This window comes from Ictalurus punctatus, chromosome 23 (assembly GCF_001660625.3).
Source record: "Ictalurus punctatus breed USDA103 chromosome 23, Coco_2.0, whole genome shotgun sequence".
Taxonomy (NCBI): Eukaryota; Metazoa; Chordata; class Actinopteri; order Siluriformes; family Ictaluridae; genus Ictalurus; species Ictalurus punctatus.
Window position 1 is genome coordinate 13,078,447 of NC_030438.2, and position 144,179 is coordinate 13,222,625.

Here is a 144,179-nt window from a genome sequence, read left to right on the forward strand (position 1 = left end):
CATAGAACAAAATATATAGCCTAACTATTTAAAAAAATAATTGGATAAGAATTAAGACCATTCCTTGTCGCTGGGGTGGTAATCTTTTGTGTCTTTAGTAGCCTATATTACATGGTAATGTGAATGTATCCATCCATACATCCATCTTCTATACCGCTAATCCTACAGGGTCGCAGGGAACCTGAAGCCTATCCCAGGGCACAAGGCGGGGTACCCCCGGGACGGGGTGCCAATCCATCGCAGCAATGTGAATGTAGTTTGTCTTTAAATATGACTTAAGGTACGTTATTGGAACTTAAGGAGCACTCTTGAAGCCGTTAAAGTAATACTTTAGTAGTAACTTTCCATCTTTCCAAGTAAATTATACACTTGTACAAATTATACACTTATGTAAATTATACACTTATACAAATTTTGTTGCCACAAAATTTGAGGCGTATAATTGTATGAATGTATTTGCATGCTGTAGCATTACAATTTCCTTTCACTAGAACTAAGGGTCCCAAACCTGTTACAGCAGGACACTGCCCCTGTTCACAAAGCCAGCTTCATGAAGACATGGTTTGCCAAGGTTGGAGTGAAACAACTCGAGTGGCCTGCACAGAGCCCTGACTTCAACCCTAGTGAATGCCTTTGAGATGAACTGGAACGCTGAATACATGTCAGACCACCTCGCCTGACATCAATAATGCTCTTGTAGCTGAATGAGCAAATCCCCACAGCCATGTTTCAAAATGTAGTCGAAAGCCTTCCCAGAAGAATGAAGGTTATTATAGCAGCAAAGTGGGACTAAATCTGGAATGGGATGTTCAGAAGACCCATATGAGTGTGATGGTCAGGTTTCCCCAAACGTTTGGCCATATAGTGTACATAAGGTATAAAAGATGTACCCTTGAGGGTACCACCACAGTGACAAGGATAGGTACAATTTAGTACCCTTTCTCAGTGATAAATGAGAGAGAAAAAAAGAGCACTGAATGTAGGAAGTAATATGGGGAAAATAGTTTAAATATAGAACTCATGATGATTCTTTGCTTGTCCTTCTGGAGGAACCCATAAAGGTTCTATGTAGAACCGTTGTTTCAGGAATGGTTCATGTAAAAACCCTTTTAATAAGCTTTAGGAACTATCCTAAGTAGACTTGAAGATTTTTTTTTTCTAAGAATGTAAACCCTCAGAAATTAATGTACCAAACTGTACTTTTTGTTGTCCCTGGTGTGGTACCATTAAGGGTACATCTTTTGTAACTTTAATATGTATCTTTTACCTGGGATAGTGTATGTGGTGTACCTTTAATTAGAGAAAAGCTTTAAAGGTGCATCGGTGGTCCCTAAGGTCCAATTATGTACCAAAAATAAATGAATAATTTTAAAGGTAATAGATACATACTAAAGGTACAAAAGATATCCCCTTAATGTTACCTCCCCAGTGACAAGGAGAGGCCAGATTGTTATCTGTATTTTTGAGAGTTTAGAGAAAGATGGAAGGCCAGGGTTGATGACCCAGAAGAGAGAATGAAGGTGCATTAAGGCAAGTGACATAAAGATAACCAGCAAAAGACAAGAAACATGGCAAGGGAACAGATGACAACAATAAAAAAGAAAAAGGAGCGCTAAACAGCAGGGAAGAAAACGGAGGTGACAGTGACATAGAGGAGGGGGAGACAGAACACACAAGAAAAGAGGGAGAGGGAGTGAGCCAAAGAAGGACCATATTTTCTGTTGAAGGAAAGTGGCTGTCACCTTGTTCCGCCAGTAAAGAGTGTAGCTATAAAATACAAAACACGGGCAGGCTACAGTGGATGACGTATGTGTATATCTAGGCTTTGTCAATATTTCCTTCTTTTTCTTTTTCTGTCTCTGCCTCTCTACCTCTCTCTCTCTCTCTCTGTCTCACACACACACACACACACACACACACACACACACACACACACACACACACACACACACACACACACACACACACACACACACATACAAAAGTTCCAATGGTCATGGAAGCTCTTACTGCAAAAACACAGTAGAGGAAACCATTTTACAAAATAGGGGAATTATTAATATGATAAGTTATTTGATTAGTTGCAATGAGTTTATAGACCTACATCAAAGTTTTAGCATATAGATGTATTTCAGACCTATTCTGCATTTAAATAGACTGCTAAACCCTCCTGGGCACCCCATCTGGTCAGTGACTGGGACTGCTTCCCTGGTTATTCCCTGGCTGAACCGGAACCAAACAAGCCAGAAAGCAATAGATTATTATTTGTCATTTAAATTATGTACTTTGTCTCATGGGAACTGGCATTTAACTAAGGATAGATAGATACATACATGGAAATTTTACACTAGTATTCGGCTGCCATCTTTCTGCCCAGTACTACCTCCTTCCCTCAGGGCCATCATGCTGTGTGCGCCTGCCTTTTTTACATGAGCTTAATATTTAAATGCCACTTTATCAATCTCTCTCTAGTCACTGACTTTTTTTTCACTGGCTGTTTTGTTGGATAAATGAAAATAAACTTATGAACACAAACATGATGCCTAGACAAAGAGCTAATTAACAATACTGCAAATAATTGCATTAATCACCTTAATTTATTATTACAATTATTTACCAATAATTGATTGGCTGTAGCGCACAGTGGCTTAGTGGTTAACATGTTTGCCTCACACCGCCAAGGTTGGGGGTTTGATTCCCACCCTGTGTGTGCAGAGTTTGCATGTTCTCCCTGTGCTGTGGGGGTTTCCTCAGTTTCCTCCCCCAGTACAAAGACATGCATGGTAGGCTGATTGGCGTGTCTAAAGTGTCCGTACTTTATGAATGGGTGTGTGAATGTGTGTGTGATTGTGCCCTGCGATGGATTGGCACCCTGTCCAGGGTGTACCCTGCCTTGTGCCTGATGCTCCCTGGGATAGGCTCCAGGGTCCCTGTGACCCTGAAAAAGATAAGCAGTATAGAAGATGGATGGATGGATGATTGGTTGTAGTACTGATTTTTGCATGAGAAAAGAAAAAAACATTTACTATATCATACTTTGTAAGCCATCCAATAACATTTAATTCATGAAATGAAATCTGAAAAGGAATGTTTTGGGGGGTTTTTTTTACTGTTTTGTGTAAAATATTCCTTTTGCCCAAAAACATTAAAATTATCTTTCAGTTGTAGCAACTGATCACAACAGTTCCTTGTATTTATGATTCTACTCTTGCAAAAGAGTTCTGCAGAGCCATTGACCAGGAAAACCATGGTCTGGTTTAAAGGCATTTTTTTCTTTCTTTCTGTAACTAATGTTTTTATCATCAGTGTTTTCTAGTGTGTTAATCCCCTGTTGACTTTTGTGTGATTACACTTTACACATTTTTGCCTGTAAAATAATGCTCCTACATTGGCTCCCCATAAATCCATTTTTCTAGGTCTACTCTTCATCCCGTCACTGGTCAAACAGTAGGTTATTTAATCTTTTCTCAGAGAAGAAACGATCACAATAGTTTTTATTTAAGTGGGCATTTCTGCCCTGAGAACACATTTCAATACTTAAATCTCACGTTTATAAACTTGTCCTGATAAGATGATGATGATCTCATGAACTCATACTTTTCATACTTGACCTGTCAAAGCCCACAGGCTTCACATATTTTTTCTATAACCATCCAGTCTAATGCTGTAGAAGATTTAATGAAAAGATTCCTGACTTCTCTTTAAAACTTGCTGATAGGTCTAACTTATGAGAACAGATTTAGCCATTTGGTCCAAGAAGTATTATAAGAGTGTTCTGTGTCCCATAGGACCACTGTGTTGGCAAGCAAGAGTTTTGTCCAATTATAGCCTTTAAAAAAATGTTACAAACACGTTTTCATGATCTGCTTTAGGTATTCTGCAATTTATGATACAGTTCATAAGCCACGTACAGTTTTTGCATAATTCCCATCATCATGACTAAGTCTCTGACCGTTTATGAGATGTTCCTCTGCTTGATTCAATTGAGAAATTGAAATCCTCCATAGCTATTAGGGTGGGTGTAATGCAATAAATCCCATAATGATGAAGCCACTTGAGGAGGCCCTTGTGCAGGTTCTTGTTGCAAAGACAGGCTTTTCTTTTGCTCCCTTAGTGATTTTACAAGGGCATGATTGTTGGCAGGAGGCACGGTAGAGCAGGAGGTAGTATTGCCACCTCACAGGTCAATGGTTCAATGCAATCGGGTTACTGTGTGTAGTTGCACATGTTTTCCCCTTGTCCAAGTGTCTTCTACGATTTCTTCCCACCTCTTAAAAAATGCGGGCAGGTGGATTGACTGTTAAATTGCCCCTAAATTTCTTTGAGTATGTTAAAGTGCAGGTGTGTTGCCTGGGATGGACTGTCTAATCCAGGGTGTGTCCCCACTCAGTGTTTGTGCTCAGTGTTCTTGCAATTGACTATGGATTCACTGCAACCCTGACCAGGATAAAGCAGTTACCATGATTCAATATGCCTTTGTTGAGTACTTTTAAGGTCAAAGGATTTGGTGTGTGTTGTGGCAGAGATGGGCACAGGACCAGTATGCCATCTATGGAGCTGGGCGAGTGGGAGGTAGTGTTCATATATATGATTACCACTGATCTCCATCACAGGTGGTGGAGAAGAGAGAAATTGTTGAGCGTGTCAATTAGGAAAACAAAAGCAGTATTTGACACCAAGCTGCAATCTCAGCTGTTTGCATTTACTGGAGGTTAATTGGCAACAGGTCAGTAACATGATTTGGTATATATAAAAAAAGTGTATCTTAGAGAGGCAGAGTCTTTCAGAAGTAAAGATGGGCAGAGGTTCACCAATCTGTGACTGTAATCTGCAATCTGCAAACTGCAAACTGCACCTACAATTTGTGGAACAATTTCAGAATAATGTTCCTCAGCGTAAAATTGCGAAGACTATGAATATCTCATAATCTACAGTACATAATATCATCAAAAGCTTCCGAGAATCTGGAGAAATCTCTGTGTGCCAGGGACAAGGGCGAAAATCTATATTGCATGCCCGTGATCTTCGGGCCCTCAGGCGGCACTGCATTAAAAACAGGCATGATTCTGTAATGGAAATCACTGCATGGGCTCAGAAACACCTCCAGAACTCATTGGCTGTGAACACAGTTCGCCGTGCCATCCACAAATGCTGGTTAACACTCTATCATTCAACAAAGAAGCCATATGTGAACGCTTTTGGAAACCATGGATGCCGCGTGCTCTAAACTAGAGGACTAAAGAGGAGAGGGACCATCTGGCTTTTTATCAGTGCTCAGTTCAAATGCTTGTATCTCTGATGGCATGGGGGGCATTAGTGCCTATGGAATGGGCAGCTTGCATATCTGGAAAGGCTGAAAGGTATATACAGGTTTTAGAGCAACATATGCTTCCAGATTCCATCCCATCTTTACCTCTGGGAGACTCTGCCTCTCTAAGATACTCTTTTTATACCCAATCATGTTACTGACCTGTTGCCAATTAATCTAATTAGTTGCAAAATGTTCCTGCAGCTGTTTCCTTTTAGTAACATTTACTTTTCCAGCCATTTGTTGCCCTGTCCTAAATTTTTTTAGACATGTTGCAGCCATCAAATTCAAAATTACCAAGTTTTTTTCTTAAAATGGTACAATTCCTCAGTTTAAACATATATGGGTTTATGAGATTTATAAATCATTGCATTCTGTTTTTATTTACATTTTACAGTACCACAACTTTTTTGGAATTGGGGTTGTATATAAATGTTTTATAGCCTAGTGAATTGTGACTTGTTGTGAAATGTCTTGCATAAGCATCATAGATTTTCCATGGCACACATACGACACCAGGCACAATTTCCCTTGTTACCTCTTGCCACCAGCTCGAGTGCAAAGGCAATTCACTACAGGAGTTCTTGAAGGTAGGACTGGTATTGAACACAGCCTCAAGTCTTTGCAAAAATGACAATGCCTCACAGTATGACACAAGGTTATCTCCACCCAGTTAGAAGACCATATAAAGGAATATCAATTTCACAAAGTTATAACTGAAGTTTCAACAGAAACCACTTAGGCCTCAGAGACATATTTCTTCCACATTGCATGGGTCAGATACCCCCCCCCCCCCCCCCCCCCCACCCGACATGATGTTACCCAGAAATGTTTGTTGGAATGTTGGTTTCCACAAATGTTAGTCTTTGTTTGCAGTAGACCAGAAAAATATTAGCCTGGTCTAAAATATGTTTATTTCATCTAAAAAAAATCTGTTGATGTGTGGGAGAAGAGACCCATCCTTGTGGGAACTTGTTTACTTGTTCCACTTGTACTGAGTGACCTCAAACATAAACGCAAACGTGTATCTGGGACACTGACAGTGAAGTGTAAATACACTATATGCATATGCAATTTTCACTGAGTGGACATTTAGAGAAAAGGGGAACATTGTCTTTAGAATAGGAAACTTGGCCTTTTGACTATCCTACATTATTTTCCACCGGAGGTACTACTAGATTTAGAAATCAAGCAGAAAAAAATTTCTGATATTTTTCTCATTCAGACTTACATGATGACATAATTAGGCATCAGGATTTGTGTTCTTTTAACAGGCCCTGCAGATGAGTGTAAATTTAAAAAATAAAAGCTAGCTAGTGGGCAAAAGTTTAAATGCTTTTAAGCATTCACATACACTTTTTCAGGACATTGAACACAAACAACATAGCGCTCTCATGCTTGTGTCATTATCACAAGTATTCCCCTAGTTCTTAGTATTTAACATCCTGTGGTTTTCCCATTGGTCTCGGTCTGCCTATCTGGTTTGTTGTTGAGTTCATTCTGTTTTTGCCAACCTGTGTGATGATGTGCCAAGTCTGATTCCTGAAATTAACTTAATGTAAATATGCTTCACGTATGCACTTCACTAACACACCTGCTCACATGTGCACAGATTACTTACATGGTGCACATCACTAACATACTTGCACATTACTGTTGCATGGTTTATAAAATTAACAGCTGTAGATGTGGTCGTAGTGCTGCAATACACTGTAATACTTCACAGATAATGGTTTTTAGAATTAGTGTGATCTTGAACAGATTAAAAATCTTAAACAGTGCCTTATTCCTTTTCATAACTACATACCTAATAATTAATAGCAGTTAGAATTGTTTGACGGGTTTTGAGATTAGGTCAATTTGTCCTACATTCCACCTACATTTTGATTTAGAACACACAGGACTCATTTTGTTTTTAATTTCAGAAATCAAATTTGAGAAATCTGTTATAAATAGGACTTTTTAAGCTGCTTTAGAATCAATGATGATAAATAATCAATATATGACATAATGATACTGATGATACTACTGCATGATACTACACTATTACAGGGTTTAGCGCTGTACTGTGTGAGATTCAAGACAGCAAATATTTTCAGAGATGTAGCCCAGTTGTACATGCTTGCCTTGTAGTCTAACTCTTTACAAAATGTTACAAAATTTACTTAATGTCCTATGATGCAAATGCAAACCAAAGTATAAGGACATGACCTTAGTGCAAGTGGGAGTGGCAGATATATCTTTGCTATTTTCTTGATAATCTGTGTAATAGAATGAATATATTGTGTGTAATAACTAATCAACTGTCTGATTTCCATTTACTAGTCACAGTTGTGTTGCTTCTTCTTATATAATGGATAAAATAATGCATTGTGTTAAGGTAGTAGCTTAATATAAACTAGAAAAATTTGGCATTAGAATTTATTGCATTTTATTTCAAATAGTACATTCAACCAACTTAAAAATACTTTTAATCTAGACACATTTTTAAAAAATATATATTTTATGCACTTTTTTGGTAGGCTAGATTCTGTGGCCATCACAAATGGCACATGTCACATATATGTCATGTCACAGGCCTACATGTTATGCCCTTCTGATGTGACATTGAAAAATCAGAGTCATGATTGTTTTTTAACAAACAAGCAAAGTAATTCTCGAATATTCCAAAACACAACTGAGCGCACAAATAACGTGGCTTTCATCTATCAACACGACTCGATTATGTATTTGTATTTTTTGCTCAACTCGCCTTGTGTTTCCTATCTCCAAATCTCTATTCGCGCGTGCACCCGTTCTCCACCTTCATCCATCCCTCTCACCCATTTCTCTTCAAGTGTGCCTGTCTGTATTTTCCCATCTATGGTCTTTATTTAGCGCTGGCGGTGGGAGCTCAGGGAGCGGTAACAGAAGTGTCAGGTGTCATTATTCGTCTAATTCCGTAATCCGTCATCGCGCACTCCCGGCGCACGCGGCGTGTTTGGCGCGGACACGGCGCGTGCAGTTAGGCGCCTGGGTAGAGATTCGATTTGACACGCGCAGAGGTGGGCTCGCGCTGGAGGGGTTCAGGGGTGTACAAGAGTGGAAATGAGGTCTTGAGTTGGCTGGAGACAAAGAGGGCACCGAGATAAGAATGGATAGAGAGAAGGGCCGATTTTAGCACCTTTTTCACATTTTAGATTTTTCACACACTAGGACTTTAGCTGACTGTAAGGTTATGTCTGTGATAAGTGATGTCTATGAGTTTATGTCTGTGAGTTGATCGTGCTTATTTAATAAAACAAGAGAATCTAGAGATACACTGCACCAGCTTTGTGACGTGAGGCCTTAATTTTATTTAATATAGGATGCCGTCATAACTGTACATGGTATTTTTGTTTTAGACAATTCATTGACAAATGTCTAATATAACCATTATTAATAAATAAATAAATAAATAAATAAATAAATAAATAAATAAATAACATACTTACCAGAGTTAAGTGCAAACAGACACTGGGCTCACGTATTGGATACTGGACTCTATCGTAGTTTCAGGTGGATATGTAGTTAGTTAGAGTTATTTCCTCTTCCTTCCTAACACTGTCACTGGCAATTTGTATGGAAACTCTCAAGTCTCGGCTCCAAAAGAGATTAACACGCTCAGGCACGAGATCTTAAATCCAATTACTAAATTCCAACGTTTTAACTACTTTAAACTTGTCGAATACAGCGATTGCACATGGTTACGGATCAGGAGTTGGAGTTATAGGTCGTGGTTGTTCTTTTGTCATTCTTTTACACGCGCACAGTTGATAGTCACATGTAAAATGACGTCATGGTGATACCGTTATACCTATTTGTAAGGTCACATTAGTTGTTCTTTTTTTCTGTTTTTCCGATTTTTTTGTGTGATAGTTTTGTTTGGATTGTGTCGTCATTGATTAATTTTGGGAGACGCACAAGATGTATTTTACGCAAAAAAAAAAAAAATTAAGATCAAAGACCTCTTTTACGAAGGAAAACTGTTATCTTCAAATTTATTATGCGTCACTACTTCTAACAGCAGGCTTAATAATAATAGTATAATAATAATAATGATAATAATCATCATCATCATCATTATGATTACTACAAAGCAATTTTACAGAAATCCAATGTAGATTTAGATCCCCAATGAGCAAACCTTGAGAGGAACCAGACTCAAGACTTCTTCCACGTGTCCATATAAATTCTTGATTTCTTTTAAATAAAGTTTACTTTTATTCGCATTGTATTTTCCAAAGACAAAGTTGGAGATTGGGTGGACACGAGCTGAAGATAAATAGCTGGAGAAGGCAATGAAGTGGAGCACAGACCTACAGTATTCTAAAGCACGATAACGTTAAGGTAAAAATAGCCTAGGTTAGAAAAGTATGGGACCGATAAGAGGATGAAAACGATGGAGGCGATAGACAGAGATAACAAGCGAGATAAAGCTAAAGACAGTGGGAGACACAAGGCAGCAAGATAGCCAAGGCGAAGCAGCTGCAAGATTGATAGTGTGTGTTGAGTTTGGGTCAGGGCAGTCACTGCTTCAGCCCTCCGGAGTAATTCTACACTTAATCACCATCATTATGGCAGACAGAGTAAGGAAGGAGAAAAAAAAAAGAGAGAAGGGTTAAGTGGATGTAGATTTGCTTCAGCTATTAGCATATGGTTGAAGAGAGAGTATGTGAATATCATACGCTTGAATAGATAGGGAGAGGAAGGCTTAAAGATGGACAGAGGAAATTCATTTAGATGACGTGTCGCATTCACTGAAGGCTTGACTGGCATAAATTAGTTACAAAAAAACATTAAAACACTGTCAATCAAGAGGATATAGATTATAAAATGAAAAAGAAAGGGTTTACAAGATCATTCAAACTTATATTTGTTCAGTTTGATACATTTCTGAGTGAAACATTTGAACCTGTACACTTATAACCAGTTAGGCTTGGATGTGTAAATCAGCTAAAAACTTAGCTGAATTTGAGCTAAAGAATATACGTCATCATTTATCAGTATATGCATGATATGATTATATCACCATAATTCATAGGAAGCCAGATCGTACCGAAAGGTACTGGAGAAAGCAAGGCTTGGATTGTGTGAAATCTAGTGCATGAGTGGCTGTAATTAAGAGTCCACAAAATCAAGAGTGTTATTGATTTTTTTTATATGGGACCCTGATGATATCCTTAAGGTCTATTAACTACCTAATAAAATTGCCTGTGTTAAAATAACTTCAAAACAAAGCACAAAAGCTAGACGGCTCTCTGCCATTTCACGGCTTTCCACAGTTTTGTCTCTGTTTCATTGTTTTTATTGCTGCAATACATTGTGCTCCATGCAAGCATACTAGTTTCATTCATTCATTCATTCATTCGTTCATTCATTCATCTATCCATGTATTTGACTAATCTGGCCATATCCTCCTCTCTTTTTTTCATCTCCCTTCCATCACCTATTATTCTCCCATCTAATTAAAAATCAATAGTGTAAGGCCAGCGGGTATTGCAGTGTATCTGTGAACGTTGAAAACAGGTCTCCAGACAAAGAGGTCAGAATGAAAAGCAAATAGACCTCTCTCTCTCTCTCTCTCTCTCTCTCTCTCTCTCTCTCTCTCTCTCTCTCTCTTTTAAATATCACTAACATTTTAGAGGTTTATCCAATGAGAAGTTTAATACAACATTGTAGCAGATGTAGAATTCATTGTGCACCCTCAAGTGAAACAACATATTTCATATGAGCTTTCATATTATTTGATATTTGAACTCACAGCCTCAACAGAAGGCCAAAGCCACTGAGCCACCAATCCCCCCCTTCGCCTTCTTCTTCTTCACATTATTATTATTATTATTATTATTATTATTATTATTATTATTATTATGCCTATTATTGTTGTTGTTGTTGTTGTTCTTGTTGTTGTTGTTGTTTTTGCTTCTGCTGTTGTTTTACGGCAATGTTTAATGCTGTAGCTCGTCAGAAATGGGAATGTGTAGGAGTGCAGTAGGCCTAAGTTTGATAATAGCCTAAAGCTCATCGTCTACAGTTGTCAGTATTAGAGTAGCTCTAAAGGTCTTTTGTTCGGCGCATCCCGTGGAGAGGAGGCGATGGAGGCAACGGGTTAGTCCTATTACCGCTCTCCCAATCGAAGTTAAATGCATTAGGAACTACACACGCCGCTGTGGAGCAAAACAAGCGAGAAAAGAATCGGAGTGCGCACATTTATTGGTTCAGCTCGCGCCGAATCTGTTTGCCGCTGCTGTTCTCTTTATTTGCTTCCACTGTAATCCGCTTTGTCTACCATACACAATTCTCTCTCTCTCTCTCTCTCTCTCTCTCTCTCTCTCTCTCTCTCTCTATCGATCTATCTCTCTTTCTCTCTCAATGTCAATGTCGGGAAATGTCGCTTCAGACATACCGCAGCCAGCCATGCTTTTGCAGCTGGAGACATCCACTGTTACATTAGATTTCATCAACTCATCCTTGGGGGGAACATTATTTTTTTTATTTACATTAAAATTTCGGCCTGTCCGTGTGCTCACCAGTCCACTGAAGCCGCTCATTAAATGTCCCCCTCTTCCAGTATCTCCTCTGCTATGCCCCCTATTGTTCTCTTTCTGTCTCTCGCTCATTTATACGCGCTCTTCTCTCCCCTTGCCTTTGGCTATAGGATCGTGAAAATGTGTTTACAAAACTCGCTCTCGTACAGATCAAACCACTCCACAGAATCAAAGCGCTAGAAAAGAGACAGAGAGAGGCCTGAGAGCGAGAGGACTGCAAGAAAGGGCCTGGAATCTTTGAATTCTCTCTCTCTCTCTCTCTCCCGTTTTCTCTCTCTCTTTCTCTCCCGTTTTCTCTCTCTCTCTCTCACTCTCTCTCCCGTTTTCTCTCTCTCTCTCTCTCTCACTCTCTCGCTCCCTCTCTTTCCTTATGTTATCTCTCATGATATTTTATTTTATTTGTATATAGTTTAGTAGGTAAGAAATATACAAACGCAGACAGAGAGCGAGAGAGAGAGAGAGAGGGAGAGAGAGAGGGAGAGAGAGAGAGAGAGACTTAAAACAAGTACGAGTTTCGTTAATTTCGTTGCACTTCGTACCTTGCCAGAAAGATTATGACACAAATCCTCATTCCAACTTTTAACACTTCTGTAACATTCATGAAATGTATATTGGATATATAAATTAATCGCGTAAGTCTATATGTAAGCTATGCATTAATGTAGGCCTATTCATTAATTATGTGTGATCGGCCCAAGATATCGTAAAGATCAGTAATCCTCGCTTTGTCATTTAATGTGAATTACATAATACGACATTTATTGGCAATTCGGCTCTGAACGTTACTTGATAGTATAGTATAGTATAGTATAGTATAGTATAGTATAGTATAGTAGTACGGTATTTTATAGTATAGTATAGAACATTTGCCACAATGTCTTGCTTGAGACAGAAAAGGAAATTAGGACAGTAAGGCTGGACAATTGCAAATTCATAAGAATTCACACAACTAGTATGAGAAGTTGAGGTTGGGGGAGGGGACAGCTCAATCTTTTCTTTATGACTCGATTCGTATGGAATCCAGCAAAATCGTCCCCGCACTCGTTAGAAATCCAATAGAGTTCTGCGTGAGATGGTGTTGAGGAGAAGGTAAAGCCTGTCAGACCGGCATGTGGAGCGTGTGGAGCGATTATAGCAGGGTTTATGCATGAGTTATTGATTGAGTCAGTGGTGACTTTTTGAGTGGTTAATTCGGGAAGTGAGAGCGATAGAGTAACTCACTGGCCAGGGGGCGGAGGGATGAAGAGAAAGATGGATAAAGAGGAGAGCCTGAGAGCAATTGGTGCCAGCAATGTCATTGTAAAAAAAAAAAAAAAAAAAGGCACACTTGTTAGGGGGCGATGTGTATGTAACTGCGTGAAGAAAAGCGTTAATATAAAACTTTAATATCTCACTTTCCCATTACATCTCTCTCTCTCTCTCTCTCTCTCTCTTTCTCTCTCTCTCTCTTTCTCTCTCTCTCTTTCTCTCTCTCTCTCTCTCGTTCAGTTTACTCCAATTTAAAAACAAATCAATAAAAATGCTAAAATTCAGGAGGCCAATTGCAGTAATTATTTTGACCTCCTCCGATCACATACACTTGGAGTAAGATTTACTCATTTCTTTCTTTCTTTCTTTCTTTATTATTATTATAACTTTTGTAAACTGCAAAACCTTTTCTTACTACTTTCAATCTGAAAACAGTCTGCAGTGACCCAAAGCCATATTCTCAGATGTAGTCTACTACATGACACAGTTAAGCAATTAACATCCTACATCATCATGACATGTATAAAATCTACTGTACAGGCTCTGTTGACCTTGATTTTGGATCGTGATTGCAAGAGAAATAGATCTAGCTGACTTTGACATAGAAGAAGTAAACTCTCTTTATTGTCACATATCCTAGCTTGTTAGGATGCTGGGGTCAGAGCGCAGGGTCAGCCATGATATAAGACATACCTGGAACAGAGAGGGTCAAAGGCCTTGGTAAAGGGCCCCACTGTTGCAGCTTAGCAGTGCCAGGGCTGAACTCACAATCTTTTCATCAAAAGCTTTAACCACTGATCCACCGCAGTACTATAGCAAGAGGATATTCATTACTGGGAAAGCAGGAGCTTCAGTCACAAAGCCTGCCCAATCGGTTGCATTTGGAATAGCGACTAAAGTGATATATATGGGTAAGACAACAGTAAATATGGTTGGAACTTGTAGAGGAAATCGCATATTCCGTGACCAGGATGCTTGTGCATTAGTGTCTATATGTAAGCAAAAACTGAAGAGCAACTTTTCTTAAGAGGACTGAGAATGTTATTGCAGGATGTAATCAGACTGCTATCAAGACAAATCTGACGACAACTGCACAGGGAGGGATATTAGCATAGGGTGGCTGTGCATAAAACCATCATTGCAAAGATGAATATACATACAGTACGAGAAATCAGAGGTGCAAAAATCTACATAAGATATGGAGAAAATTAATAGGCTATAGTCACCAGATTTATAACATCAAGATACCGTACAGGCCTGAATACCTGGCCCGCACACTACTGAGGGGGTCCAGTGGTTCTGTTTTGCAGGAAGAGCCCGGCGGAAATGCTTTTGTTGTTGTATTTTATACATGCATAAAATATACGTTTATATTTGTTAAATATAAACAAACATATTTATATATATTGTATATTGAAAAAGGTTGGGTGCTTAATAAACTTAGTAAGTATAACGACACAAAGTATTTTACCGAGAAGGTTTAGAGCCTTCATGTCAACAGCTGTACAGTAGAGAATGTACCATTTCAGCGGTAATGTTTAGCCTACTGTATATATACAAAATGCTAGATAATTAGCCCTGGAGTATATCAGGTGATGATACTGATACTAATATCCATAATAAGAGACCTTAAAATGCGTAATGTCACATCTCGACACGACAGAGTGTTTGTGCGCGTGGGTGTGAACTTTAAGGTCCGCTCGCCGGGCGCAGCCTGTTCCTTTTTCGCTTCCCCTCTCTCTTCCCTCTCGCGCGGGTTTTGATCTCTCAGTCGCGAGATCAAAGGCGCTCTCTGGCTATTAGTCAGCGCAAGCCATTGATCCCTCATCGATCGGCGCGAGACACAGCCGCCCCGTGAACAACGCGCGAGCCTCCCCAAAGCTCTCCCGCGCGGAAAGATAGAGCGAGAAGGGGGTGGGGGGCGACGGGCTGGTGTGTGTACGTGTGTTTGTGTGTGTGTGTGTGTGCGTGTGTGGGTGCGTGCGTGTGCGTGCGTGCGTGTGTATGTGTGTTTTTCTCTGACTCTGGTCGAACCAAGCTCGAGCTTTCTCTTTGCCGCGGGACATGAAACAATGAGGCTCGAGCCAGTTTTAATAAAGCGCGCTTTCCCCGCTTTCAACTCGGGCGCAAGGCGGACGAACCGGCAGCGGAGAGCGATCGATAATTAATGACGATGAATAATTTAACCCTATCGATTGATACTTTTTCTCCCCCCCCCACTCTTTTCCTTATATCTTAAGGCCCATGTTCTGTAAGATAGACTACTGGTACCGCATGCTCACTCGCTCCATCAGCTCCTGTTTAATTTGAGCTTCGCTCCATCTTTCCTAGCAACTCCCCAAAACTTCACTTTCACTTGAACTGTCAAGTTTATAATTTAATTTCTGGTTCTTATTTGATAAAATAGCTTTTAGCGTATGGCTACATCATTGTAAAAGTTTGAAACACCTTATAGTGTAGGGCCTTAGTATAAGTTCATGCACTCCCAGATACAAAACAAACTGCATCCACTTTCCTATGTCTCTGAGGTGGTAACATCAAGAGTACATATTTTGTACCTTTAGTATGTATGGTTATACCTTTAAAATAGTTTAAGGTACATAAATCAGCCTTAAAGTCCAAAGGAAAGCTTGAATCTGAGAAATATAGGCTATAGGGTGCCATCCCAAGTATATCTTTTTATCTTTTAAACTTTAATTAGCTGAGTATAGTTTCACCATATGCACCTTCCCAGGTAAAAAAAAATGGTACCACCCTATCAACAAGGAAAAGTAAAATTTGGTAACTTTATTTCTGAGCGTGTAAATCGATGGAATCCAAACCAATACTATGAGTCTCAGTCAGACAAAGTTACACTTTAATGAGAACTTGCATGAACCTACACTAAAACATAGTTTAGGTTAATAGGCTACTTTATTTAAACTGACACGCTAGCAGCATGTACAAATTATATGGACTACATGTTTATCCACAGTATGTATCAGTATATTTGGACTGATTCCACTGAACTCCTGGGATACTATTTCAATACTCTTTCATTTCTTTATCTCATGGCATTACCAAATGTCTTAAGGGCTTAACAGGTATTTTGAAACATTTTGCACTCTATCAAAAGTCTGTTAGTACTCCACTTTTTCAAATGGTTAAAATGGTTCAAATTTGTGTAACTACTAGGCCTAATAAGCATTTTTTTTATTTACAAGTTCACTTTTTCAAATTTCTTGTTACAGAACAGTACATCTTTACAGCAAACAAGTACCTGTTGTAACTGCAACAGGAAAAAAAAAAAAATATATATATATATATATATTTAAAAAGGAAAAATTCTATTACCACAACATCAACGTATTTCATTGCTACCAACTTGAATTCTTTGTTTTGAACTGGAGTATACCAGTTTTGAGTATGAAAACGTTATGCTATGCTATGCTCAAAATGCCATTTTTGTGATGGTAGAGTGCAAATGACAGTGATTACATTAATGATGAAAACTGTAAAACTCATTCACATTTCAGTCACATAAACTGTGCTGTTTAAAGAGCTTTGGAAAAAGGCTTCGCAAACTCATGATAAAAAAAATGCTTATCAGATAACTTTCATCACATACACTGAAGCGTTCATACCCCATACACCATAGTGCAAGTTCCTTCTTTAAAAATAATAAAATTAATGTAATATGCATTTTAATTCAAACTAAAAGTCACAAAGGTTAAAGTTAGAGTTACGGACAGGTTTTGTGTTTTTCTTAACACTTTCATTTCATAAAATTGAACAAAATCCAACCACATCACTCTCGCTCAAACGAATTCTTCATGAGATCAGGTTGATACCCTAATGATGATGTACTGTGATTTTTGGCCAACTCCACTTGTGTTTTCACATTTTGTCTGACATGTCCTCAGCTTCTATCTCCACAAACCCTCACTCCCTCCTACTCCTTCTCTTCATCACTTCTAACAAACACCACACCAGCCAGTCTCTCTGTTCTTCGACCCTGGGGCTGTGCAGAGGAGTGTCAGAGCAGACACGAGAGGGAAAGGGGTACATAAAAAGTGAGAGGGAGCAGAAGGAAGGAAGAGTGGAAAAGAGAGACAGAGAGAGAGATGATATATTTTGATGGATTGCAGACAGAGAGGGTGCACAGAAACAGTTCAGTCCAACACATAAAGAATGGACAGATATTCAGAATGTGCTTCATGTAAAAAAAAAAAAAAAAAAAAAGCTAGACTCATTACATACCTCTAGTTATTATCTTTTCAGGCAAAAGTGTGATCTTGTCCTTCCATGCAACCATGCTGCTGGAAACAAAGTATCACCTATGTGTCATCATTCCCCACTATCTTTTTCTTTTCTTTTCACCACATTTGTCCCATCTTTGTTATTTGTACTGTACTATTGCATATAAATATTTTTCTTTCATTACAGATTTATTTGTGTTATGCCAATTAGTTAGATGATTAGGTATGACTAAATGTCGGGTCAGTAATTAACTTATAAAAGTGTAATTAACATAAAAAATTGCTCTGAGTCGTCCTTGTATTAAACCTTTAATGTGTTAGAGACGTATATTGACACACAGCATAATAAAGTCTGTTGCAGTTTACAGTGGAACTTAGTGGTGGAGTAAAAATAAATCCCTACATCAGAGAGATGCTTTGTGTGACTAATTATTAAAAAAAAAAAATTCTGTAAGAATAATTTATGGAAATATATTGTTTCTTATTCTAATGCATCCATTTAATCTTTATATTTTGTTCACTGCTTAGTATATAATTAGTATATGTGAAATATATAACTTAATATAGTATTTAAAATACAAATGCCGGGAGATGCTTCTAATGCCAAGGGTTTGTGCACAAGTAGGAAAATATGGAGATAGATTAATATTTACTATACAAATGCAAATATTTTGTTTCATATTTACAAATAATTATTTTCAAAAACACTCATATTTTAGTTGGTAACCCTCCGGGCATATTTGTCATAGCAATATTTAGAATAAGATATGATTTTCTATGTACAGTATAGAAATTAAGACACGCACATATTGTATTGTATTATTGGTCTTTTAAAACTGATCATTTTGACCCAAGTAGAGCACAAGGGTTCATAGTATTATATGTTGCCAAATAACGTAAACCAAGTTAGACATTTACTTTTGTATTTTTACATTTTATATCTATAATATCCCTAATTTCTCCATATGGGGAAATAAAGTATCTTATACATAAATTGCAACTGACATAAAAACTTCATGTTTACTTCCACTGGTTAGTAGGGATTTTTGTTTGTTTATGTATTTTTTCATGTGTGGTTTAAATGGCTTTGATAACTCCAAACAAAAATGTGTATCAATTGTAATTGATTTATAATAAATATTTTATATTCAATAATTGGTCCTTTTTGTTAAACTATAGCAATGTCTGTTGCTGGTCATAAGAATGGTGCTTTCTGTACAACATGTGCCACATTGTATAGATTAATACAACAGAACCATGCTCATAAATAGAATTTATACTGTTTTATTATATGTTTTATAATATGCAATTGTATTGTGCATTTCCATGCACTGTGCTAGTGTGTTTGTTGTTGTATATCACTGTGTATCTCCATATCTAGAAGTGTGTAAGGAGATGTATTCCCAGGGCTGATAGTTATAATGTTTCTGGGGGTGATGGGAGGAACTTGAAAGCCCTGTGCTGCCCAAATCAAAACTAACAAGGAAATGATGGGGGCTCCTTTATCTCTTCACCTGCCTGGGGGGAAAGGAGGGGGGTAAGAGAGGGAGATTGGGCAAAAGTAGAGGGGGGTGGACTGGCTTCCTCTTTGATTTGTAAAAAATGCATTACCTCCGAAATCAAACGGAAAATTACTGAGTGGGAATGAGAGAGGAAGAGAGAGAGAAAGAGAGGGAGAGAGAGAGAGAGAGAGAGAGAGAGAGAGAGAGAGAGAGATGTGGTGTGTTAAGTTTGTGGCCGAGGTGGTAGAAGTGTAAAAATTCCTTGCTCGTGTAAAAGTCTATAAAATCCTTAAATCCTTTATGGTGAAGTAAAGCTTTATTTTGCACTCAAATTGAAGTTCAAAACTATAAAACTCTAAGAAGTGCAGTGTTTGAGAAAGTACAAGAAAGCATCAAAATGGGCAAATACTACATCTCAAACCAAACACTGATTATTGTTATTGATATTAGTGCATATTAGTAGTATATTAGGCCAGATAGCAATTTCCTCCAAATATGTTAAGCTGCCCTGTGACGCAGCACGAGCAGCAGTTTGAAAATATGCACTTAGTTACCTTCATGAATTCAGGAGGAAACATGTGTTAGCCTTATCCCTCCTCGGTTGGTATTATATGGGAGAGCTGGCTTGAAGGTGAGAATTAGCAGATGACCAACTTTTGAATCAAAAGTTGATTATTGAGTTCCCAAATGGTTTTAAAAATATGAATATAAAAATATAAAAATGAGCACATTTTTGAAAATTGTCTGTCGCCAGTATGATGATCTAATAAGTGCCAGTGCCAGTAAAGAAGATGACCAAACAATACTTTCAGTAAAAAAGGAAAACTATTAAATAGTTCTCGAAGTCCAAGGTGTAGGTATACATGTGTAAATTTAACATATAAAGAGCAAAATACACCAAAATTAAACTCAGATGGTTCAGCAGATGGATGCCTGGAGAATATAAAAAGTTAAATATCCAGTGAATCATTGTCATATTCTTCTTACATGGTATTAATAAACTGTGGCTTTAAACAACATAGCAAATATATATATGATTACCATGTACTATACAGTATACATGTACTTATTCATTTCTTATAGCATCATGTACTGACTATGGTTTGTGTAAATTGAGCATAAAGTAGTTTATGTGTCTAGAAAAAAGGGAAAAATATATTCACTCCTTCATTCATCTTAAGTAAATGCTTTATCTTGATCAAGATTGCATGGATCTGTCCACACACTCATTCACACATATGGGAATTTGCAGCAATCAGGCCACATCTGGAAAGTTTTTGGGAGTTGGGAGGAAACTATAGAACCTGGAGGAAGCCCATATGAACATGAGGAGAATGGTCAGAAACCCACCTGAAGAAATTCAGTGTATATAAGATGTATTTACACAGAATATATAAATATTTTGCAAGTTAATTCCTTTACTAAATCCATCAACAAAGTGCAATATTAACAATTGGAATATTTATGTTTATTTTATTTTAGTAGCGCTATTCCATTTTTAATGCTTTGGATTAAATTAATTAGTATTAATTGGCTGTCAGGAGAAAGAAAGTGTATATGTGACAGAAGAAGAAAAAGAGATGGTGGAATGGACGGTGAATTTCAAAAAAGAACAGAGATCAGAGAGCAAGAAGAGATAGTAGAGAGAAAGCAAGTAACTGAGTAACTGGACAGGTCTAAGACTAAAGGCAAGAGAGAGACAGAGGGAGGCAGAGAGAGAGAGTGAGAGAGTGTGTATGTGTGTGTGCACATGCATTGAGTGCATGGAAGAGAGAAGTGCCTGGAGTTAGCAATAATAATTTATACAAACACACCTTAATAATTCACATTCCATTTCAATGCTGGAGGGAAGATCCAAAATTCACAGAGCATAATTAAATAGAGTAGTAGAAGAGACGAGGGAAGAGAGAGGGAGAGAGGACTGAGGCAGTGAGGGAGAGACCAGCATTAAAGGTGCCGTGTACTGATGTTTTTTCTTCCATCCCAGCATTGTAAAACAATCTTTATAATACTGTGACATCCAGAGTAAGAAAGAATTTCCCCAGTCATACAGTTTCTTTTGCTCTGAGAATTCTTCGGATCCCAGCACAACAGTATGCCTTTAATATTGTTTAAATATTCCACCTTGAAATTACATGTGTTAAATAACCATCTGGAATAATATCTGATATTCCTTTCAATTAAATGTGAGTTATAATAAGGACTGTAATTAATTTACTCATCTTGAATAACAGTTTCATTACTTTTTTATGGCCTGTATATATACAGTACACTAAAAAGCACTTGTACAAATATGCATGGCTGATTGGTTGAACAGCATCACAGGTTGGTCCCACTTCATAGCTACGGATATATGAGAGGATCGTTAGAGTATTTGTAATGTAATACTTAGTGATCTGACACTTGTCTATTGGGGGTTAGCCTTCAGCATGAATATTTAAAGATATCTAGCAAGTGAATATGTTCTGAGTGTTTCAAAGGCCATAGGAATGATATTTCATGATTCAGATATTGAGCCTCGAGTACGGCAGCTGTAAAATTTATGTTGTGTAAAATCATATGTTACTGCTAAAATTACAGATGCTACAGTATGTAACAATTTTGGATTAAAGGACTTGTGTGCGTGTGTGTGTGTGTGTATGTGCGTGTGTGTGTATACAGGTGCAGTGGAAGCATGGACTGCAACTGTGTTAGTGACCTGCTCCTCACTCCACCTGTCCCAGCCCTCTGGACACCAGGTGAGCAAAAAACAAAACAAAAAAAACCCCACAAAAGCCTATGATCAAACTTCTCTGACTTTAAAAACTTACTGATATTTAGAGTAGACAAAATATTTATTATAGCATTAAAAAAAAAAAATTAATTACAGTAATTGTAGTATTGAAATCAGAAATGACAAAAGCTCTTTTATTGCTCAATATGCTTATTATGTTTTACTACTCTAAGGGTTTTGTACCCAACCCCTAGACAGATCTGCCCCTTAGCAAGTGTTTAAAAAACCAACAGGTCTCATCCATGTCCTCTACCTTTCCTTCCCTTGCTATCCTCAGGCTTTGCCTTTCCAGACTGGGCCTATAAGCCAGAGTCTAGCCCTGGCTCCAGGCAGATCCAGCTGTGGCATTTCATCCTGGAGCTGCTGCAGAAAGAGGAATACCAGGGGGTGATTGCCTGGCAGGGAGACTATGGCGAATTTGTGATCAAAGACCCGGATGAAGTGGCGAGACTCTGGGGGATTCGCAAGTGCAAGCCTCACATGAACTACGACAAGCTTAGCCGTGCACTAAGGTGGGCTTTTTCATTGTGTAGGTTTATTGTGTGTAGAGAAGTTTCTCTAGAAACTTTGTCTATTTCACTTAACGTTTGCTACATACACTCCTGAGTATTTCAGCAACTGCTTGGATTTCAAGTACAACAGTCTACAGAGTGTACACAGAATGGTAAACAAAAACAGAACACATCCAGTGAGTGTGAATTTTTTTGGGCAGAAATGTCTTGATGATAAGAGTGATCACAGGAGAATGGCCAGACTGGTTCAAGATGACAGAAAGTCTACTGACTCAAATAACCACTCTTTATAACCTTGGTGAACAGAAACGTATCTCAGAACACACAACAGGCCGAACCTTATAACTATATATATATAGATTTTTTTTCCCACTGGACACAGCACATGAAGTCAAAACAACTCAACTTAAGAGCTGCTGCCTCTGACAACAAAAGTTTGTTAAAAGTTGCCTCCATTACTAATAGGATATCATTAATATCATCAATAATGAGTATCAGCTAATAGCCAGAATGGTATCACCTTGAAAAAAAGGGAAAAGTGTATCCTTACATAAATGGTGCATTTGTAATTGTAGCAAGGCAGTACGGATGGAGCCGAAGGTGTTTCTTCAACATTATTAGTGATAACAAAGGGAACCCTCCTTTGTTGTCAAATCAATTTTTAAATTCACTGACTGGTTCACTAAAATTTTGCACATAACCTATGATCATTTCTATGAGAACAACTAGGTTTTTAAATAAATCCTATTACACCTTTCTTTCTAGAGAAAAATGTTTAAAATTTTAAATTATGAAATAATCTCGCACGATCTGTATTTAGTTTCTGCATCACAGTTCAGTCATTTTGAACTTTATTATTAGCGTTATAAAAACATACATCCTTCCATAGATATTAAGTATCTGGTTTATCTTTCTATATTGTACAATACTTTATTTTACTTTATAAAAGGTTCTAAATGTTTATGTCTCCCTTACATAAAGACAAGCAAACAACGAATTGCATGGATAGCGGGCATAAAAAACAGCAGGCTGCGTATGACTTGACCTGAATCAAATCAGCAACAAATTATCCTCAATAACAACAAAATAAATTTTAGATTACTGTTCTTCATTTAAATTCAATACTTTGTCTCATGGGAGTTAAACATTAACTAATAATAGACAGACAGACAGACAGAAAACAGACAGACAGATAGATAGATAGATAGATAGATAGATAGATAGATAGATAGATAGATAGATAGATAGATAGATAGATTCAAAGTATTACTTCTTCCAGTCTGAAAGTCACTACCAGTTTCCTTTATCATTCACCAAGAAACAGATTTGCTCACTAGCAGCTATTAATTCTGAGCAGTAAGGTATGGAAAATATAACTATTATTTCTAACCCATGAATATGGCAATGTTCCTTTTTTTTATATGTTACAGTTCAGTCTCAGCAGAATGTCTGGATATTTCTGTTACACATAACAGCTATTGCTCAGCTACTCATTGTAAAATGTGATAAACATGACAAATGCCCAAATTAAGGTCATGTTTGGTCATAACAGATATAACTGGAATTTTAAAAATTTGAGTTAAAATGTCCACTGTATTACTAGAACACAAATCAAGGGCCCAAATGGCAGTCATGAGTCTGCTTACACCATCACATGATAACATTACATGCCATGTAACACTGCACTACACTGTAAGGGATTAATTATAGTAAATTGCTATATTTTAATCACATTATTAAGAAGATCGCTCTCCTTGATTTTAATTTAACCTAGGTGTAAAGCATTTTTACAAAACACTGAAGTAAGACTTTTGCCATTTTTTTATGTAGAAGAATGCCTTTTCGTGGATATTTATTTTAAAATTTGCTACTTTCCAAAGAATAGATTTTAAATAGCTTTGGCAAAAGTATGTCAATACTTATGACATTCCAAATGTCAGTAGAAATGAGTAGTATGTCAGATTGATCCTTATAGCCTGTATTATTATTTTCTCTAAACCTTAATGCAAAATACACAACTTTTGATGGGTTTGGAGCATGTATTATGAAGTATTTTGCATATCACACCAACCCCAATCTTTTTCTTGCATATTTAAATAGTTTCCCAATTCCATCTTTCAGCCTTCTTTCTTCCTATTCTCTCCCCCTAAACCTCCACCCCTCCCTCTGCTCTGTCTTTAATAGACACTGTCATGGCTGCTAATTGTTATGAATTGGTGCAGGCCATAATTGGCCTCTTTGATTAGCCTATTCTAATTGCTCAATTAAGGGACAGTGCTCAATTGCCATGCAAGCAAAGCGTACAAATCACTGGTCTGGCAGGTTGCATTATGTGCACTTGTGTAGCCTACTGAGCTGAATAGAAGGAACCCAACCATAAATTGCTTTGAAATTTGAGAAAGGGTATAACAGGGCAAGGTAGCTGAAAATAAAGGAACCAAAATTTAAAATATAATATAATGAATATACAACCTGAATATACCTGAATATATTATTTTAAAAAATATATTATATATACTGCTTTTACTCTCTTTAGCAGAAAGTTGTCAGTGTATTTTAGAACTAAAGTTTGCATATCAACATTGCTATAATGCTGATTTAATGGATGTCACTTTACGTCACTCTGGTCTAGTTTCTCAAAAGGACTATAATTCTCCATTCATTGAAACCATCAGGATTTTGAAATTCCATTGTTCATTATCATATACAATCATATATATTATCACATAATATCATATATAATATTGGTCATGTATGGCAACCATTAACCCATTCCTCAGAGTATAACTGAAAATGTATTGTCCTGCCAGAACATTTTTAGGTAAAGGTATAATTTTCTTCACTTTATACAAGGTTGCAATTTCTAAAGAATAGTATGTTTTGCCTTAACATAAAAAACAGACAACAATATGTTTAGCTCATATAGAAAACAGTTTTCATTCATGGCTCATAGGTTCACTTCATTATTATTGTTTTTTTATTAGCATTATTCTGCCTTTTTTTTTTTTTACTTTGCTATGTAATAAAGTTTATAGAATTCTACATTCTACATTTCTTTGTTTTTACATATTTCACTAACTTCACTAACCCGCTTGTTATTTTCTCTCCTCTCATTTTCCTGATTCTTATCTCTCTTAATTCTGTACACTATTTATTCTCTATCATTCTCCAGATACTACTACAACAAGCGCATTTTGCACAAAACTAAAGGAAAGCGGTTCACCTACAAATTTAACTTCAGTAAGGTGGTTCTAGTGAACTACCCGCTGTTAGACATGGCCAGCTCTCCTTTCCTGCTAGCCCAGAACCACTTCAACGGAGGGGCAGCTACCACAGACTGCAGCCCCGTGACCCCAGAGGTATGTGAGAATTGGTGGATGACCTATACTTAAACCTATACTCCCCTGTATGCCTAAAATAAATATGTGAATGGGAATTTAATCGAGGTACCATTGTTATACATTTGCTGTATTTGTACAGAGATGTTTTTGCATGTTATAATGCAAATATGCGTATACGGTGTATACCATAATGAATATAATAAATTATTGAACATCCAAAAACACTTAGAAAGGCCTTAGACCCTTAGCATATCACCTAAAGACTTTGCAAACAGAATTGGCCAAATATAAGTTATAAGGTCATAATGAGCTCAGAGCAAGACATAGGTGAGTGGCTACACTGATTGCAGGAACACTGACCAGAGATATATCAACCTATCAGAATTTTACACAGCTAAACTGTTAGAAATGCAGACGATTTAAATTTTGAACTGGAAATTGAATTTAAATTGTTAAATGTTCTTCCATGATTCATCAAATATGTTACCTTATGAGACTGTATGCAGTCATGTAATTTGCAACTAACAATTTATACAACTCTTTGAATAGTGACATTGTGTGAAAGTTATCTGGAGTCAGAAAGAAAGAAGGAATAAAGGAAGGGGGAGCTCTGAAGTAAGGTGAAGGAGAAAGAAGAGAGAAAAGTCAAAGTGGGAGTTAAGTGGCCTTAAAACCAAAGAAGATATTATCCCTGCCATCTCATTCTCACCTTGGCTGGTGCATTCAATTATGGTATTGATCTCTAAAAAAAAAAATAAAAAAAAAGAAGGAATATAAGAAATTAAAGAAGAAAGAGAATATTAGATCAGTTCACCAATGAATACAGGATAGTCGATCAGAAGCGAGAAGTGAAAGATATTTTTGATCATTGGATGGTGGTGTTATGTTAAAAAAGAGAGAGTTTCTGCTGTGACTCCCATTAACTGTAGAAGAGTTAACAAAGAAAAGACCTCTTCGACATTTGGTTTCTTTCTTTTCTTTTTTTTCTTTTCTTTCCTTCACCTGTTCTCACACATCCTTTTTTGTTCATTCCTCTTTACTTTTAATCTCTCAGGCCTTGCAGTCTTTATTCCCTCGGTTGCCTGATTCTGGCCGTGGAACTGCTCTGTTTGACCGTGCCACAGGAGCCCCAGAGGGCGATAAGCTCCGACTGGACACTTTTCCATTCCTTGGTTCAGGTGAGTGAGAAACACAAGAAGAAAATGACAGACAGTGCACAGAAGAGTGGGATAGAATCAAATATCATATATACCAATATACCAATACATATACATACAAATCATGAGTATACATCTAATATTTTGTAATTAGTTAATGCATTTATAGCACTTATACAATCTCTAATAACATTTCATAGAGTAGTAGTAGTAGTAGTAGTAGTAGTAGTAATAATAATAAGAAGAAGGAGATTAATAATAATAATAATAATAATAATAATAATAATAATAATAATAATATATTGTGCCTTTCTCAAACCCAAAGCTGCTTTGCAATTCAGGAGAAATTGTATCTGTGTTTATGTACATATCCTGTTAATAAATATATCTATTATATAATTTATAAAACAAAATAGGTTTAAATAATTTTACAATTTTAATCATGAATAACTTTCAAAAATATCTATCGCCCCATTTATAGTATGAAATTGTGACATAAATATTATTAATATAATATATTATTTAGAAATATCAAGTTAATATTGTTAAGTTATTTATAGTGCTTATACAGTTTCTCTAAAGAAAGTTAAAATAAAATGCTTACCAAAGTAATATAAAATAATTATAAGTGTAAGAAATCATATTTGGGCCAGATTATTTTTTATCTTCACAGTGACTTTGTCAGGCTTTTTCTTTCAACAAAAATTCCAGCACTGGTAGTCTGATCAAAGATCCTTGCCTTTCGCCAATGTTCAGAGGCGAGTCAGTCTGTTTGTCCGATCTCCTCCTTACCTACACTTGCTCACAGAAGCTCTCATTTATACACATTTGATTAGATAAAACATGCTTGACATCATAAACAAGCTATAGACTGATACTGCATGTACATAAGATACTACTTAATTAGGTTTCTGGGTCACAGAGTTTTGGCCTTGGTAAGCACAACAGTGCATCATATGCTACAGGTATCTTACCAACACATATTGGCTCATATGTCACTATAACCATAAATGCTTTTAACTAAAATGAGCACATATACAATAACATCATAGAGTAGCTTAATTCACTATAAACTAATATAATTGATTATAATTGATGAATATGATTCTTATTGAATAATAATTTGAATTACTTATTTCTCAGAAATCAATCTCAGATAAGAACAGATATAAAGCTTCATACTGGCCCAATTGAATTTTTATCTTTAATTTTAAATATATGGCTTAGAAATGAACTTTAAGAAATGGGAGGGACTTTGCCTTTTTCTTTAAGCAAATGCCCTTACTGACCTGATAACCTGATGCAAAGTGTAAAGGAATTTAATTGGAGAAGTTGTAAGAAAAGCTACCACTGCAAACTTCACTTCTTATTCTAGCCTGTAACATTTCATACAATGTGGCTTGAGCAATTTTTTATGTTGTTCTCTGAGGTGTGGGAATCAATTTTGGAAGTATGAGAACTAAATATTTCAAATAAATATCTGTGCTGGAAAATGAGGTGCTGTCTTACTCTATGTTTCAGTCATTAAGTAGAATCATATCCTGATTCGATCCAAGGCATTTGTTTGTCATGTTAATGTTAGTTTACATTTGCATTTTAGTAGACACATTTGAATTTCAAAGGATATCCTCTGTGAGAGGTCATGAAACTGTCAGTTTGTGTACACTCCTTTGTTTCTAGTCTATATGTGCTTTAAAGTATCAGTGCATCAGAATGTGTGTGTTGGTGTGGAGCACGTGTGTGTTTTTGTGTGTATGTGTACATACCTCTCAACCCCAACTTGCCCCCCTTACTTTGTTTGTCCTCAGGTCCTATTCCTTCCTCCTCCCCTTTTTTACCCTGATCTCACTCCCATGTGTCCTCCCTGTCCTAATCCCTTCCCAGGCAGGAAGGTCCTAATTGAGGGTGCAGGCTTCAGTTTGTGGCCTGTGGGCGTCCATTACTGTGTTTTCATAAGCAAGCGAGGCTTGCCTGACTGATTCAATATTCATGTGTCTGCAAGCTACTCCTGGCCCAGAACACAGAGAGACTCTAGCACTGTCAAATTAGGCCTGCATAGCAAATAACAGGAGAGAGAGGGAGAGAGAGAGAGAGAGAGAGAGAGAGAGAGAGAGAGAGAGAGAGAGAGAGTCAGGAATGGTGTGAGGACGTGGAAAGTGTAAAGGGAAAGAAGGCATGAGAGTGTGAGGAAAATGTGAAGTACTTTATCTAACAAGTGTTTTAATTAATGCAGTTGTGTATATACTTTCCCAACCTTTCCAGTTGAAAGATTTTCTTAGAAAAGTAATTTTTATTTCATTTATTTGATGTGGAACATTAATCCCACTACTCTTTATCTCTTTCCTCAACAGGAGCCTCCTGCTACTCCAAACCCCCATCCATGTTGGGTCCTTACCCCCGTAACCCTGCATTTGACTACTCTTGGGGCTTCAACCCATATCTCCCTGGGGCTTTATCCCTCAACAACTGCCCTAAACTGCCTCCAGGCTCGCTCTACCCCTCACACTTCTATCCAAATCCACTTCAGTCTGGCCTGGCTCAGCTCCCTCATCCGTTTTCCTCACTCCTGCCTCCTGGGGAGACAACAGGAACAGAACGGGTTCAAACCGCAGGAGCCAACAGCTCAGTGGGTGGTCAGGCACCACGACTCTGCATCCCATCATACCCAGGTAGTTTACTTCAAGGCCGGACTGAGCTGGGTATTTTGGGTTCTGGCATAGGTGAGAGGGAACGAGGAGAGAACACTAACATTACAGGGGTAGGTGGAGGTGGGATTGGGGTGGGATTAGGTTTAGGCTTGGGATCACTGGGGTTAGGGAGTGGAGGAGGCGTCCAGAGTCCATCGGATAGGCGCGCAGGAATGAAACAGGACCCAGGGTCGGATTCTGAGTTGGAAATCACAGACCTGAGTGACTGTAGCTCGGAGAACGAAAATGAACCAGACTTCTCTGCCAGTCAAGGGAAGGAAAATAGGATAGGAGGCCGACCTCACATTCCCGAAGCCAAGACCGCAGGTCTGGGTGGAACCTTACCTCAACTCTCTTCTCTTCCTCCTTCTATATCCCCCCATCCCCTCAAAAGCCTGGTACCCCTGAGTCCTCCACCACCATCTCTTCCCACATCTCTTTCTCCTTCCCTCATCCTGGTTGAGCGGCACAGAGAAACAGAGACTCTCAAACTTGCTCATAGTTAAGATGCTTTGTTTGGATGCTGATTATATTGAGCACTCTCTGCCTCTATCTCTTTGTCAATATACAGTATACAGTAAAGTTATACTTTATGTATTTTAAATTTAATTTTGAATTTTCATTTGAATGATTATAACTAATTTTTTTGTTGTTGTTATTTTCTCTTGCACTTTTTTGTTTGGACAATTCATTTTAAATTTGAAACACCATTTAAGTTGAACAAATAAATTAATTCCTTTTAACACATTCCATATTTATTATACTCATCTATGATAATACATTCATCTTTTTAATGTTTTAGTTTATAAGTATTTAAATATATTTCACTACTTGAAAAAAATTAAACCTGTCATGCACACCCAGAATCAGAACTGTTCATGTGCTAAGTTACTAATAACTATCAATTAACTGCATTTTTATTTATCTGTTTGTTCGTTTGTTTATTTTTTTTATTTTTTTATTGCCCTGGTTTCAATGTGAACAAATCACAGATATAAATTACCTTTGAGAGATCATGTCAAAATATTGTCTCTCAAATATCATTCTCTCTAAACAAATAGACTGTTTTGTAAATTCATTGTAAATGTGGATAAGTAAATATTGGCTCATAAACTTATAAGATAATAACATTTATAAATGTTAAATTTTCCATATATTTCTAATAGCTCTAAAACCATTGTGGTGGAATATGAAATATGATAATTTTTTGTTTTGTTAATTCTGTAGTTATTCTCCTCATTTAATTTCATATACCCGTGTTCATACTGGGTAATTTGACTGCTGAAAGTAGTGGTCTGATCTAGGTGTACTGCATAAATTCTACACAAATGTTATTATATTTGTTAAGCATTAGCTCTGCAGCACAATATTCCAGCAGCATAATGCAAAGCTAGTTGCAATAATGGAAATTGTGTAAAACAATCTGAGTAGCAATTCAGCTGTGTTGCAATAAAGCACTTAATTGCATTTGTTTGTGCTGTGCTTGACAGCTTGCAATGGAAACACTATCAAACACAGACATCTAGTGGTGAGATTTGATTTCTACAGATAAGGTGATTGTAAATGAATGTAATTTTGCTAATTTGTCTTTTCAAGGAATGATATTTGCCCCAAACACTCCCAAATATCTGTGTGATTTTACCTATTTGTTCCCTTGTAATTTGTCCCATTTGTCATGTTCATGCAGTGCTAAAATGTCTTATTTTAAATAGCTATAATATGTTCTTTGCGCTATAAAAAAAGAGAGATTGAGTAAGAAAGTGCTTAAATTAGCATCTATATATTTTATTATTGTATATAAAACATTTAATATGTATTATTACTATTATAGGAGAATGTTGTACTGGTGGAATTTAAAGCTGTATTTAAATGATAATAGATGTGGGGGGCAACTGTAGGTGCATAAGAACTATTTAAAAAAAAAAAAAAAGAGCACTTGTTTGCTGTGGTTTATATGTGAACAGAGATGAGGAAAAATATAAAACATAAAACATCTCAACTCCCACTAGTTATACTCTTCAGTCATTTTTGCAGATATCTGAGAATGACTCTATAGAGAAACGTTAGAATTCCACCAGTACTTTTTAATAGTTTATATTCACCAAGTGATAGTTTGCAGTAATGTTAGTAATATTGGGGTTTTGCACTTTTTTTGGGAGAAATATTTTGACTAATGTCTATTTGTATTGATAGTTGCAGATGAAAACTTGAAAGTCAGTAATTAAACCTTTTGAATGTCAGCGCATTGAATGGCAGAAAAGTGATTAGTTTAAGCAGACCATGCAATATGTAAAAAGAATAGACCTTGAAGTCACTGCAAAAGTTTTCTCAGAAGACAAACTCAACAATATATCCATAGTTTACACGAAATTAAATTGCCTAGTTGCATTTAAAATCTTACTAAAGTGTATTATAGGAAACTACCAGTGTACATAGACTTTCCTTTGTATATTTGAGTGTACACATAAAAAAAGAGGCAGTAAGGTTTATTTGTTGTTTGTATATTGTAAAACTGGGGAAAAAAGAAAAGAAATGAATGGGAAGAAAACAGACTTTAAAAAATATCTTTAAAAGCAATAAACATTATTCTGGAGGTGTGATTGAGATGTGATTGTGAGAGAGTTCAGATTTGTCTTATGTACAGTTTGATATTGTATAAAATCGGGGAAAAGAAATAATACAGCTCAAGATTCCCACATGCCATTATTTTGTATTTCTTTCATCCTGTCACTGCTATATAAATGCTTGAAACATTATGACACCCCTCAAGCTATTCGTTTGACGTGTATGTTGGCCACATACAGAAAAGAGCTCTCTATTTTCTACACCTCACAGTGTCTCAGTGTTCAGAGATTACTTTTATTGTGATGCCTCTAGTTACACAGTGTAAATGTCAGTTAATCAATATGCATATGAGGCCTTTCGATTATTGAGAACATTTTCACAACAGTTTACAGCTGTTCTTTGGTGAAACAGATTTCTGCTAACATTTTGCATGGTCAGACTCAGACACTATGGCTATTATAGTTTCAAAAGAAACCATGTTTTGATGAAATGGCCATTCTTCAATAAACCAAATCAATGCTGAGATTCATAAAATGAACAAGAGCACATTGAAGTACATGAGATCTGTGTGTGTGTGTGTGTGTGTGTGTGTGAGAGAGAGAGAGAGAGAGAGAGAGAGAGAGAGAGAGAGAGAGAGAGAGAGAGAGAGAAATATTTCATCCAGCCTGTTGCTGCAAAGTTGCGTGAAGAATATTATCATTATCACATTAAACATGGCTACAAACCAGATTTCACTGTTACACGAACCATGACAAAGTAAATAATGCCTTGTCAAAACCTTTTCCCACCCACACATGCCCTAGGTTGTCAGATGGTGGTCACTTCGTGTGTATGTGTGTGTGTGAAGATTTTCAGTTCAAATTCAATTAAATTTGATTTCTATAGCACTTTTAACAACAGACAGTATTGTCACAAAGCAGCTTTAAAGGAATCCGAACATACATATTTATATTTTCATTCCTAATGAGCAGAAGCGGCAGAGCTATTAAGAACTCCTTCAGATGACACAAGGAATAAACTATTTTCAACTAGTTTAGAGACAACACAAAAATGAAATCCCACCACAAACCGAAATTGTATTTTATAGGTAATAAACAAGTGATCTAAGACAATGACCTAGCAAGTCATTTAGTAGGTTTTTTTTTTTTTTACTGTTTGCTACTTTCAGTCCTCCTTGAGTACAATCTACTGTGTGACCTAAGCCAGTCAGTGTTGTAAGAAGTTACATGGTGAAGATTTACTTATGCTGCGGTCCGTTCAGAAGTGATCATAACTTAATCGTTTCCAAAGCCTTCTCACTCTGAAGGTCCCCTATGTCGGGGTTGAAATAAATGGTCATTTGGACTGGAGCTGGTGTGTTATTTGTCGCACAATCACACAAACTTATGTAAACAAGAACACCCATAAAATGGCTGCCGTGGGTGGTCCCCCTTCCAAGTGTCCTGTATAGGGTTAATCACTTCAAAATAAACCACGGCATTAATCTCCACACTCTATGTAAAAATCGGATTCAGGTCAAGTTCACTTCATGCAACATTCTGCTCAAGATTATCAACATAATATATTTTTTGGAGCATTTTTTAACCAGGTAACATGACTGCCTACAATCTACAACTGAATACATTTTCAAAGTCTGTCAAACTTTGTTTGGAAACAACTGCTGGGGCACAGGTGCACAGTGACACCCAGGTAACAGCAGTGGAGACTTCATGGAGCAGTATACCTCTAGGTAATGCCCATGAGGAGGAGATGCTCCATAGCATAAAAATCACATTAAGTATTTCAGTCAGGATTTAGGCCTTATCACACAACTGAGACAGCGCTGGTTAAAGCAGTAAATGGCCTACTACTGTTCTTCGATCAGAGCTGTGATTCCTTTTTCGTTCTACTAGAATTCAATGCTGCTTTTAATACCACTGATCATAATATACTTCTAGATAGACTAGGACATTTTGTTGGAGTTCGAGGAATAGCTCTTTTCTGCCTCATGTTATGTTGTCAGTTTATACATTTTAATGGTGACCGTTCTATTCATGCAGTTTGGTTTTCCACAAGGCTCTGTTCTAATCCTTCAGGTTTTCTCTGGGTACTATTCATGAACATGTTATTCCTCTGCTATGCTTATAGAACTGCTACACAGCTGCATGTTTCGGTGAAACCAGAAGACAGATATCAGCTTAATAAAGTTGAGCAATACTGGATGCTGAGTAATTTCCTCCTAATTAATTATGACAAGACAGAAACTATTTTGCTAAGACCAGTAAGCTTTCTGATTTAGTAGTAGCTCTCAATGTCCTTTCAGTTGCATCATCCACAGCACTGAAAGACCTTGTGTGATTATTGACTCCAGTCCTCCATTTAAATCTTATATGCAGTACTATGCAAAAGTCTTAGCCACATTTTAAGAGCTGCCGTTCTTCTCAAGGTGTCTTCCTCAATGACTATTGTTCAAATCGAACTAAGCTATGCAAATAAATAAAATAAAAATACATATTAATTACTGATTTACTGGACATAGCCTCGGCAAAAATATTTAAAAATATATATTAAAAAAATTCATAACTTCATGAGTTGTGATTTATAGTGATATACTATTTCACTACTGTAACATACCTTTGATCAGGTGAGGATTACCCTTTTTAGAAAGACATGTTATTACAGGTTGTGGTAAATTTTTGTTGTGGTTAAAGAGGATTAACTTCCTAAACAATGGTCAAAACACTGATTCCTATAGTGAAATAACTATTTTTATACAATAACATGTTGTTTTTAAGGGTGAAGATTCTTATGGATAGCAGTCAAATTTTTGTCCCCCAAAGGTTTTTACTTTACAAACACAGTCTGAACATGGTCTCCTACTAGGCACTTGCTAGTTTTCATCACAGTAGTATAGGGACTAAGAACACATTTTTTAAAAACCTGTTGGAGAGGGTTAGTACAGCATGAAAGAAAACACACGAGACAGTTAAAAAAAAAATTTGACATGTTAAGCATTATACAACATACTATGACACTTATATGAGTGAAGACTTTGGAACATTTAAGAGTAAAGACTAGAACCAAGCTATGCCAGTTAAATTCATATAGACTGTGGTGTATTAGTGGCCCAATATCTTTTAAGCACATTGTTTGTAACCATATATTTAACCAAACAGTGAGCTGAATATTGAGTACCATAGTATTATGATATTTTTAAACGTTAAATATTTTGCCCAGTTAAAATACGTTTGTGCAAGTGGTTTTCAGTGCCGCATTACAAAACACCGTGCTGCTTTCAAAAAGAAAAAAAACGGATAATGACTGCCATCTACTGGCAAAATATCATCTGTGCAATTATTTAAAGAACAAGTTCCCAACCCTGGTCCTGGAGACGCACCTGCGACGCACCTCTGAGTGTTTTCCCTGCTCCCAACACACCTGATCCAATTAATCAGCTAATGCCAGCCCCTTCTTGAGTTGAAGTTGGTGTGATAGAGCAGGAAACGTTAAAATATGCAGTACTCCGGGGATAGAGGGTTTTGGGGACCTGTGACTTAAAGGACAACAGTGAGATTTAGAGAGACACTATAAAACAAGAGTGGGTAGAAACGCTTATGCTTGTGAGGGAGCCAAAATGGCTGAGATAAGATTAGAAACCTTAGTGAGGGTGAGTATGTGTGCATGGCATTGCACCCAGTGTTCCCAGGATAGGTTCCAGATCCACTGACACCTTGACCAGGAAAATGCAGTTACTGAAGATAAATAAATTAATGAATGATAGACAAAATTATTTACTTCATCCTCAGTCATATGGTTCATAAATGAAGCTGACACTTGCTTGCTATTCCACCAGTTAATCTCAGGATTACAATTTTTTAAATTTCAAACTAATCATTATACACATTGAAAATTTTGCTGAGAGTGATGTTGACTGCACAAGTAAATGTTGACCTGCTATAGCACTGCTGCCTGTCGGACCTCCTCTGGTGCCCATAGGATTATCACTCTTCCTTGCCTCCATGTCTACCGCAACCCAAAACCATACAGGCTTCCCCAGTGACTAAGGCTGTAACAAGCCCTACTGGCACCATTAATGCCTGCTCAGTGCAACTAGTTCCATATGGCATAGGTCAACTGCAGGGTTGTCAGCTGGGTACCACCGCTCAACAATGTTTCATTCCTTTAACCCCGGAATGTCTCCTGGTGGCGGAGCAATGGCAGGGACGTCTCCCTGCATCCCCTGCAACTTGACCTTGGGTTAGGTGTTACTACCTCAACACTTCTCCTTTCTCCTCACCCAGAGCCAAAAGCTGCTTTTCTCGGCCTGTATTGCATGCTCAGCTGGGAAAATGGACAGATGTTGAGCCCTCAAGAGACACAGAAGGCCAGTTAGTTCTGGCCACTCGTGATAGTGTTGTAGAGTGATTCGCACCATTGCTCTGTCCTTTTTAAATGCTCTTTGATGCTGTGATTCATCATTGTTGTGGAAAAGGCTCATAATATTTTTTATTTTTCCTCTACTCCTCTCCCACCACATCTACATGTATTTTTAAAACCATCTTGTAATATTTAGATGTAAAAAAAAAAAAAAAAAAAAGCACAATAACTCAATAGGAAAATAAATAAATACAACAACTCAAAAATTGATTCCTCATGTAGCTTGACCTAAACACTGCCTTACTAAGCTCAAAATAAAATCATATTTTTACCATATTTCTGTGCAAACAAAAGAAATATGCTTTAATTTTTTGAGCTGCCACTTCATATCGCCCATCCAAACCACACACTGTGTACAGGGCAGCGCATCTCTGCTGGGGTCTACAAAATATGTTCAAAAATATGTACTTGTACATTCACTGTGTGTTTTTCATCGTTCTTAATCGATTGTTCTTCATCATTATTAAAAGTAAAATCCTTGGAAAATCATAGAGCTGCTGTGTCCCAGTTCTATAAAACATTCTGTTGGCCTGTCCAACAAACTTTTCTGATCTTTCTGTAATGTAACTAACCCAAAAACTTACCTTAATAAACAGGCTTAATAAATAAAGTACTGACCTATCTATCTATCTATCTGTCTGTCTATCTATCTATCTATCTATCTATCTATCTATCTAATCTGATAAAACATTATATTAAATGGCTGTTCTTGTCAACCATAAATAACAGTGTCTTGGGAAAGATGTTAACAGTCAAATTTAATTGTTAGGAGCCTTGAATGAAAGTTCAGTGTTTCCACCATAGTGGTAAGGATTACATTACAAAACAGTAACAGGGGCAAGGTGGTTTAGCAGTGGTTTAGTGGTTAGCACATTTGCCTCGTACCTCCAGGGTTGGGGGTTAGATTCCTCCTCCGTCCTGTGTGCACAAAGTTTGCAAGTTTCCTTCGGGCCCATGCAGGCTTGCAAAACTGGGAAGTGCCATCCATCTTCTATATCGCTTATCCTACTGGGTCGAGGGATCCCAGGGAGCATTGGGCAGAAGGCCGAGTACCAGTCCATCACAGGGCATACACATACACACTCTCACACCCATCCATACACTACAGACATGTCTTCGGACATCTTTGGACTGGGGAAAGAGACCAGAGTATCCGGAGGAAACCCCTGCAGGTGTGAGGCGAACATGCTAACCACTAAGCCACCGTGTGCTCAGCTGGGCAATTGAAGATTGTTTCTGAAATACACAAAGCAGCCCATCTGGCACCAACAACCCTGCCACACTCAAATATCACATTCCCCCCTCCTCATATAGAGGTGTTCCTATTAAAGTGATTGGTGATTTGCACGGAATGAATAAAATTGAGAATGAAGAAAGGTTATTCTAGTAGACTAATGGTGTAACGTCACGTGCTGTTGTAAATGCCTGTGTGCTCAAACATGAGTAGAAGGGAACACATTTATTGTAACACAGATAGGAACCAAATGGCCAATAGAGATCTCAAACTCGGGGTTTCGGATTGAAAACAAACAGGAAGCGACGGAATGCAAAGAGATTAAGTTTGTAAAACATAGTACCGACCTTTCAAATGTAGCAAAATAAAACTATAAATGCATACTAAGTGTAGCCGAGTTTAATAAATTACTTCGCATTTGCAATGACAATCTATCTCCGTTTTTGAACACATCTGTAGCTAGCTAGCGTTAGGTGCCTTCCACTTCCGCGTTCAGAGCGTTTTCCTCTCCGCGACATACTCCATATACTCCAACTTTTCAACCGGACATCTTAATTGGCGTCCGTTGTTTTGTTTTGTTTTGGGGGTTTTTTCCAAGCCGGTTTTAAGGTAAGTTATCTTAAAAGCACTTTGATTCAGGATGCTAATTTAAGCAGGTTACATTTTCAGCCGGTCTGCGTTATTGTTGTTTGTCTGAATGTTTTAGTTGCTCGGGGAAGTGGAGCGCTTTAGCCTGCGACCTGCGCGAGGAGTCTTTGGCTACAATGTAGTCTAAAAAAAAAATCACATTTCTGTCTTTTCACTTCACACACGAGTGTTCAGTGTATAAAAATATATAAAAACTGTCATAGAGTGAGTATGGTAGAGTGGGGAAACGCAGCAGTTGGTGCAGTTGCAGCAGTTGCAGAGCAAGATGAAAAATATCAACAGCTGTGTGTGTAGGTGTATGTATACACGTGTGTGTGTATATTGTGTGTGTGTATATATTGTGTGTGTATATATATATGTATACGTGTACACACGTGTGTATATATTTTTTATATGTGTGTGTATATACACATGTATGTGTACACACATTCATATGTGTGTGTGTGTGTGTGTGTGTGTGTGTATAAAACTGGTGACTTTGCATTAGATGTGGTATTTCATATAAATCTGTGATTTCAGTACGTATTTTTCTATATCTGATAATATGAATGGTGATCAAAAGCATTGTCGTTATTAATGTTTGTAAAGTATGGTGTGAACGGAAAAGCCCAGATGGTGCCCAAAAGGTGGTGTGTGATGTGGTGTGTGATTGCATGACGATGACGATGGTGATGTGCTTTACCTGGTGTCTTACCCGTGTCTACTTCAGACAGAAGTATTTCAAGTATCCGGCCTATCTAAAATACTTTTAGGGTTTCCTGTTATGCCCTTTGGGGCATCCCTGCTCTCACAATGACCCACTGTGGCCTTTTTGTATGTTATTTTTAACTGCAAATATTTACTCCTAGTTCAATGCTGTGTGCTTGGTTTTGAAGTGGACGTCGCAGATATTTGTTCAAGCAATGAAAGGTGTATTCACTGTTTGGTCCACATAGAGCACTGTTGTGTTAATACTGCAATGAGTGTTGAAAAACTGCTGGAAAATGTGACATGTTTGAGAGCTAAGCAGCGGATGTTGGCGAAACGGAGAAAACTGGTCAGGTTCAGGCGAACAGTCGAAATATTGAGGTATTTAATCGGGAAATTGGAAAGCGTGGGTTTAATGCTCTGGAAAAGGTTTGGTGTTTTCAGTGTTAATGCATATGCTGTTAGCTGTGCAATCAATACATGCGTTAAGATAGTTATAGGATGTGATGAAACGTTATTAGAGATATTTGGAAGACGCGCTCTTTAAACACTAAATTGGTGGATTGGAGCTGAAGCATGCGATTAGAAAATGCTGTCATTTCCTTTTCCTGCATGGTACTGACACTATTTTTTTTTTCTTCTCTCTTTCTTTCTCCCTTCCCCCATCTTCCCCCTGTACCTCCCTCAGTTTCACACACACACACCCATACACACACCCACACACACACACACACACACACTTATGCATACTCTGGGGCAAGCATAGGCTTGTTGTCTCCTAAGCTAACAAGTCCATGTTTCGGTAGGAGTGTGTAGTTTTTCATTGTATCACACACAGTTTGATCTGTTTTTCTTGTTCGGTGTAGATAATTATCCAGTGGTCTTTGCAAAAAACATTTGCAAAACATTTCCTGAGGCTTTCAGTTACTATTTCTATTAAGACTTCTCACATGTCAGCCGTAGATAAAATCCAAAGTTTTAATTTTGGAGTGTTTTGAAGTGAACGAAAGGCATGAACAAACTCGCATTTGAAACAGTATTCTTAGCTATGCTAAACTGACAGTAGTAGTATTATTTCTTCTTTAGGCCAAAAAAAAGTGTTATTTTTAGCTGTTGCGGTTATAGACTGTTGGAATGTTTTGCACTACATTTTTGAAATGCACTGTGTTAATAATTAGTACAAGGGAACCCATGAATTCCTCAAGAGAGTCTGTTTTAATCACTGCTGCATAGTGATATCCAGCTGTTCATGTTCAAGCTAGAGGAGACAAGGAAGAGCTCAAATCATGACTGAGACAAACAATAAATCATTAGAGAACTAGCTGCACATAGTAAAATGGTCTTCCCCAAATTCCCTTTGAGTCAAATAATGAATGTAGGATGCAAAAAAAAGCAGGATATAAACCCTAGCTGCAAGGATGATGGCAAACAAAAATCTAAATCTAAATTTCTCTTAGTCCTTTGGTCTTGCAATTACAGCTGATTGCAATTACAATTAAAAAAATTTTCTTTAGCTATCATCTTTGCATATTTAGTGTCCATAATTATGCTGCACTTTAGTTCTTTAACTTAATTAATATATTTGATAGTTAAAGTGTTATCCAAGGGTCAGTATGAGGTAAGTGTTTGAAGTACTTACTACCATTCAGAAATGTGGTGTGCATTCCAAGTGGTGTTAACCCTGCTGGAAGTAAAAACAATAGAAACCGTCAAAGAAATTCTAATGGTTTCCACTACAAATGCCATTACAAACCATCACTTAACTGTTAAAAGCATTACCATTACCGGTCCTTAATTATATGCACTAGACATACATTGCCACCAATAGAAGGCAACAAATTACCAGTAGAGACCCAAAGGGACCATTACAGTTTCCATTAAAGCCAAAAAACAATGACAAATTCTGAGGGATTCTTTTGTTTTTCAGCAGGGGTGGCACAGCTGTATAATGCATACGACAGTGGAGGTACCACATCACTTTGAAAATTCTGCCAAAGCTTTGTATCTGCGAATAGCAATAATAGCAATACGGAATACTTCGTAATGCGTTAAATAAATAATTAGCAAGCCATAATGCTTCTTTTAATGCTTGGGCTGTGGAACCTTCATCTTTCTGCTGACTGAAAAATAATGAGGGGGGAAAAAAATAGGATAAGCCTCCTTGTGTATTTGGCTCTGAGGTAGAAACTTTTCAAATCAAGTGCACAAAGAGTCCATTAAACGTTTTCCGTTACTACTGTATTGTTGCTATTTTGACGCAAGCTGCATGACTCATGCTTATTAAGAGTTAAAGTGGCTAAGCAGCTTTGTTTTGTACAGAACGCTGTATCGTCCTGTTACGTTGTCCCTCGTCAGAGTTCTTCCACTATACTCAAGTGGGACATGATGTAATGTTTTTTAAAACACCCTGCTTTCTGGTATTTCCAGTCTTACTAGACTGTGTGTTGTCACCCAGATCCTGAGTATACATCTCACTTTTCCCGTGATCTTTCTTTTTCCATGCTACCCACATACCCATATATGTAACAAAATATTGTGGCTCCTGGATCATAGTGCAGGAAAAGACAATGCTGGCGCACTGTACATGGGATTACAAAGAACTCAGTAATGTGAAAAGGCAAATTGAGCCAAATACAAGAAATATTCAGAACATATACAGGTAACTACCAGGGGCGTAACCTGGCCTGGGCATTGGGGGCTGATGTGCCGAAAATTTTTACTTTAGCCCCAAATTATTCTCTACTTTGAGCGGTTTGTCACTACGCGACTGAACGTGAGTGAAAGAAGTTGTGCCTCCCCTTGGCTTGCGACACCAAACTAGCATAGTCTTGTGTTAGATAGCCAAAAAGTATTCATTTCATCAATGACTAGGTTCACATTTACAACAGTAATCTAATTATTGACCTTACTCTGATTAAGATAATAATGTGTTTAAGGTTTACATGAGTCGCATGTTCCTGTTTTACATGTTTTAGAACATAACTAGATTAACAGCCCGCGACATTACGTCGCCATGCCATCCGACGTCCCTCCAGAATCCCTCCAGAATTTCACGTATCAACATACAGTTCGTTTTCGTTATGGTACCGTATACAGTTTTGGGTGTTTTTATTAAATTTTTTTTATGAACGCTTTAAGTGCGGTTAATTATTTCTCATGCTGTACGTGCTAATAGATGAGTGGGCTGAGTCTCAAACCGCGTACTTACCGTCTATATAGTAGCTGAGATACATGTATTTTTTCCTCACTACAGGCCTATAGTAGGCAAGTATGCAGTTTGGGATGCAGCCGAACTCACTTGTTCGCCGTAAAACTGCCGTGTGTGATCGTGTCCTGTCGCAAAATGCGGTGAAAACTCTCACACGACGTTCATAATGTGATTAAGGTGTTTACATGTCTGTAATACACGTCCATAATGCGACTAAAACAGGAGTACTCCACCTGTCTTAATTCGATTATTGTTTACTACGATTATGACCTTAATTAGATTAAGGTACGTAAAAATTGCTGTTTACACGGTAGTGTCTTAATCGGGTTAAGAGTGGATTATTGTTGTCCATGTAAACGCACTGAGTGTGGTAGTCCTGTAAACAGTGATAACACCCGAGGTAAGTTTTGTGATGAAGCCAACTTTTTGTCCAATTTTCAAATTTTTTAAAAAGCAATTAGCCCTCACATGCAAGAAAAAAAATGCATTTAAACAGTCTATTTAGAAGTACATTTTAAAAAGTTTTTTTGAATGAGAAGAATCTGGGTTCAGTCCCGCATGATTAACAGTCCAGCTAACACCCCTGGTAACTACATAAGTGCCCAAAAGTTTACATGCCCCTTGCAGAATCTGCTAAATCTTAATACTGTTAACAAAATAAGACTGATCATAAAAATCCCATGTTGATTTTTATTTAGTGCTGTCCTGAATAAGCTATTTCACATAACAGATGTTTACATATAGTTCAAAAGACAAGATAATTGCTGAATTTATAAAAATTACCCAGTTCAAAAGTTTACATATCCTTGATTCTTAATACTGTGTATCGTTACCTGGATGATCAGCGACTGTTTTTATGTTTTGTGAAAGTTGTTCATGAGTCTTTTGTTTGTCCTGAGCAGTTAAACTGCCCACTGTTCTGAAAAATCCTCCAGGTCCTTCACATTCTTTGCTTTTCCAGCATATTCTGCATATTTGACTCCTTTCCAACAGTGGCATCAAATGATGTTGAGCTCCATCTTTCCACACTGAGGACAACTGAGGGACTCGTACACAACTATAACATAAGTGCAAACATTCACTGATGCTCAAGAAGGCAACACGATACATTAAGAGCCAGGGGGATGTAAACTTCTGAACAGGATGATCAGTGTAAATTGTATTTTGTTTCAAGATCTTTGTTTTCATTTAGTACTGCCCATCTGATGCTAAATAAGGTAGTTACATGTCTCCCAGAAAACAAAATACTAACAATTTACACCCATCATCTACACTGAACAGTAGGGAAGGCATCAGTATAAACCAGATGGAACCATTGTGCAGAGCTATACACACAGGCCGTGGGCAAATTCACTGGAAAAATACTGCAACAACACACATACCAAGTGAACTGGGTGGAGGTGGTGGTCTGCGTAGCAGAAAGCAGGTATGTGTTCTGTAAAAGGGCTCTGTGTTTGAAGGCAGGGAAATGACTCCTGTTTAAAAGAGTGAAAAGGGAGAACTTTAGTCAGACTTAATATGTGCATGTGACCCTGAAAGGCTCTCAGTTGCCTCGTATCACAATGACTCATTTGGCCTATTACACAGACTGAGAATGAAAAGCATTGGGCATTCACTGACTTTTTAAGATTGCCTTTTCTGTTCATAAGTGGTAGTGGAGTGATTTTTGTTTTTTTTTCTCCAACAACTGTTTGTAATCAGCCTGAGAAATCCTCTCTGAGTTGTTTGGGGATATTTAGGGTTTTGTAGTAATTACCTTTGTTTCTGTGCACAAGAAGGACTAGGAAAATACAGAGTATGCTGAATTAGTCAGTAAGGGGAAGCAGAAGCAGAAATGTAATAAAAGGGGGTGGGGGGTATCTCAGAATAGATCTATTAAGACTCTTAATACACCTTAAAACCAACTTGAAACAAATTAAAAATGAAAGCTAATTATTTTTATCACCTGTTACAGATAACTGGAAATGTAATGTTACTGGTAATGTAAGTAAAGAAATGTGATTGGCCGTGTCATAGGCCTGAGGGGAAAAAAATGGCTGAAGAACTGTGTCATAGACACAGTTATAGACACACCCCAGAAGCAGTTTAGTCCACAACTATCTTTAGTGTGAGAAAGGCAAGCATGGGGGAACTCCAGCATAAACCTTCAGACTTGCCCCAAACATTTGATGTGAGCAAAAATACATGAAGATTTTACTTAGTAGTAGTAGTAGTAGTAATAATAACTATATAAAAAGAACTATAATAATAATACTTGTTTATTGTACTGGTTTTCCAAGAAACATGGGTAAACCTTTTAGTTTTTGTTGCATTCTCTTCTAACTAGCCAGATAAAGCTTGGATCTTTGATTGTTGCTAACAAAGTATGCTCATCTTGTGAAGGCTATCTAGCTTAGCTAACACTGTTAGTGATGCTCCTGAATGATATGGAATGGAGTTAAGCTGGTCTTATCTACAATAATGCAAGTTCATTTTCAAAATTCATAAGGAAGCAATAGTTAATGGCCATATTGAGCATTTGCACAGTACCTGAGACACACTAGCAAGTGGTTTTATGTGCATGGCAGTAGAAATAGCTAAGATGAGCCATCAAAAAACTGTTTGGTTGAACAATTCGATTTAAAGGTAACAAATGATTACAGTGAGGTATGAAATGCTGTTTTTGTCAAAATTAAATAATATACAGTGCCCTGCACTAATATTTGCACCCTTGGTAAATATGAGCCAAAAAGGCTGTGAAAAATGATCGTTATTGTTTAACCTTTTGATATTTTGTTCAAAGAATTCACAAAAATACTCTGCTCTTGTGGATATCAAACAGTTGCATACACAACACAGGTTTATCAAAAAAATCTTTGTTAAATATATGTGCCACAATTACTGGCACCCCTATGGATTCATATGAGAGTGCTATATATTTGAAGTATATTCCCATTGATAATTAAAAAAACAAAACAAAATGTAGTACACCCGGGGGACTAGGAACAGAATATTGTTCAACCATGGCTTCCTGTTTCATAGTGGTATAAATAGGAGGTTAGGGTTGGGCCAAATAGGCCAAATTCCCTTAGTCATTCATTACAATGAGTAAGACCAAGGAATATAGCTGTGATCTGTGGCAAAAGGTTGTTGAGCTTCACAAAATGGGAAGTGGCTATAAGAAAATAGCAAAAGCGTTGAAAATGGCCATTTTCACCATCAGGGCGGCAATAATTAAGAACTTCCAGTCAACTGGAAATGTTTATGAATCAACTGGAATTGGACGTGTGTCGATATTGTCTCAACACACTGTGAAGAGGATGGTTCGAGTGCATAAAAAATCTCCCAGGATCATAAGTTGAGAATTGCAGAAGTTAGTTGCGTCTTGGGGTCAGAAAGTCTCCAAAATTACAATCCGAAGTCACCTACATCACCACAAGTAGTTTGGAAGGGTTTCAAGAAAAAAGCCTTTACTCTCCTCCAAAAACAAGCTCAAGTATCTTCAGTTTGCCAGACACTACTGGAACTTCAAATGGGATCGGGTTCTATGGTCAGATGAAACCAAAATAGAGCTCTTTAGCAATAAACACCAGAGGTGGTTTTTGTGCACTCAGAGAGGTAGCCATATGGAAAAGTGCCTTATGTCCACAGTTAAATATGGTGGCTCTTTAATGTTTTGGGGCTGTTTTTTCTGCCAGAGAAATGGCACATTTTGCCAGACCTGGACATTTTGTTAGGATAGATGGCATCATGGACTCTATCAAATATCAACAGATATTAAATGAAAACCTGACTGCCTCTGCCAGAAAGCTTAAAATGGGCCGTGGTTGGATCTTCCAGAGGACAATGATCCAAAACAGGATCTGGAGAGATTCTGTGTGGAGGAATGGTCTCAGATCCCTTGCCATGTATTCTCCAACCTCATCAGGCATTATAGGAGAAGACTCAGAGCTGTTATCTTGGCAAAGGGAGGTAGCACAAAGTATTGACTAAAAGTGTGCCAATAATTGTGGCGCACACATTTAACAAAGATGTTTTTTTGATAAACTTGTGTTGTTTGCAGTTGTTTGATATCCATGAGAGCAGAGTATTTTTTGTGAATTTTTTTGAACAAAAGATAAAAAGGTTAAACAATAAATAAAAATTTCACATTATATTCTTTGCTCATATTTACCAATGGCGCTAATATTAGTGGAGGGCACTGTATGCACTGTATGCCTATGATGTAAATATTAAAATGATTAAAAGCAGCAATAAATATATAAATGAGTCAATAAATAACAATGATAATACAGAACTCTTTCTTAAGGCTGGTCGATATGGACAAAATCTAATATCATGATATGGATCGTTTCATATCTTGAAACAATATCAGAATATATTGTTTTCTCTAAAATTGATGAAAACATGATACAAAATAACTGCATGCATTCATGACTGGTTTTTGGCATACCTTACAAATACCTTACTGTTTTCTGGTCAGTGTCTGATTTTGTTATACCCAAACCATGTCCAAATGGCAGAAGTGCATCCCTTTTTAGGTACTAGTTCCTCAACTTAGTTGGTCTGATGCCTGTTCTGTGTCTGAGTGTTACAGTTTTGCTCTGTCACACTCCTCCATTCTTGTTTTTGTTTTTGTTACAGTACACCTCCTAGCTCTGACTATAGTGGCGTGAATTGGCTGCCGACAAGAGGCCTTTGCAACATTGGTGATATAGGCTATATGTGAAAATATCTATTAATAGATATTTTTCGATATGCATCACCATATTGCACAGCCCTACAATCATTATTAGAAAAGTTTCCATTTTCACAGTAACATTTCAGTTTGTTCTTATTTCTTAAGAGGTTTTATTTCAGAATGGATCTTTACTACCACTATTTTTTATTTCTTAATGCCTTTTTTCATTTCATTCATTTCGTCGCAACACTTTTATTTCAGATGTGCAGTTGAAATTTACCCAGCAAAAAAGGCAATTTATTGAATGATAAGGACATGGCACGGGAAAGATGAATGCACTTTTCCTTTGTGTCAACTTTATCTAGGTGAATTGTGACCTATTTGCACACTTTGTTCTTGTGAGGCTGGGACTGGTCTTTTTGGTCAGGGAAAAAATGGTGGAGCTGCTTGTATTGAGGCTTTTACCTTGATATTTTCCTACTGTTGCTTGTTGCACATCTGGGAAAAATACACATGAACGAGCTACATTCCAAAAACACATGCCATCATGACTGCCTCTAATCACTTGATTTTGAATTGGCAGCGAGTTGCATAGTGTGGTGAAACTTTGGCATGGTGGCGCAACAGGAAGCGTTGCCGCCTCACAGCTCCAGGGCCTGCTATTCAAACCTGTGCTTGGGTTACTGTGCAGAGTTTCTGTGCATGTTCTCCTTGTGTCTGCATGGGATGCTTTCCTTTTATCTGGTTTAGTCCCATCTCTCAGGACTATGTTGGTGGGTGGATTGGCTATGCTAAATTTCCCCAGGTGTGAGTGACTGTGTGAATGTCTGTGTGCATGGAGTTACTGGCATACATGCAGGGTCTGTTCCTGCCTGATGCTCAGTGTTCCTAGGATATGGTCCGGATCCACAAAGACCCTGCACAGGCAGTTATTCTAAGTGAGTGAGTATGTATAACAGATGCTTAGATTTACAAATAAGTCAGATAATCAACAATAAATATATTTCATTAGTTATAAACAGTTTATTATTATGTGCAACATAAATATCACTTCATTCAATATTGTTATATCATTTATGCGGCAAGCAGCACCATCCACAACATCCATATGTTGTAGTTTTTGTGATAAAATAGTTTTTTTTCCTCTGTCAGTCAATATTTTTTGTTGGCACTGTTGCCACCTCTGTCATTATACAGTCCCCTCTGAAAGTATTGGAACAGACCAATTCTGTTGTTGCTATACATTGAAGGCATTTGGGTTTGAGATCAGAAGAAGGATCAGAATTTCAGCTTTTGTCTCCTGATATTTTACATCTACAGTTGCAATCAAAATTAATAAAAAATGTCAATCAGGTTTGTTGCCAAAATTTACAGTCTTTCAGCTGAGACGGTAGAGTGCATAGTGTAAGCGTATAGTACGTCATTTGGGATCCAACATTAGTATTTACTCTCCAAAGTGTGTTTTCAGAACAGAAGTAATGTAGTGAGTAAATGTGCCCTGTGTCGTGTGCAGAACAACTAATCAATAATGAGATTCGTTGATAAAGATTTTCATAATCAATTATTATTGATTTTATTGATTAGTTGTTGCTTCTCTAGTAATGCCCACATTTGTTGTTTAAAAAGGATAAACCAACATTAAGACCAGAAAGCTGTCTATAGGAGAAAAGCTGAGAAAGGAGGGAAAATTGGTCAGAGCCATTGCACTCATTGGGCATAGCCAATACAACAATTTGGAAAGTCCTGAAAAAGAAAGAAACCACTGGTGTACTAACAACCAGACATCAAACAGGTCAGCCAAGGAAAACAGCAGTTGGTGACAGAAACATTGTGAGAGCTGTGAAGAAAAACCCTAAAATACAGTCTGTGACATCACCAACAACCTCCACAGGGCAGGGGTGAAGGTATCACAAGCCACAATCTAATCGAATTAAGCTTTGAGAGCATAAATATTGAGGTCATCCCACAAGATGCAATACGCTCATCAGCAGTAAGAATTGGAAAGCCAGATTGAAATTTGCAAAGAAATATAGAGCCACAAAAGTTCTGGAACCAAAATTAATGTGTGAAGAAAGAAAGGATCTGCTCATGTTTTTTCCATCTATGTTAGAGTTCTAGGAGGAAAAATTCCTAGTATATGCAAGCATAACTGTCTAATAAAGTTATTCTGATTCTGGATGGAAAGTGGAGTCAAGGTGTAAACAAATGGTTTCAGTGTGAAATTTAGGGTGGAGTTTATCAAATGGTATGTTTTTCATTGTTCCTATTTTCTGTCCTGTGTAACATTATCTTTCAGTGGATGCTTTAAAGTCCCCCTGAAGTTCTTTGAAACACGTAGTATTGTTGTGTTGACACAATTTCCACTGAAACAGGAAGTCAGTGCAGGACTTATTAATTAGCCAATAGTGTTTAGCTTACCTCACAGCCAACTGTTGGGGGTGGGACACTTCAGATTCTAGAGCACATTTGATTGGACAGAAAGTCTGACTTGAAACCGAAGTGCAGAACGATCTCATCAAAATTGTTGATCTGTATTGGTGATAGCGAGAGGCTGTAAATTCCGAATGCATAGATCTTCCAAGTGCGAATTGTGTAATTGGTTTGGAGCACACTAGCTTATAGATAACCTTAAGGCTAATATATGGCTAATATATTCATACTAAAAGCCACAAAACTTCAATTTTGATTTCATGGTGAAGCATTTTTAGTTATCTCAATGTATATCTTAATGGAACAGTTCCATTAATATCTTAATGGTATGTTTATTTGACTAATACAGAAGTTCTTCTCAAACTCTTAACTTTTAATTTGGCTCATTGGTTTAATATCTGACCTGGGTCTACTTTAATGGTTATATTTTCTGGCAGGTTCCTATTTATCCTGTCATGATGTGTCTTCTCTGTTTTACAGTGTATGGTCTCAGTATAGGTTCCTTCAGCTTTGCTCCTTTGTGTCCTCTGTGACCTGTGGTTACATAACCTTGCTAACAATTATAACTGGAAGTTGAGGGAGCTACTGACACTTGACCCTTAAGTGATCTCAAAGCTTTCCCTTTTTGAAATGTCCATTTGTTTTACTAAAGAGTTCAGAATTGCTCATTGGCCCCATGATTAGAATTTTCTTTGTGTTTGTCATGTCTTTTGTTGTCGTCGTCTGTTTCAAACATTTTGCACATAGTTTTTGCAGACAGATTGACAGGAAATGACTCTGATCGGAAATTACACCCACTTCCTTCCGCCCTCTCTCTCTCGTTCTCTCTCTCTCTCTCTCTCACTCTCTCTCCCTTTCTCTCTCTCTCCCTCTCCCTTTCTCCCTCTCGTAACACAGATGACTTTGGAGACAGGGCTGTGAGACTGATTGAAGTGAGTGATAAATACTCAGACATTATTACTGGCTCCAATCCTATGCTGATACAGTTCAGTGCAAAGAACCGAGTCACTCTGTCAGGCAACTGAAAGGATTGCGCCAAGATGCTGCTGTAATTCTCCCATGTGTAATATCTCTCTGGAGCACAGTTGTGTGTGTATAATTTATTTATTTATTTTTTATAGTTGTCTTTTTTTCAACTACCATTATGTATGCTAACTTGAAGAATCAATTCAACATTGTCAGTTGAACAGTTAATCAATACAGTAACGTGGCACTGCTCCCAAACAGTGGTCTAATGATTGTCCCATGATGCAATGTGCATCTCAGAATATTATATGATGTGTGTTTTGATTCCTGCAATATAAATTCCCAGACTAGGTCAGAGGGAGGTGAACAAAACAGACTTGTTTACTTCAAAAAGCAAGTTAACAACATCATGATACAGGAGTGAATTCTTTACACACCTTACATGTTAACACTCTCCATTCACTGTATTGCTTTTGCTGCACACTGAAAAGGCAAATCCTGCGTATTTTTGTTATTGGTGATTCTACAAGGGAAACACAAACAATTGCAACAGGAACTTATTTAAAATAACCCCAGAACTGTTTAGGTTCTCAAAATCTGGAACCTCAGTGGAAACTTGCCTGATGACTGCTATTGGCTCTTGTTGCTTGTGTATGCATGTTCTCCAATGGTCTATATTTGTTATTCTGAGAATGCTTAAATGATAGTGCTTTCATGTTCTGCAGGAGGTTGATTGACTGACGTCAACCACCCACATTAGCATGGACTGTGAAGACGCCCACAATGGGGTAAGGAGTTAAGCTAAACTTTTCTTGTGGTGGTTTGAACGTTGTTGTTGGGTTAATTTGTATTTAACTTCAGTAATTAATTATGTTCTCTGGCCCAGTGTTTTTACATTTTAGTAAATAAAAAAGGGTGTTTTCACTGGGGGGGGGACTGCTACCAAAGCATGGATGGATTTTTCATGTGTTTTTTTGTTGACTACAAATTGCTAGAATCTCCTGTTTCTTTGCTAATGTAATTAACTACCTGTACACTCCTCACTTGTAGTATTTGTATTTTATTTCATTTTATCAGTGTTCCTAACTGGTTTGCAACTGCAAAAGCTTGCTGATAACTTAGTTTCATGTATGATATAGCATTTGCATTCCGCAATGCATTGCTTGAGAGATGTTTAAAAAGAATATTAATAATAAATAAATAATCAGTGTCATTCATTTTGAAGTTTAGTTACATAGAAAAAGAACATTTATAACAAAGTGATCTTATCTTACCCCACTATTTTAGTGTTAAACAGTGGGAGGGTAAACAAATGAAAAAGTAAACAAGATTAGATTGTTTTTTTTTCCATCAAGTGTATGTTCTAGAGTGCAGGCATTCTGCAATACATAAGTAACATGAACAAAAATATTCAAAAGCTTTTGTATATCCTGCATATTTTAACATCTGTTTCACTACAGCATACTGTATCACCACATGCTTTTTACAACAAACAAATGCTTGATCTTTAGCGATGTTGCCTCCAAAGTTCCAGATTTGTCATAGGCCCAAGATGGCTGGCATGACCTTGATTAGTGATTGAAACACCCTGGCAGTTTCCTTCCAGATATGTTGTCCCAAATGGTACAATCCAATATGCCATATCGTTACACCCATACCATTTTAAATTAACTGTGTCCCCAGCCGGGTCATCTGTGGGCCTATGGGTTGAGCCTATTCCATAATGTATCGCAAAGTGAGGACTGTGACTTACCCCTGGATGCAAGAGTTCATAGTATGTGCTTAAGTGGAAGCTGTTCCATGAATGCAGAGCAACTGTATCCAGAATATGTTAGATTCCCAAAATACTAACTTTTCTTCAGGGGCTGCTAGACAGCGACATGTCTCCACTTGCATCTCCACTGTATTTGTAGGCATTGTAACATGTCCCAGCACTGTGAATGGCATCTCTCTGGGGGCTGATGAACTTATTTACACTTTTCTGAAATGGACAAGGCATGTCCAGCCACCATGAATCCCCAACAGCATGGGTCTCCCCCTTGCTGCTGAATTCCCTTTAGGCCCCTATTTACGAGCATGTGCAAGTTTTCAAACTGATATAATCTCTCTGAAAACTGCCTTTGTTAGCAATCACTTCAGCAAAAAAAAGTGGAGAACTGCATTCGCCGTCTATAGGCTCACCTTGCATGTGTTGGTGGCCAGATAACTTGAGGGTGACCTTGTGGTTAAGGCTGGCATGTCTGCCCGGTTTGCCCACAGTTAAATATAAGGGCTGTAACAATATAACGTATTGGATTGTATCATTCTATACAATGTTCTTGAGTCAATATATCTGCAGAGTCTGAACGGATCACACACTGCGCCACCGTTATGCTTCAAATGTTGGACTTTTATAATGTTAAATGTTTTAATCAGTTGAAAATGAAAACTGGAGAGACACATTCAAGCAGTGTTTGTTTTATGTTCGTATCGAATTTGAATTTGTGTATTGTTACACCCCTATTTATCATGTTGCATCATCGGCACAAAGGGTGATGATAGTGTCTAAAAGTGTGTTACATTCAGTTATTTTCCAGTCAGTGTTTTTCCAATTTTAGAAGTGAATAAGCAGCTATGTAAATAAAATGATCTGAATATGGCAACTGTCCACTTTCTGTAAGCTCACGTCAATCGTTTGCTGGGTTAAATTTTAATTTGGTGCATTAAAGAAGAATGTGTAGGTAAACATGGCACATAATTCTAATAATACCCCAGTTTAGCCAAAATTTTAATTTATATTACTTATTACGATAATTTATAATTATTTGTTTATGCTTATGAATAAGATTTGATAAAATCTGGAAGGTAATGGAAAAATCTTGTCACTGAATGTCACATAAAATGTTAATCCAGTACTTACAAAAAACACTATGCAATAGTTTACCCCTAAAACGCCAGCCCGACATTATCCTTTATAAAAAAAAAAATTAACAAAAAAATACATTTTTAAAAAATACCTCTACTCTGTGAATTTTGCTTTTCTAGAGCTCAATTAAAAAATCTTGTATGATAGCACTACTTGTATTGTTCTCCGCTTGATATATCGCTTTACTTGTATTTCCTCATTTGTAAGTTGCTTTGGAAAAAAGCGTCTGCTAAATTAATAAATGTAAAATGTAAGCAAGTGTTGCCATCAGCCACTAGTGTAAAATGTTCACAAATAAGGATGTGCCTGATTTTAGCAGCTGGCACAGATAACCGATTTCTTGTCATCGTGATCCACCGATACCGATTCCGATCGTTCAAACTTTATATAAGTGATATGTAAGCTTTCTTTTGACTGTCACCTTTAACCTTTTGTTTTTAACTTTCCCCCAGAAATAAAGTAATACCACAAATGTTGCCTTGGTTATATTATTTGCACTAATGTTGTAGATTGTTGTTTTAATTGTGAATCAAATAAATAAGCACAACAAATATTCAATATTTCAATCAATATTTAAATAGGTCATTATAAACACAATGCAAATTTTTCATTGTTACTTGAGACCCCTTAATAATTCCACACTGGTGATGACATGACTGCAGCACTAAAGTTTAACATCATGCGTTTTACGTCCTCGCATGGTTTACGTCATCAATTTGCAATCAGTTCGTGAGATCGGACAAGTTTTGAGATTACTGATCGAGTCATAGAATGTGATTATCGGCCAATACCAACTTGCGGCATTACTATTCACGAATGTGTGCTATAGATCTAGTTGTGTTGGGAAAAGTAATGTTCTTTTGGGTCCTAATCTTTTGTGCAAATATTGTCTGCAGTACAAGCATTTCACAAAGCAATAGCGACAGAGCTGCTTTCAATACTACCAATTTGACACGGCACCTGAAAACTAAACACTCAGCGGAATATTGCGTGTTCACTCGGGTGATCAAGGCAAAGGCTGTACCAAAGTAACACTTGTGTAACGAGGCGAAGACAGATACAAGTGCAGATATTTATTGTGTAAAGTGCAAAACAAACCACAAAAATTGTGAAAACCAGTACCATAAACATAAACACGAAAATCAAGGCAAAACAGGCAGACTATTACCAAGGCTGTGGCACACACACGACATGCACTTGACAAGTTAACAACAAAAGCTTGACAAAGAAACACACCGAAGCTAGACTTAAAAGGGTTGCTGATTACAGGTAACACAAAAGTGTCATGTGACATGCTTGGGCTGATGGGTGATGTAGTCCATGCATTGCAGAGCTATTCAATTGTCAAGCATATACAATTGATTGATTTATAATTACTTTAATGTACTTGAAGTGTGCACGTAGCGCTAGGAAAATACAATCAGATCGGCAGGTACGCAATATTAAATGACTCAGATTCGGGGGTAAAAACATTGATCCCTAATCTGTACCATTGAAATGTAGGATAAATATTTTAGTACAGAATGATTTTAACATTTTATTTTTTTAAACTAAAGGTAAAACAGATGTGGTTTATGCAATACCTACATAAACGTAGTGTAGCTCTACTGGTGTTTATTGTATGAAAATGCAAATCTGGTGCTAATGACATAAATTTTGATTGAATGCACGTTTATATTTTTGCTTCTTGCTTACAGATGCAGTACATCCTACCTCTTCCTCTGAATTGCACTGCATACATTAAATGAGAGACACAGCAGCTTATGTTTAAAGTTTTAGTTGAAAGCTTTTGTCAGATATAAATGATTAAAGATCAAGTTTGCAGATGCATTCAGCTTGACTGACTACTAATCAAAATAATAGTGATTAGTTTAAGGTGTCAATCAACTGGCTAAATTGGCAATTAGATTACAAGGATTACAAGAGCAAATGGATGGAGTGAACAACTTTTAAGAAGGAGACTACACTATGTATAAGTTAGAAATGTAAGTTTGAACCTTTTTCTATCTGTGTTGAAGCGGGGGTTATCAGGAGCTCACTGTTCTAATCCAGCCAGAAACATAATCGGAGCAGAGGATGAGGACTTTGAGAATGATCTGGACCTGGTGAGCCACTTATTCCCTCTGAGTATATTATAATTTATTTGTTGATAATAAAAGGGGGCAATATGAGTAATTCATTGTGAATACCTTGATGAGCAAAGACTGTTGATTCATTTTAATCTTGTTGCTTCTCTCCTGTTCTGGTGTGTTTCAGACAGTGGATGATCAGTGCAGTCATTTTACCAGTATCGAACTGTTGAAAAACAAACCAACCCACCTGCTGGTCTTCCTGCATCACGTCATCCTTCAGTTTGACTGCGCTCCTCTGGTGAGAAGTTGAGATGCACCTGACGTTCCCCATGTGATGTGTGATGAATCGTTGTGTTATTATTAAACACTAACGACAAACCTCAGTTAGTCTTTCTGCATCAACAAGCATGCAATTTTGTATGCATGTATGCATTTTTATTCAAATTATACATTCGTACATGAGCCTGAGTGCATTGCTTTTTTTTAAATCATTGGCACTTTGCTACAGTTGTTATCCTAGTCCCTCTCTCATGCTTGGCAAAATATTTCAGTTTCTGTGTATTTACGAGGAAGTCATAATATAGCAAACTTTAATACTCAAACATGACTTTCACGTTACAAAAAGCTGTTCTTGCACTCATACTAAACATCTAGGGTAAGTCTTGATCTCCTTTCTTCATGTGCTGTTAGTATAATCTGTTCAGTGTTTATGTAAGTGAGCAACATCTAGTAGCAAAGAATGAACCAGGAAATTTATTCTGCGTTCTGTCAGAGTTTAAAATGGCTTTTAGCTACAGTTAAAATATTTTTGTTTTGTTTTTTTTAAATATTGCTGCATGAGCTCCAGCTTCATGTGTTTTAACGGCGTGTTTGGTTGCACTCTGGTGGTTTATTTATTTATTTATTTATTTATTTATTAGACTTTAATTGTGTTTCTAATTAGCATTTAAATGTGCTTTCAATTAATATGCTTGTTTTAATTAATCAATTTATACATTTGGTATTTAGGCCTTATATAGTATGTGAGAAAGTGATGTGTACTGTTTATTTAAAATGATTAAGTGCAGTAAGGTTTTGCATTTTGCTTCTAAATTGGCCGAATAATTGCAATTATAATTTCTAAATCTGAACAAATAATTATTTTAGCTACTATTGTATAGTCCTAAGAACCCCAAAAGCTGCTGCAAATAGCGTAGTACTATTCACATGGCCAAAGTATGATGCATCAAGCATGTTTGTTTAATTTGAATTTTTAAAACATGCACCTTTTTAAAAATTTTGACTACTATGACTAAGGCTGCATTATGTCACTATATTCCCTATAGTGTGGTTATGTGTGAGAATTTATATTTAAGAGAATTTTAAGGCTTATTCTGAATCTTGTGAAGCATGAGCATCTCTCCCTTTATTTTGCATGCTGCCAAGTGACCCTCCTGAGGTACTGTTCCCTAACACAGCACACGCTAGCCATTCTATCTTCCTAGTAGTGCACATTTATGTAAATCCTTTAAACACCATTCAGTTCTGCTTTGGGTGCTATGGGTACAAAAAGAATGAATGTCTCTCATATAATATTTGTCTTCTTGCCCATTTCCTCACTTTGAATTTCCTCAAATGAAACATGCACATATCCGATAATTTATTCTGCTGATTCTAAACCTGGTCCTAGTTATACATTTATACAATATGGTTGTATATGGTTATAGTTATAAATTTAAAACATGGAATGTAAATTGATGATTATTCTCCTTGGAAGGCTGATTTTATAATGTGCAAAGCACACTGAAGGAACATCTGCTTTTCTGGTTGAACTCAACAGGTCAATATTTTCCCTGTAACCCCCCCCCCCCCCCCCCCCCCCCTTTTTTCAGTGTTCGATCTGCGGCTTTGGCTCCTCTTTAATAGCAGGGCTGTACTTATTTACTTGACAGTGTGCAAATGAGGACGGTTTTGGATAGTATAAGATATGCTCAGATTGCAGAAAATTTGATCAAAGGGCCTCATTTGTCAAAGTGGATATGAATTACTTTATTCAGCATTTATACAAGAAATGTGGTGATTTCATGAAAATCCAGTGAGTTTGAAAAACTTTTATGTCCTGCAAGAGCTCCCGAGTTTGTCGATTTACATATAAGGAGATTCATAACTTTAATAAGGAGAATAAATTATGTAAACTTCGATTGATTGGCTTGAAGAGTTATTTCAAATTTATATGTGGATTATGTTGACAAGTTTACTAAACATATTTGTTTAAATTGCACACACATTCAAGCAAAACTTTTCATTTTAATGGTTTTAAAGAAAGCTATTCGACTATGAAGAAAATTAGTGTTACTGAAACTTTTGTGGAAATTAGTTTGGTTTGCGCGGTGAAAATATTTACAAAACTTCACTGAGAGATTGATAAACGAGATCAGTGAATTATCCAATTAACCCATTATCAGTGAATTTACAAACTGCAAGATCAACTTTCATAATTTCACCTCTTGCAGAAATTAAGAACAATGTGGAATGTTCGATTTTGGCTTAAATTTAAAATCACCTGAATGATCCTGGAGCTAGATCCTAAGTTTAATGTTTTGAACTAAATTAAAGCAATTCGACGTAAGAGCGGACCGATTTAGATGCTGTCGTGATTTATTTGTAAAAGGTGGCATTAATATTAGTGTTTGTGGAAATAGCATATTGATTACATTTTAATTGAAACAGGAGTAATTTTTGAATAAGTATGATAGTTTTGTAATATGTAGCGTCTGTCTATCCATCCAACCACAGTTGTGCTACCTGCATGCTGACCTCTTCAGGAGCCTCAGTGCCAAAGAGACCAAGAAACACTTTGCGGACTTCTACAACAATTTCTTGGATAAAGGAGCAGTGAGTGAAAATGCATGCTGAAATCACAGTGAATAGTAGTGGAAATTTATGCCTGTTTATCATTTAATGTGTTTTGTCTGTTTCTCAACACAGTTTGTGTCGCATTATCTTTTTTTTGTCCTCAGTTTCCAATCTGTCATCATCTCATTTGCAATTCTTGTTTTTAATTTAGTCTGTGAGCTAAGTGGTTTTTCTTCTCTTCTCTACTGGTCAACTTCTGAATGGGGAATGACTTCACTTCTTTGTCTTTCTTCAACACCTGGGTTCTTAACTCCTGATTCACCTTGCAGAAAATAAAAAAATTTCCTTCTATCAAAAACACCTGGTCTTTGCAGGACCAGAGTTTAATAATTAACTGGATGAACAGTTGGATGAAGTGTAAGGGAACCCCAGGAGTTAGGAACTTTTTTTTTTATATATAAACTTGAGAGCCTGATCCAGTGTATTTCAGCCAGGTGAAAAAATGTGTTTAGTCAGGGAATGTAATTCAGGAATGCTAGATCTCTGAATAATATTGGCTGCAACTTTTTGGAGCTGTAGGACCATCTAGTGGTGCATTGCCTAGTAGTTATATCATCATAATGTAATAATGTTCTTTTCAACATAGCCTTGATTATTTCTTGCTTTGTGTATGTATCTTTTTTCGTCGTCTTCTTTTTTTTTTTTTCCCCCAGATTCTCAGAGTAACTGTACCATCCCAAATAGCATATGAGTTAGGTAAGCTGACTATCACAAAATTATACTACTGCACCTTTTTTGTTTTACTGCTGTAATTTTTTATATCATTCAAGAAAACCTTTAGCATGCAGTTGTTATACTTGTATTCGTAAATTAGTCGCAACAAAATATATAACTAAATCTAATTATTTTAAGTGTTTTTAGTGTTCATGCAAGAGGTTCAAGACATGAAGATTTTAACATAATTTTTTATCAAAATGATATTCAAATAATATTTATTAAAATGATTAAAACCTTAAACTTTTTAACTTACCCTTATTTTATTTGGATTGTGTTTCATATTTTGGATGCGGTGTTACAAAATATTTGTTCATTATGTTTGAAGTGTTTTCTGTCTGTTCCAGACCGCACTCGTCCAGACCTCATCAACGAGGACCTGCAGAAGCGATTTGCTCTGGAAATGCAGAGGATGCAAACCCTGGAAATCCTGCGGCAGCTTGAAGACTTCAGGTCAGGGAAGGATTATCACACTAGTGTGATCGAAGATATAATGATCTTATGATGTATGACTTGGCATGCTTACGTTCTGCATAAAATATTTAGTCTGCGTAATTATTACGTCCATGTTTCGAACACTGTCATGAATATAGACTCCGGGCAACTCAAATGTAATTGGCTAGCTGGGAGAATACAGTGCAGAATTAGGCCACCTTACTATGTACATGTTTTTGCAGACAAAAGCCATCGGAAAAGACATTGTGTACTAGTGATAGTTTTTAATTTAATCATTTATCTCACACACACCACTGGACACACATGCCCTTTATATTAGATTTTTAAAAATTGAAGCAAATGTGATTTGTGAGGTTGATTTTTGTTGTTACTTTAAATGTATGTAAGTACAGATTTTCAGACTCTCCAGCATATACTGTAGTTCAGTGCAGGATTGGACCTATAATAGTTATAGATCATTTTTAGAGTAACTAACTTGACCATTTGAGTATTTCAGTATCCCAGGAGGTCTGCAGTTTCTGAAATACTCAAACCAGCCCATCTGGCACCAACAACCATACCATGGTTAAAGTCACAGAGATCACACTTTTCCCCCATTGGCTGATTAGATAACTGAATGAATGCGCAGGTGTACAGATGTTCCTATTAATGTGGTTGTTCAGTGACTATTACAATATTTAATGTAGTCTTCTTGTAGGGTTGAACAACACTGAGAAAACTTGCATTGCACTTTTTTGTGATCAATAAAATTAAACAACAAAAACGAAAGAAGTGTTTAGATGGACAGGTGAGGCAGTAGTTCAACATACTGGTTGAGTCTGATTTTGATTAAACAAATAATTCATTTATTTGTTGGAGCAGCTTTTGTCATGTTCTCTTAACATTCATTGTCGTTTCTGGCATGATATATTGTTCAGCTCTACTTTCATGTTTGTCCAACCGTATAACCTATTAGGCAAAAGAGGATGATGGGAATGACCCCCAATGAACAGGAGCTGACCGAGGTGGAGAATCACTATCCAACAGACCGTGTTCCCAGAGAAATGAAGGAAAAAGCAGTGGCTGAGAGACTTCTAGAGAAGTTGACTGAAACCAAGTGAGTTTATTTACTTTAAGCATGGTCTAAATGATAGTTGTTTGCTTCACTCTATATGCACTGGATACATTTTTGTATTGTTTTAATGATGAATGATTTATGGCTTTTGGGAATGATTTATATATTATGTGTAATAACCTATCATGACAGTAGTGCATTTGAGCCACTGATAGCCATGGCTAATTTTATGGATTAGGATTTACTGTCTGGAGTAACTGTCTGGAGTGGACATATATTTTAAAGGACACAAGCCTGCCACTGTATAGACAAGTGGGGCACTCCAGACCAGAGAGCGCAGAACTCAGAATTTAACAACCCTGTCAGAATTATTTTGAACAGAGTACACTCAGATATATTAATGAGCTTAAAATATTCGCTGAGTAATATACATAACACACAGAGTTTTGCAAAAGCAGAGCAATGTTTATAATACAAATCCTGTCACATGCCCTGCTCTTTGCAAGCCTTATTTGACACACTGAGGAATTACCACCACACATAATAGGTATAATACACACACATAATGGGCCCCACTAGAGTATAATGCCCTTCTAGATTTTTAAAAAATTCTGATTTAATTGTCTTGAAACTATAGTCTTAGAAATGACAAACACGAGTATTTGCAACATTTCAGTTTTAAGGAGAGTATGGGAGGGCGTCACAGCAGCACTACATATTTATTTATTTTATATTTTTATATTTGTATGTGTATGTGTGTGTGTATGTGTGTGTATGTATGTATATATATATATATATATATATATATATATATATATATATATATATATATATATATATATATATATATATATATATTAGTAGTCTCAGGTACAATTTGTGCAGTTTTATCAGGAAAATAGCTGGCAAGTTTTACTGAGCATCCATGTCACAGTTCTTCTGTAGACTTTGACTGTCGCAAGATTTTGGGGGGGGTTTGCATGCAAAATTATGTTTTTTGGATGAAAAGTGGTCTCTTACATATGTTGCTTTATTTACTGACATACAAACTTTTTTTAAGGAATGTTTGGAAATCTAAAATGTTTTGTACTGACTCAGTAATTCAGAATTCATAAAATAAATATCTACAACAAAATTTGTACTTAAACGAACAGGGTGCCTAAGACTTTTGCACAGCACTGTATGTAACAGCACATTTTCAATATAATCTTTTTTTTAAAGAAACCTTTGTCATATATACATACATTACAGCACAGTAAATTCTTTTCTTCACATACACTAGCTTGTTAGGAAGTTGGGGTCAGAGTACAGAGTCAGCTATGACCCGGCACCCCTGAAGCAGGTCCTTGTTCAAGTGGACCTTCCTTCTGATCAGTAACCCAAAGCCGTAATCGTGAGCCACCACTGCCCTGTCTGCCCTGTTGTCAAACCAGTTGTGTAATGTCCACATGGCCAACATTTTCTATTATTCTACTTCTGCTTAAGCCTTGGAATGCATCTGTAGTGACTGGAGCAGGAGAGCGACAAAAAGAAACTAAAGCCAAACAACCTATTTAGTCACTTCTTAATTATTGTTCAGGTTATTTTTAAAGTGCTAGATTTGACACTTTATATTTGTATACATATTTAATCTTCTAAAAAAAATTGTCCTTTTTTTCCCCCCTCTTTTTTGGACAAAAATCCAAAAGTGCCATATTTGACCTTTTTCGGCTGAAACATTTTGCTGGCATCCCTTACAAATTTACTTAACTGATTCAAATATGTACTTGTTTAATGTTAGCTAGGTCGAACATATGGTGATTTTATTTCACTGACCTCATAAACATTCTCAATTTACTGACAGAAAGTGAAGGTGTGTACGTGTGTTCAGCTGACAGACTGTGAAATTGGGGAAATGGGCAGGGATTCAGGGCTGTATCTGATTATATCAAAGAAGTCAAAACAACTGCGCAAATCATTCCAGATTAATATGTCATTTGCCTCATCTTTTGTTTTATTGGGGAGAAAAATGCTGCTCTGGTGTTTGTATTTTTATGAACACTTTATATAATGGGACGGAAAAAATGCCCACTTTACTAATAAAGAAAGAGAGTGGCAGGGAAGGATATAATAAATAATAATGGAATAAAGAAGGGAGGAAGAGGTAGAGAGCTGACGAAGTCAGGAGGGACACGTTGGCAGGAAGTTATTTCTTTCTGGCTGTTTGCCAGAGTGATGGAAAGGGTAAGCTAAGGGTTTCCAGACCGCAAGGCGAGGCTGTTAAAACAGACTAGAGTGGTTTACTGAGGCGCAGTATCCCAAAATATCTCACAATAAACAGCTTCATTTAAAGGCAAATGCAGTTCTTAAGACAACCATCGCAGTTTGAGTCAGGATACTCAAACGGCCTGTTACAAACTAAATAGTATGATAAAATAGTAATGACTAATGAGTATTGCTGCAGATTGGGATGCAGCCCAAGCATTCATAACTTTGAGGATGTAATTTTGTGCTGCTGATTTCATTGTCTCCTCATTATTACAGAAGTCTTTTGAGAATATAAAGTCATTAGCATGACTGTAACTAGGTGAAAGATACTAATGCTTATTTCAGTTGAGAGAGTGGCAGGTATGACCGCTGACTACCATCTGGGCAGTTAGCTAGGAGAAGTCCTTGTAAATCCACAAGGTAGCACTGGATAGAAGGTAGACTGGCAGTAACCAGTCAATTTCTATTCATGCAGTGTTATTGCACAGTGTTTGGGAATTATCCAGCTAACATTAGTTTGCTACATAAAACACAAAGTGGAGAAAAAAGAAAAAGGTCAGTGAAAAATACAGCCACCAGGAGAACTAGTCGACTTGCTCTCACGCTATGTTTGAAGTTAAAAAGTGCAAAGATCAAACGTAGAAACAAAAGTACAGTGGTGCTTGAAAGTTTGTGAACCCTTTAGAATTTTCTACATTTCTGCATGAATATGACCTCAAACATCATCAAATTTTCAAACAAGTCCTAAAAGTACACATGGAGAACTCAGTTAAAGACAGTTGAGACAAAAACATTACACTTGGTCATTTATTTATTAAAGAAAATAATCCCAATATTACATATTTGTTAGTAACATAAGTATGTGGATCTCTAGGATTAGCAGTTAATTTGAAGGTGAAATTAGAGTCTGGTGTTTTCAATCAACGGGATGACAGTGAGGTGAGCGCCCCATTTTATTTACAGAACAGGGATCTATCCGAGGCTGATCTTCGCAACACATGTTTGTGGAAGTGGATCATGGCATGAACACAGATGATTACTGAGAACCTCTGAAAAAGAGTTGTTGAGGTTAGTCAGGCTGGAAAAAGGTTACAAAACCATCTCTAAAGAGTTTAGACTCCACCAATCCACAGTCAGATAGATTGTGTACAAATGGAGGATATTCAAGATCATTGTTACTCTCCCCTGGAATGCTCACCCAGCAGAGATCTCTCCAAGAGCAAGACGTGTAATACTTCACAAGGTCACAAAACGACTTCTAAACAACTAAAGCCAACTAGCCAACTCACATTGGCTAATGTTCATGAGTCCACCATTGGGAGGACACTGAACAACAGTTGTGTACATGGCAGGGTTGCTAGGAGAAAGCCACTGCTCTCCAAAAAAACATTGCTGCCCTTCTGCAGTTTGCTAAATATCGTGTGGACAAGCCAGAAGGCTAATGGAAAAATGCTTTGTGGATAGATGAGACCAACTTTTTGGTTTAAATGAGAAGTTTTCTGTTTAGAGAAATTAAAACACTACCTTCCAGCATAAGAACCTTATCCCATCTGTGAAACATGGTGGTGGTGGTGGTGGTAGTATCATGGTTTGGGCCTGTTTTGCTGCATCTGGTCCAGGATGGCTTACCATCATTGATGGAACAATGGATTCTGAATTATACTGGCGAATTCTAAAGGAAAATGTCAGGACACCTGTCTGTGATCTGAATTTCAAGAGAAAGTGGGTCATGAAGCAAGACCAAAGAATGGTTAAAGATGAATAAAGTTAACGTTTTGGGATACTCAAGCCAAGTCCTGACCTTAATTCTATAGAAATGTTGTGGAAGGATCCAAAGCAAGCAGTTCATGTGAGGAAACCCACCAACATCCAAGAGTTGAAGCTGTTCTGTACTGAGGAATGATCTAAAATTCCTCCAAGCCGATGTACAGGACTGATCAACAGTTACCGGAAACGTTTAGTTGCAGTTATTGCTGCACAGGGGGGTCACACCAGATACTGACAGCAAAGGTTCACATACTTTTGTCACTCACAGATATGTAATATTTGATCATTTTCCCAATAAAAATATGACCAAGTATATTTTTCTCATTTGTTTAATTGGGTTCTTTTAATGTACTTCTAGGACTTGTGTTAAAATCTGATGTTTTAGCCCATATTTATGCAGAAATGTAGGAAATTCACAAAATTTTAAGCACCACTGTACAACTTTACAATTAGGTAACAGTAGCCACAAACTCCACAACAAGGACTGTGATTGTCATTTGCTGGGTAGAAAATTAGAAATAAATAACATGCCTTACCTGTTAAACAGAGATATAATAATAATAATAATAATAATAATAATAATAATAATAAGATAACTGTCATTAGTTTAAACATTTCAAATGTAGATAGGACTTTCTCACTCTGACCAGCTTTCTAGAATTAATTTTGTTTATTCTTTTTAGTGATCACAGTGATAGATGTTTGGAAATTTCCTCAATGTACAGCCTCCTGTAGTTTCTCAACACTGTGATAGTAGGCGGTCAGACTTTTTTTTTTTTTTTTTTTTTTTTTACCTACACTGGGGTGTGATGGCATACAATGTACCTGAGATGGCATATGAGAGACGTCTCAGAAAGGTCCTGACAAACCCAACTCAAACACACTGTTACTATAAATTATTATATGTTTGCCTGTGAATTTTGAATTTTAAAGGGACATCATGTTTTACCCTGTTTATACCCTGACTTGCTACTTTGTCCAAGTTTTAAAAGGTTTTCTTCAAATAAAATTTCAATTTTAATGGTAATAAATGCAAGTGATAAGCAATATTTTGTGATCAAGCAATATTAAAAAATGTCACCTGTTTCAATTGCAGCCCTGCGATTGTTGCAGATGAAGATAAATGGTGAGTTGTCTTGCTTTTGTATCATGATGATAATGTTACTTTGTCACTATCGTAGATTTGTTCAATGTTGTAATCAAAGAAAAAAGCTAAACTTATTTCCTGTTCTTAATTTTGCTTATTCGTGCTATAGGAGCCAAAATGGTGTTAAATGTTGAATCTTCTCTTTTGTGTGCATCTCTTAGAAAATGGCTGTAAATGAGCAACAAAAAGAGTGGAATTTATTTATTTATTTATTGTGTAGTTGAACATGCGGCATTTTAGCAACTCTTGTAGAGTGTAAATATAGTCCATAAATATTCAGCATTAGGAATGAACTTGGCACATCTAATGGAAATGTCATTCATTATGTGACATTTTCAAGCTACTAGGGTGTATCTAATAAATGTATTCATTATATGACTTCTCGTAAAGACACTGCCAGAAAGAAGAGAAAATGACAGGATTTAATTCCTGATTATTCTGAAAGGACAGTACTACATTTTCCATTCTCCAACACATTTGGAGAATTTCATTCCTAATCATTAAATGCATGAAATCTTTTTAATATTCTTTTCTCACTACTTCACTATACAAATATTCTTTTCTCTGTAACTATACCATTAGTTCTGCCATCTTTGGAGCAGTGGCTTTCTACATGAAGCATCTGGGAGTGAAGAGCAGAGCACCAGACAGCAAGAAGGGCAAAGGATTTTTCAGGAGAAAGGTACAAGGAGTCGCAGTCACCACATGCATTCTAGCAGGCTTCTTATCATATTCTGTATATTATAGTTGTAAGTGAAATGATTTAAAATTGGGTAAACTTTTATGTAAGCACCTTTCAGTGTCCTTGCTTCAGTGATATGACCTGCATCAAGTTCTCTTTAAATATTGTGTGTGTGTGTGTGTGTGTGTGTGTGTGTGTGTGTGTTTGACTTTTACTTTATTCACAAAGTGCATTTGTGTTGTTTAGGTTCAAAAGAAGGATGAAAAGTCCAAGGTCCTCAGTATCTTGAGGATCGGAGGCAGCAGTACGTATCCACACTGTCCTATTGCATGGATTGGTATTTAATAGTTTTGCATAGATATGAGAATTTAGTGACTGTGCAAACTCTGTGAACCCCAGCAACTATAGAATGCAAAGATTTTCCATTTTGCTTTGACTCCTTTTACTAAGCATTTGCTGTTTCTTTGATGGAAGTGTTGTCTGTGATGTATTCTGAGTATTTTCAGCTCAGACGTATATAAACCTGTGTGAATACAAGCAGTTGTACTATTGTTGGCTTCGTACAACATATGAAATGAAATGAAACCCTACCCAGCCCTAAATAGAAACACTGCCTTAACTGGTTGAGCTTAGTACAAACCTCCATGCAAATACTTTCAGTGTTGTGATACGTGTTGATGATCAGCATGATGCAGAATTATTAGCTCTCATCTCTCTCTTAAACAAATTCAGTTTTGAATTGTAGCAGCACTAGATCTGCTGTAAGATATTTTGTATATAGTACACACCATTATGAAGGTTAAGGTGTTGCAGGACTTAAAGGAACATGTTTGTTGCAATGTTTCCTCTTGCAGATGAGGTCAAAGTGAGATTGGACAATGAAGGTACACTGGTTTGATCACTTCGTGTAGTCACTCCTTTTCTTACACGGTCTACCCCTTACTAATCAAAACGTGAAATCAATGCATGTTTGCTTGTTCCAAATTATACACAATAATGGTGTTTGGTTTGTTCTGTGTATGTATACCTGTAACTGAAATGAAAGACATTTACTTGAGTATTTAGTCAGTATTTAAGACATAAATAATACATTTGTAAGTACTTGTATTAATATAACTTTGTCTGGAAGGAGACTAACACTATCAATGCATGTGATTTTAATCTCATATTCTTTCCTCAATAAGTGTATTTACTTCCTAAACTTCCTAGCCTCTACTGTTCTTGTGTCACGCCCTTTCCTATTTTCCGTTATACTAAGGGCTCTGCATGCCGGGGGAAAAATAGTGACCTTTTTTTTTTTTTTTTTTTTTTAAAACTATTATTGGTGGAATTACTGTATTTTCTCCTGTGATTTAATTAGTTGCTAACTATTTCTGTTTTTATTTCTTTCTCAGGTGATAAGGAGAGGAGTAATGAACGGAAGAATCATTTGAGCATCACAACACATCGTGCCTCCACTGCAGATGGAAGTGCATTACCCATCGTGGGTCGCAAACCCGGTGTGACGGGGCCTTGCACAGAGAGCACTGAGGTGCTAAACAGCAACATTATTGTTATTTCCAGCCCTGAAACTTCCCAGCCTGAGACAGGTAGGAAATTTATGTGTGTATATATAAGGTATGTAATATGAAAATAGCACACAAATGAGTGAGAAAAATAAGGAAAGAAACAGAAGCTCTGTGTTGCTATGGAAGGTATTTTGCTGGATTGGTTTGGATCCACGTATCCCCTTAAGGCTGATCTATACTTCAATTCTACTCTATTTTATTTGTATAGTGCTTTTTACAGTGGACACTGTCGGGAAAAAAAACTGGGAAAAAAACAGCCATGTGTAAACCTTGCTCTCATATTCATAGTCCATGCCCTCAGATTGGTAAACCGTGCACAATATAAACCCAACTTTAACGCGGTGCGCGCGGTTTACAAATCTGAGGGCACAGATTACAAAACTGTGGGCACTGATTAGGAATCCGAGAGCACGGATTACACATGGCCGTTTTTTTTTCCCTTACCTGACACTAGGGGGGCTCTAATTTTCCTATTATTGTAACTGTTTGAATTTTTTTTTTTTAAAAAAAGAAGCTCTTAATCTTTCCAAGTGATCTGTTTGGTGCACTACTCTTCGTAGTAAATACTTTTAAATGTGAGGTCAGAGTTTTCGTTTTGAGATTCAATCACAACAATCACACCAACAGCAGAAAGTTTTAAAGAGAAACATAGCTTGTCAGTGGGCTTTATATCACTGCGCATGAAACTGCTAAACATTACAGTTTGACTTTGGCTTCTTGAAGAGAAGCTTAAAGCTGTTATGTTGGCTCATGGTGACCATTGCTACTATATGAATATCCACCAATGAACTTGGAGGCTTTGAGAAATTTATTTACTAGCATTCATTTTCTCGTTTGTTCCACAGGTCAGTCCAGCAGTCGTTCGGACCACCAGTCTGTATCAGACGGCGGAGACGTATCTCCTGCATGCTCCAATGTTGGCAATGCTGTCTGGGATCCTTCACCTTCTATTGACATGCCTTTAGAAGAGAGTCATGAAAAGGACAGGTAGTGTAGGATTAACAATAACTCTGAGCCTCTTAATACGGACTTAAACCTGAATTAGACAGATCGAGAACTAGGTGGGGTAATTGTTTTAATGCAGAATGGATGTCAGTGTTTGAATAGGAAGAGATTAGTTAACACTCATCGTATTAAAGTATTTGACTGTGCTGTGACTGAGGGAGAGTGGTAAAACCCCATCACTCCTGAGTCCCTGCTGTGTGCTCTTTGTTGCTGCCGCTGCTGGCAATGCTGTCTATGCTCCATGTCCACAGAACTGCACCAGTTTGTCCCCCTCCCTTATTACGCTCGTATGCTTAAATGTTCAGTTCCCTACCTTACCACCAATTCCCCTTTCTTCTGTCCTTTCTCTAGCTACATTATCTCTCTTTCATGTCATTCTTTTTACTTGTCTTACTTGTTTAATGTTTATATTGAAAGCCTACCAATAGCATCTGTTCATGCTGTTTTCCTTTGTAGTAGTTGTCTTCTGTTTCTTCACAGAGAGAAAAGAATACAGTGTGGCTTCAGGCTTTTTGTATTTATTTTTTTTTACTCTGTGGTTGAAGAGCTTTGTCGAATAGGCAAAAACTGACTGTATTTACTGAGAGCATCTTCAGCTGGTGAGCTCACACATCCAGATATATTGTGCTGTGTTTGTGAAGCCTTTTGTCTAGTTTTTTCTATCGCCTTGTTTGTATGCGGTTGCTTTGTTGAAGCCTGTTTTGCTTTGCTGCCTTTTAAATTTTTGTCTAGTTTTTGCTGGTATTTTGCTGTTGTTGTTTTTTTTTTTTTTTTTTTAGGTTTTTTTGTTTTTTTTTTTGGTTCAGTGTTTGCTGAGTTTGTGCTGGCAATTTTGGTTCAATTTTCACTGGGTTTGTGGTGGCTCTTTACAGTGGTCATGTGAGTTAGGTTTTGATAATGTATTGGTTGGAAATTGTCCATGAGAACTGTTTTTGCTTGTCCTGTATTTTACAGACGGAAGACAAGGTGGGTCTTCATGACTGAGACATGGATATTCTGCCAGCTTCAGCCTGCTACTGATTCCACACTCATTTTCATAAGACATACAGAAGAACATATGTCCTATATCACACCTATGTTGTGGTAGAATATAACGTACCACAATATTCCTGTAAAACTGTTCTAAAAGTATACTTTTAAGCTCAACTTAAAATTACTTCTTTATTATAGTTTTCACATTGCATAAGGCAAAATTTGGCGAGTTTAACAGCTTTGAAATATTCTGATATTGAAACCTTTTTACACCAGATAAGACATTGCTGAAGCTCTGGGGCTTGTCATATTTTGGCCCTTAAGACTTCAGATTGCATAATAGTTATTGTAAGCAAACTTAGACCTTGTGGTTGTGCCGTTTACGTGGAATAATGTGAGCTGTGTCTTTGTGTGTATGTGTAATTTGGAAACTTGGTTAACTACACCTAATATTTCCTAATTTGAGAGCTGTATTGCTTAAGTTACTTCATGCTACACAGAGGTAGTTGTATATTCAGTTTTATGTGAAATATGTGTAATAGGCTTGCTCAGTGAAGCACCAGATTCTTGAGGTGGTGACTATGAGACTATGTGGGATTGCTGTTTTAAACTGGTTTTCTGTCATAATTTATCTCTCCTCATATTTTCTCTTCCTTAACCTTTCTCCTTTTCACTGATGCATGTTTTCATTATCCTCCTTCTGGCATTTGTCCCTTTCTTTTCCCTCTAACATCTCTTGTTGCGCCTGTTCTTGTCCTTTCCTCTGTCGTACTCTTCTTCCTGTACCCTTCCCTCTCCCCACACCCCTAACTGGTGTGTATTCAGGAGTGTGCGCCGCAGTGAGAGTCTGTGTGTGGATCGCTGCCACTCTCGCCGAGTTGGCTCTACTCGAGCTAAACAATCTCGTTCCCGTAGCGATGTGGACCTTCAGTCGACTTCCACTTCCCAACCCCCTTCACCTTTCCCCCAGTCCTCCAACCCTTCCTTGTAAGACTGCATGAAAGCACAAGTTTACATAAAAGCGCACTCACTCAGATTTTACTGAAAATTGCTATAAAATATATATGCACAGTCATAGACATTAGCCTCAGGTGGTGTCATGTATTAGAACACCCATAAATTAACACACATGCACTGAAACATGTTAAACTACGGTGGCAAATACACATGCAAATGTGTTCATAAACATCCCTGGGAGGAACTTGCACAGCAGGGATTCAGTAACTGATGCTGCTGATCATAAGGAACTAGATGATTGATCTATTTGACTGACCAGTTTCTTAACCTTTAACTAAATAGTCTAGATTATAATTCAACAAATTGAGAGAACACCGTGATGAAAGTGAATACTTGTGAACCTTTTTTGTATTTTTCTCTAACATTTTGCTTTCACTGTCTCTAGTTTGGATAACCAAGTGTTGCCAGCTGATGGTCCTGGTGTACTCAATGCCTCTGGCTGCTTAACTCAGCAAGAGGAAGTAGAGCCCCGACTCCTGGAATTAGAGCAGGACCCGCCCAACTGGAGAGAGCTGGCTTCCAGCGAGGTTCTGAGTAAACTTACTAAGAAAGAGACCAAAAGACAGGAAGTCATCAATGGTAAGTGGATGTGTATTCCCAGAAGGCCAAACCCCAGTGTAAATGGAATGTGGGTAGGGATGAAGGTAGAAACTAACTGAGTGCTACATCCTGCATTATTATGGAAAACTCCTAAACTTGCAGACAAATAGGTTCTTCTATGCATGGAGTTATATTTTAGCATAAATTCATTCAATCGTTCATTCGTTCAGTAACTGCTTTGGATAAAAGTGTCTGCTAAATGAATAAATGTAAATGTAATGCTTTATCCTGGACTGGGCTGGATCCGGAGCTGATTCCAGTCCTGCCAACCTTAAAACTTTTTAACATGGAGTAATCTACAAATTATCACTCAAAAATACTCAACAAATAGTTTTTTTTTTCCCTACGATAAACTCGGCAGACGAGCCAATTGAATCTGGATTTATTGGCAGTTGCCTAAATGTTTAGAAATCTGATATTAATTGACAGCCTGGAAGCCCCGCCCGTTCTCCCAATCTCACTTTAGTCATCTCTTATCTCCACTTACACTTTCCTGCTTAAAAGATGGTTCTGATGCCATGTCCTCACTTTCTGATGGAAGGTAAATGGAGAACGTTTTAAGTTCACATAAAATCATACCCCTGTGTGTTTGACTTGCCTAACATTAGACAACTATACAGTATAGTTAACATTAGTTTAACCATATAATTAGACAACTATATTTATTCACTGTAGTGTAAATTAAAAAAAAATTAAATCTAGTGTAAAATCTAAAAATGCTTAAAAAGTAAAATCCTGTGCCAGTCAGCGTAGAAGTTTTCAAATCGAGCCTGTTGTGGTAGAAAGGGGAATGGAGTTGGGGTTTAAAGGTAACCACCAGTTTAACCACCAGATTAAATTTGTGAAAGGACTATATCGAGTTTTACACCCCCAGCTGGGGTACCCCAGGGCAGAATTTGTGCACACATTCACACACTCATTCACACCTAGGCGCGGTTTACATGCCCGCATGTTTTTAGACAGTAGGAGGAGACTCACCCAGACATGGTGAGAACTGTGAAACTCCAGTAACCTGATCTCAGGATTCAACAGAGACCCTAGAACTGTAAGGCAGCAACATTAACCGCTCCTCCAACATGCTGCCCATTTAGTTGTGTTTAGCACATAAGTTCTACTAAAGTTCATAATTATTTTGCACCTTGGGTTATCTTTAATCCCATTATGACTCCAGTTTTCTATCCTATTTTCCCTACAGAGTTGTTTGCAACAGAGCATGCCCACGTGCGCATGCTGAGTGTGCTACAGACAGTGTTTTCTCGTCCACTGGAAAGAGAGGCAATTGTGGATAGTACTGAGCTGGCTACCATCTTCCCTAGTTTGGATGAGATTATAGAGATGCACTGTGAGTCCTCTCTTGGATGACCTCTTATTAAAGTTTGAATAAAAAGAGACAACTACAAGGCCATCTAAATATATTGGAAATTACTTTCAGATGCTTTCTACGAGAATCTGAAGAAGCTACGCCAAGAAGATAACTTTGTGGTTAAACATATAAGCACTCCGCTGCTCAACAGAGTGAGCACCATCATTTGTCCAAACAGGATTTGAATATCGTTTGATTATGTCATTTGGATAATTTATTTTATTTTACCATAACTTCTGTAGGATGTATTTGTAATATGCATGCTTTTTAGTGGTTTTATTTATTAAAAAACGGACCATAAGACTGTGTTTTCACACTCTTTCACAGTTTAATGGCTCAGAGGGTGAATGGTTCCAGAAGCTCACAGCTCGTTTCTGTAGTCGTCAGTCGTGGACTCTGGTTCAAATCAAGAACAAACAGAAGAAAGATCCCCGATTCAATGCCTTCATACTGGTATACACTTACACGTAATACACAACTTTTCTGCCTGTGAATGATGCAGATCTGCAGGGATCATTGGTAAACAGTCTGTAAAATGTTGTGATCTATTCTTTAATATCAGAATCACTATGTGAGGGTGTGTAAGTTGCTAAACAAAATTCCAAATAATGACTCCGCTTGTTGGATTTAATAGGAGGGAAATAGCACTAGCATAATTCTTACTTTTTTCATGGATACATAGGAAATTTACTATAATTAGACTGATTAAGTTGATTTAAGATTGAGTTATTAGACTGATATTTGCAGGCATTATATGCATCACTTGTGCCTTAGTATGAGTAAATACGATCCACTATGGTGGAATGGTATACATATAACAAACGAATATTTTCTTGTCTGTGTTTTAGGAGGCTGAAAGTAAGCCACAGTGCAGAAGATTACAGCTGAAGGACATCATCCCCATTGAGATGCAGAGACTAACAAAGTACCCACTGCTGTTGGAAAACATTGCCAAGAGCACAGGTTTGTTGGGGTGTTTTTTAAGTGGTTAAAACTTGTTCCTGGTTTTAAAAGAATTCATCATCAAATCTTGTGTGTTGTGAATGTTTTCTAATGTGTGTTGTCAGTCAATCAATCATTCATTCATTCATTCACTCATATTGAATACTCGCACAATGTCAGGTCAGGGGCACGGTGAGTCCGAAGCATCAAATACACATTCACTGAGAATTTAGGGCTGTATCCCAAAATCCTTGAACAGCAATGAGTGGTGTACTCGCATACTACTTGGTTTGTGATGTGCCCCAAGTATTTATGATTGAGGTTATACAGTATATGGCCATATACAAATGGCCACAAAGTTGAGAAAGCACAGTTGTGTAGATTGTCTTTGTATGTTGCAACATTACCATTTCCCTTCACTGGAACTGAGGGACTCAAACATGTTCCAGCATGACAAGACCCCTGTGCACAAAGTGAGCTTCATAAAGACATGGTTTGCCAAGGTTGGTTTGGAAGAACTCCTGGGGCTGTGCCCAGGCCTTCTCGCCCATCATCAATACCCAACCACATTAATGCTGTTGTGTCTGAGTGGGAAATCCCCACACACACAGTCAAATCTAGGGGAAATCCTTCCCAGAAGAATGGAGGTTATTATTAGAGCCAGGGGGACTAAATCTAGAATGGGATGTTCAACAAGCACATATGGGTGTGATGGTCCAGTCTCCACATACTTTAGGTCATGTTGTGTATCCGCTGTTATTGTTATCTCCTCAATTTTGTGGGGTTGCACGATACACCAGTACCACAGTAATATAGCAATGCTAAAACTTCAACATACCACCAATGCCACTGTATTTTCTTTTTAAACGGTAGTCTCGTCAATACGATAGTACCATAAGTAATATTGTATGAGTGGCAATTAATACTATTTTGGCTAAAAAAGACGCATCCCACTGCTTTTACAGAATACACAAAGGTTAGTGACACATTTAACCTAAATTTTTTACCTTAATCTTTTTCCTGTTTGCTAGTAAGTGAGCTAACATTCCCAATTTTATGATTTATAGATGAAATATGTGGCACATTGAATTAGTTGCTTCCAACTGTATAGTTGTTCTTGAGTTTTTCTTATAGCCAGTTATTCATTCTCATTAATAAAGTATTCAAGAGGAAAATTTGATTATTTTCATTGTGTATTGTCTATGTATTTCTGTAAATTTGGTTCATTTGAATTATGCATTAAGTATTGTGATACTGGTATCATATAGCTGGTATAGTATTTAGATATTTTTGTGGTATCGTGGCAATCCTAGTGTTAGGAGGGGAAATATGATATGAAAAATCATTGAATAAGTTGCAGTACAGACAAACACAAAGCATGCACTGTCAGCAATTATGTTATCATACTAGCTAAAACAGAGCAAAAAATAGATAGACACAGATTATTAGAGAAAATATACAGACTAAAAGCACGCAAAAGCTTGAAGCTCGCCCACACCCAATATAATTAAGTTTTAAATGTATAAAGTACAGAAAACCACACAAAAAACACTAGTTAGCCACTATCGAAACAGATTACAGGATAAAATACAAAAAAAGCAAAACAATAAGGCAAACAGAAAACTAAAGCAAACAGACTCTCGGCTGCATGATAGAACCAAGTTTTAAGTGAAGAAAATAGAGGGAAAACTCATCATAGACATTTGTTAACCACTAGCAGGCCTATATTAGCATGCCAGCTAAAACAGATCAGACAATTGACTGGTCTATCAAAATTAGATGTGTTCTCAAGCATACAGTAGTTTCAATGAACTCGCTTTTATCCAATTTAATAGTGGTGAGCAATGGTTGCCATTTTATGACTTGTATGCAACGGTTTTCTTCTCACAGAAAATGTGGTGGAGAAAGAAAATATCCAGCAGGCTGCTGAGTGCTGCCGTAAGATCCTAAACCATGTCAATGAGGAGGTGAAATACATGGAGAATCTTCTGGTAGGAACATTTTTAGCGAAAAGCTTTTTTTTCTGATTTTAATTAAATGTCAATAAGAAAAATATTTAATTTGAATGTTAAGGGCTTTGTTGAAAAGATAAAACATGAGTACCTTTTGGCTTAACACTCTATCAAATAAATTGATGTGGTACTGAACAGTTAACCTTTCCATACACTGCCATATTTCCATATTCACCATGCACTAAAGAATTAATTCAGAAATGACCCATATCAATTTAATTTTTTTTTTTAAACTCTAATCCATAATCTCAACCTGGGCGTGTCAATGACATGGCCCATGGGCCCAGACAGGCTCAATCATGCTTCTTATCTGGTCCATCATGTAAATTTAGAGTTCATGTTCGAAATGAAATTGGCTTTGTTAAAAAAAAAAAAAAAAAAAGAGCTCGTCTCCGTTATACCACTAGGGGGCAAAATAGATCTATAAACACAGGGCTGTGAAAAATGTGCTGATATAGAATTTTATATATAATCATTCAATAGCATGTTAAACAAATGGATGCTGTTACCATACTTATTTTGAGAAGAACTAAATTGTTTGAAAAATATATACGCTTGAATTGCAGTCTCTTTATCTGTTTTCATATCTGTTCAATCTGTGCGCATTGAAAATGTAGCTTTCTGATAAAAGCAAGCGAGCATATTTAATAGTTATTTAAATAATGTTGTTTGTCTACTGAACAGTTTTTGACATTGGACTAAGTATAATTTGACTTGTTACACCCCTGCTCTATGCCATAACTCAAATATTTGTCCTAACCCCCTAATTAATTTTGCCTATTTTCACTCTTTCTTTTTTTTTTAATCTTCTTTTTTTTTTCTGAATGTCCCCTAACCATAATGCATGATTTATAATGCTCTCTTGCCTTACCTTACAAGACTTTAAAAGACTATCAGCGCAGGTTGGACACTTCAGGGCTGAAGCCCAGCAATGAGCTCTATACAGAGTACAAGGTAAGAGATTGTCTCATGGCTCTCGGGACGCAGTCAGCATCATGTAACAGTATAAATGTTGGGTTTTAAGAGATTAGTCTCTCACTCTTTCAGAGCTTTGACCTGACATCAAGAAGCATGGTTTATGAGGGGCCACTTACGTGGAGGGTGACTAAGGAGAAAGCTCTAGGTAACTGCTGTTGTTTGAGTATGTGTATTATTTGCACCACATGTATCAATGTACTATTTTGCAGATAATTAATTACCATTCTTGATGGGATTTTGCCTTGTAACACTGACGTGTGTATATGTGCGTCTAGATGTACAAGGTGTGTTGCTGGGAGACCTGTTGGTCCTTCTGCAGAAACAAGATGATAAGATGCTCTTGAAATGCCAGAGTAAGAGTGTTGGTGCTCCCCAGGAGGGCAAACAAATGCTCAGCCCCATCATAAAGCTGGATTCGGCTTTCCTCCGAGATGTGGCCACAGGTAAGTGTGTGTGTATGCATGCATCTCTGCATGTCTCACAGGTAGGAAGGTGAGACTGTTGCATTAATACTTTTTTCTCTCTCTCTTCTTTTTCAGATAATAAGGCCTTCTATGTTATCTTTGCATGGGAGAGTGGAGCACAGATCTATGAACTTGTGGCCCAGTCTGTTGCTGAACGGAAAACGTGAGTGTGTTAGGAGTAAAACGCAAAGCCCTAGGGTTTACAGACATTGAACAGTAATCTGTACCATAGTTAGTAAATGGACACACAACTTTGTCTTGTAGATGGACAGATTTGATAAAATCATCAGTAGAGGAGTTGAAAAAGAGTGGCGGACATACGCTGGAAAGGATGAGGCATGGCAGCATGGCAAGTAGCAGCTCCACACTGTCATATAGTGCCTCGTGAGTATTTTATATGTTCTTTAAATGTCTGTCTGCATGTTTACCAAAAGCTGCTATTTTCACTTGTTATAATGGCATTTTCTATCAATATAGCTTAGTTAGGGTTAATGTGATTTTAATTTTATATATTTACATAAAATTCCACCAAATACAAAAAGAAATGATCTATAGACAGGGTTATGAGTCAACAGTATAACCGAATACAAAAATAATATAATAACCTACAGGTTCATTGATGATGATGGCTTTAATATATTGGCTTTTATTGTAATTTATTCTATTGTCTGTTTAAGACTTGGGAAATAATAGTATTTAAGCTTAGAGTAAACTATTTATATTGAATTATGTTTTATTTCGCAATAACATGCAGGAACATGAATTTGCACCTTTTCTTGTGTCACATATCTGACACAGTGCATTTACCTATTGTGTATTGTATATGGTCTGGTACATAATTATTGGCACCACTACTAAAGATGGGTTAAAAAAAAAAAAAAGGGTTATGAACAAAATATAAGGGTATATTATGTTAATCTTTTTTTTCCAGTTAAAAGTTAGATTTCTCTTTAATTGTCTGTGTGAGATTAGTCTAATTATCCAAAATGAAAAGTTTTCATAACTTATTTAACCCATATTTACCAGGGGTGCAAATAATTCCAGAGTAATTAAAGCATAATAAATAAGTGTACCCGAGGATCTGAGGAATTTTTTTTTATTTATCTCTACATCTCTCAGCAAAAAAAAGAAGGCGTTTCTAGGCATAGGCGAACTACACATACACATCAACCACAACTAAAGATAGTTCTAAAAGGCTTACAGGTTAATTTAGTTTTCACAAACACATACACACACTAACTCATTTTTCTTCTATAGACTGAACCCCCCTCTCAGTCCCATTGACAATGGACCAGACATGCTGAAAAACTCTGGTAAGATTTCATGCTAATTTGTCATTAAGTGGTGTTTTCACATTTAGCCCGGATACACCCAGGACCTATTTATTTGTGGGAGGGGCTCAGAATTGCAGGTTCTTCTTCATGTAGAAGAGTTTTTCAGAACTATGGATTGATTATGCAATTCTTTGCATCTCTATTGTGCACATAGGTTTGCAAAATTTGTTCAAACCTTGAAAATTGTTGCAAAAAAATGTTCATTTGTCTGCTGGTTTTTTTTTCTTCTTCTTTTCGTAACAACATTTTTAAGTGGAAAAGAACAGCATGTTATGTATGCATGTCATGGTATAGGAATACCTGCAAGCAACGAACCATTATTATATAAGAAGATTTGTAGCCATGCAGCCTGGCATGAGACACTTTTTCACAATGGTCTCAGTGCAAGCACTTGCACCACAAAGCTGAGCCTCAGGACCGCTCCCTGACTCAAAACCAACATTTCACGTGCCACAAAATGTACTGAAGTTTCAGGGCAAATGACCCTGGTGGAAAAAAATGCAGGTGTGAAACATATTGTGTTTAATTTAACTTATTGCACTTTTGTGATTGTGATACATCTTGTAATTAAAAAGGTCAATACAAGGACAGCCTCACGAATGAAAAGTTCAGACACACTCACCCCTCACTGATTGACTGCTTAGCTGCCAATGGATTTGACCCACTGGGTTACAGCAATGCCCCTCCAGAACGGTCCGCCACTGTGGCTTTGGATGAAGGTCAGTGGTCTTTCCATCCTAGCATGACTAATCTTACTATACATTATCTCACAAAAGTGAGTGCACCCCTCACATTTTTGTAAATATTTGATTATATCTTTTAATGTGACAACACTGAAGAAATGACACTTTGCTACAATGTAAAGTAGTGAGTGTACAGCTTGTGTAACAGTGTAAATTTTCTGTCCCCTCAAAATAACTCAACACACAGCCATTAATGTCTAAACCGCTGGCAACAAAAGTGAGTACACCCCTAATTGAAAATGTCCAAATTGGGCCCAAAGTGTCGATATTTTGTGTGGCCAGCATTATTTTCCAGCACTGCCTTAACCCTCTTGGGGTTGGAGTTCACCAGAGCTTCACAGGTTGCCACTGGAGTCCTCTTCCACTCCTCCATGACGACATCATGGAGCTGGTGGATGTTAGAGACCTTGTGCTCCTCCACCTTCTGTTTGATTATGCCCCACAGATGCTCAATAGGGTTTAGGTCTGGAGACATGCTTGGCCAGTCCATCACCTCACCCTCAGCTTCTTTAGCAAGGCAGTGGTCGTCTTGGAGGTGTGTTTGGGGTAGTTATCATGCTGGAATACTGCATACGGATCATGCTCTGCTCCAGTATGTCACAATACATGTTGGCATTCATGGTTCCCTCAATGAACAGATGTATGAGTGCTGCCAGCATTGCTGCAGAGGCTGAAGGGGTGGGGGGTCAGCCTGTCAGTGCTCAGACCATAAGCCGCACACTGAATCAAATTTTTCTGCATGGCTGTCATCCCAGAAGGAAGCCTCTTCTAAAGATGATGCACAAGAAAGCCCGCAAACAGTTTACTGAAGACAAGCAGACTAAGGACATGGATTACTGGAACCAAGATAAACTTATTTGGTTCAGATGGTGTCAAGCGTGTTTGGCTGCAACCAGGTGAGGAGTACAAAGACGAGTGTGTCTTGCCTAAAGTCAAGCATGGTGGTGTGAGTGTCATGGTCTGGGGCTGCATGAGTGCTGCCGGCACTGGTTAGCTACAGTTCATTGAGGGAAACATGAATGCCAACATGTACTGTGACATACTGAAGCAGAGTATGATCCCCTCCCTTTGGAGACTGGACCGCAGGGCAGTATTCCAGCATGATAACGACCCCAAACACACCACCAAGACGACCACTGCCTTGCTAAAGAAGCTGAGGGTGAAGGTGATGGACTAAACCCTATTGAGCATCTGTGGGGCATCCTCAAACAGAAGGTGGAGGAGCACAAGGTCTCTAACATCCACCAGCTCCATGATGTCATCATGGAGGAGTGGAAGAGGACTCCAGTGGCAACCTGTGAAGCTCTGGTGAACTCCAACCCCAAGAGGGTTAAGGCAGTGCTGGAAAATAATGCTGGCCACACAAAATATCGACACTTTGGACCCAATTTGGACATTTTCACTTAGGGGTGTACTCACTTTTGTTGCCAGCGGTTTAGACATTAATGGCTGTGTGTTGAGTTGTTTTGAGGGGACAGCAAATTTACACTGTTACACAATAGCAAAGTGTCATTTCTTCAGTGTTGTCGCATTAAAAGATATAATCAAATATTTACAAAAATGTGAGGGGTGTACTCACTTTTGTGAGATACTGTGTGTGTGTGTGTGTGTGTGTGTGTGTATGTATATATATGTGTGTGTGTGTGTGTGTGTATATATATATATATATATATATATATATATATATATATATATATATATATATATATATATATATATATATATATATAACACATATAAATAAAATGTATGTGTGTGTGTGTGTGGGTAGCTGAAATTCCATTCATCAGTATTATTTTCAACAAATGTCATGTTAAATGTACCATATTGGCATGAGCAGTATTCTTACATCAATACACTTACATCAATGGCCCTGCAGTTATGTCCTTGAAGACACTATTAGTCGGAAGTACTTGTCTGTCCAAGAATGCCCAGCCTGATGTGGAGAGCAGAGCAGAGCCGGGGAAGCAGGAAAATGATGGTAGTCAATCACAAGGTATTAACCTTGTATTACACTTAAACCCTGTGGGTAACTTGGTTCATAATGAATGTTTTTCCTTTTCATAGTTTCAACATAATTGCGAATTGTCCTGTTTTCTTTCCCTAGTGGAAGAGCACAATATGGAGTCGCAGGAGGATAGGCAGGATGAAGAGACAAAAGGAGATGAGCAGAAAGCAATAATTGCTCCTCTAGTGCTTTCACATGAGCAGATGGAGGAGGTCAGCAGAAAACTGGAGAGTCTGGAAGAACAAGTGAAGAGACTACAGGTTAGAATGGTTTTGTGGATGGCTGAGCTTGATACTGTAAATAGAGTTAATGATACCATGACTATTACCATCAATTTCCAGAGAGTTTAAATAATTAGTTGGCAAGAAATATAATTGGATACAAATGCAGAATTGCCAACCTTTACCCATTTTGTGTAGGAGCACCGGATTTTAACATCAGAAATTATTTTCAAAAATACACCTTGAAAGAGTCTTCTTTTTTCTCCCCAATAAAAACAGCAGATAAGCCAGTCGATATACATATCTGACACACCTTTTTCCTAGAATAAGAAGAAAGTGTTTATGTAAAGTTTTCCCAAGTGCCTAGTGGTTAACGTAAAACCCCGTATATACACACACTCCGGTTTCTACCTCCGAGAAGTGATTTGTGAAAGACCACTTCAATAATGTACTGAATTTTTATTACATTATCACTATCACATTATGGGTGATTTTCTGAGTGCTAAAAGCTTAGATACTATTTTGTGTGTGTGAGTGTGTGTGTGTGTGTGTGTGTGTGTGTTTTATTTATATATATATATATATATATATATATATATATATATATATATATATATATATATATATGTATATATGTATATATGTATATATATATGCACACATACATACACACAGTAACTCACAAAAGTGAGTACACCCCTCACACTTTTGTAAATATTTGATAACTTTTCATGTGACAACACTGAAGAAATGACACTTTGCTACAATGTAAAGTAGTGTGTGTACAGCTTGTGTAACAGTGTAAATTTGCTGTCCCCTCAAAATAACTCAACACACAGCCATTAATGTCTAAACCGCTGGCAACAAAAGTGAGTACACCCCTAAGTGAAAATGTACAAATTGGGCCCAAAGTGTCGATATTTTGTGTGGCCAGCATTATTTTCCAGTACTGTCTTAACCCTCTTGGGCATGGAGTTCACCAGAGCTTTACAGGTTGCCACTGGAGTCCTCTTCCACTCCTCCATGATGACATCACGGAGCTGGTGGATGTTAGAGACCTTGTGCTTCTCTACCTTCCGTTTGAGGATGCCCCACAGATGCTCAATAGGGTTTAGTCCATCACCTTCACCCTCAGCTTCTTTAGCAAGGCAGTGGTCGTCTTGGAGGTGTGTTTGGGGTAGTTATCACGGTGGAATACTGCCCTGCGGTCCAGTCTCCGAAAGGCATTCTGAAATACATGTTGGCATTCATGTTTCCCTCAATGAACTGTAGCTCCCCAGTGCCGGCAGCACTCATGTAGCCCCAAATATTTACAAAAATATGAGGAGTGTACTCACTTTTGTGAGATACTGTGTGTGTGTGTGTGTGTGTGTATATGTATATGTGTATATATATATATATATATATATATATATATATATATATATATATATATATATATATATATATATATATATATATATATATATAAAAATGTGTGTGTGTACGTATGTATGTAAAAAGTGTAACTGTAATGTAATGTATTTGCAGAATGTGGAGGACGAGTATCACAGGCTACAAGAAACCCTTGCTAAGTTCACTATTCAAAGACCCAACTACAACTGAGGAATATTCCAACCTGCTGTTCACCAGGTAATTCTACCACTACTATGATTTATAATTGTATATTACACCTGAGTTGCAGTGTCCATATTGACATTCTCAGCTACAATGGTGCTTGAAAGTTTGTGAACCCTTTAGAATTTCCTATATACCTGCATAAATATGACCTCAAACATCATCAGATGTAGATAAAGAGAACCTAATTAAACAGGTGAGACAAAATTATTATACTTGGTAATTTATTTATTCAGGAAAATTATCCAATATTAAATATCTGTGAGTGGCAAATGTATGTGAACCTCTAGGATTAGCAGTTTAATTTGAAAGTGAATTTGGAGTCCAATGTTTACAATCAATGGGATGACAATCAGGTGTGAGAGTATACCTTGTTTTATTTACAGAACAGGGATCTAGCAAAGTCTGATCTTCACAACACATGTTTGTGTAAGTGTATCATGGCATGAACAAAGGAGATTTGAACAAAGGAGTTGTTGATACTCATCAGGTTACAAAACCATCTCTAAAGAGTTTAGACTCCACAAATCCACAGTCAGATAGATTGTGTACAAATGGAAATTTAAGATCATTGTTACCCTCTGCAGGAGTGGTCAACCAACAAAGATCACTACAAGAGCGAGACATGTAATAGTTTGCAAGGTCACAAAGGAACCCAGTGTAACGTCTAAGCAACTAAAGGCCTCTCTCACATTGGCTAATATTAATGTTCATGAGGATCCATCAGGAGAACACTGAACAACAATGGTGTGCTTGGCAGGGTTCCAAGGAGGAAGTCACTGCTCTACAAAAAGAACATTGCTGCCCCTCTGCAGTTTGCTAACAATCACATGGACAAGAGAGAAGGCTGTTGGAAAAATGTTTTGTGGATAGATGAGACCAAAATAGAATTTGTGTTTTAAATGAGAAACGTTATGTTTGGAGAAAGGAAAACAGTGCATTCCAGCATACCTTATCCCATCTGTGAAATATGGTTGTGGTTAATATGGTTAATACCTTATCCCATCTGTGAAATATGGTTATGGTAGTATGGTTTGGGCCTGTTTTACTGCTTCTGGGCCTGGACATCACTGATGGAACAATGAGTTCTGAATTATACCAGCGAATTCTAAAGGACATGTCAGGACATCTTTCCGTGATCTGAGAAAGTGGTTCAAGAGAAAGTGGTTCATGCAGCAATACAAAGACCCTAAGCACACAAGTCATTCTACCAAAGAATGGTTAGAGAAGAATAATTTAATGTTTTGGAATGGCCAAGTCAAAGTCCTGACCTTAATCCAATAAAAATGTTGTGACAGGACCCAAATCACGCAGTTCATTGAGGAAACCACCAACATCCCAGAGTTGAAGCTGAGCCAAGGATCTCTTTTATCTACTTTTTAGTTAGGACTTGTCTGAAAATCTGATTGTTTTAGGTCTTATTTATTTATTTATTTATTTATTTATTTATTTACAGGGCCAGTGCACATTAATGAAAATGACTGTTAATGTGCCAGAATTAGCCAAATGGCGGTTTTCATTATGCAGAAATATAGAAAATTCTAAAGGGTTCACAAACTTTCAAGCACCACTGTACTTTGTGTTTTTCAGTGAGTTACAAGTCAGTGGTTTACATGTAAAGATTTTCACAATATGAATGAATTAGTTCTGAAATTTTTCATTTATATGCATTAGGGATGCAACTAATGATTATTTTTATAATCAGTTAATCTGTCGATTATTTCTTTGATTAGCTGGATTAAAAGGCCAGTTTTTATTTTCTGTATTTTTTTAAAAAAAAAAACGTTATTTCACATTCTGCCTGATGTCCTTCAAACATTGTGCAAATTGAAGGCTATGAAAATGGTATTAAATGTATCTGTTGGCTATGCTATATATTTTGCAAAGGATTTAGGGTTAGTAACGTTGCTTTATTCTGTAAATGTAGGACACTTCTTACGTTTCTATATAATTACACGTTGTAACCCCATTACGGTTACTGCTCTCATAAACACTATTACTTTTGTTTCTAAATATAGATAAATATAGCATTAAACAACATATTTGATCAAAATGAATATTCTAGTCAGAGTTATTGCGCTTCCTTTCTATCGTGTGCTGTTTGACGCGTATGCGTGGACTCGTGCTCATTCAGTGAAGTTTAACGGAGACTTGCTTGCTGTCAGGACGAGTCTTTATGTAAAATGGAAATACTGGCGTGGATTTCTAACATTTACAGATAAGGATATAAAGTAAAAATGCCATTTCTGCGCTGAAGAAAACGCATCTGGAACGCAATAAACATCACACGAATCTGACACGACAAGCCACGTTAATACACTTATGAGTTTGTTTGAAGCGTTTAATATAAAACATTCTCATGTTGGATCATGCACTTTTCCTGCAGCAGCTCACTCTGTGACCTCCACTGTTTTTCACGTGTTTTATTCATAGATTAAGAGTGACGTCACTGATGGGGTTATCCACAGTGATGTCACAGACCCAACTAATCTATAATGAAATTCCTTGTCGATTGATTTAATTATCGATTTTATTGATTAGTTGTTGTAGCCCTAATATGCATTATGTTCTGTAATCCAATCCAAAGTTATGCACGTGCAAACAGTGGGGTTTACTAACAACAACAAGGAGGAGTGTGAGTCCAGTCAGCGCATTCAACTTTTGAATCTCGCTGCTTGTGTTTTAACTTATTTCCTGTCTCAGCAAAACCTCATCCCAGCATGATTATTAAACAGACAGCGAGATAATCAGCGACTACAGTAAAGTTATTTAGCGTTTCTGACTTATTCAATCTTCAGGAACAAAGCTGCTCTGCTTGTTGAAAATAACATAAAATGCACACATTATCCATCAATGTAATGTCTTTACACATCACACTGAAGGGTGTCTATACGTGTCTGTGTGCCCGTCCAATATTCGTGTTAGCACGATATCTGAATAACGAGTATTGAATGTTTGTAGTATTTCTATGGAATTATAATTGTAACCAGCAGACAAACTGATTAGATTTTGTATTTTATGCAAATGGGCTCAAGTTCAAATGAAATAGTTTTTCTTCAATAACTTCCTTCTTTTTCTTCTGTGTAAAATATTTGCCGTCAGTCCATCAGTCTGTGTCTCAGTCCATCATTCAGAAATTCTTGGTAGTGCAATATCTCAAAAATAAGTGCTTAAATGTTTGAATTTGTATGGACTTATACTTTTAATCGCATTAATCCAAATATGTTTTAAAAGTAACGAGAAAGACTAGACAGGTTGGTTGTGGAGGTGTAGCTTTTCGTTTTTTAACCCTTATTTTTGCATGCGTTCCTCATCCTCTTTGAATTTCTGGCAAATATTAAATGTGTAACTTGATTGAAGTCAATTTGTGTCCTGCATCAGCCTCAGAATGTCAACCTCACAATTATTTTAAACTGACTAAAATCTACACCGTGATTTGAGTTCATGTCTGCCTTCATGCGGTGGTTTGTGACTGAAACACGTGCAGAAGGACTAGGCTGGTTTAGACGGTGAAAGTACACAGAAGGTTTACATGTCTGTTATTCTTCTATTTAACAGATAATTTAAAAGATTACCCGCCACATTCGACTGGATAGAAACTTCGTTCGGATGGGCCTCAATCAGTTTACTCTTTTCCGACTGAGATGTGCACACGAACATGCGTTTTTCTGATTAAGCAATCAGTCTGATTATGAACTTATTATTAGGCTGCATGTAAACGTAGCCAATGCCATGCGGAAGGCCAAGGCGGGTGAATGATTAGACAATGCACTGTGTTAGATCATTAAATCCTTCATTGAGGTTGGCATTTCCTAATTTCTAAACTGTACATTCATAAGCTTCGATCCTCTTTTCTTCTTTGCAGATTGTCTGTAGCCCCAACCCAATGATGTGCTGAAAGAGTTGCTGACAGGAAGGAGAGACAAAAAAGAGACTGTTTAGTTGTGAGTGTCTGTGTGTGTGCGCTTGCATGTGTTTGTGTGTGTGTGTGTGTTTATTTTATGCAGAACTCCTGGCCGAAAATGCAGATGGTCAGGATAGAAAAAAATATACTCATCTATGTGTGTTTTGAAAGAACAGCTCTTGAGCGCACGTGAAGCAAAGACGAGGGTTAAAAGTTGGAGAGACGTGGTGAGGAAGGGGATTGATTTTGTAGAATAATGCCAAGTGAAACTGGGTTGAAATCTGCTGATATGCATATGCTTATATGTATATGCTTAAGTGTGACATGGAGTCAGGAAATATTTGTGTGGAAATGGAATTCCTCATTCTAAGCCACAGGTGTTGTTTATATCATAGTGCAGCAGTTACACAAGCATCTTAGCTATCGTCACATGGTCACCGTAGCTGTATTCTGTCTTTAGCATGTTTGAGTGAGTGAGTGTATGCGCATGCGAGTCACCTTGATTAATTCAAATTCTTGACGATCTGCTCTTTAGAAGGTGTGTTTTAATGTCTATGCATAATTGTCAGAGCAGATGCAAAGTAGTGATTTTTCTTGAAATAATGTATAAAGGGTAGCCTCGCTACCTGTCACATGAATTGGTTTCAGACCAAAGAGGACCTACGAAGCACGTTTATAACAGTAAATCTAATGGCGAGATCTGATAAGAATTATTTAGCTTTTACTTATGTAAGTATATGCAGGATTAGCATGGAGGACAAAATTAAAATGCACTTACATCCCTTTCTTATGTTCCATACACATATATAGATAAATCTCATAAATGGATTATGTAAGGAAGAGAATGCAAAGCTAAGACTGGAGACTCCTTCCATAAAAGTTAATGTCTCCTTATTTATATCAGCCTATCAATGATAGGTTGATATATATATGTTTCTTTGCTAAATATAAACATATTTTTAGGGATTTTATTTTATCAATTTATTGTTAGGTTTAACTTACATACACTCATAAAGGACAATCTAAAGTAGTTGATGTTTTTATTGTCCTCATCAGACCAATCAGATTCTAGAATTCAGCAGCGCTGTTTTATAAATACAAATATAATAGCTAATTTCATATGAACTGTGATAATGATATTAGCCTGGTCTATGTAAGTAATAATGCACTTCAGACTGTGTTGTTATACAAAAATAATCTACTCTGAAGCTGTGCAATGCTCTGAAGTGGAGTGTGTTATTCTGCTTATACCACAGAAATTTCCGATTGCAATTTAATTTGAATGTTTAATTGTAAACAGTTTAATGTTATGGAACATCTGTGAGAGAGGTTCATTCCTGTTGTTGATTGTTATAGCGGTTATAAACGGTCATTCAATCACTAGCGAGCTTAAAGTTAATTAGACAAAAAAAATAGTCTGAAATTTGTCCTGTTACCTAGAAATTAGAACGTACAAACTCAGTGGTAAACAACCCATATTTTAATCTGTTTATTATTAGGATTAGATTATGTGCAGCATCCCATTGTATGCCCCTGTGTATGAGCTGTTATTATAGAAACAATAACTTATTTGAACAAAGACATTAATATAAAGCTATAATTTATGTCACAGCCAGAACTATTGTCAAAGCAGTGCTCCATCCATCCATTTTCCATACTGCTTTTCCTACACAGGGAGCCTAGAGCTTATCCCAGGGAACTCTGGGCACAGTGCAGGGAACACCCTGGACAGGGTGCCCACCCATTGTAGGGCACAATCGCACACATTCACACTCTATGGACAATGTAGAGATGCCAATCACCGTACAACACATGTCTTTGGACTGGGGAAGGAAACTGGAGAACCCCGGAGCACGGGGAAAACATGCAAACTCCGCGCACACACAGGGCTAAGGTGGGAATTGAAGTCCCAACCCCGGAGGTGTGAGGCAAACATGCTAACCACAAAGCCACCGTGCTCCCCAATACAGTATACTGTATAGCGTTTAATTCAACACCTTCTGACCAATCTCAATTGAGAATTCAACCACGCTGTTGATAAATATAAATAAAATAGATGGCTACATATTAGTTGTAATAGTGCTATCATCAGCTGTATGTTTTTGACCTGTATTTTACCATAAATGGACTTTGTAGACTTTCAGGTTATAAGTGTTGACCAAAACACGGAGTATGTGATTTCTTTATGTGGAAAGCAAAGAGAACATGCCCATCAGAGTTTGCGGGCAATGTTCAACGTCAACAATGCGTATGTATTTTTGTCGCTATTGCTAGTGCTCCTTCCGAATTCAATTATTAATGTAATTATGCAACTACCAAATACCATAGGAAAATTATAACCGTAGATAGTGCCTATCATTATTATATAACATTTGCACCAGGACCTCAGAAAAAGCACCCAACTGTACAAGGGTAGAGGGATAAAAATGGACTTTGTTGTGGCTTGTGGCCATACACATGACATTGTACTCAGAAGAAGAGAGATTTAATTAACCTTGCTTTCACTCTCACGCAAAAGTGTACTTTTATGATCTTTAGCTAAGACACACGTTTGTATTTTTTTTTTTTTTAAATGTACAATGCTATTTATAATGCAGGGTGGATTATGCAAAGAATTTAGTCTTCTATTTCTTTGTTCTGGCTCAGTGGCTGTGTAGAGAACCTAGTGGCACTCTTCCTCTTTTTCACCATCAGTAAGGCAAATCTGCTCAAGTTTCAGTTCCACATCTAAAGGGTCTAGTGGCAGTTTACTGCTGTCTCTCACATTGTGCACTGTTTTTAAATTCATCTTCTGACTCCTTATATTTTGTTTCTTTTTCTATGCTGAACCAAATATTCTTTTACCTACAGAGTTGTAAAATGTTATTTCATGACATGACATTGGCTCTGCCTCCTCAGTGTAGTACTATGTATATTTTAGGGGTATTGGTGCACACTCGCAGATACCCCTGATTAAAGCAAGAACTATTCTGTGTATTTGTGCTTTGGTTTTTATCATGTAAAGTACTTTGAAAGCATTGAGGTACATTTTATTACTACTGTAATTTTCCTGTTCTCTCTTTTTTTTCTTTTCTTTTTTTTTAAATAAATGATTTCAACAATTGCTAAAATTTTCAATGACTGATGTATTTGCAAAGAATGGGTGTGAAAGAGAGAGAGCAGTAGAAATCATTTATGAGAAGAAGAAAGATGGAAGAGTGGGCAGGGAAAATAAGAATGGGTGGGAGTGAACAGAAGAAATGCGACAGTATCAAAGTGTCAACAGATGTTAGGAGGCCATTTTATTGCACCTGCTTGCTCAACTTCATAGACGATGGAGGCAAGATTTGTGTTCTTGTTTTGTTTCTTGGCAGGTAAGCACCTCATATATTACACAATTTGTGCTTTTCTCCCCCGTTTTTATTAGGGTCACATATTTTCAGACAAAAATGGCACTAAATTGTTCTATGACTTGTCACTGGAGTGGTTCGTTCAAAGGCACATCATTTGTAGCATTAATATTCATCTCTAACCTGGGAAATTAAATGTAGTGCACATTTAAGTTACGCCGTCTTTAACTGTCACCTATTCATGCACTTTAAGGTGTTTAAAATAAACATATCTCAATTGCAATTTAAATACACTTAAATTGTTAAGTTGTTCTAAAAGACTACATTCAGTATGTGAAGTGCTAGAAGTATGTATTTTCCATGTTAATTATTCTTTTAAAAATTGCACTTCAATACACTACTTTTTACAAGTTATTAAACTATAGACAAGATATTGGATGTGGTATAGATAAAATCCTCTTGTAAGTAAACCGGTCTATGATTAGAAGTGTTCCTCTATTATGGCTGTACATTGTGTATTTTATAGAATGCCAGAAGGTCAGATTGCTTACTTGATACATGATTTCTAAATAATAGATTCAGACTATTATCTGGTAAAGATTGTTTGTTTAAATCTGACAAATTAAAAATATACCCATTCTAAACCCTATACTCTACTCCATGGTACAACATAACTGATAGAAAAAATATATATATTATTTCAAATAAAGCAATATTAAACATGCAGATTTTTCGCCAAATAGTTATTTCACCAAAACTCCTAAATGTTCTTGTATTATTACATACAAACTATAGCTATGACAATAGTCATTTTCACTGACATACAAAATAATTCTATTCTTCTAAATTGTATTATTATACATGTATATACACTGTAAACATTAGCAGAGCTAATGTTCAGATTTGTATCATGTAAAAGGAGAAAACCTCACATTAGCCATAAATGTATTAGTTCGTTAATTTTGCCTTTATCTTATTTGCAACAGACACCTGTGACTGTTTGGCTTCACTGGAGCTTATCTCCTGCTAAAGCCAGTTTTACTTGGTTTCCTATCTCTGTGTGTATGTATATATTATATTAGTCAGGACCAGAATTACTGGCAGCCTTATTAAAGATAACGGGGGGAAAAAAAGGTCTTTGTGGTTAATTAGCTTGATGCCAGGAAAGGGAAGTCTATACACAGTAGCTATATACACTTACTGGCTACTTTTATTAGGAACGGCTGCTCATTCATGCAGTTATCCAAGCAACCAATCATGTGGCAGCAGCTCAATGCATATAATCATACAGATACAAGTCAAGAGCTTCAGTTAATGTTAAGATAAAACTTCAGAATGAGGACAACATGTGATCTCAGTGACTTTGACTGTGGCATGGTTGTTGGTGCCAGACAGGCTGGTTTGAATATTTCAGAAACTTCTGATCTCCTGGGATTTTCACCCACAGCAGTCTCCATAACAGAGTTATGGTGCAAAAAAACTCAACCATCCAGTGAGTGGCATTTCTGCAGATGTTGATGAGAGATAGCAGAGGAGAATGGCCATGTGTGGGCTAACAGAAAGACTACAGTAACTCTGATAACCTCTCTGTACAATTATTGTGAGCAGAAAGGCATGTCGAACCTCGAGGCAGATGGGCAACAATAACAGAAGACCACATTGGTTTTCTCTTCTGCAAGTCAAGAACTGGAATCTGAGGCAACCATGGGCACAGGTTCACCGAAACAGTAGAGTTAATTTATCTTTAGTTGTACTGCTGGTACATGAATGGCTGATTGAATTACATATACAAAACCATGTCACACGGTGTGTGTGTGTGTGTGTATGTGTGTATATATATATATATATATATATATATATATATATATATATATATATATATATATATATATATATATATATATATATATATATATATATATATATATACATACACACACACACACACACACACACACACACACACACTCAGCAAAAAAAGAAAAAACATCCTCTCACATTCAACTGATTTTATTTCCAGCAAATTCTTAACATGTATAAATAATGTCAATATTTGTATGAACATGAAAAGATTCAACAACTGAAGAAGACTCACAGACATTTGACGAACAGAAATAGAATAATGTCATTTTTCACTGCAAGGACGATCAGCTGTCCTTCCTGTCTCCCTGTAGCACTGTCTTAGGCCTCTTTAGTGTCTTATTGTAACTGTGACCTTAATTTTCTCCCGCCTGTAAACTGTTCGTGTCTTAAGGACTGTTCCACAGGTGCATGTGCAATAATTGTTTATGGATCATTGAACAAGCATGAAAAACAATGTTTAAACCCTTTCCAATAAAAAATCTCTGAAGTTTATTTGGATTTTACAAAATTATCTTTAAAATACAGTCTCCTGAAAAAGTATGTATGTTTGTGTGTATTATTTAAATTTAATCTGTATGTGTGTGTATGTATGTATGTGTGTGTGTGTGTGTATATATATATATATATATATATATATATATATATATATATATATATATATATATATATATATATATATATATATAAAAAAATATTATATATATAATATAATATATAAAATGTGTGTGTATAAATAAATATATATATATCACCAACAGTTTGCATAAAGTAAAATGAAGTAAACTTTTTTTTTTTTTTTAATACATCTTTTTCTTAAGCTGCTGCCAATGCTGCCACTTCTCCCAAAATACAACTGGGATTTGACGTTCCCAGCTTACGTCTCGCCATCTCGCAGACAGCAAGTATGAGTTGCTGTTATACTGGCATTGTGCGTGTGCCAAGTCAATGGATTCGGCTTGTTATGAATTCCAGGAACACCACTAAACGTACTTCTATCAATGAGACAAATGCACGAGTGAAACTTGACCAAGGGCAGAGAAACAAGCAGCACTGTGAAATACTGATACTAAAAGACATTGTGCTGAATGACACAGGTCTGTATCAATGCGTTCTAACAGAATCAAACAACACGGTCTTTACACCTGGCACCTTTTTACAAGTATACGGTGAGTGGGAAATTGTTTAAAGTTCTGTTTTGTGTTTATATTTGTCTTCTCATTCCAACATTAATATTTTATTGTACTATACTTGTACTATTTGAGTTGCCATAGTTATAGTTGAATCAAAATAGACAGTCAATGGTAGAATCTCAATGTTATTTAGCATTTTATAGTCAATGTTATAAAATAATAAATAATAAATAGTTCTGTATTTAATCCTCTTTAGCACATACAACCCTATTCATAATATATAGAGATATAACCTAATCTATGTTCCTCATTAGTGCCCGTACACATGATCCTGAACATCAATGAGAGGAGTAAGAACAGCATCATCACTGCTGAAGGTGTTCTGCTGCTGCTGCTTGTGCTGATTCCTGGCACCATGCTCATCTGCAAGGTTTTACACATGGACTCATATATTTATCATGTAAAAAAAATTGGTAAAATTTTACTGTAAGGTCCACAAGTAAGCAATTTTACTATTTCACAAATACATAATGACGTGGGTGGAAAATACTTCAGCAATTGGTCTTTATTACTGTACCTGTACACTATTTTGGAAGATTTGTACTTTACGCAAATATTGTTGATATTGAATACTTCTATTTACTGACACATTCAAGTTCCAGTTTCTTAATGAGGTGTTGTCATTTGCTAGAGTTATGGATTCTTATAGGATGAGAAAAAAAAATTCAATAATGGTCTTTAAAATTTCCCATCAAACCTGAAGGAGTGTGTTAATGTTTGTTAGCTTTAAATCATCTTAAATCACAGAGTTAAATTTGAGCTTATTAAATTAGCTAGCTAGTTGAGTTTTGTACATTTACATTAGTTTATTAAATGACCCAGCTTCTTAAAGTTGCTAGTTAATTAAGTTTTGTTTTTGTTGCTAATGTGCCTAATTAATTGAGAATTAATACCCAAAAAGGTTATTAGAGTAAACATTAGCTAACACACAAGTCAAATTCGAAGTTTGTCTGAGCTAGAAGAATTTTTTCCTTATAACCCATGGCTTAGTGAATTAGCTTGTCATCAGGCATAATGGACCTGTGATCAGCTCAGAAATCAGTCAGAAATGCTTACTTTAATCACCTCTTGAGTATGTTTAAATGTTTTTAAATATTTTCTGATTTTACATGAGTAGGTCTTTGCCACCATACTTTTAACTGAGTATGTTATTGATGCAATACCTATATTTTCCCACACCTGCATAATGATGAATTTAGTGTTAGTGATTACAATTTTTAACGTATTAATGAGTGACACATTGTGATTTTAACCATTTATAGTTCCATTTAATGTTAGAAACAGTTCTTCCCTCACCTGCCTCCCTTTTCTCTCTATCTTGAGGTAAAAACACAGTTTGTCATGTTAGTACGAAACCAGAAAGCGTAACCCGACTCTAACACTGGAGAGTCCTTCCATAAATGTTAAATACATATCGCTGAACAGAAAACTTAGCAATGAGTACAAGTTTTCTTCATTAAATAATGTTTAATAATAACAACATATATTATTAGACTTAGTTATGCGGAGCCTCCACTATACAAGTCCCAGTGTATGAGCTGTTATCATAGAAACAATGATGTATTAGAACGAGTTCATTGATGTAAAACCATCATTAATGTGACAGTCGTGCTGTTATAATTAATTAACTTTAAAATTATATATTTAATTATTTTAGAATTTTAAAAATTATTTTTTAAAAACACCTTTTGATTTAATAGAATTTAATATCACTGTGGTATAATATCTTTTTAACTCCTGCTGTTAATTAATGGCATGACTTACAAAGTATTAATAAAGAACATTGTCTTTTTGTACACAGTGTAGGTTAAACAAAACTTTATACTATTTAACTAACTCTGAAAAATTCTCAATTCTCAGCCGACACCACAAACAATTTGCTTTAAGATCACGTGATCCTGTTTAAAACACTCGTGAGTGTGATGTTATAAAAATGGGTATAATGAGGATCTTGCATTTAAGCGCACACTAATGTAAAGACTGGCTGGGGTGTGTGCTAATAAATGTAGCTAGGCTAACATATAACTTAATATGAGCTTTAGAGCACTAGTGAAACTCCTTCTATTTTGCATTCTTTTCTAATTTAATAACATTTTTATTACTAATTATATTAGAAATTATATTATATTGAGTGGAAAGAGGAATCTCTGAAATATGTACATGAACTTCAGAGTTCCTTAGTATTCGTTATGTCCACTTGTTGCTTTAATGACAGTGAGCACTCGAGCTGGCATGGACTCCACAAGTTTGTGCAAAACCTTATGATCCATTTTAGATCAATTACATCAAACGTTCGTCTGAACACATGCTTCAGTAGAAGAGATTAGGCATGAGGAAAATCTGTACAAAGCAGTTGATATGGTGAATATCACACATTTTGTTTACATTTTAAAATCGGGACCTAGAAATAGTGCAGAATATTAAATATTCATGATATTGAACATTTACTTTCATCATTTTAAATATAAAAATTATAAAACCTTCTGTTTAAATTCCAGATTTCCAGTGTGATATATGTATATAGTATGATTTTATACTTTTACCATATATAGTATATAACTGCATATTTTAATGTTGTATTGGCAGATATTTTTGTTTTTTTTAAAAGCTAAATTTATATATATATATATAATATAACAAACTCTAAAGCTTGAAATGAGCAAAAGCATCTGAAAGCAAGCTATTTAAAAATATAATTCAATAAATTTAAATATATTTGATTGGTAATCTCATATTACGGAATATTACCAATTTTTAAATATTTTCACGATAGTTTCACTTGCTAAAATGTCATTTTTTTGTAGTGTGCTGCATTATTTCCTGATAACATATTGCTTATTTCTGGACATCATTTATTGCTTATTTATTTGTGTTGCCAAAAAAAAAGCAATTCCTTCGGATCCCGTTAAAGTTGAATTTTTTGTGACAAATTATTGGTTACCAGTTATCAGTTCAGTGATTTTTTTTAAATTATTAAAGTCAGCTTCACAAGTCTTTAACTCTGATCTTTCTTTCATTCACACAGTCAAAGGGATTAAATAACATAGAGAAAAGAATGGGCAGAGAGGAAGAAAATATTTATGAGGTATGTCATTTTTTCACTTATATATTGCACTATAATAGTTTCTGTTAGAAAATGCTTAGTTTTCTACAGTTGACATCATATAAACTCTCACTACACTATTTAATTATATGCTCATAAGCTCTAAACATTTCATTTTGTAAACATAGTATTTCATGTGAGCTGCATAATTCTGTTTGTGACGTGATTGATCAGTGATCACCTGTTATTTGCCTGACATGAAATAACTGGTGATGATTTGAACATAAATAAGAGGAATTTACACTCATTCATATCTATAGGGTCTAAATCTGGATGACTGCAATTCAACATATCATCAAATTCAGCGCTCTCTCGTCCAAGGACCGTACCAAGATGTGATCAACAATGACGAAGATGACATTCAGCTGGAGAAGCCCTGAATAGGTGGTTGTGAGGAGTCAGGACCAATCCAATACAAACTCATAGTTTCGCGCTGTTGCTATGTTTGCTTTTCTGTTGTTGGTATAAATTAGGGGTGTAACCGAATATGAATTCGTTATTCAGATTGAACAGATAATGCATCCTAAATGAATACAGATACAAACCACAGGTGGATTATTCACTTTTTTAAGAAAGCTTGGCAACTTCAGGGACTCAGATTATGAGATTTTTACTTTAAAGTGCACCTATTATGGTTTTTCAAATATTAGATTTCATGTAGTGTGTTTGTGAATGTAAAAACGTCTGCAAAGTTTCAAAAATCTAAGCGCAGGACAAACTGAGTTATTGACTCCCAAAAGAAAGAACCGATTCTGAACGAGTTGTTTGTAATTCCAGACTTACTTCCTGTACTAACCTACATAGTTTTGTAACAAAAAACCCCGCCTCTGGTTTCCATCGGCTGCTCACGAACAGACGGAGCTGAAACTCGTTATGGTAGTGGCTATTTCCTTTTCAACACATGCTGACAGTGGTAGACCAATCACAACAGACTGGGTCATCTGACCAAGCAGAGCAGAGTATGCTCTCTGAAAGGAGGAGTTTAGAACGGATCATAGAACGAGTCATTTGTGACACTGGGGGAAAAGGTAATGCTGCAGTTTAAATTATGAGCACATTAAAGTTTTTTTACCTTGGATGCATGTAAATCTATTATATGACACCTTTAAAACAAGAGTAGGCACGTTTCAAAACCATAGGTGCGCTTTAATATTGAGTTTTAAAGAACAGATTGTTGAAGTTCTTGGAGAGGGTTGCCAGGTTTTCTGCAAAATTCCCAACTCAAATACCACACAAATAGACTTGAAACTTTGGGGGGTGACAAGTTAACAGTGGTACACTTTTCTGATCTGCAGTATATGTTTGCAATATGTGGATATTATACATTGAACCTGGCAAAACTGCTCACAGAACTTTTTTTTTTTTTTTTAAATAAAAAAATTAATAAATAAACACGCAAGTTCACTTACATTATACTAATGAGAGATGAACTACTCCGTTTTACCTTGACTGCCTTACTGAGCTCCAAAATAAACCTACGTTTCTACCATGTTACTGTGCAAACAAAAGAAATACTATGCTTTCATATATTCAGTCACCGCTCCAAATAGCTCGCTCAGACTGTGTGCTGTGGACAGCGTAGCATATTGCTGTGAGGCTCTCCACAAAAATAATCATTTAATTCATTTTAACAACATTTTTAAACTTGTACGTTCATTGCATTTGTTTTTCATTTTTCTTAAATGAATGTTCTCCAATGTAATTAAAAGAAAATCATACAGATATTATAATGAAATGCTGTTTAAATGACTCCGTTTTGACTTGCAGCAGCACTGTAATTGTGTCCCATTTTTACAATACATTCTTTCTGGAGTGTAACAAACCCAAGAACTAAATTAAATCTGGTCAAATATTATTAGATAGCTGTTGTCAACTGCAGATTAAATAACAGTTTGTTGATTTGGGGAAGAAGTTGTTGTTATTGTAAAACATTGTTAGCTTGCAAACTCAGTCACATTAGATAAGATAGAAAACTTGCCAGAAAGTTCCACATGGCATCTTGGTGAGGAATTGAATTGAATAAAGTTAGGTTCTGCAAATGATTCAGTGTTTGATCCAGTGTTTCTATGGTATAGTGGTAGGATTAACATAAAAACAGACTACTCTCAATTTCCGGTTTAAATCTGTATAGAAAAGCAGAAATTAATATTTTGAGCACTAAACAGATACAGATATATATAGATAATAGCACTAGTTAGTATAAATACATAAATATTAACTCAAAGTAGAAAAAAAAACCTGATTGTTAAATTAACCATATTTTATTATTATGTCTTCATAGCTTTGGTTTAAGGAATAAAAATCATACCTAACACTGAGTTAAAGTTTAGTACTATAAAACTGATAAACATTTAAAATGGAAAATGACTCATCATGCTTTTGATTTAACAGGCATTAAATTGACTGTCTTTTTTTTTTTTTTTTTTAGGTAATCAAAAGATATAGTAAAAAGATATGGGATTAGGTATGCGATTATGGATCGGTTGACTGAAACTTCCATGCAGGGGTTTAGAATTATAAATTACCGTGAAGGAGAAAGTGCAACAAAGCTGTGTGGTTCTATAGCAGTTATGCTATTAGCTATAGTAGAAAATATGTATTTGTATTCAACAGTTAGTTTCAGTCCAGCCGTCTTGATATTCAGATATTGCTTAGCTCCATTGTGTTTGTGTAATGCTTTTAATAAAGATTATTTTACAAAACATTTGTTAGACTAATTTATATTCTTAAATCTGTGGATTTCTAGATGTAGACAAAATAAAATGATAATGGAAGTTCCTTTTTAGTATTATTTTAGTAAAACTGTCTTTTACTAAAAATAAGTGACTTTCTATGAAAGCGTGATTTGTATAAAACAAAATTAAAAGCACAACATCTTTTAAGTTTAATTTTCATTTAAATTCTTTATTTAATTTAGAAATGATCATTTTTGTTACTGATTATCTTCTGTATTGTTTATACACCTTGATTGGTCATTATCTGGATTACTCTAGCACTTGTCTTTCAAATTTGGAATCCTTGAAGATTCACTAGATGCTTTGTATCAGCTGTTTTCCTCACACCTCCAGGGTTGGGGGTTCGATTCCCACCTCCGCTTTGTGCACATGTATTTTACATATTCTCCCTGTGCTCTGGAGTTTTCCTCTGGGTGTTCTGGTTTCCTCCTCCAGTACAAAGACAAGCATTGTAGGCTTCTAACCCAGAAGAACATTAAGGCTCATCTGAATTTTTCCAAACGCACCTTGATGATCCTCAAACCTTTTGGGAGAATGTTCTGTGGCTTGATGAGTGGAAAGTAGGGCTGCATGATTATGGCCAAAATGATAATCCTGATTATTTTGATCAATATTGAGATCTCGATTATTTATCACGATTATTAATTCATTTTATTGACAACATATTTTTATTGCACTTTCACATTTATTATGTTTTCTCAGGCCACAACATAACACAAGTAGGCATGACAAAACTTGAGCTGGTCAATTATGACAGAATTTAGGAACATAGTGTGAGCCATGACAAATTAATTTACCTTCTGATAAACTAAATTTAATATTTTCAGTTCATTTTACAGACTGTATGCAAAAAACAACCGTTAACCTGTTCCACCTTGTAAACAAATACAATAAACATCAATGTTAAGTGTTTGAAGTCTGCTCTTCTTAAATATATTTAAAGCTAAACTATTAGATATTTTCGCCGTCATGGTTCTGGGCTGGAGTCAGTTCTCGAACCGCCCTGCTTATATTGTGTATATATCTGAATAATCTTATATAGGATGTGATTGGGTGAGTTCATTTACCAGTCAGATGGGAAGCGCTTTAGTTTAACGGTGTTCGTTGCTGATGCTCTGATATGGATTTTTACAGATACGATCCAGATACCAATCTTTTTTTATTTAAACTTTAATCAGGAGGTCTATCATAAGCAGTTAAATGTAAGCTCTCTGCGCATGGTTACTGTTAATTGAATTAAAATAATAGCGATGAAAAATACTGTTGATTAATTGATAAATAAACAAGCATAAAATAATAAATAGTCCTAATTAAAAGTAGACTAACACAAAAATGATCCATATTAGGAAAAAGGCTAATAGCTTTCTAAGGAAATGGCTTACTAAGCTTAATGTCAAATTGATATTAAATGAAACCCATAGTAATTAAACATTATTTCATTTCTTATTTTATTTATATTTTATGAAGTTATTATAATATCTATTTTTATATTAAATACTTTATTTATAACTAAGCACATTTTCTGTCTTTACAGTTAGTAGTTTTATTTTTGTTTGTTTATCAGTTTTAGATTAGTTTTAGTTCCCCAGTACAATGTTGCCATGTCTGCTGATAATATTGTGTTTTGGGGGATTAAATCAAAACATGGAAACTGGAGTTTACTTTTCTAGTGATATCTGGCAACCGTGAGTTTAAATGAAGTGAATTAGAGTTAGTGAAGGAGAGCAGCAGTGTACTGTATGTTTACAGACCAAACAGTTGCTACTCTTGATTATGATTGGTGAGGAATTTTTTAATAAAGAAATTTGAATTAAACCCACCTTGTAGCGTTAGCATTATTATTAATTTACTCCACCTGAAGCCGCTGTGTCTACATGAGCAGGTGCAAGTTCAGGTCATTTTGCGGGATCAATAAAAGAGGGCGGTTTGTCAGATCGGAAAGTTGAAGCAGATGATGTACAGAGTTACTCTTGTCATCATAATGTCTTCTTTGCAGTATTTCCACACTTGTTCGGTTGACTGAGGAGATGAAAAGCAGTGCGAAAGTAACTGTTGCTCGGTGTAGATGCATTTTGGAGTTGTAGTTTTTATCCCGATTATATTATACAACTCTGAACAGGTCACTTGCACCGGTGAGAATAAATATTTATTCACAGTCGCACAAAATACTTTTCAGTCACAAATGCGAGTGAAATGGTCGCACTGTAGAGCCCTGAGTTCATCTGCAAAGTTTTTCCCGTCCAGCGTGATGACGTTTAATGTCCCTGACAACCTCTGTAGTGCCATTTAGCATCATGTTAATGTCATGATTTCTCCTCCCAAAAAGCACTGGAGCTTGAAGCGAAGCTGGCAGCTCGAGGGCTAAAATGTTAACTCTGTTTCGGGTTTTTGGCACTACAAAATGACGTCATCCCTGCGCCACTCTAAGGTGATTGATTTGATCTGCAGAGGACGAACTTTAAACGTTAATATCGCGGTCGATCATGTTCATTTAATCATGGGCAGTCAAAATCGTAATCGCGATCGATATTCGATTAATTGTGCAACCCTAGTGGAAAGTGTAACTGTTTGGCTTACATCAGATGTATCGGGACCCCTGACTTCCAAACACGGATTTACACAAAAAGAACATCATACCTATGATCAAGCATGGTGGTGGAAGTGTGATGGTGTGGGGATGCTTTGCTGCTTCAGGGCCTGCACAACTTACAATAATTGAGGGAAACATGAATTCTGCTCTCTACCAGAAAATCCTAAACGAGAATGTCCGGTCTTCAATCTGTAAGTTGAAACTAGAGCACAACTGGATTATGCAGCAAGACAATGATCCAAAGCATAGGAGTAAATCCTAGTCCTAGAAGTAAGTGAAAGACTGATCTCCAGTTATCAAAAGTGGGGTCAATTAGTTTTCACATTGGTGATAGGTGTTGTATAAATTCTTTGCTTCAATGAAATAAATAAATAAATAAAAACTGTATTGTGTGTTTACTCAGGTTGCCTTTGTTTTATGTTGTATAAGAAGATAAAAAAATTTTGTATTTGATGTAAGAAATGTGTAAGAGATGCAAATACTTTTTCACAGCACTGTAAGTATAAGTATACTATCAAGGAAGAAATAATTTCAAACGTCCATTTCAAAATAAATAACTGACATATTACTAAAAAAAAAAAAAGCATTTATTTAACAGCATATGTTTAAATTAAAGTGTATTTAAATGGTGTTTCAGTATATTATCTAGATGCATTTTCAAAATGTAAACGATAAACAACTAATATAATATTTTGTGAAATTTACTATAAAACACTGGAGTGGAGTTTGTCTAGAGGGTTAAGAGTACATTTTGCTGTAGGTAATGTACTGTATAGTAATTGTTTTAACACACTTTGCAAAGAATATACAAGAACAAGTAACTAATGGAAAATATATATGTAAAAAAAAAAAAAAGGTATTTTATGATATTTAAAGTATATTTGAGAGTAATGTAGTTATAAAAATGTTAATTTATGTAAATAGTAATGAAAGTTAGCAGCGCCCTTGGCAGTCCAAGAGAGCAAAATGGGCCGTGCTCTCTGAGTGAGAGAGACGGCATACTCTTTCTCCCCTGTCAATCACAGCAACACTGCCAATCTTGGGGGTCTGTGGGGTGGATAGCGCTTTCCTCTGAGTGTGTTACACCACAGCGTGATGCAGTAGGAGCAGCAATTCATGGTACCAGCAGTTTCAGAGCCTCTAAACTGCCGGCATCAAAACAGGCCCAAAACAGTTGTCTCCTTTTGTGACCAATCTGACAATGATAATTATAGTTCTTGAGATATAGGTACTGGATTTTTTAAGATGCACGATGAGCAAAAGTCTTTTGAAAAGATGCAGTTGGCTGGCTTCACATGTCTCTGAGGAAGCATGATTGTCTTCACCTTCCCCAGTTGGTAGTTATTGTATGATAGAGAAGACCAAGCTGGTGGATCGAAATTGGCCGAGACTAAATTAGGGAGGGGTATTAAGCTGGCCAGTCAAACAATTCAAAGCTTTATACAGATTACGTTTACACACCTGTCCAGGAGCAACGTCACTAATTCTATATCTAGCGTCACCTCTTTCACCAGTATAAATTATTGCATCTTGGAAAAATGCTATCAATGTTTATTCTGTTTTAGTGCATTTCTTGTGTAGTTTTATTTCGAAGTACAGGGTGATTCTTTTTGCTCACTGAAGAATTACCTGGTTGGTCTGGGAGCTTGCTGATTTCAGACTGAAAAGGAGGTGGAGTGAAGGGGTGTCAATAAAATGACTGACTGGAGGAGGTCAATCAAACACAAAGTACACTAGAACATAAGGAAGTTTTTCAAACATGTTTTCACAGCCATGTAACATACAATGCTGCTTAACATGGCTCTACATATTTTATTTTATTATTACATTTACATTTATTCACTTAGCAGACGCTTTTATCCAAAGCGACTTACAAATGAGAAAGATACAAGCAAAGCAATATCAAGCAGAGAACAATACAAGAAGTGCTACCATACGAGATCTATTAATTGAATTCCAGAAGAAGCAAAGTGCAGAGTAGAGGTGTAAGTGCATTTTTATTATTATTATTATTATTATTATTATGAGTTTGTTAGGTGTTCATAGAAGAGGTGGGTCTTTAGTTGTTTTTTGAAGATGGTGAGAGATTCTGCGGTCCGGATTGAGATTGGAAGTGCATTCCACCACTGAGGAACAGTTAGTGTGAAGGTTTTGGAGAGGGACCTTGCGCCATGCTGAGTTGGAACTGCTAAACGTCGGTCGCTAATCGATCGCAGATTGCGAGAGGGAACGTAGGCCTTCAGGAGAGAGTTGAGGTAGGAGGGTGCTGTTCCTGACAAGGTCTTGTAGGTGAGCATCAAGGCCTTGAACTTGATGCGGGCAGCTACTGGAAGCCAGTGGAGGGAGATGAAGAGGGGTGTGACATGGGTTCTTTTGGACTGGTTGAAGACGAGGCGCGCTGCAGCATTCTGAATCATCTCAAGGGGTTTGATGGAGCTGGCTGGGAGGCCTGAAAGCAGTGAGTTGCAGTAGTCCAGTTAAGAGATAACGAGAGCCTGGACTAGAATTTGTGTAGCCTGTTTGGTGGTGTAGGGTCGGATTATTATTACAGTAACCAAACAAAAAGCACAGATTATGATCTGCTGACTTGACTAACTCAGAAATGTCAGGCAATGCCAACAAAACAACACTGATAATGAAATATTGTTCAAAATGACTTTCCACTGTCCTGCATTTCATTTGGGCAATGAAGTCATACCGTTTGTCACCAGTAGGCGGCAATAGAAGATTACTAACGCGCTAAAAAGCTCAAGAAGAAGAATGAACACACACTTTTGCTAATGTTTAGAACGGCTTACACGTCGTGTTATGATCACGCAAATTTCCCTATGGTCATGAAAGCAAAATAGCCTTCCATATATGCAAAACTACCCCCAACACACACACTTGGAGCTCCCCATCGCGGTTCACCTCAGAGCTTCGTTTACTAGCGCCATGCGTGTAACCATAGGCAACCCAGCGACACCAGTGGGCGGTCCATTGGAGGAACGAAGAATATGATAGGTTCAACTGATCCGCGCTGATCTGTGATTGGTTGTAATTGTGGATGTTTGTGTGGGACTTTCTGACAGGTATGAGAGAGCAGGAACAGAAGGGCAGGCGATGATTCACTTCAGAAATATGGCGTCGAGGAAGAAGGCTGGGAACGGCGTTCAAGAAAAGGGTGCAAATGGAAAGCAATTATCCAAACATAAAGACGGACCTATAGGTACATAATTCTTTCATTGTGTATATTTGAACGCTTGGTGTGCTGTAGTGACAGCGTGTGGGACAGTTATTTAACGGTGAACTGGATGAAATGTGCACAAAATGCCAGTATCATAGACTTACTTCACCTCTCTGAGAGGTCCTGAGATAATTAAATGAATTTACATGTCCTGAGAGAGAGAGAGAGAGAGAGAGTTATCAGACACAGTTTGTACTGAGGGTCGCACTGCTGATGCCACAAACACGTTTCCAGGACGTGTTTCTTTACGTGTCTTACTAAACAGGAAGCCGACAGATTAGGCAAGAAAATGTCGTTTTTATTTAGATTTTGAACACCGGCTCCTTTCAACTGGTGTGTGTGATTGAACCCGATCAGTGTTGTAAGATAGCACCCCATGTGGTGATCCATTACCGTCAGCAGCTGAAGAAACAGTCCAGGAATCCGGAATGACGTTGCGGTGACGTCATCCAGCGTTTGGAAACGAGCTGCATTTGACGTCATTGAGACGTCATTTGCTTTCGTTGTGCAGGGGTTTGTTATGGGGGTGTGTGTGAGAGAGAAGAGAGATCTGATTTTCTTTATCACAGCAGTCAGAGGGTTATTATTTTTGATATAATTATTATTTTTATTGATTAATTTTCTATAGCAGCATCTGTGACAGTAGTTTAAGGTTAAGGTTACATCAAGTTTTTAAAGCAGAATGTAGGAAGAAGATGAGTTAACAGAAAACTGTGCATTATCATAAAAATAATAAAAGAAGTCATTTTTCAACATGGCATAGGCACAGGGCTGTTTGTCTTCCTGTGTTTGTACTAAAGCATACCTACTGTGTGAAGGCTGTTTTTTTTTTTAAATCATTCTTTAGTTTTAAACTGTTTTTTACACTGGAGACTGGTTAGTTTGTGTAATAATGATGTACATTTTTTAGGACTCGCACACTGAGAAGTCACGTCGTCTTAAACAAAGTAGAAAGAATGAAGATAAATGCTAGGTATTGGTGCTATGCAAGTCTAACTGATAAAGCAGGTGATGAACTTCAGGATTTGGTGTGTTATATTACACTGATCCTGCTCTTATGTGAGAATGTTGGATGTGAAGATTTTAGCAAAAAAAAAACATTGCCAGTGACCATGGGATGAAATGATTGCTTGCAAAAATGTGTTGTATTCATAAGGTCCAACTTCATTGGTCATCCAGTTTTACAGTAGAACCAACCCATAATCCAGCCTGCATATAACAATGTTATTGCTAGGCTTATCTTTTACTAGAGAGCAAATCTTTTAAGCTTATTCAACTAACAGCTATTAAAAGGCAGTATAAATTGACCAAGGGCAGCCATAGCACGTAACACTGCCTTTTTACAGCTCCAGGATCCCTCCATCTTCCCTCCATCCTGAGCTTAGTTCACAGGTGTGTATGGAATTTCACATGTTCTCTCTGTGTTCATGTCCATGGGTTTCCTCTGGGTTCTCCGGTTTCCTCCCATCTCTCAAAAACATACCAATAGGTGGATTGGCTACTCTAAATCGCCCCTGTGTGTGTGTGTGTGTGTGTGTGTGTGTGTGTGTGTGTGTGTGTGTGTGTGCGTGAGAGAGAGAGAGAGAGAGAGAGAGAGAGGGAGAGAGGGAGTGTGTGAGTGTTACCCAATGATGGACTGGTGTCAAATCCAGGGTGTATTCCTGCTACTCGTCCAATGTTCCTGGGCTTGACTCTAGAGGCTCTTCAACCCTGACCAGGATAACACAGTTACTGTAGATGAATGAATGAATAAGTAGAACGAATTAGGATTAACAACAATGCAGTGTGGGGTGTGTGTGTGTGGGGGGGGGGGGGTTAAACAAAGTAAGCTTTCATACAATGCCTGTCTCCTGTGTTTAGGAGACACTTGCGTGGCAGACACTGCTGTTCTTTCACAGGCTACTGAACAGTGGAAAGAACACGCTTAGTAGATGGCATCATGGTTTGATAATTCCGAAAAATGAATTTTTGGTCGAAGAAAAACTAATAGATCATGTTAGATCTCCAGTTACATTAAGGAGGTTTTTGTGGATGTGTGGGATATTATTTTCTCAAGGCATCAGTAATGAAATGTTTGCACGTGGCTACTCTGTGATGAACTCATGATTATCCAGATACTTTCACCCGGATATTTGTCCTGGCAGGAACGCACCAATAATGTTTTTAACACTCCCAAAGGAATACTGACCTCTCACAGATATGTTTCTACTGACTCGTGATATTTTATGATATTTAAACGAATACTATTTTGTATGCTGGTATAGAGACATATATCAGGACTACATTCAGACAGTCCCAGTGCACACCTTTATACCAGCATACTGGTAAATAGCAGGCCGTTATCAACATTGTACATTGCTATCGATTGCCTGTTGCCATAGACGGCGTACTATTTTAACATAAATCTAACATTTTAACAAAAAGCTGAAATATTGAGTGTACACAAGCTGTTGTCTGTGGTTTATTATCAGGTTGCAAGATAGAGACGGTGTAGTTCAGGTGTTCAACCATGATTACATTATGTAGGCTCAAAACAGCACTTTTTCGTACTTTTTAGCGTTAATGTTGTGTTAAGATGTTGTTTTGAGGTTTTTGGAGGCTTCACACATTTAGACATGTGACAGTTCCTCTTTTTTGGGTCCACCCTCAGTGCTTGTGGCTTAAGGCAGTATCCTGTCTTGCCTATCTTGTAGCGCCAGTTCTGACTACAGGGGGGAAAAAACAAGTTTGACACATACATTCAGGTCCTTAAATATTAGGACAGTTAGACAGTTTTCTTTATTTTGCCTCTGTCATCACCACAATGTTCTCTCCATTTTCACAGGCTCAAAAGTAATTGGACAAACTAACACAATCATAAAGATTAGGATTATTTTTAATACTTGGTACAAATCCTTTGCAGTCAGTGACTGCGTGAAGTCTGGAACACCATGGACATCATCAAATGTTGAGTTTCCTCCCTTGAGATGCTTTGCCAAGCCTTTACTGCAGCTGCCTTCAGTTGCTGCTTGTTTGTGGGTCTTTCTGCCTTTGGGTTTGTCTTCAGTAAATGAAAATTCTAGGTTGGGTTGAGGTCATCAGACATTTAAGAACATTTCATTTCTTAGGGTATAAATAAAACGTGTTGTTTACCAGCCACTAAAGCCAGCTGGTGTAGTTAATGCAGAAAATTAGTATGACTTGGGTGCAATTTGTAATTGAGCACAAAGCCTTCTTATATATACAGGGCCCTCCACTAATATTGGCCCCCTTGGTAAATATGAGTAAAGAAGGCTGTGAAAAATTGTCTTTATTGTTTAACCTTTTGATCATTTGTTTAAAAAAAATTCACAATAATACTCTGCTCTCATGGATATCAAACAATTGTAAACAAAACACAGGTTTATAAAAAAAAAATCTTTAAATATAGTTGTCCAACAATTATTGGCACCAGTCAAAGTTCCAGTCAACTGGAAATGTTCTGAATCAACCTGTAATTTGACGTGTGTCTATATCGTCTCAACGCACTGTGAAGAGGATGGTTCAAGTGGCTAAAAAATCTCCAAGGATCCCAGCTGGAGAATTGCAGAAGTTAGTTGCGTCTTGGGGTCTGAAAGTCTCCAAAACTACAGTCTGAAGTCACCTGCATCACCACAAGTTGTTTTGGAAGTGTTTCAAGAAAAAAGCCTGTACTGTCATCCAAAAACAAACTCAAGTGTCTTCAGTTCACTGCTGGAACTTCAGATGGGATTGGGTTCTATGGTCAGAAGAAACCAAAATAGAGCTTTATGGCAATAAACACCAGAGACGGTTTTGGTGCACACAGAGAGGTAGCCATATGGAAAAGTACCTCATGCCCATGGTTAAATATGATGGTGGCTCTTTAATGTTTTGGACATTAACCTGGACATTTTGTTAGGATACATGGCATCATAGACTCTATCAAATATCAACAGATATCAAATGAAAACCTGACTGACTCTGCCAGAAAGCTTAAAATGGGCCATGGTTGGCTCTTCCAACAGGACAATGATCCAAAACATCCAAAAAAATCAAGGTCCTGCCATGGCCATCCCAATCCCCTGACTTGAAACCCATAGAAAGCCTGTGGGGTGAACTGAAGAGGAGAGTCCACCAGTGTGGACCTCGAAATGTGAAGGATCTGGAGAATTTCTGTGTGGAGGAACGGTCTCAGATCCCTTGCCATGCATTCTCCAACCTCATCAGGCATTATAGGAGAAGACGCAGAGCTGTTATCTTGGCAAAGGGAGGTAGAATGACATCCATGACAGCAGAGTACTTTTGTGAATATTTTGAACAAAATATATATATATATATATATATATATATATATATATATATATATATATATATATATATATATATATATATATATATATATATATATAAATATATATATATAAATATATAAATATGGTGAAGTTCATAACTGGAAACGGTAATAGACTGGAACATTGCTTTGTCTGTTTAGGGTTTGGGGATGGAGGTCACCAGATAACCTCACCGCCACTGTGTGATTGTCGTGTTTTGTTGGGTAACAAGACAAGATCTGCTCATGCATTTGGAATGCAAGAGGTGTGTGTGTGTGTGTGTGTGTGTGTGTGTGTGTGTGTGTGTGTGGGGGAAGAGGGCTTAAATAGAACAACAGTTAGTTTTTCTGAGGACACAAAAAAAGACTATGAAGGAAAGGTCAGGGTGTGGTTATACAGAAAGAGACAGATGATCTAATCAAAATACCCAGCCTCCTATTTTCCCTTTCTTAGTCTCCTTTCACACAGTTTTTCTGGTATCCAGCTGTGTGTGTGCAATCTCTGTGATACATAAATAGCTGCTTGTAGCTTTCCTCTTTTAAAACCAAGTGTTCGAAGTACTGCATCTCCAGGATATTTCCAGGATTGCTCAACAGAAGGACAAGCACGACTTGTTCCAGTACACTGGGTAGGGTTGTTGGATTGATGAACTTCAATGAATTTCTTTTTTAGTGCATAACTTTACTTGCATTTTGCCTTACATTTGACATTTTCCCCTATATTTGCAGTCTTTAGGCTTAGTGTTTAGTGTTTGTCTGTGGTGTCCAAATGGTCCAGATTTTAGCACAGGTTTAAATGATATATAATGTAACTGCACATTACGTTGGTTAGGTTTGGACACTAATGTCATTTTTAATGGAAAAAAAAATCTGTCTGTGGATAAGGTGACAAATATTATGTTTATGTTAATGTTTTTACTTTTATAAAACATTAAAGCACATTAACTCTGTTTCACTCTAAGCAATACAGCTGCTGTTGATGTTTCAAGTGTCAAGCAAAGTTAAGCGTATGTAGATATGTGGATTCTTGTTTATGTACCTCTGGCAATATCCAATTTCTATGATTAATCTCAATCGCTCGTTTTTAATAAGGTTGTGCTCTAACCACAGATTAGAAGTATTATATCATTTGTTAAATATTGCCCCAGATTCTGTGATGATGTGCACTTTGTACATCTTTTCGTAATGACAGAAATATCTTTATTAAATAAGAAGTACATGGGAATTATATTACTCTTAACATGTGCTATACTGTAGATACTAATGATTATATTTCATATGCTGGACGGAAGTATGGTCTATCTGAATAGGATATATCACTCAAAGCCTCCATTGTTCATTTTTCTGTACTCCGTTGTTGCTGGATTGCCAAGGGGGTCGGCCAAGAGTACACATTTTTTGGTCTGAGGGCTGATCCTATTGTTGAAGCTTAAATCTTTTAAGCCGGAGGTTCACATCATAGCAAGGAATGAGATTTCCGGTTAAACACATTCATGTGCTTGTGTAATTACACAAATGAATGCATCTTAATATCTCGAAGGACAAACCGAGCATAAACTGAATCATAAACAAACGATGAGTCAGGAAATCATTTGGATAGGTGTGTGTTTATGAAATGCATGTGAGGTGAGGGTTGAGTGTTCGCCTGGTTTGCAGTTTTCGTATCAAATTCCCTGCAGAGAAAAGTCTCAGTGTGTGGGTTTTGGGCGAAAAATGTTTTTTTTTAAGAGATGACAAGATATCTCTTAATATGATGCTCAATAATGCTCCTGGTATTAAATTGGTGGCCACCTACAGTAGTAATGGATACTTGCGCCTACAGTGCAAATAATGAAATGTGTTGTCTCGTCAACATGGAATCAGTGCAGCTCTGTGTTTGTGCAATATCAGTGTAGTCCTTTAACAGCTAGTCTCGACCTCTCATGCTGCACCCATAGCCCACAAGGCATTTAATATTTATTGTACATGTCGAGCCACAAGCCTGTAATCTTAAAGGTTTCAAGCTGACTGACTATCCACACCTCTGTTTGCCCGCACATACCTCCAACAGGTAAACAAACTTTGGAGCATGGTGACATGCTGAATCTTTTAGTGCAAGATATTAGTGGCTGGATTGAAAAAAAAAAACGTTCATGGCATTCCATATTTAAAAGTTATTCAGCAGTATTTTGATATATCCAACTATGGGAAAGATTTTAAATCGGATTCAAGCCACAAAAACGATCAAATTGGATTTTGTGTGTCCATCACTCTGAGGCGACATATCTTAACATCAGATATTTATGACAAGAACAACATGCATGAAAACCAGCAGGAAAGAAGGTCATGGGAGAATCTAATGAAATTGTAACGTCTGTCGTAAAAACAGCAGCCAAAACGGCACACACCATCTTTAGTTCTTGTTTGTTTGTTCTGTGCTGAACAATTTAAATGTTTTTTTATGTTTACCTATTTGGTTTCAAGGGCATACAAATTATGTTTGAATATTTAAGAAATCATGTTCTACTTTTATTCACCCAATTACCGAACTTTTGCTTGCTTGACTACTCAGAAGCACGGCTGCACCATTACCATGACAACCAATGTGTATGCACAAGTAAACGCGACTGCAGTCCGAACGGACAAATCGATTATGCATCAATTATGTGTGATCACTCGGTCTAAATATCAGATTTAAAAATAAATAAGACAGATTTGCTCTGCTGTTTGAGCATAGCTCTGTCAATTGCAATATCAGTCAACGTGGCCTCTTCTTGTGAAAGTAGGCAGTTCTTGGTCGGATAGTGACAAAAAATACCGGAGTCTGAAGGGAAAGCTAGATGTCTGACTTGTAAAACTGATTCATAACAGACTTGCAATTGTAAATTGTTTTTCGTTTCTTGCTTTAGGCCAGTCAACATCCCATACTCTCGCTCTGGCTCTCTGTCTATCACAGGGACACTAGCCAATTGTGGCTGTCTGTGAGCTCATGATTATGGAAGAGGGCAGATAGGGCTTTCCTCCATGGGTGTAATGCAATTTGGCTGGCTTCATGAGTGTCTGAGGAAGCGCATGTTAGGGTTCACCCTCCCCGTACGATAGGGGAGAACTGGATCGGGGGTGGGAGAAAATGGGGAAAAATCCCACCAAAAAAAAAAAGAATCCCTGTTCAAGATGGTAAGAAAATACAGGTACAAAAACACAGTAGAAGTCAAGTCAGGGCAGGATTAGTGCTTCTTTAAGTTCTTAAGGAAGAGGTGGTTCTTCAGTCTGTTTAAAGATAAAGCGTCTCAGTAGATTAGACAGCCGGATAAGTTCAACCCACCGTCTTGGTACCTGTCGTACTTGTATCTTCAGGGACGATGAGTTGAGTTCTAGCTTGTGGCTTGATGGGGAACTTTGTAAAGAGCATGGATTGACGGTGTCATCAGGTAGGTCGGAGCTGGTCAGTTTTTAACTTGCAAGCATCATGTTTTGAAATCTGAAGCAGGAAGCCAGTGCAAGAAATGCAGCAATAACTGAGGAAGTGCTTTGTCATAATGTTGTCCAAAGGAGCAATGCTATTTAAATATGACAACAACATATATGAAGCATGGGTCAAATAGAAGGGTTATCTAACGTAAGCAGATATAACCGCTACCAATTTTTATTAGATTTTTTAAGAGGTAAAAATCTCTCTCTCTCAATTCCATCTCTCCTGCCTGGTTATACTGTGTAATCCCGTTAACAAGCTGCCTTTCACAATTTTAGTGGTGCGGCAGGGACAAGGTTAAGAAACTGGGAGCACTGACCTTTTTTCCTTTTCACATGGTATTTCCTGTCTTTGCTATTGTTTTAGTTAGAGCATTGTTGTACGTTATCTTGCTGCAGTTATACGACATGCAATCACCTCTGAAAGTATTGGAACAGCAAGACCAATTCTTTTGTTTTTGCCATATTGCACACTAAAGACATTTGGGTTTGAGATCACAAGATGGTTATGAGATGATAGATCAGAATTTCAGCTTTCTAACAACCAGATGTGGAACAGGTGGGCCAAAGAAAACAACAGCAGTTGATGACCGAAACATTGTGAGAGCTGTGCAGAAAAACCCAAAAACAACAGTTTGTAACCTCACCAACATTCTCCACAGCACAGAGGTGAAGGTATCACAATCCAACACTTGAAGAAGACTTTGAGGGCAGAAACATAGAGGCCACACCACAAGATGCAAAACACTCATCAGCAGTAAGAATCAAAAAGCCAGATTGGAATTTGCTAAGAAATAGAGAGATGAACCACAAAAGTTCTGGATCCAAAATTAACCTCTACCAAATTGAAGGAAAGGCCAATGTGTGCCGAAAGAAACTGAAGTAGAAGCCTGGAAAAGCATCACAAAAGAAGAATGCAACAGTTTGGTGATGTCATTGGGTCACCGGGTTAATGCAAATATTGTAAGCAAGTCATATGCAACCAAATATTAAGTGTTATTTATTTTCATTTACTTTAAGACTATAGTTATGGTAAAAAGAAAGTACACCCTCCTTTAATTCTATGTTTTTATTTATCAGGGCCTAAGTAAGAATTGTGTAGTCCTCTCTAACTTCTATGTTCTGTTGGTTTAATTTTTGAGAAAAAAATAGGGTTTTGTTTGATTATATTTTAGCCTTCCTCTGTCCCAACGCCTGTGTCACTCATTATCCATGTAATATGGTTTATTACATATTGAGTTGACATTTCAAATCCACACTAAAAGAAAATCCTTCTTGTGTTGCTTCTAATGTGTCATACTTCTACTAGAGATTTACAATACACTTATGTATATCATCAGTTTTTAACTCAGGGGCCACATGAGGTTATAAATACTTGGATGGCTGCCACATGCTATATTTTCTTTTGCATGCATGGCATTGTACATACAGTTCTTCATAGACAATCCTATACATATATACTGTACAGTCATCTCCGGAGTGATTGGCACCCTTGGTAAAGATGGTTTTAAAAAGGGTGGTTTATTTAAAAAAAAATAATAATAATAATAATAAAAAAATTTTTATCTAACACTGAAAATATGAGAGAAGGTAAAGAAAAAAACATTTAAAAAAATGTTTACAATGAGTGGCATCCCTTTGAACAAAATGTAACAGAAGCATGTTCCCATTTTTTATATATATATATATATATATATATATATATATATATATATATATATATATATATATATATATATATATATATATATATATATATATATATATATATATTTATATTTATATTTATATATATATTTTACCATTAAACACATCAGTGATTGGGAACTGTTAAGCAGCATTCCCTGGCTTCCTGTTTCACTGGGGTATAAATTTGAGGTGACGGAGAGGCCACATTTCCTTAATCATTCATCAACATGGGGACGATTAGAGAATACATAAAAGAACTGGAACAAAAGTGTGTTGGGCTTCATAAATTAGGCAGTAGCTATAGAAATATAGCTATGCACCTGAAAGTGCACTGTTTGAGCAATAATTAAGATTTTCGAAACAACCGCGGATGTTCTGTAATAAACCTGACTGGAAGAATACAAGCGTTTTTTGCCCCCATGTACAATGAGGAGGATGGTTAGATGAGCAATCACTTCTCCAAAAATCACAGCTAGAGATTTGCAGGAGATGCATTTTGGGGGGGTCAATAAGCCTTCAAATCTACAATTAGACACCACCTCCATGCCAACAAGCTAACCACAAACATGAGTGCCTGGGGCACAAACATGAGTGCCTTAAATAACTGGGTCTTGGTTGGATCTTGCAGCAGAACATACATTATATGGCCAAAAGTATGTGGACACATAACTTGATTTTGGGGCTTTCCCCAAACCAGTTCCATCATGACAATACCTCTGTGCATGAGGTATTGTGAGCTCCATGAAGACATGGTTTGCCAAGGGTGGTGTTGAGTGGCCTGCACAGAGCCTTGACCTGAATCCCACTGAACACTTTTGGGATGAACTGGAATTCTGACTGTGACCCAGGCCTCCTCACCGGACATCAATGCCTGACCTCAGTAATGCTTTATTTCTGAATGGGAAAATCCCCATTGGTTAAATTGAAGACACGTGCAGGGATGGCAACAAGTGTGCTGCATGTGATTTTGAATAGCTTTACTTCAGTTAAAAGTTGTAATTTCCTTGTGAGATTGAGGTAATTAACCACAAAGGCAAGTTTTCATAATTGTCAATAATTGTTTTTCTGTTCCAGTGATGGACACTAAGGCTGTGTTTGCAGCCCTGTATGAGGTATGTGAGGAGAACGCTACTTTCTTCGCTGGCACACAAGCGGGAGATGCTCCACAGAGGCTGGTTGACGCTACATTGACCATTCAGAAACACGCTCACAGCCTCGAGCCAGTTATCTGTGGCTTTGCTGCCATCTACCATCACTTTGACTTTGACCCTCACATTCCTGCTAATGGATACCGCTCAATAGTGAAGGTGCGTGTAGCTTGTACAGTACTCTAACAAACAAATTGGTCAACATCTACATCGTAGATAATAAACATGCTGTAGGTATAGATTTGGCCCAAATTATGACCCTGGCTTATTTATACCAACCGCAACCCTGACCAGGATAAAGCTGTTGTCGAAGATGACTGATTTGAATGAATATTTCTTCCATGAAATTGGTTGTAATGGGTTCAGATATACTTGCATTGAAGTCTCTGTGGATTTCTGCTCCTGTTTCCCTCAGGTGGTGCGTTGCTGTCTTCTTCACATCATCCACAAGTCACGCCACATTGCATCTCACAGACGGAGCATCTTCTTCCGTGCAGCCCATTATGCTGCAGAGATGGAAGCTTACAGCTGTGCTCTGTGCCAGCTGAGGGCTCTGCTCTACCTCGCCCAGAGGCTGCTCCATGACAACAGTCACGGCAACCTCTTCTACCAAGATGAGAATGGTCTCAGCCAGCTCTTTCTTCGAGAGTATGCCTCCATGCACAAGGGCTGCTTTTATGGCCGCTGTGTTGGCTTCCAGGTGTGTGTGTGTGTGTGTGTGTGTGTGTGTGTGTGTGTGTGTGTGTGTGCACGCGCCCCTTGTCTTTTGTGTGATTACTGGATTTCATACCTGTCTATACTGTGTTTAACTGGTTTAATAGTTTGCAGCTTACACAAAGGTGCCAACATCTGCAGTTTAGCATTAGTATTTACAAATTTTGTCCACTGGCTAAAAACTTTTTTTTTTTCATCTAGAAGCAGTTGTGAGACTGAATAAAAAATCAAATTTGCCTGATGAAAATCCAATTCACTGAAACTAAAAGGTTGCAGGATGTGAAAGAGGCTTTTAGTTTAAAGAGTTTCATAAGTTTCACTTTATTATGTCTTTAACTGGGGGAACTTTAACCTGTTAATTCACCAAGCTTAGACTTGTGCGCCAACAGAAAACATGAGAATCTCAATCTGAATGAGATCAGTTCAAATGGATTAACTGTATGCAAAATAGTATTGGGTAAAGTATGCCGAGCATCACAATTTAATATATTCTTTCAGTATGTAGGCTGTATATTTTCCTTTAAAAAAAGACAAGTTTGATTTGTTTGATATCTTCCTATCATGTCAATAGTAAAAATGTAAAGACTGATTTTTATACTGTGCTGACACTCGGACCTACAAACGTTTTAAAAATAAGTCAGTTGATCTGCAGTAAATGTCTGACTACAATTGTAGACAGTTTGTTAGTACGTGCAGTATACTATGGACATGGGCTCGACTGCCGGGCGGATATGCTCTTGTGTTCATCTTGTAAGGACGATATAAAGTAACTTGGCTAGTTGCTTATAAATTAAAATGTGTCTGCAGATTGCAGTTAAATTTCACTTCTACCAATGCATGTTTTATCATTCATACTGTAAGCCTGGAGCCCCCCCCTAACAACAAGCCCTTACACCCCCCCAACACCACCACCACCACCAACATACAATATGGGTTTTGTGGGGTTTTTTTGTGTTCTGCTTGCTAGGATTTTCTTATTTTCAATGTTGGTATCTCTTGCTTAAAATTAATTATGCTTCGGGTTGATTTAACTTTAGTCATACCGTTATTTTCCATGGAATCCATAGTTGATGAAATGAACGCTTTATTTAAACAGAAGTGCTCTTGAAATGTTTTACATTCTATCTTCCTGTCTTTCACTGCCGTTCATTAACGTATTCCTTCTCTCATTTATCGTCTTATTAGTTCACTCCAGCCATCCGTCCACACTTGCAGAGTATTACCATAGGCTTGGTCGCGTTCGGAGATAACTACAAGAGGTATCATTCCGGCATAGGTCAGTAACTTTTTATCATTTAAATTTCAGTGTCCCTCAGTAACCTTTTTCCCCATTTTTTATTTTCCCTGTTATTTATTTTTTTATTATATGCACTTCAGTGTATGGGCTGACTTTAAATGTATCTTTTTTCCTGTACAGCTGAATTTGAGCCTAATTTTGCATATCAGACACCTAAATACCCATACCTATGCATTAAATTAGGCAAACTCAGCCTTGAAAGGTGTTCTAACATTTGTGTCTTGTGCTCAATTCTGTACCCTAGTGGAAACAGGAGCTAGTACATCATATGGTGAGTCGATGCTCGCTCTTTGTAGCCTACTGTAGAAGAGAAAGTTTGAGACACCTTTGTTTCAATCTTTGTTTCCATAGTTCTTAAAAGCTGGTCTTAGATGCTATCTTCTAGCACTGACCAAAAAAGCTTATAGCAGTCTTCACAAGTCTAAATATTTAGAACAGGGGTCATCAACATAGAAAAAAAACGTTCAAGACAAAAGCAATGTTTCAAGGTAAATGTACAGAGAAAGAGAAGTGTGAGTTTATTCCCCTCTTCAAGTTCAAAACAAAGGTCTTCAAATGTTCTTATTTATAGCCATGAAATAATTACTAATGGTAAGCATTAAAAGATAAGTTTTGTCACCATTCAGTCATGTTAGTTGCTTTTCCAGACCTTTTATAAGAGAAATTAACTGGGGCTTGGAAATTTTAGTTCCTCAACCCTTTTCTACAGTATAACTGTATGCAACTTCTTACATCAACTAAATGTGACACAGTCTAATTTCCAGATGCCTCTGGGTCTAATGCAGGGCTTACTTTAACATCATATAACAGTGAGTCTAGTTCAGAATACGCTATCCCTTTAGTCACAGGTGACCAAAAGAAATTGTTTTGTGAAGACTATTGAAAGTACTATAATGGTGTGGTTCATGTATTCATGTAGCATTCCTGCAATTTGATGCAATTCTGTCATTAAATAAACTTGTAAATCTTAAACCTTCTCTGAGATCTGGTATGAGATGGTGTGTTTGATGTCTTCCGGCCAATCAGATAATCAAGGTGATGGATAGCATGTGTCTACATTATTTATTATCTAGTTTGTATGCAAAAGGAATATACCCTGAAATACAAAACGGTCTTGTAAAGTTATATGTGATTAGTGGTGCAGATAGAGTACAGTGCATCTGTAAATAAATAATCATATAGATGGGCTAAAGCTGTTATTCTTGTGTTGAACTGTCCAGTTTTGGTGAAGCTGTAGCTTTAGATTCCTGTTCTGGACTTGACAGTCTTTCTGCTGTTGTAGCCCATCTGCCTGAAGATTTAGCATGTTGTGCTTTCTGGGATGCTTTTCTGCTCACCGCGGTTGTAAAGAGTGCCTATTTGAGCTATCATAGCCCTCATGTCAGCTCAAATCAGTCTAGCTATTCTCCTATGCCTGCTCTTATCAACAAGATATGCCTATGAAATGCCACTCACTGGATGTGTTTTGTTTTTCGAGAGACTGTTGTAAATGAAAATCCCACATGATCAGCAGTTTCTGAAATACTCAAACGAGCCCATCTGCCAGCAACAGCCATGCCAGGGTCAAAGTCTATTAAAAAGTCTATACTATACAAAGTCTATACTATTTTCGGGCAGCATTTTAAAGCTCATCTTCAGTGCTGTGGATCTCTCGCTGGGATTTTCAAATTTGGTTTGGTCTTGATTCATGAGAGTTTAAACAGAGCTCTTGGAAATTGGTTGAAGAAAGGGGAATAGATGCCCATGTGTCTAATTTAGAACGCCCTATTTTTCTTTTTCCTTGATGAACAGGAGCACAAGCCTAGAGTATAGCTGCATACTTTTGGAAAAAATATAGATTATGGAACACTAAACATTTGCAGAAGAACGATGGCTTAATTGTTTTTATGATCTAGTGGCTATATCTCCTGTTTATCTGTTAAATTCATAGGTCTGCTTTTTAACATTTGCTGCATGGGACATGAGATAACGAGAGTGCTGTAATTGCAGTGTAAACAAATGCTACAAAAGATATTCATGCTCATTCATTTATCTCTGATAAAGGACGACAGATGGGTCTGATCCCTTGTGTAGATATTTGCATTTATTTGCAAATCTGTTGCACTAGACCAACAAAAATGAAATTGTATAGGACTCAACTTAATAAAATGGAAATTTGCATATTCTGAACCCTTTTTTGTTTTGGGTCTACCTTGACCTGTGTGCATAGCCTCTGCTCTTCTGCATGGATTGCTCTGAATCTGACTGTCCTATGCTGTATCTGTCTTATTGATGGTTCATTGTATTATGGGGTATCACTATACAGGCTATAATTATTATAATTCATTCCTTCTGCTGTTTTGTTTTGTTTTCTCTCGTAGGTGTTGCTGCTAGTTCCTTATTCACCTCTGGAAAGTATGCCATTGATCCTGAGCTGAGGGGCCTGGAGTATGAGCGAATCACTCAGAACTTGGACGTTCATTTCTGGAAGACATTCTGGAATATCACTGAAAGCGAAGTTTTGGCAGTCAGTATAAATGTTTACTACATTTCACCTCATGCACCTTAGTATTAAGTCAACAAGTGATAACAAAATGGTTTTAAATGAGAAATGTTTCTGCATGCCATTACATTTGGGACAAGCTGTTGGTTCAGTAGGTAATCATTTGGTTACTCCCCATTAGGGCTTGGCAAGTATGACCTCCACTCAGGTAAAGGTGAATCGCACTCTCTCTGTGCCACCTGACTGCTTTGACCTGCCCTTGGTGGACGATTCCACACACATGGTTACAATCTCTTCTCCGGTCGCCCATATCGGCCCTGGCCCAATTCAGATGAGACTCATCTCCAGTGAGCTGAGGGAGGGACAGGTAATGTAGCTCATGCACACCTCGCGTACACATGGTTAGTCTCAGGCTATGTTTAGAAACACTGATCTGTGGCAAGTCTGCATGCTCTATTTTCTCTGCAGTGCTAATTTCCTGTTACCTTAAGTTCTTTTCTTTCTCAATAGGACAGTGAAAAGCTGTTAGCAATATACCGTTCCGATAGTGGCTCAATCTCTCGGTCCCTCAGTCTAAAGATTAAGAAGAGCCCTCCATCACCTTGGCTGGTGGTACATTACCATGGAGGAGGCTTTGTAGCACAGACTTCTAAATCACACGAGGTATGTTCCTTTCTTTTGTTGGTGTTCTTCCATATTAAGCACGGTTCAGCATCTCAGGAGAAAATGAAGATGATCGCCAAACTCAAATAATAGATTTTGCGTTTGTTGTGAAGACAGAACACCAAATCTCATGGCCCAAACCTTGGCCAAAGACTTCCTGACTTTTTGTCAGCAAGGGCACAAACATGATGTGCTACATTAGATACTTTGTTTTGAAGAGCATAATAATCATATACTCATTCATTTCTCTTAGTCATTATTAACGCTTTTAACTAGCTAGCTCCACCATACGTTGTTACAATACGTCAGCTACCACTTTTTAGCCTACTGTAATAGGTTTCCTGTCAATCAAAACATGGGGCTGGCTAAACACACTGGAGCTAGCTAATAAATGTATAATTTGTCCATACATAATGTGACATTTCATAATGGATAATCACTGCAATAGTTTTTTCCTTTATTCTCCTACCCACAGCCATACCTGAAAAGTTGGTCTCAGGAACTGAATGCTCCAATCCTGTCAGTAGATTATTCTCTTGCCCCTGAAGCCCCTTTTCCACGTGCACTGGAGGAGTGTTTCTTTGCCTACTGCTGGGCTATCAAGAACCACAAACTTCTGGGTGAGTCAAGTCCCCTTGTTTGAACTCATTCTTTGGACAAATCAGTGTGATGAGCATAACCTCAGTATTTGTTTACACCATTTGGAGAAGTGAAAATGTAAAGTTATGATGGTTGGAATTGTCCTTCCCTTTTTTTTTCCTTTTTTTTTTTTTTTTGCTCTTTTCCTTCTCTCACACTCTTGCTCTTTTATGAAATTCAGGTTGGACAGGAGAGCGAGTGTGTTTGGCTGGTGATAGTGCAGGGGGTAACCTGTGCATCACTGTGTCAATGATGGCTGTGGCACATCGAGTACGCTTGCCGGATGGCATTGTGGCTGCATACCCTGCTCTCATGCTCACCACCTGTGCCTCGCCTTCCCGTCTGCTCAGCCTTATGGATCCTCTCCTTCCCCTTAGTGTACTGTCCCGTTGCCTCAGTGCTTATGCAGGTCAGCAACAGGACTGTAGAAGAGAAATATTCCAAATGGTGTTTTATTATTTCGAAAAATTACTAAATGAATCTTTGATTCGCCTGCTGGGATTAAAGCTGTTCTATCAGGAACAGATGAATGACCATTTTATTTTTCAGTATGTCTGTTTTTTTCTGCCTTTGCTTTATTATGAATGCATGTATTTGTGTGTAGGTTTGGCTCCTCAGGAGGAGAAACGGGTAGAGAAAGTCAACGCTTTGGGGACGGTAACGAAGGACACTGCCCTACTATTTAAAGGCTTCAGAGAGGGAGCCTCAAACTGGATCCACTCACTCCTGGACCACAACAAAGCAAGTGCAGGTGTGTGTGTGTGTGTGTGTGTGTGTGTGTGTGTGTGTGTGTGTGTGTGTGTGTGTGTGTGTTATGCTGTCTTTCCTGGTATAATGCATGTATTTCAATAAATACAATGGATAATGTATTGGTTTGTGTAAATAGGTGGCTAAATAATCCTTTCATACAAACGTTCTAGCCTTCATTAAAGAGGCAAGTGTGAAAATAATGAATGTCTGTCCCAGTCTTATTTTTTATATTGCTGCTTTATTATAATAATGTTACTCTATAATTACTCTACCTGCCTTGTTCATTACCTTATTGTCGTCTTCTACCTTTTTGTACTTTTGCCAACTATAGTGGAGTTATAGTAGCAAGAATATAAGTTTTGTACTTTAAGAACAATAAACTAGCATCATTGAAGCCTGAAGCCTACTTTCAGATGACTGGAGTATAAATACAATATAAATATAAACATATTAATATAAATATCTCTATGACTGTCTCTCTCCCCTTCAAATTCTTCTCTCTCTTTCTTGCCTTTTTTTGACTATCAGCAGAAATAAAAGTGACTGCCTGTGTCAGTGCAATAAAAAAAATGAAAGTGGTACAGTAAAAGCCCATAGTGGCTTGAGAATCTGCATAAATGAGAGCTAAAATACTTTACAAACATTACATATCTCTCTATGTAAGTATTGACCAAGTTTCTATTTGTAATAAACATGTAGGCTAACATAACTGCGGATATAATACTTAGCAAGCTATGATGGTGAAAATAAATGAAAATGAATAAGGACGTTCAAAATGGATTAATCCTGGATCATTTCAGATACGTGCACGAAGCTTTATCCATGTCAAAGTTTCTACTATCATGTCTGTTAAAGTAACTGTTTCTGTTAAGATTTTCGGCCCCGTTAAGACTCTGTTAACTTATCTGAGGTGGTCTGATTGGTCCTGTGAGGACGGGCGCTGATAGAGAAGTGTTTCCATTGGCTACAGCCTGTAGGTATGCTGGCCAATCACAAAAGTCAACATTGCGCAACCACACGCAGAATGTCATCGCTATGCTTATGTACGGAATTCGTTTTCGTAGGTTTTCGAGTGGATAAAAGATAGAAACGCTCTTCATTTCCTCCCAAAAACTTAGCAGGTTTGAACTGGAACACTGACCCCCCCCTTGAAACACAAGTAACCACTCTTTACATCTATGATTAGCAGAAAAGCATCTCAGACCACAGAACACACCAGACTTTGAGATGAATGGGCTAAACAGCAGAAAACCACATCAGGTTCAACTTCTATCAGCCAGGAACAGGAATCTGAGGTTACAGTGGGCAAAGGCTCACTGAAACTGGACAGTTGAAGATTTTCAACTGCATACTTTCTTTTCATGATGTTTTTAATCATTTCGATTATTGGTTAAGTTCATTCGTCTGAAACATTACCCCATAAATAACAGCATGGACACACTCAATTTTCAAAATGTTTTCCTCTGGGCCATTTCTTAAACATCTTTTCAAGCACTACACTGAGCCAATCCATCTCTGGGGCATACTTCACCACAACAGATACTGCAGCTGTATTAGTTGTTAAACGTATTGTCTCTCCATTGATTCTACCACTCCTCTTTTTAGAGACCATGAGGAACAGTGTATCAGAGGGGACTCTCAATTCTACCCAGTCTGACCCTCTGGTTCCAGGAACATCCTCCGAGTTCTCAGTGAAAAGAGAATCTCTGAAAAGCCACACATGTGAGGGTCTGGTCAGCCACACTACCAGCACATTCACCAACAGCAGCCACAACAGCACCAGCTCTACTGCCAACCACATTGCCAACCTCTCGCTTCACCATCCTCCTATCCTCAACACCACAGCAATCCTTGAAAGCAAGGTATGTTTAGAACCATTATTTAGTTTTGCAGTCAAATGTTCTCCTCATCTTACACATATCTCTCTCTCTCTCTCTCTCTCTCTCTCTCTCTCTCTCTCTCTCTCTCTCTCTCTCTCTCTCTCTCTCTCTACTCCATTTTTGTTCTAGTCAGAGGATATAAATATACTTTTCTCCAAAGAGGTAGACCCCTCCGTGTCAAGTTCAATCTCGTCCATGGCAGTACCTCCCCCTGACGGGGAAGGACACTCAGACAACCCACGGGGGTTTCCTGGAGACTTTGAGCCATTGCGTTCAGAGCAGCTTGCCAAAATGAATGTTGATTCCTCACCTGTCTTTAGAAATCCCTACATGTCACCTATTCTGGCTCCAGACCATATGCTGAGGGGACTGCCTCCTATTCATATAGTGGTAAGAGATGCTGTTGCCAGATTTTGTGGTTTCCCACCTAGTTTTATGATTTATTTATTTTTCCAACTATACGCATATAAAATTTCCAACATTTTGCCGCCTGCTACGACTGGGGTATTTTAGCTGGAGTTTTAAAAGTGTGTTTTTGATGACCTATGATAAACTCAAGTGATGTAGCTGAGGTTGAGGGACTGTCAGAGTCACAATTCACACCCCATACTGACATTGCTGGCATTTGTACCTCAGGCTTTTTGTTCCAGTGTTTCTTGTTTAGGCCACACCCACGTAAGGTTTAACTCCAAATACAGATGCAGATAAACATATTTGGAACACTAAACAGCTACAGATAGTGATTATTGCTTTATACCCCTACAAAACATACTTTCTGATTCCAGTTATTAATGTCTGTTTTAATCTCTGAATTCCTCTAGGCCTGTGCTCTGGACCCCATGTTAGACGACTCTGTAATGTTCGCCAGACGACTACGGAGCATTCAGCAGCCCGTGACTTTGTGTGTAGTGGACGACCTCCCTCATGGCTTCCTTAGCCTGTCGCAGCTCTCTAAGGAAACCCACGAAGCCTCTAATGTCTGCATGGAGAGGATCAGAGATGTCTTCACTATGAAAGACCTGCCTCCAGAGATAAAGAAACACCGCAAGCTGGAAAGGACCGATCATTGTGCTTCAGGTGCCTCTACCAAGTTCTTTCAAGTATCCACTAGTGAAGATGGAAGAGAGGGTGTAGTTTGAAAGGTGAAAAGTGCTGACCAACAAAGCTGATGCTTTCAAGTGAGATTTGAAGAAGGAATATAGGACAAAAATGAAAACAGGAAGGGTTTTGTAAACAAAAAGAAATTCAGGCTGAATACTAACTAAAATACTAAAATCACTGTGCATTGAACCAGCAGAACAAGAATGAGTAAAATGTAATGTCTCTCAAAAGTGGTTTTATTTATACTTGATCAGTATTTGGCAGTAAGTAAATAGAAGTGAGGGGACACTGCCGCTTAAGTGTTACAAATGACCGTGCATGTGCACTTGCACTTTTCAAATATACACAACTTTTAACAAAATATTGCCACTTTGCCTCTGCACTGTATTGCTTTGTTGAGATTCTGATTATGAATCATACAAATACCAGCATGGAAACAAATGCTTCCTGTCTTGTCGAGGCCTGAAGCTGAATTTTCGTAAATGTTGTTATAATACAGCTTTTTGATGCACATTGTTTCTGAACTTCATGCTTATGCCATAGGCACGCTTTAAGGAGTCAATCAAACCAAATTTCTATTCGTGGTATATATTTCTAGCTGTCTGTGTTACGTTGTGTGTTTTTGTGAAAGTGCTAGTTCTGCTGATGTCTTTAAACTGCGAACTGAGACAATGAAAATACTGACCAATGTCTGATGCACATGGCTTTTCAGAGTAGACTTGTGTATACATGGCTCCGGGGTTAAGGTTTAGAAGTTCAACTCCCAAGCTTTCAGAGAACGACTATTGACGCCTTAACCCTGAACTTCTCAGCTCCAGGCTTGCATAGTATCTTAGGTGTGAGTCAATTTGTGTAAAAGTGCCTGCTAAATGAATATATCTAAATGTAGATTTTGTTTATTACATGTTATTTTAAGTATTTTTGTAGTTGTTAATTAGACATAGTTTAATGTTATTTCTGAGGCTGAACAATCTTGGATTAAGTCCTAAAAAAAATCAAATACAAGTTCATCAGCATGAGATGATTGTTGGCCTTCAAACACAGGAAGCTATAACACGCAGAATTATATTTCACCTAGCATCAGCCATCGTCCACGTGCACGCTTTAGCCCATCCGTTGCTTGTAGAATTATATCGGGATATATGAGGAAATATTTTTGCACTTTCTGTTTCTCTGCCTGTTTTAATAGTTTTTCTTGATTTGGTTATTGCTCGGTGGCTATTGCTGCCTTTCTGCTTGTTGTTCGCTCTGCGCACTGACCCATTTCTAGAACCCAGGAGGTATTTTAGGGAACATCCTTGAGCAACCTTGAACCAGTTAGACAATTCATTTAGCAGGAGCATGACTCTGCTCTCTCTGCAGATGTCATGTGTGAAATCATTCGAATCAACCAGACTTTCAGAGTTCACTCCTTTCGGTTACACAACAGATTTAAAGCAAATCCAACAGATTTCAGGGATGGATAGATCATAAATTCATCAGTTGAAACATATGAACCAACTTGAATATTTAAACATACATGTCAAATTTTTAAAAAATGCTTTGTGAAATTCATTAGAGCATTATTCTTTCTTTGCTCAGTGGAGAGGTGAAAGAGGTCGGTAACCCCTTTCTAACTACGCAGTTGTGGCTTGTTCATAGGAGCAAGTCAGGGCAGAGTCCTGTCCATATACGTTATGTCAGCCAAATGAAAATCCTCAATCGCAACTCCATACATTTTAAATCCCATTGAAATACTCTTTTGACTGTATTTTTTATAAAAAAAAAATAAAAAATTCTATTTGACAAGTATAAGCTAATATTTCACAGATTTGCTCGCTTTTATAGATGTTGTACAATTGTGGGGCAGCACACTCACTGCTCTAGAGCCATAGAGTTATTATTGCGCACAGAAACCAAAAATGGGAATTTCAACAAGCGCTAAAAGTGGTCCACTGGGGAACAACTCGCGCTGCCCCATGCTCGGGGGGAGGAGCCGAGGACAGGTCAGTCAATTGCAGGGATGCCAGGGTCACAGTTTTTACACCAATTTGGGATAAATACTCGGCGGCTGCCAAGATCTTGTTTTAGAGCAGATATTCTAAAAATTAAATCGAGTTAATTTCCTCAAACTGAATGTAAGTGCAGACGGTGTGTCTACGAGGTCTGTGTGTACAGAACCATTTCTACCATAAGATGTATTACAAAGATTCAGAGAAGGAAAAGAAGATTATGGAGTGGATTATATCTGTACATCAGAAATGCGTGTGCTCCATGGTGATCACACTAAGGCTGAGAAAAAGAAGAAAAGTATTAAAAAATTGGCCTATTTTCAGGTCTTTTTTGTGGTTTTTGAGATGTAGTTATGCTGGAAATTTTGCTGAAACCTGGCAGCCTGGGCTGTCGATGATGATGATGTTATTATTATTATTATTATTATTATTATTATTATTATTATCATCGAACACAGTTGACAAAACATACAAGCTTTTAGACTGTATGCTGGAGGACTGTATTTTGTCAACACTCCCCGATTACTCTAAAAATGCACTAGATAGTAGCCTATAGCATAAGTCACCTCTTGATTTAATGTTGTTTGAGGCTGTCGTTATTAATATTGTCCTGTTCCACCAAATTCTATGATCATGAGCCACCGCTGCAGCTAGTAAACCTACGTGTCCACCTACGAAGACTACGAATAAAAATGAATAACCTGGACATGCAGTCTGCTTTCCCCAGGCACACGGGCCATTGATTTGTAAATCTTTCTGTCTTTGTAGACCTGAAAAGCTTGCTGAAGCAAGCTAGTATTTCTACTACGTCTACTATTATGCCTATTTCTATTAGACAACACATTGCTACCTCATCGGCATCCATCTCTGTAGGCAAATGAACAGCTACAAAAGTATTACCAAGTGACATTAGTACTGTATTCAGTTACGATTCCTCCGTCATCTCACACTATCGTTACTGTGGTGTTATCTGAGACAGTGTTGGACCATGATATCTGTGATGGTCTGCTTCCGCTACATGAGTTAGTAAAGTATGGCTTATACAGCACTCTAATTAAATAGACGCTTATTTTCAAAGTGTTAATTATAGTTCCTGGTGAATGTGTAGATCTTCTTGGCTTGTGTGGCTTCTTGTTAAAATATTATCCGGAAAATGTTCTGTTCTGTTCTTTAATTAACTGCAGCTTTTGTGTTTGCACAGTGAGTAGGTCAGTCATTGAGAGTGAATTGTCCGTGTCTTTCTGTGTTACTGTGTATTTCTTCCATTGTTAGGAAAACCAGCACTTTATGGATCATGACAAGCTATTCAATATACACTACGAGCTATAATAGACCATTCAAGCACACATACGCACAAATACATTTTTGTTTTATGTTTTTTCTCTGTTAAAAACACCACAAGTGCAAAAATGTAAATGGAAATTGAATGTATTTCTACTTTCCCTGCCTCACACATTAGTTTATATTGGTTTGGTTTGGGAATTGATGATTTTATGCAGAATTCTTTGAATGATATATAGGTTGGTAGGAGCACATAGCATAGAACAACTATTAAAAAACATTTTTAGGTTTAAAAAAAAAAAAGAGAGATTTTATTTATATACTTCCTTTAGAGTCATAGGAATAGCAAGTTTTATTTAAGATTTGTGCATTGATTTGTTATTTAGTAGATATTTACATGTTGGCTCTAACAAAAGAAAAATCGGTTATCATATAAAAGTTTTCTCAAAGCCCTTTCTTGCTTATTAGTTCAATTTGTGCAATTTATGTTTTTCACGTGTCATATATCTGTGGGGAGCAAAAAAAAATTAAACAATCAAATAACAGATTTACATTTGGTAGCAAAGCTACAAAAAATGTACTACTGTTTGTAGTCTAAATGTAAATGTAATCTAAATGTAAATCAAAATCTAATCCAAAGGTTAAAGTGCAGTTCAAATGTTCTGCTGCTTTCTTCTCTGTTCTGCTGAGATCATATGCATTTTCTTATTTTATTTTTTTAAATCAGTATATATTTTCCAGAGCTTATTGTTATTGTAAAAATGTAGTCAGAAACTATTTTGTGGTTTTATGTCCTGATGCATATGTGGTAAATGTTGTACATGTGGTTTATGCAATAAAGAGTAATAAAAAATATATATTGTCAAAGCATGTGCATACAAGTGCTTTTTGTCATAATTGATTCATAAACTTACATTGCATACATTAATTACAATGAAGTGTAACATGAAATAAAATAACAAAGTAAATGATGACCAAGCACTGTGTGCACCAACATCATCCATCATCAACAAAGAAGCTGAAGAATTTGCTCAATAGGGGCCAGGACCTAAATGTAAATAGCTGTGATGTCTTTGTGGGAAAAAATATATATATTGCTCCCTCTGACAGTAATATATTGCAGTGCTGTGAAAAAGTATTTGCCCCATGCTGATTTCTTCTGTTTTTGTGGACAGCTCATACTAAATTGTTTCAGAAATTAAAACAAAATTTTACATAAGACAAAGGCAACCTGAGTAAACACAAAATACAGTTTTTAAATGATAATGTTATTTATTGAAGCAAAAAAAGTTATCCAGTGCCAACTGGGCCTGTGTGAAAATGTATTTGCCCCTGTAGTTACTAATTCCCCAAATCTATGAAACTGCATTCATAATAGGGTTCAGCTAACTAGACACAACCAGGCCTGATTACTGCAAACCATTTTCAATCAAATCAACACTTAAATAAAAAATTTTCTTCAGCATGAAGTTGGTTAAAAGGTCTTACTCAGTAACACACTATGCCAAAGTTGAAAGAAATTCCAGAAATGATGAGGAAGAAGGTGATTGAAATACATCAGTCTGGGAAGGGTTGCAAAACTATTTCAAAAGCTCCGGGACGCCAAAGAACCACAGTGAGAGCCATTATCTCCAAATGGAAAAACTCAACACAGTAGTGAACCTTCCCAGAAGTGTCTGACCTTCCAAAATTCCTCCAAGAGCACAGCAACTACTCATCCAGCAAGTCATAAAAGAGCCAAAGACAACATCAAAGGACCTACAGGCCTCTCTCGCATCAATAAAGATCACTGTTCATGACTCCACTCTCAGAAAGACACTGGGCAAAAATGACATCCATGGATGAATGTCGAGGCGAAAATCACTGTTAATGAAGAACATTAAGGCTCATCTAAATTTTGCCAAAACACACCATGATGATCTTCAAACCTTTTGGGAGAATGTTCTGTGGATTGATGAGTCGAAAGTGGAACTGTTTAGAAAACAGGAGTCCCGTTACATCTGGTGTAAACCAAACACAGAATTCCACAAAAAGAACATCATACCTGTGGTCATGCATGGTGGTGGGAGTGTGATGGTGTGGGGATGCTTTGCTGCTTCAGGGTCTGGGCAACTTACATTAATTGAGGGAAACATGAATTTTGCCCTCTTCCAGAAAATCCTAAGAAGAATGTCCGGTCTTCAGTCTGTAAATTGAAACTCAAGCACCACTGGATTATGCAACAAGACAATGATCCAAAGCATAGGAGTAAATCCTAGTCCTAGAAGTAAGCGAAAGACTGATCTCCAGTTATCGGAAGCGTTTGGTTATTAGTTATTGCTGCTAAAGGTGGCACAACCAGATTTTAAGTGTAAGGGGCAATTCGTTTTTCACATGGGTGATAGGTGTTGGATAACTTATTTTTGCTTCAATATTTTTTTTTTAAAACTGTATTTTGTGTTTTACTCAGGTTGCATTTGTTTTATGTTGTATTTCATTTGAAGATCTAAAACTATTTATCATGAGATATACACAAAACTACTTGAAAACATAAATTATGTATACTTTTTCACCGCACTATATACAACTTTACAGAAATCCAAGGCGTGAAATAAAAATCAATTCATTTATCCTTCCTTAGGTCTGATCTATTTTTAAAAAAAATAATATCTAACTCTGGGGTGAAAGGCATTTCATTTCTAAAGCCTGGGTGAGAAAATTAACCTCAGTAGATTAAAATACAGTGTCTCAAAGCACTGACATGGAGACACCTACAGATGTTGAAGTGTGGGGTACATTTAGGCTACATGTTTACATGTATAGAAACAAATAATTTATATTAGAAATAGTAGGGTAACATTTCAGCTTTATATTCATTATTCATGTCATCTTAATCTTTTTAAAGTATTTAAATTATATTCAAGTTTCTTTTACAATTTTTAGCACTTTATACAGAGCAGACTGTGAGACCAGCTGAAATGCTTACTAGGGTTCCTCTACCCCCTTTTACACATCCTACCCCAAACTGAATCTGCAAGGCATGTGGGTGAATAAATCAACCTCTCTCATGTACTCTTCACCTTCCTGTCACCTGACAGAAGGTACCAGGGCATCCATGCGACCACCACCAGGTTCCACTACAGCTTCTTCTAATTCTGCTAATTTGCCCCTAGCTGTGAATGTATATGTTTATGGTGCGCTGGTGTCTCATTCATGGTGTGTTTCTGCCTCATGCCCAGGCTTTCTCAGCAAGGTTCTGGATCCAGCATGACCTTGACCTGGATAAAGCACTTACTGAAGTTAAATGAATAAATTAATGAATGACGTGATGGTTTCCTTCATCCAATACATTTCTGTTATTCTTTTAAATTAGTGTGCACTGTTCTGTGTTTTCACTGTACATTTTTCACTCATCTCTCACTGTTGTGTATTTGCATTTTATGCAGTCCTCTTCGCCGTGCTGCTGTATTATGTATTGCACCATTGCCCTGAATAATTCATTTTGTTCCAAATGTATACAAGTTACAGTCCCCTCCAAAACTATTGGAACGGCAAGGCCATTGAGATCAAAAGATGGATACGAGCAGAAAGTTTAGAATTTCAGTTTTTATTTCCTGGTATTTATATGTAAATGTGTTAAACCACGTAGAACATAGAACATTTTGTATCAGACCACCCAATTTGTAGGCAAGCAAAAATATTGGAACATGCAACTAACTAGCGTTTCTTGTTACCCAGGTGTGTCCTGTTAGATTGATTGTTTGAACAATAAATAGGTCTGAAAATGTACTCTTGGTTTTAGCAGTCAGTTTCATCTGTTAGACTGCATTTGTTGTTAAAAAGGATAAGATGAAGATCAGAAAGCTGTCTATCTGAGAAAAGCAAGCCATTTTGAAGCTGAGAAAAGAGAGAAAATCAGAGGCATTGCACAAAAATTGGGCATAGCCAATACAACTATTTGGGATGTCAAAATAAGAAAGAACCACTGGTGTACTGAGCAAAAGACAACGACTGGGTCAGCCAAGGAAAACAACAGCTGATCACAGAAACATTGTGAGAGCTGTGAAGAAAATCCACCGTTCAAAGAAGAAATATAGAGGTCATACCATATGATGCAAACCACCAATCAGCAGAAAGCCAGATTGGAATTCACTGGGAAATACAGAGATGAGCCACAAAAGTTCTGGAACCAAGATTAGCCTCTAGCAGAGTGATAGAAAGGACAAAGTGTGGAGAAAGAAAGGATCTGCTCATGAGCCAAAACATACAAGCTCATCTGTGAAGCATGGTGGAGGTAGTGTCATGGCTTGGGCTTGCATGGCTTTCTTCTGGAACATTCTCACTAATCTTTATTGATGATGTAACTCATGATGGTAACAGCAGAATGAATTCAGAAGTTTACATGAACATTTTGTCTGCCAAATTACAGAGAAATGCATCCGAATTAATCGGGAGGAACTTCATCATGCAGCAAGACAATGATCCAAAACACACTGCCAACTCTTCATCAAGGACTTCATCAGGGGGGAAAAGTCAGTCACCAGACATTCACCCAATTGAGCAGCATTTCACCCAGGGGCAGATTTAGTGATTTGAGAGCCCCAGGCCAAAAACATTGATATTTAAATTTTCAGCATGTGTTATTTAGCATTAATAGCAATAATCAGGGGTGGACTGGGACCAAAAAGTGGCCCTGGACTTTCTGGCCCAGAGCAGACCACCACACCCATCCCTCAACACACCACTCATGAAGTAAGTGTTCTGATGGCATTTTAGTGTATGGATTTTTAGAAGAAATACAATTCATTAGCGAAAAGTAAAAATAAAACTTTCTTAACCATAAGTTTATGCAGCGTTTTGGGGGCCCTTGGTAGCTCGGGACTCAAGGGAATTGCCGACCTTTGCCTAATGGTAAGTCCACCCCTGATTTCACCTCCTGTAGAGGAGACTGTATGGAGATACAAAAGATTCTATGTTTGATGTTGTTTAACACATCTAGATGTAATTACCAGGAAATAAAAGCTGAAATCCTAACCCCTTGTCTCATATCCATCTTTTGATCTCAGACTCAAACCCAAATGTCTTTGGTGTATAGCAGAAACAAATGAATTGACCTTGCCTTTCAAATATTTTCAGAGCAGACTGTATATAGAGCACAAAGTGAATCATGGTTCTGTGAAGAATAGCCAGGGGTCTGTGATTTTCTAATTCTGTTACAGTGCTGGAAGCCCACCATTATCAAAGTGATTATGTCTATTAAAAATGTCAGCTGGAACCTGTGTTGCATGGGTGGAGATTTCTCAAATCAAAACCTACCTGGCTCTAATAAATAGCCAAAAAAAAAAAAAAAAAATTAATGAATGTGCCTAAATCTGATTGATTTATTTGCATAATAAATTTGCGCTACGTGTGTGCGGTTTTAACAGTTAAAGAGGTCCCTGACTATAAAGAAATCACTGATGTCGAGGAATGACAATAAAAACACTGCATTTTGTGAATATTCTGTGCTACGAATCGCACAACTCTACAATGAATCAAGCCACGCGGGGGGTTTTATGTCGCAGAAATAACATGTAACCGACACACAAAAAAACCCCGGCGCGTGCTGTCTGAAAAGCGCGTCCTTGTCTCCGAGAGCGGGGGCGCGTGCATGAGCAGAGGGGTGTCGGGAGCGCGCATTGTGGCTCCGTTAACTGCAGCGCTTCGTCTCGTTCGTCTCTGCACTCCTGTGCTGAAAACCGAGCAAGGATAGACAAAAATGGATAGAGTTCTAGGACTTGCCGTTGTGTGGAGTGGTATCTTATGCTGTGGATCTGTTTGGGGGAAATACGTCAAGGGTGTCGTGAACACCAAAGAGGTGAGATGTTGACTGGTGATGTCTTATTATTTGTGCACGCAGTACACAAGGTAGATGTCTCAGACCTTTGCTGTTAGAAGCTTCCACTATTGCAGTGCAGGTTCAAGATTAGCGTGTTTTCGTGCACGCGTCTGCGTTTGGACACCTTTGTGTACTGATGGATAAATATGGCTTTCTCAAGAGCATCATACTAATCCCTTGCATACTGAAAGACCAGAGACCAAGCGCGTGCTCGCAGGCCATTACAACTTACCTTAATGTTATTGTACTCCATGTTACAGGTGTGCGTTACGCTGGTTGTCTTCTCTGTTTACGTCATGTGCATATATAAATATACATATACATATGCAGTAGTGAGATGATGTGCTGTAGATGATCTTGTCCTGCAACCCCGTATCCATGCGCTTATGATTACGCTTACGCATCCATAAGGACGTTAAGGATAAAATAAAGCCGTTATTTACAGGAACGCGCATAGGCCTTAGAATCGCCACAACGACAGGTCACGTGATGTAAACTGTCCGTTGCCAGCCAGAGTATTTAAAACAAATTAATAAATAATTAAACATCTATTTAACTGGGGTTTAATAAAGCAGCGACGAAGATAGAGTAGGTGTCCTGTTCATCTTTCAAAACAGAGACAGGTTAAAGTCTGATGAAACTATTGCTCTATCACTCTTTTCACTAGGAAAGTAGCTAATGCATGCTCCAAAAGTAGCTAAAAGTCGCCAGATTGTGTTATAGACTAATGTGCATGATGTTACATACATGGGTTTTTTTGTTTTTTTTGACTGAAGATGTATGCACTTGTTCATTCATTCAGTTATCCACTCAGCCAATATTTTTCAGCAGGACAGTGTATCAAATCATGTAGATACAGGTCAAGAGCTAGTTGGTGTTCACATCAGACATGCACAGAATGAAGGAGGAAAAATGTGATTTCACTGATTTTAACTGTGGAATGGCTGAGGCAGAAATTTCTGATGTCTCCAGAGTTTACGGAGAACGTTGTGCAAAAAAAAAAAATCATCCAGGAAATGTAGTTCTTCATCAGAAACGCCTTGTTAATGAGAGAGGTCAGAGGAGAATGGTCTGACTGGTTCTAGCTGACAGGAAGACTAACTTGGTAACCAGTCTTTACAAGCAGGGTGAGCAGAAAAGCATTTCAGAACGCTAAACATGTTCAACCTTGAGGCGGATGGACTACAACAGTGGAAGTTTCTACTCCTGTCAGCCAAGAACAGGAATCTGAGGGTGCAGCGGACATACTGTAGGTAACCCCAAACTGGACAGTTGAAGTGGAAGTTGGAAAAATGGCCTGATTAATATTGATTTCTGCTGCAACGTTCAGTTGGTGGTGGTGAAATGGCATGGGGAATGTTTTCTTATCACACATTGGACCCCTTAATCAAACATCATTTGAATGCCACAGCCTTTCTGAGTATCGTTGCTGACCACATGCATTCCTTCTTGGCCACAATTTACCTAATTTATCTTATAATGGCTGTTTCCAGCATGAGAATGCGTCATGTTACAAAACACAAGTAATTTCTTATTGGTTCCATGAACATTACAGTGAGTCACAGGCTCTTCAGTGGCCTCCCCAGTCCCCAGATCTGAATTATGAATAATCAGCTCCTTTTGAAAAAGTCTCTTAAAGGATATAAATAGTTGTCAGATCTAGCAACAAAGTCTCGAAGTTGGCAAACAAATAAATTGCACGCTCATTACAAGACACACCTGAACATAGCTATGTAAATGACCTCAAATTTGCATACAAATTTGATTCAGGTCATCAAATCACTTTCTAAATGAGTACATCTGTATCTGAATTTTGGACCTCTGGTGAGCTGACATGAACAAATAATTGAGGACCAAGCACCGTGTCCATCAACCTTATCTAACATTCATGAAGAAGCCAAAGAACTTGCTCAGCAGAGACCAGGCCTTAACTGAAGAATGTCTATAACTGTGGCATCATTTTTTAAAAATAAATAAATAAATAAATATTTGTTCCCTATGTGAAATAATACTGTGACACTGTTTAAATGAGCAGTACAGAAATCCTCCAAACAGCAACATGCACATAGCAGTAAATCCCTTTTTCCATTCTTGGGTATAATCTATTTTTTATACTGAAGGAGATCTTTTTTGTGATCATTGTCTGCGGTTAATCAGTGTTCCAGCTTCATTAAAATTCATTAAGCCATGCAATTAATGGGACTATGACTGATCCAGATTACTTCAAAGATCTGTCCCAAATAAATTAGAATTCCTGATGACTTTTTTTTTTTAGAAAGATAATAATAATACATAATAATAATAATAATAATAATAATAATAATAGATCATCTAGATTTCACAAAATAGAAATTAAGTTAAAGAAAGAAACTGTGTTGAGCTGATGAATATTTCAAATAAGATAGAGTTCTATGACCTAAATATTTAACACAACTTTATCTTTAGTTAATAGGACATTATCTTGATCTTATATATCAAGTCATTTGAGAATGGGAAAGCATTGAGTTAACAAAAACTAAACCAGGTTCAAGTGCTGCTTATAGTTAATTCATAGCCCTCCATCAGGTTAACTTAAAATTAACCTATTAGTTGCGTTGACTCAAAGCTACAGTTAAACGCATTGCTATGCATTCACAAACTGAACTGTATAACACATCAGTAAAGCAACACTGATATACAAAAACCATGTTAATGTTTATGTAAATGTGGCTTAAAAACAAGTATCTCTTATAAAATAATTATGTTTATATCAGAGAGGTACAAAACAGTTAAAACAAAGCCCTTGTGTGCGTGCGTGTGCGTGCGTGCGCGTGTGTGCGCGTGCGTGCGCGTGATGATTTGCAGTCAAATTTCAAGGTACTCGGAAACGAACAAATAAGAATGTGAAAACTAGGGCTGCAACAACTAATTTCCAAACTGATTCAATTGGCTAATAAATAGTAATCGGCAGCTAATTTCATTATTGATAATTTGGTCTATGTTATGAAGCAAGCACACACTAGGTCAGGTAATTTAGACAAAAACCTCATTTGATAGAAAATGGCAGAGAATGATACAGCAGAAAAAACTGCTGTAAGTTAGGGAACACTTTACATTACACTATGGTGTTGTCCTCATGATATACTGTACTGCAACTTGTGTTTTGATGTGAGAAATAATTCAATGCATAAACGTTTATTAGTGGCCATCATGAGAAACAGTGAATGCACCATGTCCTGGGTAGAAACATGCTTATTAACCATCACTTTGGCCAAAAAGTCAACTGAGTGAGTTGAAAATGACTGGATGTTGTGTGTAAATAATGTATAACATAACAATGGGGCAGTGGTAGCTCGTGGTTAAGCTGTTGAACAACTGAATGGAAGCTGACACTGCTGTGCCCTCAAGCAAGACCCTTTAATTCTCAAATACACAATTGATTAAATGAGATAAATGTAAGTTGCTCTGGTTAAGCGCATTTTCCAAACGTCATAAACGTATTTATTATGCAGTGCTGAGCAGTAGCATCCTCACATTGCAAAGCTATCTGAATCAGTTGGCCTAAAATGAAAAAACAAAACAAAACAAAAAACAGTAGCAGTGATGTATGTTACATCATTGTAATTTTCTTATAGAATATAATATATTTTTAATGTAAGTTGTTTGTCAAGTCGGGGCACGGTGTTATAGTGGTTAACATGATTGCCTCGCACCTACAGGGTTGGGGGTTCAAGAAAATGGAAGGATAGATAGTTGGATGTTTGTCAAATAATCAAGTTGTCACCATGTTTTTGGTTCACATCGAAAGTGCTGTGAGTCAATCCCAAAAAGAGTTAAGTCACCCTTAAGACTCCTAAGCTTTGGAGTCGATTACACACATCAAAACGATTTGCCTAATACAAACAAGGCAAGCAAAAAGAATTAAGTAACTGAGGGTTTCAGTTAGTGAGACAGCTAGTGGTTATTGGCCCTTATTTTGATTTTGACTGGTCATGCTTGAAATGCGGATAAGCCCTTCTCCTAGCCATTGAGAGCACTGGTCCACTGGTTGCACTGATATATACAGTCGGTTGTTGATTACACTTCCTGATTTGCCAGAATTACATTTGGAACTTAAGGCGAAGCAGCCAGTCTCTAAAAGGGGAATTTGAAGTCAGTGGGCTGAAGTCAGAGTTTCTGCACAGTTTGTTTTGTCTGTCTTGGAGATGAAATGAGTCAATGAGAGGTTTTCATCACAGCTTGATAACTTGAGTATGCCCTGCCAATGATTATTCAGCAGGCACATTTCTGAACATGCTCAATCAGGTTTGACAAAGCTTGTGTCAGATTTCCACGGCATGCCAGCTAGGCACACAACAGTATGGGATGAATAGGAATAAGTATATTTGTTCGTCAGGCCTGAAATCATCAGTCAAGAAATGCACTGCATCTGGTTACCTTATCCTAACAGCATGCACAGCGTGTGAGTAACAAAAATAATTTTAATGAATACTATTTGTGTTTTGAGCTGTTCTGTTGCACCTCAAAAACTAATGAAAACTTATCCATAATGCAAAGAAAAACAAGGAGCTAAAAATCTTCTGCCAACACTGATGTGTACAGCTTATGTGTGGCATATTCACACATATAAGGCCACTTGTTCGATGCGAACCATGCAAAGGTCCTGTGGGAATGCTGCATAATAATTAATAAGCAGCTCCTCCATTTTGTTCCACGACCAAAGAGACCACAGTACCACCTTATTTTTTTCTATTGGCTCACAAGGCTAAGGTTTGCAAATTCACAGGTCAAAGTTCAACCTGATAACGTTTAACTGAAACAAAAGTAACCACTACTGGAGAAAATACAAAAACAATGGACAGTGGTGTGAAAAAGTATTTCTTCTGGTTTTGTGTATATCTCATACGAAATTGTTTCAGAAATTAAAACAAAATCTAAGATAAAACAAAGGCAACCTGAGTAAACACAAAATAGCTACAGTTTTTAAATGCTAAAAAAAGTTATCCTATAGCAACTGGGCCTGTGTGAAAAATTATTTGCCCCGTAGTTACTAATTCCCCAAATCTATGAAACTGCATTCATAATGGTGTTCAGCCGGACTAGACACAACCAGGCCTGATTACTGCAAACCCTGTTCAATCAAATCAACACTTAAGTAGAACTTTTTCAACATCATGAAGCTGGTTAAAAGGTCTTACCCAGTAACACACTATGCCAAAGTTGAAAGAAATTCCAGAAATGATGAGGAAGAAGGTGATTGAGATACAACAGTCTGGTGAAGGTTACAAAGCTATTTCAAAGGCTCTGGGACTCCAAAGAACCACAGTGAGAGCCATTATCTCCAAATGGAAAAACTCAACACAGTAGTGAACCTTCCCAGAAGTGTCTGACCTTCCAAAATTCCTCCAAGAGCACAGCAAATACTCATCCAGCAAGTCACAAAAGAACCAAAGACAACATCAAAGGACCTACAGGCCTCTCTCGCATCAATAAAGATCACTGTTCATGACTCCACTCTCAGAAAGACACTGGGCAAAAATGACATCCATGGAAAAGTGGAGTGTGAAAACCACTACTAACCCAGAAGAACATTAAGGCTCATCTGAATTTTGCCTAAACACACCATGATGATCCTCAAACCTTTTGGGAGAATGTTCTGTGTACTGATGAGTGGAAAGTGGAACTGTTTAGAAGACAGGGGTCTCGTTACATCTGGCGTAAAACAAACACAGAATTCCATAAAAAGAACATCATATCTACAGTCAAGCATGGTGGTGGCAGTGTGATGGTGTGGGGATGCTTTGCTGCTTCAGGGTCTGGGCAACTTACAATAACTGAGGGAAACATGAATTCTGCTCTCTATCAGAAAATCCTAAAGGACAATGTCTAGTCTTCAGACCGTAAGATGAAATTCAAGCACAACTGGATTATGCAGCAAGACAATGATCCAAAGCATAGGAGTAAATCCTAGTCCTAGAAGTAAGCGAAAGACTGATCTCCAGTCTTCTTTTTACTTCAGTAAATTAAATAAAAAAGATAAAAACTGTATTGTGTGTTTACTCAGGTTGGCTTTGTTTTATGTTGTATTATGTTTGAAGATCTAAAACTATTTAGCATGAGATATACACAAAAACAGAAGAAATCTTTTTTGTTTGGTGATATGTAAAATGTTGCTAGAAAGTATAGTGGAAAATTGTGTACAGGGAAAAACACTGCAATTATGCAAATTAATAAAAATGTAAATGCTAAATTTTGTTATGTTGCATCATCTATCAGATGCGTTTGCTAAAAAAAACACACCATCTGATAAAGCAGGATTCCAGTGTGGTCTTGTGTGTCCTCTTAATATTAAACATACTACATATAAGTAGGAAGAGTTCACAAAGTATTATTCTTAACATTTATTACCTACAGACCTAAATCTATATGTCTCAAATCATATAATACCTAAGGTAGTATAAAGTTCTAATATGTTATGTCACAATTTATATGGATTCTTATTTCAGATAAATGCTTTCTGTTACAAACACGAGAGAAAGATCGGAATCTTTAATTATATAAAATATCATGACGAATGATCCACTCGTCTGTGTGGAATATTTGAAGCTTGTTTATATTCTCAGGTTTGTGCATGTGGACATCTCTCTTCAAATCAGACCACAGGTTTTCAGTAGGGTTCAATTCTGGAGACTGAAATGTTCATTGCGAAACACCTGATTTTTTTTGTTTGTTTGTTTGTTTAACTATCCCAAATCACACATACACTGGATATAAAAAGTCTACACACCTCATTTAAAATGGCAAGTTTTTGTGACGTAAAATAATGACACTAAGATAAATCATGTCAGATATTTTCGCACCTTTAATGTGCAGTTGCAAAGTATACAGCACAAAAAATGTGAAAAACAGTCAGAAACAGAAAAGGGGAAAAAAAAGGAAAATATAAAACTTACAATAACGTAGTTGCATAAGTGTGCACACCCTTAAACTAATACTTTGTTAAAGCAGCTTTTGATTTTATTACACCCCTCAGTCTTTTTGGGTAAGAGTTTATGAGCGTGGCACATCTTGACTTGGCAATGTTTTCCCACTCTTTCTTGCAAAAACATTCTAGAGCAAATTTTGAGGGAATCTCCGGTACACAGCCTGCTTCAGGTCACCCCACAGATTTTTGTTGGATTCAGCTCTGGACTCTGCCTGGTTCATTCAAAAACTCTAATCTTCTTTTGGTTAAGCCATTCCTTTTGTTGATTTGGATGTATGCTTTGGGTCACTGTCATGCTGAAAGCAGAAATTTCTTTTCAGTTTTCATTTATTTATTCATTTTCATGTGATTCATTTACATGTGATTCATTTACTGATTTGCTTCTCTTTAAATCCAGTTTTAGACTGTGATATTACAAAGGTCTTTCCAGATTATTACTCGCCACATTGTATGAGATAACCCCAATAAAATTGCCTGAATTCTATAATATAATTTGATCACCATGTTAGGTTTAAATCCTCTAAAAACAGATTCGTAATTGAATAACATTACTCTGTTCCAATTCACATCCTTCAAAGCATTGCCATGTTTTGTTTACTCTCACAATCCCCCAAACACACACACACACCCAGAGTCTCCATAAAACAAATGAGACAGCAGTGTTTACCAGAATAACCAAAAGTTGTCCACAATATGAAAACAACTCGGAGAGTAAGCTGGACTAACCAACAAAATTACCAAGACAAAAAGTTCCAGTAAGAGAAAAAAGCCCCTACTGACTTCAAGACTGATAAACAGTCTGCGCACAATAACAAATATAATGTCCTTAACTTTTAAAGACTTGTAACAAATAATATAACAGTGTAGCACGTAAAGCCGAGGAAAAAAACACTAATAAAATTAAATAAACAGAAACTCTAACCCGGTCAGAACCTCAGAACAGAGAAGCACATTAATACAGAAGTAGATTTAAGAGGAGTGAGTCCACAAAATCTAGGCGAAGTAATGCAACGAGAATATCTACAATAAAAATCCGAATACTGTAGAGCTGGAAGGCCGAGTGCAAAAAATAAAAATAAAAGAAGAGCGAAAAAGACTCTGCTGTGTAGATGATGCAGTTCACCCTGATATCAAGAGTTTAACATAGTCTCCTGCTTCCTCCGCTGAAATAATGTCCTTCTGAACACCGTTGTATGTAATGCGAAGCCGAGCTGGGTGAAGTATTCCATAGCGAGCTCCCTCAATACCACGAAGTTGACGCCAAACCTCGTTAAATGTGGCCCGGGCCCGGGCTATCTTGGCTGTGTAGTCAGGGAAAACGGAGATGGTCAAATCCTACACTTTAATCTGCTGGAGCTCTCTCGCGTGGCGTAAAATGTCAACACAGTCACTGTAATAATGGAATCTGCACACAATAGCTCGTGGTCGTTCACCAGGCTTGGGCTTTGACTGAAGGGTCCGGTGGGACCGGTCCAAAACCGGCTCCTTCTCCAGACCAAATGCCTCTTTTAACAAGGCCGCTACAGCAGCAGTTGTACATGTGTCAGGGCCCTCTGGAACTCCCACTATCCTAACGTTATTGCGCCGTGACCTCGACTCCAAATCCTCACATTTATTCTCTAATTGAGTCACGGTCACAGTGAGAGGCTCGATAGTAGTCTTCATATGAACTATGTCATCGGTGCAACCGGAGAAAACATACTCCATTTCCCCAACAGTACCTTTTAATGTTGACATGGTAGCCTCGGGCCCAACTTTATCACTAGCCAGCTGTGTTTTCATGGCCTGCAGGTCAAGCTGGATAATAGACAGCGAATCCCTGAGAATCTCCTGGAGCTCCTTTTCAAAAATATCGGCAATGTCCTCCCTCAGTGAAGCCAGCAAGTCAAACCTGCGTCAAAGGCGAAGTCAAAGTCACCGCTCGGCGGCACGGATTCAGGGGAAGAAAGGGGCTCGCTCGCGGCGCGCACACTTGGCCTCAGTCGTGTCTGAATACTACCACGGATTTTCGTGTTCTTTCCAGACATTTTAACGTACCACAAAGTTAAAAGTACAAACAAGGAGACTGAGTAGAATAAGTCAAAATCTATTGTATGACCGAAAAGCACTAATTAATTACAATTTTAATCGAAATCAGCAGGAGCCTCCAACTTCGCTTTTCCTTTCCTTTTCATCTTCAGCTCATTAGCAGACACCTGAAGATTTTTCACTAAAATCGACTGTTATTGGTTGCCATCAATGATTCCCTTCACCTTGATAAAAGCCCCGGGTCTGGCTGAAGAAAAGCAGCTCTAAAGCATGATGCTGCCACCACCATGCTTTATTGTGGGTATGGTGTTCTTTTGGTGATTTGCCCTTTTTTTGCACCAAACATACCTTTTGGAATTCGTCTCATCAGACTATACCACATTTTGACACATGGTTTGGGGTGATTTCGTTGAGCTTGGATATTTCTTGTGAGAAAGAGTTTCCATCTATCCACCCTACTCCCTAGCCCAGACATGTGAAGAATACAAGGGATTGTTGTCACATGCAGAGAGCAATCAGTACTTGTCAGATATTCCTGCAGCTCTTTTAATGTTGCGGTTGGTCTCTTGGCAGCCTCCCTGGTAAGTTGCTCTCTTGTAGATTTTGGAGGGATCAAGAAGATGAAACCAAGGAGATGTGAAGAAAATCCTACAGAAACAGCTGGGCTTTATTTGTGGTTAATCCGAATAATTTCATTGATGACGGCTGTATGATACTTTTGAACATGAGATTGAATAGCATATCCCCAATTATAAAAGGGTATGCACACTTATGCAACCTTTTTTAGTTTTTCCCCTAAAATGTTTCTGGAGAGCTCTAACACCGGAGTTGGGGGTTCACTGTATCCGCCCCAGCACTACTTCTACTGAATCTGTTCTCCTCTTAGTATCACTAACCCTCTGTAATATCTAAATACTCTAATGTCTAATCCTATTATCTTTTCCATCAGAATGACTACAAGCACTCAACACTCTGAATAAAGCCAAGGCTGGCCAAGCCAAAATATTAGCGATGTTACATTTAGCTTTGATTCTTGATTATGGATTCTTGCAAATCCCACATGT

General features: G+C 37.3%; 5 protein-coding genes across 14 annotated transcripts in view; all 5 read left to right on the forward strand.

Moving 5' to 3' along the window:
- The first annotated feature begins 21,539 nt into the window (after positions 1–21,539).
- On the forward strand, positions 21,540–29,841 carry erfl1 (Ets2 repressor factor like 1). Its single transcript, XM_047150273.2, has 5 exons — positions 21,540–21,603; positions 21,916–22,150; positions 25,323–25,509; positions 26,546–26,669; positions 29,000–29,841. Exons 1-5 carry the CDS (start codon positions 21,540–21,542, stop codon positions 29,839–29,841), a joined length of 1,452 nt encoding a protein of 483 aa, XP_047006229.2.
- A 7,952-nt stretch (positions 29,842–37,793) lies between these two features.
- Positions 37,794–89,939, forward strand: arhgef1b (Rho guanine nucleotide exchange factor (GEF) 1b). Of its 5 annotated transcripts, none has more exons than XM_017453167.3 (33): positions 37,794–38,159; positions 50,875–50,937; positions 55,073–55,159; positions 55,311–55,424; positions 57,902–58,000; positions 58,675–58,717; positions 59,083–59,188; positions 60,147–60,287; positions 65,356–65,385; positions 65,989–66,088; positions 66,335–66,392; positions 66,943–66,972; positions 67,483–67,677; positions 68,502–68,643; positions 69,616–69,627; positions 70,459–70,620; positions 71,036–71,229; positions 72,446–72,592; positions 72,683–72,765; positions 72,941–73,066; positions 73,462–73,576; positions 75,446–75,546; positions 76,447–76,521; positions 76,615–76,690; positions 76,821–76,988; positions 77,085–77,172; positions 77,274–77,393; positions 78,267–78,322; positions 78,919–79,062; positions 80,966–81,082; positions 81,194–81,354; positions 82,846–82,947; positions 86,798–89,939. In XM_017453167.3, the coding sequence occupies exons 2-32, from the start codon at positions 50,911–50,913 to the stop codon at positions 82,918–82,920; spliced, it is 3,192 nt and encodes a 1,063-aa protein (XP_017308656.1). In that variant the 5' UTR covers positions 37,794–38,159; positions 50,875–50,910; the 3' UTR covers positions 82,921–82,947; positions 86,798–89,939. The 5 variants fall into 5 exon arrangements, with proteins under 5 accessions (XP_017308656.1, XP_017308657.1, XP_017308659.1 ...); XM_053674984.1 differs by lacking the exon at positions 37,794–38,159 and adding an exon at positions 47,671–47,691; XM_017453168.3 differs by lacking the exon at positions 69,616–69,627.
- A 210-nt stretch (positions 89,940–90,149) lies between these two features.
- On the forward strand, positions 90,150–96,865 carry cd79a (CD79a molecule, immunoglobulin-associated alpha). Its single transcript, NM_001200236.1, has 5 exons — positions 90,150–90,189; positions 92,847–93,194; positions 93,473–93,588; positions 96,244–96,303; positions 96,582–96,865. The coding sequence occupies exons 1-5, from the start codon at positions 90,150–90,152 to the stop codon at positions 96,699–96,701; spliced, it is 684 nt and encodes a 227-aa protein (NP_001187165.1). The 3' UTR covers positions 96,702–96,865.
- Positions 96,866–104,712: 7,847 nt separating this feature from the next.
- Positions 104,713–129,133, forward strand: lipeb (lipase, hormone-sensitive b). 4 transcript variants are annotated; one of them, XM_047150269.2, is made up of 14 exons: positions 104,713–104,854; positions 115,395–115,627; positions 115,884–116,168; positions 117,368–117,458; positions 117,724–117,750; positions 119,840–119,985; positions 120,143–120,328; positions 120,472–120,624; positions 121,100–121,244; positions 121,445–121,672; positions 121,868–122,014; positions 123,619–123,875; positions 124,023–124,283; positions 124,715–129,133. In XM_047150269.2, the coding sequence occupies exons 1-14, from the start codon at positions 104,749–104,751 to the stop codon at positions 125,030–125,032; spliced, it is 2,583 nt and encodes an 860-aa protein (XP_047006225.1). In that variant the 5' UTR covers positions 104,713–104,748; the 3' UTR covers positions 125,033–129,133. The 4 variants fall into 4 exon arrangements, with proteins under 4 accessions (XP_047006225.1, XP_017308661.1, XP_047006227.1 ...); XM_047150270.2 differs by lacking the exon at positions 104,713–104,854 and adding an exon at positions 109,508–109,810; XM_017453172.3 differs by lacking the exon at positions 117,724–117,750.
- A 4,766-nt stretch (positions 129,134–133,899) lies between these two features.
- tmem145 (transmembrane protein 145) overlaps positions 133,900–144,179 on the forward strand; it is a 32,674-nt gene continuing 22,394 nt past the window's right edge. For 2 of the 3 annotated variants that reach the window (XM_017452708.3, XM_053674986.1), the window contains exon 1: positions 133,900–134,102. In XM_017452708.3, coding sequence (XP_017308197.1) covers positions 134,004–134,102 — 99 coding nt within the window. In that variant the 5' untranslated portion in view covers positions 133,900–134,003. The remainder of the gene's footprint in view (positions 134,103–144,179) is intronic. The other variant, XM_017452707.3, reaches the window with a different exon arrangement.

What these genes read in the sequence shown, in the direction of transcription:
- erfl1 (XM_047150273.2), top strand. Translation starts at nt 21,540, where the DNA reads ATGGACTGCAACTGTGTTAGTGACCTGCTCCTCACTCCACCTGTCCCA. An exon ending in AAGCTTAGCCGTGCACTAAG is followed by an intron (nt 22,151 to 25,322) that starts GTGGGCTTTTTC and finishes ATCATTCTCCAG; the next exon opens with ATACTACTACAACAAGCGCA. An exon ending in GCAGCCCCGTGACCCCAGAG is followed by an intron (nt 25,510 to 26,545) that starts GTATGTGAGAAT and finishes TTAATCTCTCAG; the next exon opens with GCCTTGCAGTCTTTATTCCC.
- arhgef1b (XM_017453167.3), top strand. Translation starts at nt 50,911, where the DNA reads ATGGACTGTGAAGACGCCCACAATGGG. An exon ending in AAGACAGGAAGTCATCAATG is followed by an intron (nt 71,230 to 72,445) that starts GTAAGTGGATGT and finishes TTTTCCCTACAG; the next exon opens with AGTTGTTTGCAACAGAGCAT. An exon ending in AGACATGCTGAAAAACTCTG is followed by an intron (nt 78,323 to 78,918) that starts GTAAGATTTCAT and finishes GTAATTAAAAAG; the next exon opens with GTCAATACAAGGACAGCCTC.
- cd79a (NM_001200236.1), top strand. Translation starts at nt 90,150, where the DNA reads ATGGAGGCAAGATTTGTGTTCTTGTTTTGTTTCTTGGCAG. An exon ending in CTTGTTTTGTTTCTTGGCAG is followed by an intron (nt 90,190 to 92,846) that starts GTAAGCACCTCA and finishes CTTTTTCTTAAG; the next exon opens with CTGCTGCCAATGCTGCCACT. An exon ending in AGGAAGAAAATATTTATGAG is followed by an intron (nt 96,304 to 96,581) that starts GTATGTCATTTT and finishes TCATATCTATAG; the next exon opens with GGTCTAAATCTGGATGACTG.
- lipeb (XM_047150269.2), top strand. Translation starts at nt 104,749, where the DNA reads ATGATTCACTTCAGAAATATGGCGTCGAGGAAGAAGGCTGGGAACGGC. An exon ending in GATACCGCTCAATAGTGAAG is followed by an intron (nt 115,628 to 115,883) that starts GTGCGTGTAGCT and finishes TGTTTCCCTCAG; the next exon opens with GTGGTGCGTTGCTGTCTTCT. An exon ending in GAGGTATCATTCCGGCATAG is followed by an intron (nt 117,459 to 117,723) that starts GTCAGTAACTTT and finishes TCTGTACCCTAG; the next exon opens with TGGAAACAGGAGCTAGTACA.